The 121,896-nt window shown below is 44.6% G+C and overlaps 1 protein-coding gene across 8 annotated transcripts; it reads left to right on the top strand.

Moving 5' to 3' along the window:
• The first annotated feature begins 13,063 nt into the window (after window positions 1-13,063).
• CYRIB (CYFIP related Rac1 interactor B) lies at window positions 13,064-96,583 on the top strand. 8 transcript variants are annotated; one of them, XM_054985776.1, is made up of 14 exons: window positions 43,139-43,370; window positions 60,628-60,770; window positions 70,922-70,992; window positions 75,957-75,990; window positions 86,273-86,355; window positions 86,863-86,984; window positions 88,222-88,327; window positions 89,002-89,138; window positions 90,360-90,437; window positions 90,553-90,669; window positions 91,644-91,723; window positions 93,536-93,662; window positions 94,237-94,307; window positions 95,732-96,583. In XM_054985776.1, exons 5-14 carry the CDS (start codon window positions 86,283-86,285, stop codon window positions 95,793-95,795), a joined length of 975 nt encoding a protein of 324 aa, XP_054841751.1. In that variant the 5' UTR covers window positions 43,139-43,370; window positions 60,628-60,770; window positions 70,922-70,992; window positions 75,957-75,990; window positions 86,273-86,282; the 3' UTR covers window positions 95,796-96,583. The 8 variants fall into 8 exon arrangements, with proteins under 8 accessions (XP_054841757.1, XP_054841752.1, XP_054841748.1 ...); XM_054985777.1 differs by lacking the exons at window positions 43,139-43,370; window positions 60,628-60,770 and adding an exon at window positions 13,065-13,126; XM_054985778.1 differs by lacking the exon at window positions 60,628-60,770 and having other exon boundaries at window positions 75,957-75,986.
• The last annotated feature ends 25,313 nt before the right edge of the window (window positions 96,584-121,896 follow it).

The raw sequence follows: 121,896 nt of genomic DNA, 5'->3' as shown, positions 1-121,896 counted from the left end.
GTGGTGAAGTCTATGGTCTTTAAGTCATTAGCGAAGCAGCTGAGAGCCCCTCCCTACAATACAAAAGCCTTTTTGAATAATTCGGTTTTGCATCGATTGCAGAAAGCTAGGAGAGCGGGGGCTCTGCTGACCTCAGACGAGGATCTGGGAGAACGAGGTTCAAATCCCTCCTCTGCCATGGAAGCTTGCTGGGTGACCTTGGGCCAGTCATACACTCTCAGCCTAACCTACTACACAGGGTTGTTGTGAGGATAAAATGGAGGAGAGGAGAATTATATAAGCCACCTTGGGTCCCCGTTGGGGAGAAATGTGGGGTACTAACGAAGTCAATAAATAAACGTCGTCCAGCAGCTTCTTAGTTTCTAAAGATGCAGAAAACAAAGTTCCTTCCCACCTGTCTAGCAGAGCCCCTTTAAGTCCATGGCCTGTATTGGTTCAGGCTTCTAAGTTTCCACAGGCCCAGTTCTAGCTTAACATCCTGGGAGCAGAATGTCCGGCTCAGCTAATTAACTGCACCTACAAGCTGTTGCCGAGAGAAACAAGGGAGTCTCATGTCTGCACATACTCCTCTCAGTTCCCGCCTAGCAACGCGGATTGCACGGCACCTCTGATTGGCTATCAATCAAAAAAGAAGATGGCTCCTCTCAGCCCTCAGTAACTAGCTCAAACTAGCTCAAAGAACTTCCAACAAGGCTCCAAGAAGGAGGGAAGGATTGCTCCAGGCTACTTTTCCATCAGCATGAGGGAGATTTTTGCTCTATGCCAGGCCTGACGACCAGCCCTGCCTGGTATAGTTTAAGGAATATGTTTGTGAGTATGAGCCTCAAGTTTCCCTCAGAGAAATGCTAAGTTAGCCAGCTTTATGTTTTAGTTAGTCAGCTATAGTTACAATAGACAAGCTTTTATTGTTTTAAATGCCCTTTGCTTGTGCCTTAGTAGAGTGGTTCCTGCTACTTGCATACATTCTTTTGAAGTAATAAACACCTTTTATGTAAGCCTTGTGTCTGTGAGTGTCTGACCAAGTGTGTGCAGAGTCCCCCAGGTTGGAAAAGAACCCAGAGACCGGTGAGTCTCAACAGGAGGGGTAAGGGCTATCCTTCCAGGAGGCCTGCTAGGGGGTTGAGTGGCTGTAAGCAGCACTTGAAACGGCAGGCGGGAGGTAGCCGCTTTGACCCATATCCTGAATACCAGCGACAGCAGAAATTAAACAAGGTTCAATCCCATCTGCAACAGAAGATGTTGTGTTGCACAGAAATCCTGTTTTATTGCACCACTGATCTAAAGGCTGTACCACACCTTTAACAGCCTTTAGCTGTTAGGCACATTCTCATAATGATGGCTTTTCTACCCAGCCAGTAATGAATCACCAGGGAAAGAAGCCTCCTCACTTCCTTTATTCATGGTCAGGACACACATCTGAAGATGCAAGTCCTGCAAAATGTGATCCACGCTGAGCCCGCTGGCAGGCAGAGCGGAATACAAGTGCAATAATCAAATAATTAACATTTAGGAGTTGGCTACAAGAGGGACACGCAATCCCCCTCTCCTTAAAATCTCTGGGCAAGTTGCGCCACTCTGCCTATTAAGATGAGAATATTCTCCATCAACTTAAACCTCAAAAATGAAACTGCACATACACACACCCTGTTTGTGCACCACATACGTTGGGCTGAGAGCTGCTCATGGGGAAGGAAGGACATCTGTACATGCTCAGATGCTCATGTTGTGAACTGAGGCCTGCGCCCCCGCTTTGAGCACCAGGGAGCTTAGTGGGCTTGGGCTGTTATATCCAACCCCAGGACTCTGGCAAAATTACCAGCTTGGGATGTTTTTGCTCTCCCATACATTTCATGTTGCATCGAGGGAGCAGCCTCATCATCTTCCGTTCCATTCCAAGGAATCTTTGGGGCTCACACTGCACCCGTCACACTGCTTTACATTCCCCACCAAGCTGACTGCTTATACCATATGCCTAGCTCATCAGGAAACGCTACCTTGTCTCTTGGCTGTTCTCTTGGCAACTGCATCTTCACAGTGACTCTCAGCACGTTCTTGATAAAATCCCAGGGCCCTGGCCCATTAACAATGCAATCCTAAAAACAGTTACTTCAGTCTAAGCCCTTTGAAATCAATGGGCTTAGACTGGAGTAACTCTCCTTAGGATTGCACTGTAAGAATGGAGCAGGGTTTTATACTGGATTGCCGGAGTGAGCTGTCAATCAGGATTTTACGCTTCTGCTCAATTTTCATCTTGCCCAGGTGCTTCGGAATGAGCCTTTGCCGATCTACAAAAGGGGAAGGGGGGAGAAGACAAGGGAAACGGATATTTTATTTTATGTTGTTTGTAATCTGCCTTTGGCGCTGAGGCTCAAGATGGATTACTCAGTATGAGTTAGAACAGTCAATTTCAAAGACATTTCAATATACAATGAAATTGGGTCTATAAATGCCAATTTGCAACGATTTAAAACAAGCAGAAATCCAATACAGAGTTGGAGAAATGCTGAAACAGTGTGTGTTATGTGCTGTCAAGTCGCCTACAACCTATGGCGACCCTAGGAATGAAAGACGTCCAAAACGTTCTATCTCTAACAGACCTACTCAGATCCTGCAAACTGGAGGGTGTGGCTTCTTTTATCGAATCAAGCCATCTCGTTTTAGGTCTTCCTCTTTTCCTGCTGCCTTCCACTTTTCCTAGCATTATTGACTTTTCCAGAGAATCTTGTCTTCTCATGATGCAACCAAACTATGATAGCCTCGGTTTTCGGTTTCGTTTTCTCAGCCATGCCGGACGCTCCTCTCGGCTGGTCCGGGAGGAAACGACCGGGCACCCTGACCGGGCGGCTGATCCGCAAGGATTAGCCCCCAGGACTCCCAGGGAGGGAGCCAGGGTCCGGGACGCGGCGGGAAGAACTCCCCGAAATCAATGCGGGGGGGAATTGCCCGTTTGTCCCTATGGAGGCCGGCAGATGTGCGCGGCGCCTCGAGTGCCGCCGGGCAACGAGAAACGGCAAGTAAAAGAAACAGGCGGAAGCCTGTAAACAAGCGAATCCCTTCTGTTCTACAAGCGTTTGTGAAGGAGAGGTTGATCTGAAGAAGACTCGCTCTTCCCCTTCGTTGAGTTCCAGAATTTTGTTGGCGCCCCCCCCCCCCCAAAATGGCAGCAAAGAAGCAAAGTCCCGCTCTCGGTAAGTCAATCTCGGCTACCTTGAAGGGGGAGTCGCTCGAAGAGTTGGTGCGCAGGGCGGTGGTGGAAGCCATAAAACCCTTTGTTGACAAGCTGAACGAAACTGATCAAAGGGTGGGCTTAATTGAAAGCGAGGTGAAAACCATTAAGGCAGCAGCGGGGGGGGGGCAGAAAAGTCTGCTCTGGAAAGTGCGTCACTTGTGAAGGCTACAAAAAAGGAGCTGAAGTTGGTGGAGAACCAGCTGATCGGGCTACAGGTGGAACGAACGCAGACAATTTTGCGTCTCCAAAACGTGAAAGAGGAGGAAAATGAGGATCTGTGGGATTTGGTCTCGGAACTACTGGCGACACCCGCGAGGACGACTAAAGAAGAGGTTAAAAGCGCCATTTTGGAGGTCCGTCGGGCTTCTTCAAAATATGCAACAAAGCGACAGTTGCCTCGTGAGATTATTATTGACTTTTCATCTAAAAAGATTCGGGACACCATCCTATATAACTCATACAATGCGGATTTGGACTTTATGGGTTTGAAAGTCAAGATTTTGAAGGACGTTCCATTTCTAGTCCGGAAACGGCGTTTTAAATATAAAAAGTTTGCAGCTCTTCTGAGGGACCATGGAATAAAGTACAAATGGTTATTCCCGGAAGGAATATGGTTCAGATATAAAGATCAGGCCTATAAGATATTATCAGAAGATCAACTAAAGGATTTTGAGAATAAAAACCCAGAACTCTGCTGCACCAAGAAAGAAGAAAAGGAGGAGCCGGAGGGGGGGGAGGAGGAGGAGAGCATCGCAACAGCAGTTGCACAGAGAGAATTGCGTCCGGGACCTAGAAGGGGGAGGAAAGTTTAATCAGATTTTGAAATGTTTATTCTCTGTATGATTAACCACTCCATCATTATTCTATGGAGCTATTTTTGTATTATGACAGTATGAAGGGAAACATTGAAGTGTAGTGTTTAGTGTTTGTAGTTCATTCCCCCCCCCCTTTTCTTTTTCCACCCCCCTTTGTCCCTTCCCTCTCCCCTTTCCTTGTGATAGTCTGTAGTGTTTTGTAGTTATGAAAAATAAAAAAATTTATTAAAAAAAAAAAAAAACTATGATAGCCTCAGTTTTGTCATTTTAGCTTCTAGGGAGGATTCAGGCTTGATTTGATCTAGTACCCACTTATTTGTCTTTTTGGCTGTCCATGGTATCCGCAAAACTCTCCTCCAGCACCACATTTCAAATGAATCCATTTTCTTCCTGTCAGCTTTCTTCACTGTCCAACTTTCACATCCATATATCGTAATGGGGAATACCATAGTTTGGATTATCTTGATCTTGGTCCCCAGAGAGACATCTTTATCTTTAAAGATCTTATCGGATGGCTGAAACAGCACAAGCAATTCTAAGCCTGACATATTAAACAACATAGAAACTAACCAATAGGATCCAGCTTACAGCAACAGACAGTACATAGTAGTAAATATCAAGCGGCGATCAACAGGGCAACTCATTGAGCTAACCAGCTGAGTAGGGCAGGCTAATATGACCTCAATAACTGTCCATAAGGAAGATTCAACAGGGCCGTGTTCGTGGTTGTTTGTGAGTCCCTGTTCGTGGATGGCAACAAACAATGAACACCATGTTCTGGGTTTTTTTTCTGTTCGTGCCCATCTCTACTTTTTTACTGTCGTTTAAAATGTTGGTTGGTGAGAGCTCATATAGGAGATTATCATTATGCAGGCTGATGATAAGATTTTCTAATTAAATCTTCTTCTGAATCAAGTGGGAAGTTGTCTTTGGTCAGCAAGATTCAAGTCCAGTATCATCCTAAAGACCTAGGAGGAAAGGTTGACAGAGCTGGGTATGTTTAGCCTGGGCCGTTTCCACACGACTTACTGGCCTCTGAAGCATTGCACAAAACATGTGGAAGATAGCGTCTTCTTATGTGAAATCGCACCAGGGAGACGCTATCTTCCGCGTGTTTTGTGCAACACTCCGGAGGCCGGTAAGTCATGTGGAAATGGCCCTGGAGAGGAGGTGACTGAGTGGTGATATGATAGCCCTCTTCAAGTATTTGAAGGGCTGTCGTATAGAGGATGGCGCAGAGTTGTTTTATGTTGCTCCAGGTGGTTGGACCAGAAATAACAGGTTAAAATTAAAGCAAAAAAGTTTTTGGTTAAACATTAGGAAGAACTTCCTGACAGAGTGGTTCCTCAGTGGAACAGGCTTCCTTGGAAGAAGGCGGGCTGTGCTTCCTTGGAGGTATTTAAGAAGAGGCTACATGGTCATCTCTGACAGCTATGATGATTCTCTGACTTAGTATGAATGTACACAGATCAAGTGAGGGAGTGCATGAAGAGATGAGCCAGTGCTTGGCTCTTATGGCCCCTTCTTATATGCCCTAGTAAGGCCGATCACCACTTTGGGGTCAGGAGGGAATTTTCCTCCAGGCCAGATTAGCCAGAGATCCTGGAGGTTTTCTGCCGCCTTCTGGGCACAGAACAAGGGTCACTGAGAGAGGTGGAGGGGGAGGGCTGTGAATTTCCTGTGTTGTGCAGGAGGTTGGACTAGATGACCCTTGGTGTACCTTCCAGATCTACGTTTCTGTTTTTTATTTATCCTACAAGATTTTCAGGGTAAAAACATTTGAGAATCAAAGTTCCCTTCACTGGAGCTTTGACTCTAAAAAACACATACCCTGATTCTTATTCTTTAAGGTGCTACTGGACTCTTGCTATACAGAAGGAAGACTTCCTCCTGGTGGTGTTTCTTTATCCTAGCATACTGGCTGGCGTCCTACCTTGGTCTGGTGGAAGTTCCTCCATGTGCTTCATCCTTTTGGAGGAAGTCTCCTTGTGTGTAAAGTGCCATCAAGTCACAGAGGACTTAACGGCAACCCCGTAGAGTTTTCAAAGCAAGGAACGAACAGAGGTGGTTTGCCATTGCTTGCTTCTGCGCAGACCCTGGACTTCCGTGGTGTTCTTCCATCCCAGTACTAACCAAGGTTAACTCTGCTTAGCTTCCAAGATCTGATGACATCAAACAAGCCTGTGCCATGCCAGGAGGATGGCATCAAATTTTGCTTAGCGGACTGGTAAGATCCAGGCCATCCCCTTGGAGGCACCTGCCCAATCCCCCCTCCCAGAAATTCTGCCCCCTGTTGCCATCTTCGGTTGGGTTATGTCTCATCTCCACCACCTCTGGACAGCAGAGGGGGTGTTTGGCTTGCAAAGCTGCTACAGAATGAACAAGCTGCCTGATCTACAGATAGAGGGGAAGGGAGGTCAGTTCTAGAGCCACTCCGATCAGCCACCAATCCCAAACATATTATAAGCCAGAGGCTCTTTGCAACCACAAACACCTTCATTTCTATTTGGCTGCCGAGTTAAAACACGGCGTTTTATCATAGGGCTTTCAGTCAGCAAAAAGGATTTAAGTAAAGAACTGGCCTTCCATATCCTGTGCTACCAGCACGAAGCCGAATGTATCTCGCCAGCTGCATCTTTGTGACCTGCCAGGAATTGTTTTCACTGCCAGGCTCCGGTACTTTCATTCCCCCTCTCCGGGGCTGGCTAAGATTGAGAGATCGATCGGCCAAGCGAGTGATCCAGAAAATAACACTGGGAGAAAAAGCTCAGATACACATTCCCTGTGGCTGCTTTGAAGCTGGAACAAAAAACAGCAGCAATCTCTGCTGTGAAATGCAATTTCGCTCTCCGTTCTGGTTCTGATCAGCTTGGGGGCTCCCTGGGTCACACAGATGAAAGAGTTCTGATGAACTCCAAAGCTTGCCTGTTCGGTTATTCTCATTGATCTTAATAAAAGGCTTTGGGGTTGTTGTTTTTTAAAATTTTGCTACGAACTAACCTAACTACCAATTTTTTGGTCTAAATTGCACCAAGTGATCCAAAGCTTGTATAGCTACACAATGCACACACTAGTTTTTTTCAGCCTATGCCTTAATTTAAACTTTATTATTCATTTAATAGCTTAATTTTAACTAAAGGATTGGGGGAGGCCAGAAACACCCTGAAAAGCTCATCGTCCTATTATGCTGGACTGAGCAAGATATGTTCACCATCTGCACCTCACCTTATCCTATATTCATTTAATTTTAAAAGACAGAGCCGGAGGCAGGGCAAAGGCTTTGCTGAGAAATGCCAGAAGGAAAACTTCAGCCTGTTATAACCTCTCCAGGTCCAAGCCTGGCTCTGGGAGACAGCTTCAGCCCATTTCCATTCCTCTCTGCTCTCTGGTTGCAATCCCACCCAGTTTTAGACTGGAGAGGTGAAACTGACAGAGCCTTTGGGGAGGCAAAGATGAAATTAACAAACCCTCTGAGGAGCGATCTCTGCCGGCTCTGTCTTTTAAAACTACATTTCCCAGCGAACATTGCATTTCCCTACACATGACGAACATGTGCCGGGGCATCTTGTTTAGAGAGGCTCTCAGAAAGTAAGTCACTTGAGTGTCCCCATGTAAGATGTCTTGCATGGAGAGACACTCTGTCTTGGCCAATTTCATCATGCGCTGGATGCTTACATTTTTGTTTTCAAGTCTTGCTTTTCTATTACCATTTCACATACTGTCAACAATGTTTTGCAATGGGGTATCAATCTTTACCAAAAAAAAACAGTAGGATCACTGTTCCTCAACTTGCTACATGGTGGGTGGAAATTCAACTGGCAATGCTTTGGTTAGCAAAGGAACAGAGCGACGAGAAAAGGTTCACTTGCCCATTTGCTATCTTGAGGCAGCTGTGCAAGGCAGAGGTGTCACACCAGAAAGAGACAATTAGTTCAGTTGTCAGCTATCCTGCCTGAGGTTTAAGCGAATTCAGTTTATCTGGACTTATTCTTCTGCATACATAAAAAAGATACCTCATTTAATTTTGAGCAATGTAGTTCCACATAACACTGTCAGGGCAAAGTAACCCCATATATATATAGAGAGAGAAGCTTCTACTAGAAAATAAAAACCCTGCTAGCTTTTATCTAATCTAGCATCATGTTCATCCAGTATAGGGAGATGCAATGTTACCTGGGAAGCATAGTTTAAAAAGACAGAGCTGGTAGAGATCACTCCTCAGAGGGTTTGTTAATTTCATCTTTGCCTCCCTGAAGGCTCTGTCAGTTTCACCTCTCCAGTCTAAAACTTTGTGGGATCGCAACCAGAGGGCAGTGAGGAATGGAAATGGGCTGGAGCTGCCTTCCAGAGCAGGGCTTGGAGATGGACTGGAGAGATTATAATGGGCTGAGGTTTCCCTTCTGGCATTTCACAGCCCCTTCAAGGAGCTCCAGTGTATAGCAAAGCCTTTGCCCTGCCCTGTCTCTTTAAACTACTCTTCCAGGCTAACATCTGACACGTGTTCTTCACGTGTCAGATGTCTCATGTAGAAAGACCCTGGCTTATCTGTTGTCCCGAAGGGCTGACAAACGAGGCACAGCAGCCAAGGCCTTCCCCTGAACTTGCCTTCTAACACCGGTAGTCAGAGGTCTGCTGCCTTTAGACACATGGGTTCCTTTTAGCCACTGTGGCTAGTAGCCTCCCTGAATCCGTCTAATCTCCTTTTAAAGCCGTCTGCGCTGATGGCTATCGCTATGTCCACTGACAGTGAATTCCACAATTTAATTTCTGGTTCAGTGACAAATGACTTCCTTTTGTCTGTTCGGAATGTATTACCCATTAATGTCACCAGGTGTCCTTGAGTTCTAATATTTATCCCGGCATTCAAAGTGTCACCTTAGCCAGCTCAACAACAGCCATTCATGAGGCATGTCTAGACAGAGAGAATGGGTGGAAGCTGTCCTTGTTCGAATTTCCAACTTTCTTTTTTATTGGCCGGTGCATTAAAAGCAGATCAGCTGAGACATTTAGCAAGGCTAAGAAACAGCCAAACTCCTCAAACCTGCATGGCAGGCTATTGTGAGCGACCCAGGAGTGGAGCCAGTAGAATGTAGCATCTTGCAAACACATACTTCAATAGGATCCCTAAAAAGAGTGACTTGAAAATCCTGCCCTGGAGACATTATTCTCTCTGTTTCTGAATGACCATTTCTTGCACTGATCATTGGTTAAGAATCTGTTCCTTTAACAGTTTCATAATAGGCAAAGATCCAGAGGAGTTAGCAGAGTTAGTCTGTAGTAGCAAAATCAAAAAGAGTCCAGTAGCACCTTTAAGACTAACCAATTTTATTGCAGCATAAGCTTTCGAGAATCAAGTGCTACTGGACTCTTTTTGATAATAGGCAAACATTGCCGGTCCCTAGCTGGGGAAAGCATCACCTGTTGTAATCCTGCCTGACAAGCAATAACAATAAGGACTACCAGTCTGAATAGTTTACGTTTATGTTTTATTCGATTTACATCCCACCTTCCCAGCAGACGTGCTCAGGGCGGGTTACATCAAGCATAAAATACAGTTTAAAATCAACATTAAAAGCACACAACCATAAAATTACAGATCCAGAGGAGTTAGCCATGTTAGTCTGCAGTAGCAAAATAGTAAAAAGTCCAGTAGCACCTTTAAGACTAACCAACTTTATTGAGGCATAAGCTTTAGAGAAGCACAGCTCTCTTCGTCAGATGCATCTGATGAAGAGATCTGTGGTTCTCGAAAACGTATGCCTCAATAAAGTTGGATAGTTTTAAAGGTGCTACTGGACTTTTTACCATTATAAAATTACAGCGCACAGTCCCAAGGTGGCGGTCTTCACCAACAGCAACCCCCTGCCTTTAATACAGGGGAGGAGGGGAAAGGAGGGAATCAGGGTGGAGAGGTCAGGCTCAAGTTTGTTCATACAGAGGCCAAGATGACCTTATGGCCCCCTCTTGAAAGGAGACTGGAAGGGAGGCTCAACCAGGTAACACAGGAGTGGCCTCAACCATGTGCCTGGTGGAACATCTCCATCTTGCAGGCCTGCTGAAAAGACAGAAGGTCTTGGCAGGCCCGTATATCAACAGAGAGTTCCACCAGGTGGGAGTCAGGACTGAAAAGGTCCTGGCTCTGGTTGAGGCCAATCGAGCCTCCCTGGGGGAGGGGGAACCACTAGTAAGTGTTCATCTGCAGATCTAAGTGCTCTCTGGGTCATACACAATGAGAGGTTGCCTGTAGTTATGCTTGTCCCTGTCCAATCAGGGCTTTGTAGGCTGAGGCCAAGCCTAGCCTAAGTTTGTCATGGCTTGGAAATTAAGCATGGTCATCCATTGTTAGTATTTGGATGAGAGACCACTAAGAAAAATCAGGCTTGCTGGCGGAAGAGGGCAACGGCAACCCATCTTTGCTCATCTCTTGCTTTGAAGACTCTTTGTGGGCTTGTCGTAAGTCCAACAGTACTCCGTTAATTAAGCAAGTGTTAAAGATGTACTGTGTCATTTGGAGAACAACCATAGCCAGCTGTTACTTTCTAATATTCATTCTAAGTGCTTCTGGCCAGACTGAAATGTATTTTAAGACACACCGTTCAGAGACCTGTTTCCAGCGAGCCTCCTTAATTCTTGCTGCCTCTCAGTTTACCAGCTGTAAAATGGGATTAATAATAATAAGAGCTAACGATAGAGACATTCCACCTATTTGTATTATTAATATGTTCCTCTGTGTTATGCCATCAAGTCACAATTGACTTACGGCGACCCCAGTGAGGGGCTTCCAAGGCAAATGAGAAGCAGAGGTGGTTGACCATTGCCTTCCTCTGCAGAGTCTTCCTTGGAAGTCCCCCCATCCAAGTACTGACCCTGCTTAGCTTCCGAGAGCTGATGAGATCCAGCTGTACCATGCTGCCTTCCGTCCCATTATTAATATACATACTTTAAAATCCTACCCTTCCTCTAAGGAGCTGGAGGTATCCTGCAACTCCAAACGATTCCCCACCCATTTATCTTCACAGTGACCCTGTGAGATTGGGCAGGCCAAGAGAAAGCGAGGACTGAAGATCTGAATTCCCACCTCCTCTGTGCAAGTACAAAGCGCGATCTGCTATCCCATACCCACTGCCGCCTTGGGAAATGAGGACGGGCAGAAGGCTGTCTCAGATTTGCCACTGATATTTTCTTTTCCCCTCCTGGAAATTTTTAATACCTCTTGGCATTTTTTTAGTCCACATGTGCCATAATAAACGTAGAAAAGAGCAAGAGTCCAGGAGCACCTATATGGGTATAGGTGCTACTGGACCTATGAGCTTTCGTGAGTCACAGCTCACTTCTTCAGATACCGAAGCGAGCTGTGACTCATGAAAGCTCATACCCATCCGTTAATTTTGTTAGTCTTATAGGTGCTACTTGCTCTTTTCTACTGGACTCTTGCTCTTTTCTACTGCCACAGACAGGCAAACAGGGCTACCCATCTCAATCTCTCTCCGTGATAAATGTGTTAGTCTTTAAGGTTCCACAAGGTTCCTTTTGGTGTGCCACCCCATCTCCATTATATATCTCCATTATATAATGGAGATATATATATCTCCATTATATATCTGCAAAGTTTTAGGTGGGTCACCTTGTTGGTCTGCAATAGAACAGCAGGATTTGAGTCCGGTGGCCAGGGGTGGGTCTAATATGAAACAAATGAAGCATAAGATCCAGGGACCCTAATCCTGGAGCAACTTTTTTCTAGTGAATTTTTCATCAAAAAATGAGGGTTTTTTAAAAAGAGTTTGTTATTAAAATAAGGCTATTTCAGTGACAGAATCATACGCCAATGGGTTGAAGCACTTAATATTGACCTTAGAATATGCTCCAATACTCGTTTCATATGGCCTCAAAATGTCCTTGTAATTTGTCAAATTTCAAAATTTTCTCAGGGGGCTTGCAGCACTCGAACCCCCAGCTGTATGTTGGATGTTGCCCTATTGTTTCTGGTTGAGAAGGGGCCCCCATAACAGTTCAAGCTTCAGGGTCCCCAAAATGTAGATCCCTCACTGCCAGTGGTACCTTGGAAACCCGCAAGGTTTGCAGGGTGTAAGCTTCGGAGAGTCAAGCTCCCTTCTTCAGAGCGGAATAATCTAGATTCCGGTCTGAAGAAGATCCAGAGGAGTTAGCCGTGTTAGTCTGTAGTAGCAAAATCGAAAAGAGTCCAGTAGCACCTTTAAGACTAACCAACTTTACTGTAGCATAAGCTTTCGAGAATCACAGTTCTCGTCGTCAGATGCATGGAGGGTAAGAATGAACCGGTCAGATATATATAGGTGGAGAGGGGAGGGGGGAGGAGATGCAATCAGTAGCTTCTGATAATGGGATCTGCTACTTCTGATAATGACATAACCATTCATAGTCCCTATTCAATCCAAGCCTGACTGAGTCAAATTTACACATGAATTCCAGTTCAGCAGCTTCCCCTTGGATTCTGTTTTTGAAAGGTCATACATCCAGAGGAGTTAGCCGTGTTAGTCTGTAGTAGCAAAATCGAAAAGAGTCCAGTAGCACCTTTAAGACTAACCAACTTTACTGTAGCATAAGCTTTCGAGAATCACAGTTCTCTTCGTCAGATGCGTGGAGGGAGTGAATTGTTGAACTGTTATGGGGGCTCCTTCTCAACCCTCCACGCATCTGACGAAGAGAACTGTGATTCTCGAAAGCTTATGCTACGGTAAAGTTGGTTAGTCTTAAAGGTGCTACTGGACTCTTTTCGATTTTGAAAGGTTTCTGTTGAACTACAGTGCCCTTTAAGTCCTTGATGGGAGCTCCCCAGAAGGGAGCTGTGACTGTCGAAAGCTTGCTCCCTACAAACCTTGCCGGTCTCCACGGTGCCGCGGGACTCAGAGCCCGCCTGACACACCTGCGAGTGTTCCCACCGCCCCCCTGCAAACCTGTGGCAATGACGTTGAAACTGACCAACCCGGAAGCTCGAGCTGCCTCTCGCTGGCGGCTGCTGCCGGCATCTGGTCCCCTTCCGCGCCGTTCGGTCGCCGCTTTCCCAAGCCGGGCTGGGCGCCGCTTCATCAGCACGAGGCATCTGGTGAGCGACCTGATTATTGCTGCTATTATTATTATTGTTATTAATCACGACGATCCGATCGTTGCATTTCGAGGCGGGTTTGCTTTTTGGGCTGAGCGAGGCAAACCGGTTGCAGCGAGAGGAAGCGCGGCTGCCAGAAGCATCCTGTCTGCCGGGGGAGGCGGCGGCAGGCGAGGCGAACTGCGAGGCTCGGCTGGGCTGGGCTGGGCTGGTTCGTTCGAAGCCACGCTCCTCCCCCCCCCTCCTCCGGTAGGGATCCGGGCGGGATGCATGCGCCTCAATACCTGGACCCCACATCCCCCCTGCATGTTTACTCAGAAGTAAGGAGCACTGTGGTCCAAGGGGAGGCGGACTCCCAGGTAAGACCCTTTGCACGGCCTTGTTTATTTCTCAGGGTGCAAAAAGAGGAGGTCTGGTTGCAAACGGGTCTTTGAGCACCTGCTGGCGTGCGATTGGAGGACACGGGGGGGATTTGGTTGTTTGTGTGCGATGGTGAAGGAAGGGAGCAGGGAGTTGATCCTGCCCCGAGGCCCAGCGGTTGTGCTCTGGCTTCGCAAAGGCCAGGTCTACTCATACAGGGAGTCAAAGAGCAAGATCCAGGTCCAATCGCACCTCGGTGTTTTAGCCTGCATGTGCCCATTTCTGCGGAGCATGGATGTATCTGTGGTTATGCCAGCTTTTCAGAAACCAAAGTATCCCAGAAATAAGAGTCCAGTAGCACCTTTAAGACTAACCAACGTTATTGTAGCATAAGCTTTCGAGAACCACAGCTCTCTTCCTCAGATACAAAGTAACCCCAGGCGTTCAATCGTGCCTGTATATATGTACTGCGAATCAAGCCTCACGGAGTTCCATGGGTTGATTCTCAAGCTGGCCTCCCTACGAGGCTCTCTAAGATGTCTTACAAGTGGCTTTGCTTTCTGTGTGATCTTATATTCAAGCTTGCTTTAGCAGTGCATGTGTATCCACAATGGGAGATCATGTGTAAGATCTTTCACTTCAGCGACCCATGATGTCTTGTGTAGAGAGAGACTCCAACCCTGGGGAAGTCAGTGGCGGAGATCCTCAGTCCTGCAAGCGCCATGCGTTCCCCCCCCCCTTGTTCCTCTAGCAGCCTTTGAGCTCTTACTCCCCCCTGTCCATTTGAAGGGATAGCCCCCATTTCATCACCCCCTTCCCCAAATCAATCGGGGCCAGGAGGAGGGAAATGAGGCCTTTCCCTTCAAGTGCCCTAATTCGAAGTTGGAGCTGTGATGGTCTACACACACCACCCCAGGAGGGGGAGATTATTTCCACTTCCCTGCAGTGCTTGTTTCAAGCGCTGGACTTCTTCCTCTTATCTCCCCCACGGATCACTCGGTGCGGCAGAGTCTCTAATGTGCGTGATCTACCTATAAAAGAAAAGATTACAGGGACATTTTTTAAAAGGGCTTCTGGATAATGGCTGTAGGAGAGATGCTGGTAATTATCTCCTGCTTCAAGGCCGGATTTCATAATCAGCAATCAGGGGGGAGGCATTCTCTGTAGATCAGTTGCATTTTGGCAAGAAGCAGGACTGGAGTCCAGTGGCACCTTAGAGCTCAACAAGATTTTCAGGGTATGAGCTTTTTGAGAGTTAAGAGCTCCCTTCTTGGTCTCTAAGTATCTGATGAAGGGAGCCTTGGCTCTCAAAAGCTCATACCCCGAAAACCTTGTTGGGCTCCGAGGTGCCACTGGACTCCAGTCCTGCTGTACTAGAGCTTTAGGATATAAATTCCCTTTGTATCTGAAGAAGGGAGCTTTGACTCTCAACAGCTTCACCTCTGAAAATCTTGCAGGCCTTTATGGTACCACTGGACTCAAATCCGGCTGTTCTATTGCAGACCAACACAGCGACCCACCTGAAGCTATTTTGGCGAGGCTTTCCCACCTCCCTTCCCATTCCTATAATAGGAATGGGTGGTGATGGTGGCGGTTCCATAGCTGCCCTTCTGATTTACAAATCTTGGCTGTGAAGGTTTGGGGGACGGAGAAGGGCGCATTTCTAGGGGGCTGAGGATTGCAGATGAAAGAACGTGGGGGAGTCATGGCCAACTGGCTTCAGTAAGTCATCAAAGGGAGAGATAGGAAGGATGGGGGGGAGTTATGTATTGGCAGTCTTGATAGGATGCGTGGCCTCCAAATGGCATAGGGTGGGTTGGGAGAACGAGGAGCACTGAAACCTGGCATAGGAGAGAAAGAGAGAACGCATTGTGTGTAAACTAGGCATATGCTTGCCTCTTTGGGTTAGGCTGATGTGGCCAGATTTTGCCTAAGGAGGCACATCAAGGAAGAAGGGTCCTCCGTCAGTCAGTTGCAAAGTAGTTGTGAATTTCCTGCATTGTACAGGGGGTTGGTGACGTCGGAGGTGCCTTCCAGTTCTATGATTCTATCTCCAGTGGGATATCCGAGGATGAGGTTTAGAATCTCTTCCTGGAAGGGAGATGCATGAAACTACAGAGGTATTATTTCTACCTACCTACCCACCCTGCCTTTCTCCCCAACAGGAACCCAAAGCGGCTTACGCTATTCTCCTCACCTCCATTTTATCTTCACAACAACCCTGTGAGGGAGGTTAGGATGAGACTGCGAAACTTGGCCCACGGTCCCTTCCCTCCCCCAAGGTTGTACAGCCATATTAGTCCATGCAGAATCCCCCAAACAAGAACAAAATTCGTGTAATATTTTTTATTGGACCAACTAAATTAGCACAAAACACTGCCAGCTTTCAGGACCCTTCATCAAGCTTAATGTTACAAGATTTTAAAAAGACGGAAGGGCGGAAAACAGATCTCTTAGGCCACAGTGTAAAGCTTTGATCTTGCCATCTTATTTATTTATTGATTTCAAATTTCTATTCTGCCCTCCCTGCAGGCGGGCTCAGGGCAGATAACTACATATTAAAATACAATAAAAAATTCATCTACATTAAAACATTAAAACAACAGTGTATTAATACACATTTAAAACAGGATGGTGGACAGCCTTCACAGGGAGGGTTAAGATTTTATACACCCCTTTTTTTCCAGGCCCGCAGAGGCCCAGCCTCAGTCATATGCCTGGCGGAACAACTTTGTCTTGCAGGCCCGGCGGAAGGATAGTAGATCCTGCTGGGCCCTGATTTCAGCAGGCAGAGTGTTCCACCAGGTGGGAGCCAGTAAGATGCCACTGGGTTTGCTTCCATTCTGTTAAAAATGTTCTCTTTCTTGGCTGAAATCAAGCACTGGTGGAGTGCTATTCGAAGGAACATGTGGTGGAGCTGCCTGTGTGAATCAGTTTTTAGAAAGTCTCTTTATCTTTTCCGTAACTAAAATACCATATAGTTGAGACAGTGCAATGTTTTTCTTATTCTGAAACATTTCCTGGACATTGCATTGGGCCTCCTTGCAAGAACCCTGTAAGGCAGGCCAGCATTCTTATCCTGCATTAAAGACTGGCAGCCACCCCTTTACTGGCACAGCTCTTGTGCCTTTAACAACTCCCATGTTTGCATCTCTATATCTCCATGTTTGGGGCGGGGGGGGGGGGAGCTGCACCTGCTGAATCTTTGCCTGTCACCAAGGGTTGCTTTCCCAGAAAAATAAAGGTGGCAACTTTTGCCGATCCTTAGAAAAATGCCTTGGCCAAGGCCATCCAGATGGTTCGTGGAATTCTGGCTAATTGTTTCCAAGGCAGCAAGTCTTGCCCTAGTGAGCAGTGGTTAATTGTTTTTCTTAGCCAGTGTCAGAACTCAGGGGTGATGTGGAAGCAAGGTAGAGCTATTGGGAAGTGAACTCTGGGTATGTTCAAGGGCACTCTCTTTATCATGGCATTTTCTAGGTCAAAATTCTAGCATTGAAAAAAATAGTTCTAAGCATGTTTAATGGGGTGCTTTGGAGGAATTCAAAGCTTTTCACATGCACTAACTTGGTAATGTTTATCTGTCCTGTAAGGTAGACCAGCACTCTTTTCATTGTCCTCGTATTACACGAGGCAGGAGGCTCAGTGGCTTCCTGAAGACATTGCTATGAATTTGCGGCTGTCTTCTAGGAGTGCACCTAAGCATGTCTACTCAGATATAAATCCAGTTTTGTGCAACTGAACTTACTCCCAGGAACATGTCCTTAAACTGCAGTCTGTGCCTCTTAGCTGCTTCAATGCATTAAGTATGAAGGGTGCATTTTTTCGAAGGATTTGCTGTTCTCTTGCAATCATCGTTGGGAATAGGGGAGTGAGAATTTCTTCCTGTCATTGAACTTCACAAAGGTGCTTTCTCTCTTCTTGTTGCAAGTGTAGTGGTTATGAGCGCGGGACTCTAATCTGGAGAGCCGGGTTTGATTCCCTACTCCTCCACTTGAAGCCAGCTGGGTGACCTTGGGCTAGTCACAGCTCTCTCAGAGCTCTCTCAGCCCCACCCACCTCGCAGGGTGTTTGTTGTGGGGATAATGATAGCATACTTTGTAAACTGCTTTGAGTGGGCATTAAGTTGTCCTGAAGGGCAGTATATAAATCGAATGTTGTTGTTGTTATTATTATTATTAAATAGCTCAGCTTAATTTCTTGTCTTCTGGAGATATTTTGCTCTGCAGACATAGCTCTGTGTGTGTGTGTGTCCATCCCTGCTATTGGCTGATGATGAAAATAGTCTTTGGGGCTGGGAATGCATAGTCCACTCTATCTTGAGTGGAATGGAGGGATCGCCTTGATCCCTTTTTAGTGTTCGTGTTCTGAACACCTGAGCTTAACCGGCTGATCAGAAGTTTGGGGATGTTACACAGAACCGGCAAAAGAATATTGCCATTGCAATTTCCATTGTACCAATCGAAGAATTCTGTGCCATTTAGAAATGTGTCTCATCCTCAGAGGTAGTCCATGTGTTGGCCAGAAGAAACACTGGTCTTGGCTGCTGGCCAGGAATCTCTATTTGAAATAAGAAAAGATGACACAGAAAGTGTTCTTTTATGGCCCAATTTTCCATATCACTAATTCCTCCAAGAGCATTACACATATCTGACGAAGGGATCTTTGACTCTCGAATGCTCGTGTCCTGGAAATCCAGTTGGTCTTTAAGGTACTACTGAACCCAAATCTTGCTCTTCTACTGCAGACCAACACGGCTATCCACCTGAAACTAACTCCTCCAAGTTTTTCTGTTGACCAGTACACAACTAGCATAAGTTATCTGGACTGTATACTCTGAATATAAAGTGAATGCAGTTGCATTATGGACACTGCATTTGGCTAAACATTAGGAAGAACTTCCTAACAGTTAAATCAGTCCCTCCGTGGAATAGACTTCCTTGGGAGGTAGTGGGCTCTCCTTCTTTGGAGGTTTTCAAGCAGAGGCTAGATGGCCATCTGACAGCAATGGTGATTCTGTGAACCTGGGCAGATCATGAAGGGGAGGGCAGAATGGGTTACATCAGTGCTTCGTTCTCATGGCCCCTTCTTACATGCCCAGGGTAATGCCACTTACCACCTTGGGGTCAGGAAGCAATTTTCCCCAGGCCAGTTTGGCCAGGGATCCTGATGGTGTTTTGCCATCTTCTGGGCATGGAGCAGGGGTCACTGGGGGTGTGTGGGGGAAGGGGAGGTACTTGTGAATTTCCTGCATTGTGCAGGGGTTGGACTAGATGATCCTGGACCCCTTACAACCCTGTGAGTCTGTGATTCTATGTCACATGGAAGCAGCAATTCAAATTCTGGATCAGCCTCCAATTTTATCCTTACTATGGCACATCAAAATTCAGGCCCAGTAGCACCATTTTCCAAGATGAAGCTTTCGTGAGTCAAAGCTCACTTCCTCAGATACCATGAGATGATGGTTAAAGCATACAGTAACTCTGTCATAGTTTGAAAGAGACATATTTACATGAAGCACCTATGCATTCACCCTTTACCATACATCATCCCAACATAATATAAAAACAAGTTAATGATGTCCCTGATGTTAGCGAATAGGATCCCATCCTAGCCTGCTTTCTTCCACTTCCACACAAGCCCTACTGAAAACTTATCTTATTGGCTACCTCACCAGCATTTTGGGGAAGGAAACCACAACTTTGGATAGCAGCCATTAGTGCGATAAAACCACTTCCCTACACTTTCAAAAACATCACATCTGTCTTTCCCTCAAATCCCTTGTTTCTTTTATGTGGAATAGAGCTATAGCTGCCTGGCACCTCTGCCAGAAAATTAGATGGACAGAATTAAAAATGGCCAAAGCTTTGGCATACCATAGAATTGACTTTTTCAGAACTTTCCCCAAAATAGACTGTTAGGCCATAACTGACGAGACCAAAGTGAATTCATCAATGGACATATCATTAAAGCTTAGCCCTCTTGAACAGAACTTTCTTTCTCAGTTGAAAGAAATAATATTCTTCAGAAATGTCAATGGTAGCATGTCTTTTAAAAGCAGACTCAGATACCTATGGACACACTTAGCTAAAGCCTGACTGCTTTGCTGGTGTCGGCTACGGGATTCATTTGTCGGGGCTAAGCAAAACATGGGTGTCAACCAGGGCTCATTTTGAGGGGGAACACGCAGGAACGCAGTTCCAGTAGTTCTCCAAAGAGGTCACATGCCCCCGCCCACCTGATTTTTGGACATTTTGGGCCCGTTTTGGCCTGGATTGGGCCTAAAACGGCCAGGATTGGTGCAAAAACAGCCAGGATCAGGCCTCTGACGGGTGGTGGTGGATCATTCTCCCACTCAGCAGCAGCCCAATCTTAACCATTTTCAGCCCCTTTTTGCCATTTTGGGCCCAATTTTGGCCCTGAATGGCCAGGATTGGGTCCAAAACAGCCAGAATAGGTGATGCCAGGGGGTGTGGCACATGCAAATCAGTTGTGCTAATGACACACTTCCGGTGATGTCAAGGGGTGTGGAATATACTAATGAGTTGTGCTAATGAGTTATGCTAATGAGTTCCTGCAGCTCTTTTTCTACAAAATGACCCCTGGTGTCAACCAAACATTTCATGCTACAAAGATCTGTCCTGCTTTCTTCGGGCTTGCGGTTTGTTTCCCTTCTTTTTTGCTATGTATGGAATAGTTTGTAGGACTTTAGGTGATGATTAAGGTTGCCTTGAATCTTAGGGTGGGGAAGGCGAGTGTGTAAAAAATGCTTTGATCGCCTCTCTCCGTATGAAGCTCATTATGCTCTGTGCAGCTGTTTCTATGGGTTGTACCTTCTTGGCAGGGTGGCATGTATTTCCCGCCCTTTTTGTGCTTTTCTTGTCACAGGGCCTGTTCTGTGGGATCGTTCTCTGAAAGCAGTTGTGTCTGTAAGTATGACCACGAGGCTTTTTTCTTGAAGGTTTTATAGGCATCCCGCTATGAATTGTGTGCGGTGAGTTCTTTTTGGTTGGGGGTGGCGGGAGGGGGAGATAGTCAGAAATGTTCTGCTTAGTTTTTTGATCTGTTGTTTTTGAAGACTCTTTTTTTTGGGGGGGGGTGTTTTTAATTTGGTGACTGGCAGCTGTCTAGCGTTGATGCAGAAGGATGTAGGGTTGCCAGCCTCCAGGTAGTGGCTGGAGATCTCCCAGAATTACAACTGGTCTCCAGGCCACAGAGATCAGTTCACCCAGAGAAAATGGCTACTTTGGGGGGTGGACTGTATGGAATTATGCCACGCCAAGGTCCTTTCCCTTCTCAACCCCCATTTTCTCCAGGTTTCACCCCCCACCCCCAGATCTCCAGAAAATTCCCACCTTGGAGCTGGCAACCCTAGAAGGATGGAATAAAAATCTTTTAATCGTAACAAAAACAAAGCACAGGGAAGTTTTGATTTCACTTGGAAAATGTTGATGTATCCATTGCAATGGATAGGTCCCCTGAAAGCTTAATTTTCACTCATATCTATGCATACAGATCAGGCTGCAAACCTATTCCAAGAGGAGATTTTATACCAGGGTTCATCTATGTTTTCTTTAATGAGAGCTACTTCTGAAAGATATTCTAAATAAAAGATATTCTGAATTACTCCTTCCTCCATATGGCCAGGTTTTGTTCCATCCTAGACGAGAACATGAAGCTCTCAGATAAGCACCCCCCCCAAAATCATTTTATTAGAAAAAGAAAGCTTTGAGTGTATCTTTTCCTAGTGATCTACAAACTACTCTGCAGCAGCCAGCAAGCTACCATTAGTTTGCTAGCTACCGATTAGAGATCTCTGCTTTATGCTTTTCCCCAGATGCAAACAATGGTATCTAATAGTATTATATATATATATATATATATATATATATATATATATATATATATATATAAGAAGAAAAGGACAATAAACAATACATAAAGAAATAAAAACACAATGTATAACAGCATTTTAAGCTACAAAATATTACTCCATTCCATCTCTTTACTTACTTATACTCAAGATTTTAGACACAACATTTTATATTCAATAACATACTGAACATTTTATATTCAACATTTTAAAATACTGATTTTCTGATTGGCTTGCTCCGATTATACCTATTCTTAGTTTTTCTTAATTTCCAGCTACATAATAATAATAACATACTTGTAAACTGCGCTGAGTGGGTGTTAAGTTGACATGAAGGGCGGAATATAAATCGAACGTTGTTGTTATTATAGTCAAAAAAGTCTTTCCATTTCCCCTGAAATTCTAAGATTAGTCTATTATGCATATAGGAAGTTAATTTAGCCATAGATGCATATTCATACGGTTTGTTCATCCATTCAGTCACATCTGGACAAGATTCTGCCTTTCAAGGCCAGATGCAAAAATGGCATTGTAGGGCAGATGAACCAGCAGAATGATTACCAAATGGCAGGCACCACCCCGGAGTCTTAAATTCCATAAAGCTGATGATGTAGTTCATGTTTCCTAACCTTGTAACAGATGCCACAAATGCTCTGCAACATAAAACTTGAAGTGTTGCCGACTTACCGTGGAAAAGGAGGAGATGGGAAATTGAGGGGCTGGATACCCACCTAAATCATGCCATCTCTACTTGTATTTTGAATTTATTTTGTTACATTCAAGGAAATGCTTTTAAGATTTCTTGGAAGCTGGTTGTAATTAACAGTGTGAGCATCCGTTGCGAGCTGGGCTGCTTAATGCAGGCTGAGCCGGTTAGATTTCATTTGAATAAAAACAGATCATCCCCCTTATGTCACAGCAGATGCTGGCCCCGAGAATTTCCAGCCGTGTCTTGTTGATGCAAACTGTGTGCCTGTTACAGATGGCCTCAACTATCAGCTGAACCTGGATCAAACTGGTCTGTGTGCAAAGAAATTTAGGGCCTTTGAAAGCAGGTCTGTAGTCTAGCTGTTGCGTCAGCATGCATTCTTTAGTGGTGGAGAGTGCCCTCAATTAAAAAAAAATTAAACCCTGCCCTCAAGACATAGTTGACTTATGACGACTCCTGGCACGGTTTTCATGCCAAGAGACTAACAGAGGTGGTTTGCCATTGCCTGCCTCTGCAACCCTGGTCTTCCTTGGAGGTCTCCCATCCAATTACTAACCAAGACCAACACTGCTTAGCTTCTGAGATCTGATGAGCTCAGCCTCACCTAGGCTATCCAAGTCAGAGCACATTCTTTGAAGCATCTGAAAATATTAGAATACTGTACAAAAATTTCTTGAATGCATAATGTGTAATGTTCCAAAATTGCAAATTTAAATTCAATCTGCATCTTGGATTTTGTCCCCTTTAGATATATTGTCATCTCATCTTCAATATCAACCAAATCCATCAAGAGCTCTCATAGATGGCAGGATGCGAAATGCGGTTGGATGCCAGCCATCAGATATATGGTGGCATTTGGTATTTCACCGTATCGAATATTCAGATCAAATCTCCTAGGATGGCAAATCCAGATCGCGAATATACGAATATTCAGCGAATATTTGGAAACTGACATCCACAGAGTTTGCAGAGATGAATTACTTGCAGCTCCGATGCCAAATCTCGTCAGATCTCAAGCTAAGCAGGGTCAGCCTTGGTTAGTAATTGAATGGGAGAAATCCAAGGAAGACCAAGGTTGCAGGGGCAGGCAGTGGCAAGCCACCTCTGTTAGTCTCTTGCCATGAAAACCCCACCAGAAGTGGCTATAAATCAACTATGTCTTGAGGGCAGGGTTTAATTTTTTCTTTTGAGAACATGAGGAAATCCATGTGTTCTCTGGGATTCTCATAGCTTTCCCCAATACATCTAATAATGCCCCTCCCCCGCAATGGTGGAGGGGGGAGGGAGAAGCCCATTCTCCATAGCCACCGTTGTCTTGATCCTAAGTGGGTACCGACAGGCAGGAACGGTTGAGAACTCACCACTTGTGTGTCATTGTGTTACTTCTGACACAGGGTAGAGACCCCGGACTCAGTCTATGTGTGCCATAATGTGGCACACATTTTTGAGTTTCTTGCTTTTGAGTTGCTTTTGAGTTTCTCTTATTTAAATTTCCTCAGCTACAATCCTATACCCAGTTTACTTCCAATTAACTGGGCATAGGGTTGTGCTTCTAGCGTTTTACATTGATAGGGGTATCCTTGTAAAACGTTATCATCATTACTTTTTTTTAAAAGGAGATGAGAAATTGACCTCTGTGGCCTACATTACCTTCTTTTCTAGTCAGTTTCAACCCCTTCCCCTTTCTGGGAAACTCTTCGATTTTCTCTTTGGCTTTTACACAATCGTGCTGGATAAGCTCATATTGCATCAATGAATAAATGATGTGGTGTTGGGTAAACTTGCAAAGGCCCTGCCTTGAACCTTGCTTCCACAGCAGACTTAGACAGATGTAGCTTCTTCTCCACTTTTTCAAAGTGGGGCCTGATCCTGGCTTACCTTATGGAACTATTGAAATGTTTGCTGAGATAAGGCATGCCCTATGGTTTGAACATATACATTCAAAGTATTATTAATTCCAAAAGCTGGGGAAGTATCATGCAATATGGTTTCATTTAATTACTTATAGTCCACCTTTCTCACTGAGACTCAAGGCAGATTACACAGTGCAAGATTAGTACAGTCAATATCAAAGACATTTCCATAAACAATGGCATAGGGTAAATAAATACAAGTTCACGAAGCAGGAATCCAGTACAGTGTTGGAGAAATGCTGAAACACAGCATAAGCAATTCTAGGACTGACATTAGACAACATATAACTATCCAGTAGGATCATACTTGAAGCACAGGTAGCACATAGAAGCACATACTTAAAGCAACAGATAGGATGTAAGGCAACATAGTGGTGAAGTCTATGGTCACTAACTCATTAGCGAAGCATCTGAAATCCCCTCCCTACAATACAGCCCTCCTTTCTAAGTAAAAAGCCTTTTTAAAAAGAAATAACTAGTCAAGCTAATTGGGCTTAACCAGGGTAGACTGGAGGGAGAGAAACAGGCTGGTTGCTTTACTATCAGATAATAGCGTCTAAAAGAGGTTTATTGTAAAGCCCATTATAAAGCTTATGGCATGTAAATATAAAATGGCCAGAATTGCTAATGAAAGTTATCACAGGGCAAATGCTTGTGAGAAGGTGTCCATTCAAGGTTGCTTTCCAATCTGTACCCCTCTCTCTCCAAGATCTCATAACATGTTGCAAACAGAATAGATGCCTTCCAGGTGAATATCACAACCCCCGGTTTAGCAATCCCAGGCAAATTGTAAAAATTAAGGATGTTCGAACGCTCACTGGTTTGGCTTGCAGCTCATCTGTTGGCCACAGACAGAGTTGTTTTTTGTTTGCAAACAGTTCAAGCTAGGTTACATTCCATGCATGCTACAATTAAGTTGGTTAGTCTTAAAGGTGCAACTGGACTCTTTAGTATTTTGCAACTATAGACTAACGTTGCTAAATCCTCTGGATCTATTTCCAAGCATTCAAACTGTCCCACGCAATTGCCAGTGTATTATGTATGTACATTCTCCCAATGCCTCATAGGATTCTCCTTTTCACCTTCCCCCCCAGGGCATGTTATCCCTACACACTCCTTGGTAGCCGATTGCATTAACAGTGAACACATCAGTGGGTTAGCCAGTGATTATAAACAAACACCATTTTTTAAAAAAGTCTTACTGTTTGGGTTAATTTAAATTGTGTTGTCGTCAACAGTTTATGTTTGTGCATTTTCACACAGTGAAAATATTTTGATGACCTGATTATCCATGATGTTAGGTACAATCATTTCACCTACTGTACAGATGTGCGCACACACCCCTCACATACACAACACACGGAAAGGAAACACCACCACAACAGCTATTGCATAGCTGCAAAGCCATTAAGGCAGCTATCAAATTAAAAACATACACAATAAAATCACATCTTAAAAATCCATCAGAACCAATAAAAACAATTACGATATTGACTCAGTGAAAAGCACAGGAAAAAAACCTCTCCATGTTTCCTGGGTCAGTTGGCAACCACTGGAAGGCAACCTGCAATTCAAGTTCAAGCACAACGGGTATAAATTGGTTTAGAGTGCCATCCAAAACAGAATTACTGCCTTCTGAGTCCACTGAAGAGCAATGGGCTTAGACATGTGTAGCTCTGAAGAAGGGAGCTTTGACTCTGTCTCAAATGCTTATGTCCTGGGAATCTAGTTGTCCTTTAAGGTGCTATTGGACCCAAATTCTGCTCTTCCACTACAGATCAACACGGTTACGCACCTGAAACAATCCACTTAAAAGGGCTTTGCAAGACACCCTTCCTGCTCTCTTCTCCCAATCCCCCAGATAACTCAGCAAGGCTTTTCAAACTAGTAGTGGAACTACTTTATAAAAAAATATTTCATATGAGGAAGTATACTATTATATCAGAATCCAGAGAAATATAATCGGAGGTTTCTCATTTGTTGGTTTGTGATGCTAGTTTCCCAGCCGGTCTTTTTTCAGCTGTATGCAACTTCACTGCTAGGAACGAGAGTAATGACTTCCAGTTTTTTATGCAAATATGTTATTCTCTTTCCACACTCGTTGTCAGCCAAAAAAAAAAATTCTTTGGTTTGCTGTGGGCGGATTTACCACACGTTTTAAACACAGAGTTTCTTAAACACCAAGAAAACAGCTAGATCTTTTAGGGCATCTACTGAAAGAATTGAAAATTTAATAATGTGAACTTGTGAAATTCACACTTCTACACTATTGTCAATATCTATCTATCTGATAGCTTATTTTTACCCGCCCCTCCCCCAGTGAGATATGTCGGCTGACAGTTGGGCTTTAAGTTTAATAACTACAAAATATTCTCTGTATGTCTTGCTGAGCTCTCTATGATTCCCTAAGGAGCAGGGGTCATTTCGTAGAAAAAGAGCTGGAGGAACTCATTAGCATAACTCATTAGCATATGCCATGCCCCTTGCCATCACTGGAAGTGTGTCATTAGCATAACTGATTTGCATATGCCACACCCCCTGCCATCACCTATCCTGGCTGTTTTGGACCCAATCCTGGCCATTCAGGGCTGAAATTGGGCCCAAAATGGCAAAAGGGGGCTGAAAATGGCAGAAAAGGGGTCCAAAATGGTCAAGATCGGGCTGCTGCTGAACTGGAGAGTGATCCACCACCCATCAGAGGCCCGATCCGGGACATTTTGGCCCCAATCCAGGCCAAAACAGATCCAAAATGGCTGAGTCAGATGGGCGGGGCCACCTGTCATGTAACCTCTTTGGGGAACTGCCGGAACTGCGTTCCTGCACATTCCCCCTCGAAATGAGCCCTGCTAAGGGGCCACCTACATTATAGACATAAAGCGGTTTTATACTCATTTCCCAAATTGTAGCTTTGTGAAGGGGCACGAGGGATCTTGGACAATATGGGCAAAATAATAACCCCTTAATTTCAAGTAGGTAGTTTTGACTCTCGAAAGCTTATACCCTTAAAAAATCTTGTTGGTTACAGGTGAATCTCCCCCTTTGCATAGAGAAAGAAAGAGATTACTGCTTCTTCATTTTAATTTTTTAAAAAATATTTCAATTTTTTCTTGAGTTTCCTGTGGTTGCCTGCATTACTTATCCTTGCAGACCAGATGAAATGTGGTTTCCAGTGGCTATTGCAGACATGGACATTTTATGACTTAGGCGTGATATGATCTCCTGAAAAAAAGATCTCTTCTTGTAATTTTATCACATATATCAAGCTGTACCCAAACAGTTGAGACTTCTGTGACTTTTGCCACATGAAGGCAAGGCAAAGGGATTACGTGGGCCGTTCTAATACTATTGCTATATGTTCCTTTTTTGGTGTTGCAGCAGCATAGCAATGATCAAGCCTCTTCTCTCTCCCCTCAAAGAACTAGAGGAAATAGTTGCCGATGTGTCAAGAAACCAGAAGGGGAAGATGTGTCAATTTCAGCATCCACCGAGAAGCACTTGCTTCCTGTTAGGTCTGTGACCCAATTTGAAGAATGGTTTTCATTGATATGGGCCAGGTTATCTTGTGGAACTCATTGCCTCAAGATCAAGGCAGGGCTCTTCTGGCCTTTTTCTGAAGGTTTTTTTTTTTGTCTTTCAGAATTTGTAATGTGTCTTTCAGAGATTTTTGAAGCCATGCTGAAAAAGTGTATTCTGTACATGGGAAAAAAATATTGGGGAGAAACTGAAATATATGAAATATTTACTTGTCAACTCTAAACCTCTTTGACTGCTTTAGCAACATAAAACATCATTTATACCTTAATTAACACACATAATTATACTATTTAGCATATTTATGGCAACTGAAAGTCTATATGCCTTCATTTTTTACAAGCAGTTTTGGAGAGGGAGCTGCAAACTGTTGTACCTTTTCTTAGAGTATGTTTATCAGGTTTTGCCATGTGAGGAAGGAGCTGAAAATAGCAAACAAATTTTGAGTGAAGAAAAAAGGGTATTACTTGAACAGAAACAATCTCATGCAATCACAATAGGATTAAAACAGATTAAGTTAAACTTCACAACATTGAAATTTCTGAGCACTATCATGTATAGTGTGTGTGTACATGCGCATGCATGCATGCACTGTCAAGTTGCAATCGACTTACAGCAACACCAGCAAGGGGCTTTTAAGGCAAGTAAGAAGCAGAAGTGGTTTGCCATTGCCTTCCTCTGCAGAGACTTCCTTTACGGTCTCTTCTATAAGTACCGATTCTACTTAGCTTTGAAGATCTGATGAGATCAGGCTATACTATGCTGCCTTCCCTAACATAGTATAATCGAACACATTATAGAATATTAACTGTTGCGAATATTATTTATTTACTATGGTAAAGTGACATCACTTCCTCCCCACAGTTTTCCCTTCTCGGGCAATGCCCCGCCCCCAAATCTCATGAACGTAAAATGATTTCCTTCCAACAAACATCTGAAGAAGTGAGCTCTGGTTTACAAAAGCTCATGGAGGAATAAATGTTGCTGGCCTTTAAGGCGCTGCTGGAATTCTGTTTTATTTTGCAGGTCTGATGCCACCTTAATGTCTGCTGAGGATTTTTTGCCGATCTTGCTGAAATATTATTAGCTGTTTTATTGGCTCGGTGTTTGGTTTTTATTGCTGTCTGACGCGCTTTCATATGTATTTTGGCTGCGATTGTACTGTTATTATTTTACATGGCTGTTTTAAAAATAGATGTTTGTCATTTTCAGAATTTTTTTTTTTTAGTGTGAGGATATGAGCCACTTTGGGTGGCAGTTAGAATAGGAAGGTAGAATGTAAATTCTCTAATTTGTTTTTTTTTTGGCATGGGGAGGGCATTTTCACTGCTAGTGAATGTCAGTTTGTGCCCCTTATGAAATAAATGCTTGCTAGAAGAATTTTTATGGTTCAGAAGAAAGGAGAGACTATTAGGATTGTTACGGTAAAAACCATAGAATCTGGGGAATCATAGAGTGTCCCATGACACAATTCCATTTATGCAGCTAGAAGCGACATGGTGTTGCCACCGGACACCCTTCCAGCCCCTCCATTTCCCCCTCACCACTCAATAGAGCGAAGGCAGGCAGTGGAGTGTAGGTGTGGAAGCACCGACAAGAACTTGGCAACCCTACAAAATGGAGTTCTACAACTTGGCAGGTCCAGTTAGTTTCCATGAGTTTGTACGTAATGTACACTCGAGATGAAAAAATACAGGAGAGGTGCTCGAAGTCCAAGGTTCAATCCCTGACAGTTCTGGGGTTGTTAGATGCGGTACTAATAGCAGACCCCGGGAGAGGTGGAGGGGACATGCATTTTTATTTTTCCAATGCATGCATGCACACCATGCACGCCCACGCCCCGGGAGGCATGATGATGTCACTGCAGGAAGTGACATCATCATGCCCACCCCTCCACTTCTTGGTGCCACTCCTGGGTGATACCGCAGAGCTGCGGGAGACCACCCAGGCTCTTGGGTTGGCTGGTCACTTCTTCAGGCCGGTGGTGGCACCATGCAGCCAGAGGAAAGGGAAGAGGGAGGAGGCCAGGTGGCTGGTTTTTGGGGAACATTTTCCCTGGATAGTCCTCCAAAATTCTGGAATATCTGGGTGAAAACTGGACACCTGGCAACTCCAGATATTTCCAGTTAAGGTGTGGCAGGTGGGAATGACAGAAAAGACTCTTCCCAAGACTTTGGAGAGGGGCTGCAACTGGACCAGGACGTAGGGTTGCCAGGCCTCCCCATATGGCAAACTTCCCACAGGCATCCCTTGTTGCCCACTGTCAATCTGAGCAGCCATGGGAGAATTTTTGTTTTGAATGCTGGCATTGCGCATGGCATGATGTTACTCCCAGGGAAAACCACATCACATCGCTCTAGGAATTGCTAGAAACGTTATGGTTTTGCCGTAGATTTTCTAGAGTGACATGATGCCGTGTCCTGTTTTCCTGGAAGTGACATCATGGTGCATGTGACACCAGCACCCCCCATATCCCCATCCCCAAGATCTTCCTGGCCTGGCCTGGCAATCTTACTAGGACTCCCTAACCTTTTTGGACCTGTGGGCCCTTTAGAAATTTTGAAAGAAATGTAATGGGTGCAGCTGCAAAACTCGCTTCTTCGTAAGGCCATCCTGTACACAGAAAATGCTATACTAAAATTGACCTTGAAGGACAAACTCTTTGCTTACTGTAGCATAACCTGACTCCAAACATGAGAGTACAGAGAAAACGCAGTCTGCCACATACGATAACAGCTCAGCCTACCTAGGCTTAAAAGCCCCCCGAGCAAACAGCTCTATGAATCAGTTACTTTGTACGTTCCTCTCTTTCTTTCTCCTTGCTGGGTTGAGCTTTTGAAGATCAGAGGAAGGTCTGGCCCTCACCTTTTCACTAGTTCCTGTACTTTTACTGAAATACAGAATCGAAGCAGATGATGCCTCTCTGAGCTTCTTCCGCAGCAATAAAAAAATCACATTAGCCAGGCGACAAAAGTTTGTATCTTTCTGTCTGTCTACCTGTCTGTCTCTTTGTCAGTATGTTTTTATCCAGCCCTTCCTTCAAACGAACTGAGGCCATCATACATCAGTTACTTTTCCTCCATTTTATCTTCACAATAACCTAGTGAGGGTAAGTTAGGCAGAGAAAGCGCAGCTAACCCAAAGAGTTTTGTGGCAGAATGATGTTTGATCCTAGTTCTGACACTCAGGGCCAAGCTACCAGTGATGAATGACACAGGTTGGACACTTGTCAGCTTTCCTCAAGTTTTGATGGGAAATGTAGGCATCCTGGTCTTGCAGCTTGGCTCTCCGACTGCTGTCCAATGGACTTTTCAACTGTCACTTGTCCAACATTCTGCCTACATTTCCCATCAAAACTTGAGGGAAGCTGACAAGTGTCCAACCTGTGTCAGGCGTCACTTGTAGTTTGGCCCGTACTGTGCTGCTTTTGTATGCTAGGAGTATGTTACAGGCATAGGGGCACAGCCAGCTGAAGACGGGCAACCCGAAGAAGTTGGGTGAATTCATCCTATGAAGAGCAAGCAGCGAAAGGGTTAGAAAGCACAAGGGAGGTTTCTTGGTGGGTTACAAACGGTGCCAGGCCTGATTTTAGGTGGATTGCTAAATCTTTTAGGGAACTGCTCCTCCAGACATCTCTATGGTGCCTTGAGCTATTCAGAGTCCCTCAGAATCAATGATTATCTCCTCAGACGGCGGCAAGATCCAAAACTCATTTAGCTTTCTGTGGCAGGGCAGCAGGTAAGTGTATTGTTCTCAAGCCAGATGCGGCTAATAGAGTGTTCTTCAGGCAGAGATTAAAGTGCTAAGCCTCCAAATGGCAGCGACAGACCCTCATCAGGTGCCTACACAAAAAGTCAATTATTGGCAGGTAATGGTTAACTCTGTATTACTGTGGAAAATGCTGATGCTGATCTTTGCGTTCTACACGGGGCTGCACCCAAAAACAATTTCTAACGGATTTAAGACAGAGCATGCAAAACCTGGCTTGTTAAAATCTGCTTTTAGAATTCCAGTTTGTGTGCACAGTAGAAAAGAGGAAAACAAACTTAAGTTAACCCATGGACATGCTTATAATAATAACCGTGCTTACAAATCACTCTTCTAGGCTGAGCAGTGCCCTCTCAGAGCGGTGAACAAAGTCAGTGATATTATTATCCCCACAGTACAGCAGGGAGCTGGGATTGACAGCAGTGGCTTCCCCAAGGCCACCTGCCGAGCTCATGGCATTAGTGGGAGTCGAACCAGCAGAGTGCTGATTTGCAACCCAACCACTTAACATTTTCAACAGGGATTCTCTGTATGAGAAGGATGGGAGAAGATGAATGGGATGCACGGTGTTCAAGCACATGCCAGTTAAAAGTGAGGCATGAATGAAGCTAAGATAAATAGAGGTTATCATTGGACCACCTGGGGGAAGTCTGCTCTGCTGGCTTCTTAAATGTTTGCTAAAGTGCTGCTATGTAAGCGGGAGGGCTGATTTTGGAACTTCCCCTGGGCTTGCTGCTGAAGCTGTTAGTTCTACTTTACCCCTCTTGGCCCTTCTACAGCATTTGTGTTTATTTCTTGATTACCTGCATTTCTAGATGGTTTGTTGGAAGGTTAAAACAGATCTGTAAAATGCTACCTTGCTTGTGTGCATCACTTTGGCAGACGTGTGTGTGTGTGTGAAATCTCTTAAATGATTAACTTCCTCCCCCTTACTTCACAGAGAAGCTTTGTCCATTACATTCTGAGTCTCTCTACACGAGACATCTGACACATGAAGAACACGTGTCAGGAGATGCAATGGTAGCTGGGAAGGGGAGTTTAAAAAAACAGAGCCGGTGGCAGGCCAAAGGCTTTGCTATACACTGGAGCTGTGAAATGCCAGAAGGGAAACTTCAGCTCATTATAACCTTTCCAGGCCCAAGCCCGGTGCTGGACAGCAGCTCCAGCCCAATTCCATTCCTCACTGCCCTCTGGTTGCGATTCCACACAGTTTTATACTGGGGAGATGAAACTGACAGAGCCTTTGGGGAAGTGAAGGTGAAATTAACAAACCCTCTGAGGAGAGATCTCTGCTGGCACTATCTTTTAAAATTACCCTTCCCAGCTAACATTGCATCTCCCTACACTTAACGAACATGCCTCCAGGCGTCTCCTGTAGAGAGACTCTCTCTTCTCAAGAACTTAAAACTTTCAATGGATGGTTGGGTGCGCATGATCTCTAATAAGCTGAGCATGCATTGTAAATTTAGATGTATGAACAATTCAAAGTGCTGGTTCTTATCTTTAAAACCCTAAATGGCTTGGGGCTAGAGTACTTGAAGGACTGCCTCCTCCCATATTGCCCAGACTCCCAATTAAGATCTGCCTCACAAGCTCTGCCTCCTCACCTTCAGAGGTAAGGTGGGTGCTTCCTATAAGAGACAGGACTTTTTCAGTAGTGGCTTCTTGCTTGTGGAATGACCTTCCACTAGAGGCTTGCCTCTATTGCCTCTATTGTTGTCTCTTAGGTGCCAGGATAAAACATTTCTGATCACCCACGTTTTTATTTAAGAGGGTAGTCTTTTTAATGCTATTTTGGTCTGGAAACTGGCAGCATAAATAAATAAGGCACCATGTGGAACATGGTATGCCCTTTTGATTGTCAGTGAGAGCTAATTTTGGACTAGGTTTGCCAGGTCCCCTTACTCTCCTGGTAGGAGGAGGGGGGACCCGACAGTCACCTCCGTGCCGCCCTGGGAGTCCTCCTTCCGGTTAGTGATGTCATCGTGCAGGGGCACATGGGCACTTTGCAGTGGTCCGATTTGGGCTGAAATTGGTCCAATAAGGCCCATTTGGAGACCAAATTGACCCGCTGGAAAGCGTGGGAGCGCTGGGGTGGCACAGTGACATCTCTCCCAGGAAGTGACATCATCATCATCACACCACCCTAGGATCACACTCGAGAGGTCTGTTCCTGTACCTCTCTCCCGTCCCACTGGCCATGTTAATGGTGGTGGAGGGTGCCCGCTGAAGGTCCTGGGATCCCTATTTTGGACTGTTTGGACTCTCCAAACTGCCTCTGAATGTGGAAGCTCCCTTTAATAATCATGACTAGTTGCTACTGATGGACTTTCTCCTCCATAAATCTGCCTAATCTCCTTTTTAAACCACCCACCTTCCCAGCCATCACCACAACCACTGACAGCGAATTCAACAGTTTCATTTCAGCACACACAGAAAGGACGCTTAAGTCTTTGCTGCCCCATTTTCCTTAATTGAAGCAGTCCTGGGAGTTATTTGCCCAATCTGGTGAAATGTAATTGTAGCCTAGCCTGACCTGGATAGCCCAGGTGAGCCTGATCTCATCCGATCTCTGAAGCTAAGCAGGGGTCAGCCTTGGTTAACAATTGGATGGGAGACTACCAGTGAAGACCAGGGTTATGGAGGCAGCCAATGGCAAACCACCTCCCTTAGTCTCTTGCCTTGAAAACCACACCGGGGGCAGGGCACTGCCAGCCATAAGTCAGCTATGATGTGAAGGCAGGATTTCATTTAGCCTTGACCTGGATGGCCCAGGTGAGCCTGATTTCATCAAATCTTGGAAGCTAAGCAGGGTAGGCCATAGTTAGTAACTGGGTGGAAGACCTCCAACAAAGACCAGGGTTGCAGAGGCAGGCAATGGCAAACCACCTCCCTTAGTTTCTTGCCTTGAAAACCCCACCAGGGTTTGCCACAAGTCAGCTATGACTTGAGGGCACTCTCTACCACCAACTATAGCCTATGGGTATATGTAAGTATCCCATGTAAGCATGCAGCTTTATCTCTGTAGTCTGCAGTATATTCACACTTTTGCTTGGAGTAAATTTACAGTGCCATCTTAAGCCCACGGGCTTCTCAGGATGGCACTATAACTCATTTATACTCTTAAATTTCATAAATATGTCTAAGCGGAACAATTGTATTTATTAGGCTATAAAACCTACATTTTCAGTGCAATCCTAAACAGAGTTACTCCAATTTAAGCCCACTGAAACCAATGGGCTTTTACTGGAATAATTCTGCTTAGTATTACGCTGTTTATGTTGTTAAAGGAGTGAAATAATTTTTAGTTTGATAAACTAGTTTGACACTGTGACACTGAGAGATCTCTGTCTTTTGGTGCTACACCTCTGAAGATGCTAGCCACAGCTGCTGGCGAAACGTCAGGAACTATAATGCCAAGACCATGGCAATACAGCCCGGAAAACCCACAACAACCATCGTTCTCCGGCCGTGAAAGCCTTCGACAATACAAATTACTGGATATTTCTGCCTTTCCCAATATTTTCATCCCCCCCCCCAAAAAAACCCAGGCCTTTCCCATGGTTTCAAAATTTCTGGAAATATTATAGCTCCAGGTGGAGGATTTTTAACAACAACAGCAATAGTAGTAATAGCCAGTTTCATGTAGTGGTTAAGAGCGCGGGACTCTAATCTGGAGAGCTGGGTATTGTGTGGGGGCTTTTAAGGTGAAAATAATGAACACATGAACTGCCTTACACCCCTCTAAGTATTGTCTTTTCTCAGACCCAAGCTACAAGAGACCAATTACATGAGGGGGAGCACGTGAAGGCAGTCACAATGTTAGCTGGGAAGCTGAGTTTTAAAAGAGATCGGAAGGCTCTGTCAATTTCCCCTCTCCACAGAGTCAGCAAAGATCCCTCCTTAGAGGGTTTGTTAATTTCCTCTTGGCCTCCCAAAGGCTTTGTCAGTTTCACCTCCCCTTCTAGGAGGCAAAGAGGAAATAAACAAACCTTCTGAGCAGGGATCTCCCAGGCTCTGTAGAGAGGGGAAATTGAGAGTCTTCCGATCTCTTTTAAAACTCAGCTTCCCAGCTTACATTGCGACTCCCTTCGCATGAGCGTCCGCGTGTAATTTGTCTCTTGTAGTTTAGCTCTCAGTGGCGTATGTCTCCATGGTTTTTTGTCTTTTCTAAAACCTGCTACTTTAACTCTTTGGGGACATGACCAGGACTGAACTCACGATCTTCTGCAGGTGCTCTTCCCTAACAGTGGCAGGTAGCTTCTGGAATGATGCACTTGGTGGTGATTTGAATTTATATTTATTTTTAACAAAGTTTATGTCCAGTCTTTCCGCCCATCAGGGCTGACAAAGATAGAGCGTTCAGACATATTATAAAAGGGAAAGTTAAAAAAAAGTCAAATGAAAGCACAAATCCAACAATGAAAACATGGATGGATCAGAAAGGGGAGCTCATTGAGGGAATTAGGGTTGCCAACTCTAGATTGGGAAATGCCTGGAGATATGAGACTGGAGCCCAGGGAGGGTAGAGTTTGGGGATGCAAGGGACCTCAGTAGGGCGTAATGCCATAGAGTCCACTCTCCAAAGCAGCCAGTTTGGTGTGGTGGTTAAGAATGGCAGGACTCTAATCTCGAGAACTGGGTTTGATTCCCCCCTCCTCTGCTTGAAGCCAGCTGGGTGACCTTGAGTCAATCACAGCTTCTTGGAGCTCTCTCAGGGTGATTGTCGTGAGGATAATAATAACTCACTTTGGAAACTGCTCTGAGTGGGTGTTTAGTTGTCCTGAAGGGCAGTATATAAATAAAATGTTATAAGTATTATTATTATTTTCTCTAAGGGTACTGAGCTCTGTAGTCTGGAGATCAGATGCAGTTTTGGGAGATTGCCAACTGCACCGGGAGGTTGGCAGCTCTAAAGATGCAATGACAGAGTCTTCACCTGCTGGTGGAAGACAGTGACAGAAGGGGACAAACAAATATCCCTGGGGACAGTGTTCCACAGTTTTGGTGCCACAACCGAGAAGGCCCTATTTCAGATTGCCATTTGTCTAACTTAAAAAAGAAGGGGCGCCAGAAGCAAGGCCCCAGAAGATACGAAGGGAATGTGAGCTCACTCATCAAACTTGCTGAACTTCCCATCCTCCAAGGACACGTGGAGATTAGCACCTTGAAGTTGACCTACACCACTGGTTGCAAATTATCTCATTTCTTGGCACCTTTTGGAGACATGAGCCACAAGGTTCTCAGCAATGCAGAGAGAGAAGAGCAAAGGTTATCGGGGAACTATCCTGGGGCTCTACAAGGCGAGGCCCCTCAACACATTGGATCCTATTGCCTATGCTTAGAAGACAAAATGGCAGTGGTCTGATCTTTCACCTTTGACCTTGAAGGCAGTGACTTATGAAGTCCAATAGGAGGCCTATCTAGTGTGACTCTGCATGCATGGCTATTAATCAATCAGTTGTCATTCAAGATGGCATACTAAGCTATATAATTTATTAATTATGTTGGCATTCTGTACACTGCAATATGCAATGTTATGTATTGATAGCATTTGGGAACAGGTGCAGAGGAAGGCTCTGAGAGCCTATCTATACAAGCCCTCTTATATGAGGGTGCTCAAGTGAAGGGAGATGCAATGTTAGCCAGGAAGCCGAGTTTTAAAAGACAGATCGGAAGGCTCTGTCCGTTTCCCCTCTCTGGAGCAGGCAAATATGCTGTCAATTTCAGTTCCCCTTCTGGAGGTGAAGATGAAATAAACAAACCCTCTGAGGAATGATCTTTGCTGGCTCTAGAGAGGTGAAACGGACAGAGCCTTCCGATCTGTCTTTTAAAACTTGGCTTCCTGGCTAATACTGTATCTCCTTTCACTTGAATGTCCTCGTGTAATTCGTCTCATGTAGAGAGACTCTGAGACTCTACAAAAGCCCCCAAACCCTCTCTGCAGCCCTTGCGTCCTGCACCACCCAAAGTCTCCCCCAACTGTGTTCAACACCACTATTGTCATGGTTGAAGCGGGGTGGGGTGGGGGGGCTGCCAGAGAGGCCTCCTCATGAGTCGATTTGAGATCGGAACCAGGCCAGCTCATGGCTCTCGCATCATTTCTGCAATGCCGACTCTCATTAAGCTGAGAAAAAACTCCGAGAGGCTGTGCACTCCCAACGGAGACTTCTTTCCTAATGCTGCTTATGTCAGGGATGAGATTGGATATATAGGGATCAAAGAGAAAGAACTAATCAAGCCATGGAATTGGCAGGAGAAAACGCTGGGAGCCAAATCTGCAGAGCGCCGTTCTCTTTCTGAGTGCCGTTGTGTCCTGCGCTTTTACAATCTTGTCTTGCAAAACCAGGCCTCTCTTCCTTCTATAACAGCTAACAAGCCAACCAGCCAGTTAATTTGGGTCAAAAGTTTCTCTGGCTCATTTTCAGATCTGTAACTGGCGAATACCACGGTTGTCAAGAGAGGAGGTGCTGAATTGTAATAGCTGAATCGCAGAGGGATGATCCCCCTTCCTCCATCGGGTCCCTTCGCAATTCTGTTTTTATTATTCCTATTATTCCTTTGGCTGCCGTTACAAAGAAAAATTTAGTGAGATGTGTCCTATGTATGTTAAGTGTCCGGACTTCTCCACAGAGATGAACCTTCCTCCAAATTGTAAGAGTCAAAGTATTACTGGGTAAAGCCATTAAACCACAAATGTGGTTTTAATTTTTTTTTTAAAAAAAATAAGCAAAAACTGTATGTAGTACATCATTGGTTAAATAATCTGGAGTGATTCCTTTGGGAGTAGAACTGTAAGAATATAAGAGAGTTGTACTAGGTCATTGAGAACCAGGGCTCATTTTGAGGGGGAACGTGCAGGAACATGTCAGGTGGCCCCACCCACCTGACCCTCAGCCATTTTGGGCCCGTTTCAGCCCGGATTGGGGCCGAAATGGCCCAGATCGGGCCTCTGACAGGTGGTGGATCACTCTCCCGCTCAGCAGTGGCCCAATCCTGACCATTTTGGGCCCCTTTTTGGCCATTTTCAGCCCCCTTTTGCCATTTTTGGCCCAGTTTCGGCCCTGAATGGCCAGGATTGGGTCCAAAACAGCCAGGATAGGTGATGTCAGGGGGTGTGGCATATGCAAATACTAATGACACACTTCTGGTGATGGCAAGAGGTGTGGCATATGCTAATGAATTATGCTAATGAGTCCCTCCAGCCCTTTTTCTATGAAATGACCCCTGGTGAGAACCATATTAAATTGGCAGCTTTAATTTGGGAATTTCCCACTTGTTACTGCGATAACTACTTCAGAGGCTAATAGATGACTGGCCCGTTTCTGTTCCCTGCTTGTTCTCCTGTGACATATGCACTGCCTTCATAGGCTGAAAGTCAACTTGGGAAGGCACTTCCATGATTTGTATTTTTCTGATTGTATTTTATTTTATACCACGCTTTTCTTTACAATGGAAACTCAAAGTAATTTATAACCTTGTTTCCCCCTTTTTCCCTTTTATTGTCACAACAATAACCTGATAACCATTAGGCTGAGCGTGGCTGCTTCCACACACGTTGGATAATCCACTTTCAATACTCTTTAGTGAACATTTGGAACTGCTTTTCCATGTATGGAACAAAAAATCCACTTCCAAAGGATTGCAAAAGTGCATTGAAAGTGCATTATTCAATGTGTGTGGAAATGGCCCAAGAATCTTTGGCCCAAGATCTGTCAGCAATTTACTATGGCAGAGTGCAGATTCGAACCAGTGTCCCCCAGATCCTCGTCCAACCCTCTAACCACTACTGCACACTTACTGCATTTCCAGCTTAGGGGAAAGGTACACCTGTTGATGATTCAGCCGATTCCTGCAATTGTTAAAGGAACAAGATAAAAATGCCCGCCATAAATCCGCCAGCGCAATCCGGATGCATGTAAATGAGCCGTTCAGATGTATCCATAGATAACACAGCCTACAGGCCCAAGGATATATTACTATTTTTAGACTGCCGTCCGTGCATGTGGCATTTTACAGAATAAAGCATGCAAAAATATTCCGAGGACCTTGAAATCTAAATTTAGATAGTGTGTATCTATGGTGGAAGGTGATAGCCAGGATGAATTAGACCAATTTACACTTGCTTATTTCCAAGATTGGCAAAGGGTGAGGCTACAGTCAAAGGCTTTGTGGAGCACGTGGATAGCTGTCTGGCACATCCAAATACAATTAGCTGAGCCGAGATGCTTTTTTAAAAAATGAAAAGCCATTTTGGAGAGGGGACGGTGCATGTTATCCTTTCCCAGACACTAGGTTTTATTGTCTGTGTAGGCAAACAAACTTTTGTAACTCTTTCAGAGTGGGTCAAGAGCTATTTTATTTGGGGAGAGGGGCACTTGGCCACCAAACGTTACATGCAAAGGAATTCAGTAGAAATTCTAGGCTGGGAAACCAGAGAATTTTTTGGTGTGTCTGTTTCCCGTCCCTGCTAGAGCACTGAACTGAAGTTCTGTTCCTCTTTCTCTCTTGTGGGCCAAAGTTCTTAAGGCGTTGGCACGAAAAACATTGTGTTTTTAAAAGAAAAATCTGCCCTTGCCGCTCAGGCAAAATTCCCACGGAGGTGGTAAAATCCTGATGCGCTCTGTATCTCCTCTGCATTTGGCGTCCTATTTGACTGAATATTCTTTTATACGTACCCCCTGCACACTGAAAATTAGCATGGCATGAAGGAATATTCTACCCAAGCTGCCTCCTTGACTTGCCAGTTTTCCATGCGTGGAGATTGTGTTTCTGTATGGAAGAGCATCAGTTCCTAAGGAGGGTCTACCTGGACAACTGTCACAGCCCTTTTTCAGGTTTATCACTTTGGGGGAGCTTGTGTTTCCACCTGAAATTAAGCTCATTCAATGGCTTCCTAATAATTAATTTCTCTGAGACCAGACCCTTTTTCCTACCTTCAAATCAGGGAGGGCTAGAAAGTGCAGGAGGAAGCAAAAAACTGCAGAATGCTGTGCAGATATCCCAAGACAGAGGCAATAGTAAAGATTTTCTGAAATCCCTGTTTGCCTTCTCCTCCTCTCCCCAAGCTAAATGTGGGAAAGGGGAGCCCAGTTTATTAATACTGATCAGATTCCAGCTGTTTTTGTCGCCAATTAAGCAATGCCGTTTACGAAATGAGATGCAGCCAGCTGCCAACAGGCACGGCTTCTTGGATTGAGATCTCTGCAGCATGTAGAAGACAGCGCTTGTTAAGAAGAGTTACAGTGAGTGAGAGATCCTGGAAAATAGTGTTTCTGTGTGCTCCTTAAACTCGACATTTTACAATCTAATTTAGAATATCTTTTAATGAGGTGAATCTAGGGTTGCCAACCTCTAGGTGGTGGCTGGAGAGCTCCTGGAATCACAGCTAGGGCTACCAATAGGGTTGCTCAATACCGGACGTGGAGGAGATGGGGCCCCGGCACTCACCAAGGGAAGATCTTCATATGCGCTCCTGGCGCGATGACATCACTTCTGGAAGTGACTTCATCTGCCAGGCTCTGCAGGCCCCAGCCCCTGAGTCTCCCGGTGGTGGGTGGGGCCACATAACAGGGGGCCAACCCAGGCCTCCCGAGGGTGCGTCCCTCAACAGCGAGTGGATAGGCAGGGGCATGGGGGCCTGGCCTGAGTGGCACCACCTGCCCGTAGGTCAAGTCCCACCTGTTCTGCGGTGGTGAGTGGGCTGGCTTTCTGTGCCTGCACGCAACTCCCTCCCCTTCCTGGCCAGCCCAGCCCTTCCAGGGGCGCCCCTAGACAGGGAATGGAGAGGCAGGAGCTCTGTGGGCCTGGCCTGCAAGTGGCACCAGCCCCTAGGCCAAGTCTCACCAGCACCACAGCACTGAGTGGTAGAGTTCCCAATTGCCCAATGGTGGGCAATCTCCTGGGGGTTTGCCCCATTGCCTGCTGATTGCTGGTGATCAGCAGGAGGTGGCAAGCCCCCCCCCCCCGCCCCAGAGATTGCCCACTACTGGCAGGCAACCCAGGAAAGCACTCACTGGACGTGCTCCCATGGTGTGTGACAGCACCGGCTGTGGGTGCACTCCTGTGCTTCGCTGGGCCAGAATTAGCCCTGCATGAAGCGTGAGAGCACACCTGTGGCCAGCATGATGACATCACTTCCTGGAAGGAGAGCATGCAGAAGTCACGAGGTAAGTAACAGGTCCCCCCCCCTCCTGCCGGGAGGATATAGGGACCTGGCAATCTTACCAAGTGGGCCAGCTTCCTTCATGCTGTGCCGCTTGCTCCCCTTCCTCTCCTTTTCCTTCCTCTTCTTATTCCTCCAGGTGTCTAGTATTTTTAGACCTTTTCCCATCAAAATACTGGACTGTCTGGGTGAAAAAATCAGACACTTGGGTACCCTAGCTGCCAACCTCCAGGTGGTAGCTGGAGGTCTCCTGGAATGATAACTCATCTCCAGCCCATAGAGATCAGTTCCCCTGGAGAAGGTAGCTTCTTGCCCATACTGCATTGGAATTGGATGGTCTAGCTGTTTGGCTTCTACAGACTAACAGGGCAAACTCCTTTGAAGCCAACTGATACACACACTAAAAGGAGATGTTTACATATACTAGCAAAGGAATGTTTTGATTGCACCCTCCCCCTTCCTCCCCAAAATTGCCTTTTCTCTCTCCTGCTCTTCTGTATTTGACCAGTCTCTGTATCAGGCATCTGACAAAGAGAACTTGATTCTCGAAAGCTTATGCTACAATAAAATTGGTTAGTCTTAAAGGTGCTACTGGACTCTTTTTGATTTTGCTACCACAGACTAACACGGCTAACTCCTCTGCATCTTCGGAGGGTGGACTCCATGGCGTTATATCCCGCTTGAGGCCCTTCCCCAGACCTTGTCTTCTCCTGGTTCCACCCCCACCCCCAAAATTCCCAACCTGAAGCTGGCAACCCTAGATAAATCTATCAGTCACTGCACTGCTCAAGACTTTCGGTCAAAGAGTTTTAATCAGACTAAAGGAATCTATTGGTCTGTGAGCCAATGAGGTGCAGTGGATTGCCAGCTCCAGGTTGGCAAAATAGTAAAGAGGCCAGTAGCACCTTTAAGACTAACCAACTTTATAGTAGCATAAGCTTTTGAGAGACACAGCTCTCTTCATCAGATGCATCTGATGAAGACAGCTGTGGCTCTCAAAAGCTTATGCTACAGATAAGTTGGTTAGTCTTAAAGGTGCTACTGGACGCTTTACTATTTTGCTACTACAGATTAACATGGCTAACTCCTCTAGCTCCTGGTTGGAAAATTCCTGGAGATTTTGGTGGGTGGGCAGGGTTCGGGTAGGGAAGGGATCTCTGTGGGTTCAATGCCATAGAATCCACCCTCCAAAGCAGTCATTTTTCTAGGGGAGCAGATCTCTGTAGCCTGGAGATCAGTTGTAATGCTGGAGATTTCCAGCTAACACCTGGAGGCTGGCAACCCTAACTGGATAGAGGGTCAGCCTAATCTGACAGATCCAGGTTCCAATCTCCACTCTGCTATAGAAATTTGCTGAGTGACCTTGGGCCAGTCACACACGTTCAGCCTAGCCTACCTCACAGGGTTATTGTGAGGGGGGGAAATGGAGGAAAAGAAAATGACGTAAGCTGCTTTTTGAGGAGGGGGAGGTAGGTATAAATGTAAATAAACTAAATAAATGAAGTAAATAAAACCGTTGAATTCAATGGGGGGTTATTTCCGGGTAGGCGTGTTTAGGATTGCCACCTCTTTGGGCTCATTTCCTTCCTCAAGACAATCGCCCGCCCGCTTTTCTTTCAGCTCCACCTACGGCTCGAGAAACGGAAGATTTTTTTCGGGTCGGTGCCAAGGGAGCATGCGCACTGCTTGGCAGGCCTCCACCGCCACCCCAGCAACCGCCCTGCCGCGCTCCAACTGGCAAGGGCTGCGCTTACCCGGTACATCCGGGTCACTGGCACGCACGCGCCTTACGCACGCCCGGCGGCCGTCGTCGTCGTCTCCCTGGCGGTGGCGGCGGCTCTTTAACGGCTGCCTGGTCCCCGCGGGCGGCTCCGGCGTCGCTGCCCTGGTCGGTCCCTCCCCTCAGCTTCAGGGGAGGGGGCAGCGCGGTGAGTACCACAGGCGAAAAAAGGGGAGGGGGGAGGGTGTACAAAACACGGCCCGTTTTTTCCTCCTCAAGATATCTGACCCCCCCCCTCCATTCGCGGTGTATGGAAGAGGCTGGTTGAGGCGCTGTGTAGGACCCCCCCCCCCTCGTGGCACATGGACTCGCCCTTCCTCCTCGCTCTCCTTCCTCCACGCGCACCTTTCCCGTCTCCATGGAAACCGCCCTCTGCTCCCTCTCCTGCCCCGCTCGCGTTGCATCGCCCCCCAGCCTTCCACGTGGGTCAGCGGCAGGCTTTCCTCTCCAGGCGTTTCTTTCGCTTTCTTTCTCCGAATAGCCTTTTTTAGTAACACCACCATCATTATAATAAAACAGCAAGAGTCCAGTAGCACCTATAAGGCTAACAGAATTTGTGGTAGTGTATGAGCTTCGGTGAGTCACAGCTCACTTCTTCAAGTACAATTAGAAATGGAAGTTTGTGGGTATCTGATTAGGGGAGCTTCGACTCTTGAAAGCTCTTACTCTGGAAATCTAGTTGGTCTTTAAGGTACCCAAATATTGCTCATCTACTGCAGACCTGCTAACCTGCAACTCTCTTCTTTGTGGGCAAGATTTGAGTCCAGTAGGGCCTTAAAGACCAGCTAGGTTTCCAGAGTGTGAGCTTTTGAGAGTCAAAGCGCCCTTCTTCAGATACAATTAGAAGTGGAAGTTTGTGCGTATCTTTCAAGCTCATACCCTGGAAATCTAGTTGGTTTTTAAGATGCTGCTGGACCGGAATCTCACTCTTCTACTGCAGACCAAGAGGGCTGTTCACCTGTCACTCTTCTTTTTGGATTCTGGTCTCCACTCTTGAAGTCAGGTATTTCCCACTTGGTCCCCTTTGACCCTTCCCTACACAAATTCCCACCCTCTTCTTTTTGGACCCTGACTGATTTTCCTCTTTTTGATCACTACCTGTCTCCCTGCTCCTTGACCCTCTGCCCTCATGAATTCTTAGCCTATCCTATGGTTGTTCCCTTCACTGTTTGTTTCACAACTTCCCAATAAACCTTCTCTGCTTCCCCTCCCCCCCATTGTTAAAACCCAGTGCTTTGATAGCTACATGTGAACTCTGTCTCATTAAACTACATGTGCATCTTTTCAAGACCCTCCTTTCTTGACTCTTCTCTGTCCATTTCCGTATAACTGCTCCCCATCTCAGTCCCTGCCTCAGGACGGATTTTTTTTTAATGTGCGCTTCTCGCTCCTCCCTTTGCAGCGCTGTGCGTAGACCTGAGATCCTTTCCTAACAGAAATGCCCTTCTTCCTCCCAATCCTGCCTCCCTTGACTCCAGCAGTCTCTGTGTCAGCTCTGTGTGAAATAATTTTCCTGCTACCACACTTCATAATACTTTCTCTTCCACGTTTTTTCTCTTGCCCAACCATGTTTTGCTGTTGCCTCCTGGGATATGCAACCCTCTGTCTCCTTAATTCCATTGAAAAAAGGGCAAATGTGTACAAAATGGGTCTGCACATCCAGTGATCAGCCGCAGGTAGACCTGACTCAGCTCTATTCCTCCGCGGTTATTCTCTTCCTCTTTCCCTATGTTACTTCCTGTTTTCTGATCTGAAGCAATCCCTCCATCACTTCCTCTGCCCCACATGTGCCCTCAGATTTTGTTTGCAGGAGTCAGTTTCTGAGCCTGTTCTGGCAAAGTGCTGCCTCTTCCCCACTTCCATCATTTACATATTTCCCCACCTTGTGCGCACCCGATCCATTTCGATTGCTTCCTTCCCATCCTCCATTAATTTCAGATGGTATTTGTCTATCATCCTCTTTCTCCTTGGCACCTTTGTCCTAAGACAAAGAACGATCAAGCCCGTGATACATTGGAATGTGTTGTGAAAACAAATAGACTTTTCTTTCACTCCAGGTTCTTAACTATTATTTCCATTTTCTTGAGTGTCAGCAGTAGGACAAGGGCTGTTCAGACTGTGGAGAGCTATTTAGAAAATAGAACTCACAGGTGGTCTCTGGTCAGATCCTGGCCTTGCACCTTCTCCATTTATGCTGTGTAATGCGATGATGACTGCTAGTTGAGAAGGGTTTTGAAAGAGTGGGGATAACATAGGTCTAGCAGTGGTCGTTGGTTACTCAGAGAAAATATACTTCATTTTGTTCGATGCTGGGGGCCAAATATTTATAGAATGTCTTGGAAAGGGACTTCTGCCTGGCCGGTGTTGGAGACAAAGATGGATATGATCAGATCCACCAAGACAGTTCGTATAAATTCACTTTTTGACTTATGCACCTTTTGGAGTATACATTACTTTTCACCTTTCTTCTGTAGACTAGATTATGTATTCACTGTGGCAGGGACTTCCCTTTCATCTCTGTGTTCAATTTTATTGAAATATTTATGCCCTGCCCACCCTAGTTTTCTAACTAAGCACTGAACAACCCAGTGAAAAACTTAAGTCAAACACCAATCATCTTCCCCAAGTCCTCTTTCCTGCTGTCCACTACAGCAGAGCTTCAACTTGGGACATAAGCTCTTTTGAAAAGAATGGCTTTAAGTGACCCCCCCCTTCCCCAACCCAGTTAAATGCTGCTCTGTGTTGCTTTATCAGGTGTCATATCTATTGCTGAATATCCACTATATGAATAAAGAAATGCATCAGTTACTCTTACAAACAGGTCTCAGAAAACCCAGGTACCTCAATCTTACACATGTAAGTCTGAAAATGTGGTGCTGATGATTTTAAAATAGGGTTTTTTTCCCAATTTCATGCAGTGCGTGCATTTAGAAGTGGTTTTTAATTATTTATATTATGCTTTTCTTTATTCAGTATGGGGTTTTTTTCCTGCTGGCTCATTGTAATTTCTCAATTTCCGCCCATTAGCTTTGCTTGGCTTTTCTGAAGTACTTTCTAGAAAACTCCTCACTTCTTTTCCAGTTGCATCATTCCATCCTCACCTGTTTGCCCATTGATCCTCGAGTTGACACCCTACCATTGGCTTCCAAATCCACACTGACTCCCCACAAACAAAGCTGAATAGGCTCATTGCTTTCTTCCCATTTGAACTTGGGCTCTTGCTTGATCCCTTTGCTGAAACAATTAACTTCCTTGGGAACCTCTCAGTCACTTTTATCTTAGTTCCTCTTGCTGGCTTGTCTCTTGCAATGTATAATCAGCCCCCACCCCTTTCTTTAGGCTCTCTTTCTCTTCCTTCGACTGTGAACAGCCCAGCCTTTAATCTGCTGCTACCGCAACCTGCTTCATATCTCCCTGTGCAGGCTCACCTTGCAGGATGAGGTTGCGTTAAAAGGAGCAACCGCAGGCAGCTGCTGCGTCCCAACCCCTCTCTAAATATAAAGGGATATTTTTGACTCTTCGGTCAAACTGCTAAAGACTCTCTTGCATTGGTAGGATCAAATATCTTAACATCGGCTGCTGTTCTCAAGAGATCTTGCAGCAAACCTGTGAATTGCTGCTTCAAATATTATTTTTCCCTTTTCTGTAAAGTACAATTGAAAGACAATATTTCCTCTAGTGTGACTGATAACACTCAGCAGTTGCATTGTGCTGATTTCAGCCTTTAGTTTTGGCCCATGAAGTGTTCTTTATCTCCTTGCTCATTTTATTATCTGAAGCTATGGCAGGAGTAGAAAAATCCAAGGCTCCAGGCAACTAAAAGCCCTGTTAATTGCCTCTTTAACTTAATTTATAACCTATTCTTCTTCCCAGGGGACTATGTGAGTTTCCCAGGTGGCCTCCCCTGTAGGTATTCATCCACCCCAGACCTGGGATCATTTTCTGACGAGTGACTTTGGTTCATACTGTTGCAGTATACGGTATGCTTTTCATGCTGTTCAGTCTCTGCCATCTCCAGTTAAAAAGAACTTCAAGTAACAGGGTTGTGAAGGACTTTTGCCTGCGACCGTGGAAAATCACTGCTAGAATAGACCATAGGAAGCTGGATGGACCATTTGTTTGACTTAGTATAGCATGTGTTCAGATCTGATGTTTGCGCTCTGGAATTTGCACTGGGTTCCTTCACAGCTTGATGTTGGCTTACGTTAACATTCAGTGCTATCTCTTGGGAAGACCATGTATATTTTTCCCGGCTCTGCATGCTGCTGTTTATCCACTGTGGAGACAGTGCGTCTTTTGAAGAAACAATATATGGGGTCTGTTGCTTTGCTGGTTTCCTTTGCAGGTGGCACATTGTTTTTCCTAGTTACCTGAAGTATTTTCAGAAGAGGAACGCTTATGTTGGCTTATGTAGAGTATGTCATTCATTATAGATTTCTGCTGGGTTTTATGGGTAGTGTGAATAATGCCGTTGTAAAAGAAATATTATACACAGAGAGGAATAAATATCTGGCAACTGTGAATCATCACAAAGCTGTAATTTTCACATGTGATTCAGGTGAGTCAATAACCTTAGAGAGATGCTGCATAATTCAGCATTTCCCTGTTTCACCAACTACGTGGAGCTGATGACAAAGGTCCGAAGTGCAGATTATTAATCCATTGTTTCTGAAAGGAAGCTAATATAGTATGTGGAATTATGGGACAGGAAGGCACTCAAACACCATCAAGCTCTGTCCCCTGCTTTGGAAAGGATATTCCACACATCTGCCAAGGGGCTAATCTTGGACATCCAGATTGTAATTTTAAAGCTAACAGGAGATGGGGGTGGGGGTGCATCAAACCAGAGGCACCTGATGCTGCCAGCAAGGAGCAGCTTGGTAAAACCATTCATACATCCGACTCAAGAAAATGATCAAAGCAGCCTCGCAAGTAAGCCTGCAGAAGTATGTTGCCCACAAAGTACGTAAGAGTACAAGTAAGGCCTGCTGGACCAGACCAACAGTCCATCAAGTTTTCAGTTGGCATTATACACTTCATCTGACACACTGGCTTGATGAATAGCTTTAGGCACATTGGTGAAGCCGTAGCATTCCGGAAAGAACGCAAGTGTGACCTTTTGGAGACTGCTGGGAGCCCCAGAATGAGTTTTCCAAGAGGGAGTTGGGTTAAAAGTATGAAAATAAACATCTTGAAGGAGGATGAGAACCAAACTTGTTTTCAGTGTACAAAAGTAGGGCTTTGTCGACCCAGGCAAACAGGAAGACAGCTATTTTAAAGGCTGGCTCAGCATTGCTCTCCTGTGTGATTTCGGGCACATTCCTTCCTAGCATCACATGAGGGAACACAATCACTAAACATGAGAATGAAATCTTGTTACAAACCTTTCTGGGCAAAATTCACCTGGCTTCTCTAGCAGAACATGTTTGCCCCTGACAGCATCCTGTCGTGACACTGCCTGATGCTTTGGGGAAAGGCAGCAAGAGCTGAGCGCTGCTATTACTGTTGTGTCTTTGATGGCAACAGAAGTAGCTTTGTGTTCTAATTTGGTTCCTGTCCAGAGACCAGGAGATGATAGGGAACAACAACAAACAAAATCCTAGAGGGAGTGTGTGTGTGTATGGGCTAGTGAATTAATAGTAAAGGCTTTGCAGAAGAACATTATGAAGCTGGACAAATGAAAGATGGTGGAAGCATAATGGCAAGTGTGGGACAGGGTGCAAATGTATTCATTTAAAACATTTTTAAGCTGCCTATCCACTGTATTTTGGGTCCCAAAGGTAGTGAACAATAAACACATTAAAACAAGATTAAAAACTTGCATAAATATTTAAAAGCAATTAAAACATATGAGCGGAAGGAAGGGTCAAAAAAGTATCAGTGAGGGACTGACAGAGAAAACAGAAAAATCTTCACTTACTGACAATTCTAGGAGGAGTGAGTGGTGAATGTGAGAAAAGGGGATAAGGGAAATTGGCAGAGCTGAAGGACTAAGAGTTCAAAGATGTCAAGGAAAAGTATGGGGAACCACCACGCATGCTTTAAATGACGAACTCTCTACTTGGGACACCAGCTTAAAACAAGCCCATTTGTGGTTATTTTTTCTGAGAGGAAAGTTTAGCCTGACATACCTGTGGATCATTCTCTCTTAGCTTTCCTTATTAAATGCAGAGTGACAATTTACAAGCCTGTTTTATAGGCTGCCTTGAAAAGTTCAACAACCATCAGTTTGGTTGTAGTAAGGAGCTGGAGCTCCTGAAGTCTACTTGAGTATCTTAAGCCAGAATCTAAACTTCAGACTTCCTCATCTTTTGTGCAGTTCTTCCTCGCCACGGGCAGCTCTCCTCTTTGCCCATTCTCCTCCCCATAATTGTTCCGGACCAGTCCCCATCTCATTTCACGTTTCCTAGACCTCCCCGCTGCATTTTGCTTGACCCGTGTTTTTTTTTTCCCTAGGTCCCTCCCTGGCTACTCCTTTCCTCAGCCTCTGACTTGGCCCATTTCTCTGCCTAGGTTTGTCAGCCTGTATCAGTTATTTATCATTGGGATTTGACTCTTGGATCAGCCTCCTTGCTGAGTGGTGAATGTTGGGCAGATTGGGCAATTAACTGTGCCCTCCCCTTATTTCTCTTCACGGCTGAAACAAGATTATGATGAGGGAGGAGCAAAGACTTGTGAAGAACTTTGTACACTGAAATGCAAGGCAATTATAAGAAGCAAAGTCTGAGCATACTATTCATTTATATTGCAATGCCATATATTTACGTGACTCAGAGCCGAGAAGCCACAGTCATACCTTGGGTGGGTGCTGTATTCTTTTTTAAGATCAGTTTTGGTTCTAGGAGCTTTGCTGCTACACTCCTCTGTCTTTAAGCTGATCTCTGCTTATAAATTGCACCAAGGTTTTGGATGACTTGTTCTAGAAGACTCATGGATTTTCTCAGCAACTTAACTGAGCTGCCAAACAAGGCAGTACATAATTGCATTTTCTATTAAAGATGGAAAGGAATCTGACTCCACTGTCTCTCGGGATCTCTCCTCTTTAGCATGAAATGCAAGTTAGCAGGTTGTGCTTCAGAATTAAGTGGTTTGTGCTGCAAGTTGCTTATGTTTTGGCATCGTGGCCTCCTGTTTAGCTTTTGAGTATCGCTGTGCTACTTCGTTTTGTTCCCACAGGGAAGGAACAGAGCTGACCTTACCTGCTGGTATACCGTTTTACTGGGCTTGTGAATAGCTGATCATCTGGTTGCAAGGCCACATCCTTTTGGGGTGACCCCAGATAAGGCAGTTCTTATCCATTCTTATTCCTCCTCCTCTAGGTGACCAGAGAGCTGCAAATACCTAACATATTTATAGGCAGGTGGGCCATTATTGTGCCTGAATTTCTTCTCAGGAACACTACATCATGCAGATACTTTGGCCCTGCTGACATTTACAGTTAACTCCCCAGGGGGTAATCTCACCGTAGTGAAAAAAGAATAATTTGCCAGTGAGTGAATACTGTGGTTCTTTAGCGAGACTTCTGGAGAGTAAGTATCTTATGCCTCCTTCCCCCAAGTCTTCTGCTTGAATTCAGAAGTTCTGAATCTCAGATGCCTAATAGGACGAGCCCTTCTCTGAGCCCTTCCTGAAACAGGCCCATGAAATATCTTGGTGTCAGGGGATTTGTCTGGTGGCCACTGTGTGATACCGGCACGGGTGTTTAGAGTCTTGGTTCCCAGTCTCAGTTGGCTGTTGAAAGTATTTGGGCACCTAACAGCCACACCCAGAGTGATACCTGTGCGCAGTGCAGTATACCTTAATTTGGACTCTGATAAAGCTGAAGACAGCGATTCTGCTGAATAAGAGATGATTGATTCAGAAGTTACCTGTATGGCATTGTGGTTCAATTTAAGATAGTGCTCTTGAAAGCAAGTTCTGCTGAAATTAGTGGAACACTCCCAAATATGTATGTTTAGGGTGAAAATTAGTCCATTTGTTAACGGTGCCAATTTAAGCTATTGTTGAATTGGTCTTTAGGGTCATGTTTGCTGAAACAGTTCCCTTTCATTAAAACCCTTTCAGTCCTGAGGCAGGTTAATGGGAACCTGAAACAGATTTAGGGGGAAACCTTTTTGATAATGGAGCATTTTGCATTCATCTGTTGTTCCTCTTGGGAATAAATCAATCCTGAATAATTAGCTCATTTAGTGGAAACAAAGCACATAATACTGGTGGTGTTAGGTTATTATGATTTGAGAGATTGTATAGGAAGGGACTTCAGTTTCACTTTGATTTCCTTCTGTTGTGTGTATGAGTACCATGCTGCTTTGAAGTGCAGCATTGACCAACAGACAGCTTTGCCATCATCATCTTGGGACACACAGCTGCCTTCCTTATTTGATCTCTGTACTTTGACACATTTTTAGATGTTGCACAAATGTCAAGATGAGGAAGGCTATACACTAGGCTGTTTTTACTGGCCTGCAACTACACACTTCAAGCAAAACACATCATGAAGCTTGGAACTTTCTTACTGTTGACATTTTCTCTGTTCATTTTTCTGCTGATGTGATGTACTTCAGTATCTTGATTTTTCTTTTTCACCTGATAACTATCTCCATTGCTTCTTTTTGCATTTTCAGCCTTCATTTCTTCCTCAGTTCTATATACATCACAATATGTCCCAGAAGAAGCTCTAAATTTGTCTAGGATTTTATTTTCCCTTGTATAATGCCTAAAAATCCAAGAAATGTGGTTGACATACCCATTACAGTTTTGATTCCCAAAGGCAGGAAGAAATCTTACATTGTCAGAGCACATGTCTTCTTCAGGTAGGCTGTTCCATGAGGTGGGGGTCATCACAGAGAATGTGTATGTACAGGTAGCTGTTGATTTTGCCTATTTTCAGGGTGCACCTGCAGAAGTTCTGTTCAGATGAGTGAAGCTGCAGTGGTGGAATATAGGGATAGAGCTGGTCTTGTAGATATGAGGGACCAAAGTCATGACGGGCTTTGTAGTGGATAGCCAAAACCTTGAATTGATCTTGATGGCCAATGGAGTAGCCAGTGGAGTGACTGCAGAATGGGAGTAATATGCATGCTCTCTCTAGCTCCTGATGGTTAAACTCAGAGATTTCAGTTCATGCAGAAGGCTACAGCTTGATTGAGCTCTGGCCTTCTGCACCAACTGGAGTCTCCAAGTTGACTTTGAGAGGAGACCTATGAAGAGTATGTGTGTCTCATGAATGATTGCTGGGTTCATCTTAGTTTTGCCATTCCTGCTTTGGACGACTTCTAGTATTTTCCTTCATTATTTTAACAGCAGTGAGTAGATTTGCAATAAAATTCCTGTTTTCCCCATCAATAAAGTCCTGATAGCGCAGCAGAATGACTTGAGGTTCTAACTGCAGTCTGCCATTTTATAGCCTTCAAGCTCTTTCAAGGGTTTTGCAACCTAAAGGCTTTCCCACCATAAAAGTGTAAAACCAGCCCCATGGGACCCACATTTTCAGCAATTATAAACATTGGTTCTGTACATGTTATTCCTCTAAAGTACCCCGGGATGTTCTCTTGTAAGCGAGCTCTATTTAAATCTTCGGTGGCCCTGGCCTGCACTCTGAATGCAGTCCAGCTTCCCTCTTGGTTTCCTTATGTGCATATACAGCAGCGGCCGCTGCCAGTCTGATTAGTGTCAGTGTGAGAGTTGCAATTTCTTGAGTGCCAGCCGTCTGGCACAGCTTACCTGCCTGCCTATGCCTCATCAGCACTGTTGCATTTGAAGTCTCATCTGAATTTATGCAGAATGGCCTCCATTTCAACCTCTACCAAGCCAAGTACCTTGCAGTATTCTCAGACCTGGATTCTGGTGACCTTGTGACACGGATGTAAATGTTTAATTTGATTCTTCACATGCTTTTTAAAATGATGATGGCTTTTTTTTTTGTAAACGTCTGTTGACAAAGCAGCATTGTGTAGAAGAGACTTGAGCTGTGAACCAAGGAAGTCTGTGGTTCAAATCTAGATTCTGCCATAAGCTTACTAGGAAGCCTTAGGCCTTGCTAAGTCTGGACCTCAGCTCCACCCCTCGGAAAGGATGGTTGTAAAGTTTAGTATGCAATATTTGTGAAGTGTTTTAAACAGTATAAAGTGCAATGGGCTGTATACGACGGCCATTTTTAATCACTGGAAAGACATTTTTGTCAGCAGAAGGAGGGACTTTTGCCACACATACCCCCAAGACTTTCCAAGAGCTCAGAACTCTTCCATGGGGTCCCCTGAACTCCAGGGGCAGTGTGCTGTGTGGCACAGTGGGCTGTAGCAGTTGGAGGAAGAGAAGGTTGCATAGATGAATTGGTTGGATACAACCCTGTATAAACGATATATGTTAGTATTAGGTGCTACTTGGTACTGTTAAGTTAGGCTAAAAATAAATCTCAGACTAGTCACTTATGAATGTGTTTTTGGTGCCTAAGAATTAGGAATGTTGCTTCTTCAGCTCTGTATCTAATGCATTTTGCAGGCTTTGGTATGGAACGTCCGTGCTGAGCTAGTTAGAGCAACAGAATTTTCTTGTAGGCTAGAAACCATCCAGTGGTCTGTGTAGGAGTATAGCTGAATCGAGAAAGGTTGATTAATAAGGGAGCAGTTGTGGTTTAAGAGAAATTGTGTGTTGGGCTATATTTGAGAAGCGCAGTTTCCTTGATGCAAACTAGTGTGGAGAATTTAAGGGAAGTCCGTATCTGAGCCACATATATGTACTCTCAACTTAGAGATACTCACACCTTTCTTTCTTTAAACAAATTAAATGTAGATTATAATTTTAATGAACAGGCTGGCCGCCAGGGTGCTGTTGTAACACAGCTCTGGTCTCACTCTTGCCTCCCTGGAGTGATCTAGAGCTTTGGTATAACTAATCTGAAATGCTTCAAACTGCAAAATGAACTCAGAAATCATGAGATCTGGAATGCATACAGGGTAGTTGTTCACTTGTCTTTTGGGCAGACCGTTGCCTTTTTAGGATTTTTTTTTGTCTTTGACGCCAGCCTTTTATTTTTATGGCAAAAGTAAAGCTACTTTTCATTGGTTTTACTTTAATCCATCTCAGATGCGTTCCATAATCAGTATTTGGGCTTGGGAAGCAGAAGGATTGATTCAGCCATCAACTTTGAGGACCTGTGCTGTGTCTTGAAGATCAGAAGCCAAGTCTAGAGATTCACTGATCCTTTGATGTATGCACAGAGCTCCTAGTAAACAAGGACTGAAGAACATAAAAACTTCCTTGCTGGCTCAGACTAGGGGTTCACCCGGTGGCTATCCAGATGTATCTCAGCTTTCCCAGTTGGGGCTTTCTCTTGTTGTCTGTCCCCATCACCTGATATTCAGAGATATATTTTGCCCATGTACTTGGAGGTTCCATTTAGCTGCCATAGCTAATTGCTATGGATAGATCTGCCTTACTGAATTTTCTTAACCTTGTTTTAAAGCCACCCGTGGGCCATCAATCTAGGCTTCTCTTGTGTATTTCATTGTTTGGTGTAGGAAACAGAAAGACCACTGCCTGTGTGAGAACTTCCTGTTCACAAGGACTCAGTAGGTCAGAGTGAAAACGCTTGTGTTAGTTGGAGATCCTGGCAGTAAATAATTGGAGACCTATTTCTTTAAGGCACCTATTTCTCCCCCTCTTTCCATATCATTGCTTAAATTCTACAGCAAATTCTGGCAACACCCCCCACACAGTGCAAACTTCCCACCCACTGCTTTTGCCAGCAGACTTTATAGCTTTGGCCCTGGCCATGTCATTTTAGAAGGAATAGTGAAGGAACGGCCGGCAGGGACTTCGTTCTGTGAAAAATTTGCCCACCCTGCTGTGGGTGTAGGCAGTTGGTAGTTGGAAACCGGAGTTAAAGGCTATATATATCCAATAGGAATTGAGCTATGGCGTTACCTTTATGATGCGATTGGCAGTGCAAGCTTCCTAAATATTCTGGTATTGTCATTGAACAGGAATGGAATCTATGAAGGTTTCGTTTGACACCCTGGGTTCCAGGGAAGCACAGTGAATCCTGACGTCTTCCTGTTTCTGAAACATTCTGTTCTGATTTGACAGTTGTCACCGTGTTCGTCTTCATAGCCGCCGCGTTCATTGCACAGTGCAACTTTACGAGGCCCAACTAACATTTAAATTACAGTACCAAGCTTTCAGTGGCAGGAGTTGTTGGTCTGTTTTCCTAGTTGCGGCAGCTCTGTTTTTGAGGCAGTGAAGTAGGAAGGATGTAATACAGACGTTCTGCTAATTTTCGGAATGATTCGAGTTACCGATTCTGGTACTAGGGATCTGGCAATACATTTTCCATTTATGCTCTCTTTTGGATTATAACAATCAAGAATAAGGCTTAGCACATCCAATAAAATGCATATTTTACACACTTTTAGAAGGCACACAAATAAGCCAAATTAGGTTCTTTGTAATAATGAAGTTTGATGCTAGATAACTATCCCCAGAGTACTCTCTAATGGCACACGATAGTCATCTAATGCTAACTGGAGCTGCCTTGGGTCCGTTATAAGAGACGTAGGATATAAACGCTGTAAATGAATACATGTAAGCAGGTCAGACCCCACAAACTTCCTGAATGGAGACCACCTAGGGATCCTTTAAGCCTCATTGAGCTCTTCAGGGGAAGGTGGGCTAACAATGCAACAGACGGGAGTAAATATTTCAGGTCACATTTGATGGTATCAATCTGGGACTTACAGAAACATAATCTTTCAAAATTGTGGTTTTTCGATGACCTAGGACTAATCTAAGGAACTGATGAGAGCAATACCATGTACAGTGTAGTGGCTAAGGTGTCCTGTGTTCTAGAGGTCACTGGTTCAGTTCTCAACTAGATGGTAGTGGGGGAAAATATCCTCAACCTCAGTTCCCCATATGGGAACGATAACAGGGTTGTTACGAGGATTCCTGTGGTAATGTACATCAAGCCCTTTGAAAAGTGCTCAAGAAATGCTGAGGACAATAATAAGACTTGTTGAGTCAGGCCAACAATCTCCTGTGCTCAGCTGCATACACAGTTGAGCTCCTCTGAACAGACTTCCATTTATTTAGCTGTCACGGCTTACTGGATTTTTTTTTTGGAGACACGCCCTTCATGGAAATGCCTAATCACTGCTACAAACATCCGAGCCAGTGCCCAGCACGGCACCTTGTGGTTGTGAATTCCAGAATGTTTTGTGTGAAGAAGGTTCTCCTTTTATGCTGGCAGACTTCCTATTTAGTTGCTTATTCATTTTACATTATTAATAGTCCGCTTTGCTCAATGAGACTCAAGGCGGATTATGGAGTTTGAGTTAATGCCATCAGCCACTGGGGAATTCAGTAAATGACGCGGATACAAATGTGCAGAGATTTGAAAACAATCTGAGACAGAGCTGAAACGATGCTGAAACTGCACAAGCAGTTCAACCATTTAGATTATCTAAATATTATTTAGATATTATTATCTCGCTTTTCTCCCTAATGTGGACCCAACGTGGCTTACACCAGTCTCCACCATTTTATCCTTACAACAACGTTATGAGCTGAGAATGAGTGACTGGCTCAGCATCACCTAGTGAGTTTCCCTGGCAGGGCGGGAATACAGATCCTAGTCCAGCTGTCTAACCACTACACCACTAAAGCAAGACTGCATAGGTGAGTGCCATTCTGTGGATTACCTGACGCCACTTTCCTAAGCAGATAACATTGCAGCTACGAAGGCATCTTTTATCTGTCTGTCTGTCTGTCTACCTACCTACCTACTGTTTATTTGTTTAACAAAAACAATATCTCGCCTTTCTGTCCTCATGAGGGCCATCAGGGCAGCACAAGTTAAAATGTGTATATTAAATTTACATTTTAAAACGGTGAAAACCAACCAAAACAAAAATAATGCATCATAAAACAGTTAAATCAGAGCCAAAAACAAACAAAGACATAAAAACAACAAAACCAAAACATTGGGTACAAAAGAGGGATCGCGGAGGGAACGCCAAACAAAACACAAAAGTGGGCCATTGTGTGAGAATGCTGGATATAAACACAGTGAGGCTGTTGGTGGGCTGGGAATCTGCAAACCGGGTAGCTGTTTGGGTGCTGTGTTCTAAAGGTTGCACTTGCATAGTTTGCAAGGAGAATTTGCTCTCGCTTCTTCAAAATGTTATCTGAGTGGTTGGGTTTTTAAACACTGCAGTAGAAGTAAAGTAATATAACTTGTTTTGGGTGGGTGGTGGGGGATTAAAATCAACATGTTACAGCATTGCATTGAACATGAGATGAGAGCAGTTGACACTGGGAGTATGAAGAGAAGCTGTCATGCTTAAACAAACTTTGTTTCCATTTGAACTTTGGAGAACCGAGGAGCCTTCTGAAATGGGCCTGGGGGCATATTCTCTTGCAGCTCAATCTCATATTCATTCTCAGGCTAAATTCTAAGCAGGAAATACAATGAACTGTGCGCTAGTTCAGAGCAGAAGGCATTGCACACCAAAAGAGTATTTCCATCGTTGTGTGCAAGAATATTACTTCCAAGATGCTTAACTCTGTGCTGTACATACAGCACAGAGTTAAGCATCTTGGAAGTAATATTGCATACTTGCAGTCTAAGACATGCAAAGGAAAAGTGGAAGCAGAAGATTGAATGAAGCGGCCCAATTCAAGTGAGTGATTTATAAACAAAAGCATTTAAACATACCAATGGAAGAAGCTGTATGGACTCCAGGATGTTAAGGTTTACACTGTGCTATGGCTTACCTCTGACTTTTAGAATAATATGCAGGGCTTTCCCCCTGGCGGTATGCAGAACCGGCACCTTTTTCTGCCTTATCAGCCCCTCTCTCAGCCTGTGAGTTTGTGCCCTCAAGGTGGTGAACATCACCAGTACTGACACTTCTAAACTCCCCTCTGTCTCGAGATCAGGGGGCGGGGCCACCAGCCATGTGACCATTTTCTCCGAGGGCAACCCACTGAGTCCCACCACCTCTTTTCTCAGAAAAAAACCCTGGTTACATGTATACACATCATGAAGGGTGCTGCAGATTCATTCATTGCCTCATAATTCTAACCTTTGAACTTTCATTAAATTCACAGTTTGACTTCTTACAGCTTGATGGTGCATTGAATTTAGTGCCAAACAGTGACTGTACTGTTTTGTTTTGGTCTTGCATCTTAATTCTGCAGTTCCCACCTAAAAGGAACCCTTATTAAAATTTGAAGAAGCCCAAATGATGATATATTGCAGAGTTGGATGGCTTCTGAAGAATTGGAGGTGGGCAATTCCCCCAAAACCATATTCAGGATTTCTTCATTGCCACTGCCAATAATCATAGCCTCTATCACTCATCTGGGGTTAGATTATGGGAAGGGTTTTGCAAGCGATGCAGATTCATGAGAGTACAGAATGTCATATTGCTGGATTTAGCCTCAGAGAATATCAGCTTTCACTTAAAAAAACAAAACAAAACAGGCACCTATTTTTATTGCTGCAGTGATAGGATTCAAGCCACTAAAAGAAGACAAGGAGATGGCTAGAATAGATTTCTATTGGTTGGGAATATGGCTTTAGTGCCATTCATTACTCTTTGCCCCTCTCCATGACTAACAAAACCAGAACAATTTATGCAGATTTTTTAAAAAAATGGTGCCTGTTTGCTCATGTACATAGAGCATAGACTATAATTCACTTTCCATTGGAACAATTTTTCCATTTTATTTCTTAAAACACAACCTATCCAGAACTCTGGCAATAATGTACAGATGCAGCTCCTGCAAATTTTGCTCCTCCTGCACTTATTTCTGAAAGTCAAGGGAGGTTTTTTTTTGCTGTTAAGAGGTAGAACAACAGACTTCCCTAGTATCGGAGGTGAGTGAACTTCAAGCTGTGTTTCAGGAACCAGCAAGGGGAATGGAACAAGAGAAAGGGTAACCGGGCAATGTACAGGAAGGGCTGCTAGCTCTGTGGTGGGTGCGTGGGTGGGGAGGCTTCACTGTGGTGCCGGATAGTACGGAAGAGGATAGTGCTTTGCTCTCCTTCCAGTCTGGTGCCTCTTGTGCCTGCATTCTCTTCAAAGCTGGGCGGAGATGTTCTCCATCCTGCCCTGCAGTTGGCCAGTTGAAATCTCAGCATAGTGCCAAATCAGCAAGATTTCCTCACATCAGTCAGCCGCAATATGTCAGTAGGGGAAATCCCATTATATCCCTGATCTCTTCCCACCAGTGTCATCATGCTAATTTCTAGTCCGATCCTCTACCATGGATTAAGACAGAACAGAAATATTTCTAGCAGATAGCCATATTGGTTTGAGTTTGTTCATCTCTAAACGACCTAGAAAATGGCTAACTGTTAACATTCTTGCAGGACCCAAATTCCCCATATTTAAAGAAAGAGGAAATACTAAAATTAATATGAACAGAATGTCATTTTCTCCCCAAGTTCTTCTAAAAATAAAACCTTTAGCACAGTGGTGCGAGAATAGTTTCTGAATATAGTCCTTTTCATTTTTCTTAAGACAAAAAAAATCATACAAGACTCACTTCCCTTTTTGAAGACTGCTAGTAAGAAACTAACACAGCTTCGGTACTGCTATCATTGCAAACATTTTGAATGGACTTTTTCTTTGACGGTGTGTTCTCGGGCAATGTGAGGGTCTCGTGGTAAACTAGATGCAGCAGATCTCTTTGGCTAATGGGAAGCATTTCCCTCCTGTTCTGTTGTTGGTGGAAACAATTTGTGGGATCCAGTGTAACATATCCTTGTTGAATTTGCACTGTTAACAAAGATGTGTGGTAATAAAGCTGTGTTAGAATATTTTTATAGGTCGGCAGCTTATAGTAAAACTTCTGTTTGAACTGTAATATTATCTATGAAGTTGTGTGTAGAATTCATTAGGCTATGCTTTATTGAAAGGCATGGCCAGGCTTCTAGTCCTCAAGTTTGTGCAGAAATATTTGTACATGTGCATATAGAAACTGGAAAAGGATCTAGAGTTAAGTCCTTTGAGATATGACTTGAATTATTACCCTCCTCTTGAAAGCTTCCAGTAATGTTCCCCTATTCAGTTGTGTTTACTGGGTGAGGGATAGTTTGCTTCCCAACTTTGTTTCTTTAGGGTACCTGTGACTACATCAACCAAAGATAGGATGAAAACTGTTGTAGACAGCAGGAAAGAGCATAGGACTGCACTGTATGTCCGCAGTCCAAATCTCCATTGTTAACTCAAGTAGCTCTCGGTCCCTATCTGTAATTGAGGGTAGTAATGCAGCAATACCTTCCACATTTTTCTAAGTGTTGTTGAGGTAATGTGTGTGAAGCATGTTTCTCCCATGAAAATGTGCAGCAGGTTGCAGCCCCTGGCATCTTAATGTATTTTGTTTCCCTTTTTTAAAAGAAACTAAACTTGAGGATGTGACTCAACTCGGTAGAAGGAAGGAAGCCCTAAATGAATGCCGTTGGAGCTTGTGACAAACCGACTTGTTAACAAACACACTTTGTTGCTCGCAGTGGTACATAAGATGACTGCTTAGGGCAGCGGTAGGTAGCCTTTTTCCTTGTGGAGAGCCATGTCGGAAATGCCTTATGAGCTGCTCTTTATTTCACTTGCATGTAATTAACCTAATTTGTCGCTTTCATGAATATAATTGGTAGACATGTTGCACTTCTAGGGTATTTTTCCGAAATTGGGTGCCTCATTGTGAAACATGAGGCAGTGCTGGACGACTGTGAAATGCAGATTTGTAAATCATTATGACTTTGAGTTTGAGAAGCATTTCCTTTCATTTTGAATTGTTTTGTATTTATAGCCTTTTATTTTCAAGTTTCTCTCTGCAACTCTGAGGATATCACAGCCTTCGTATATAACAAGTATGATGCTTGGTCATATTTTAACTTCTCATTGGTCACTTCCCACCAGTCTTTGACTTTTATGATATTTGAAGTAACCACTGGTTAACTTGGTTGGTTCTCAAACAAGTGAATTTGTCTCCAAAGAATCTAGGATAGTGTTCATATAATGTCCAAATGTGCACAGCTCCAGTTACTGTAGTTTAATGAAGCTTGAGTACACGAGGCATCCTGCATTCTGATTGCTTCTTTTTCTTTTTTTCAAGCAGGCTGATTCTGCCCTAGGTAGAGACATGGGTTTGTTACTCTTAGATGTTCACAATTGAATGGAAAGAGTGGGCATGAGAGTGAGAGAATTTGAGAGAGTCTTATCATCTTAAATCCTATCTGAGCTTTTCATTCATAGTGATATTTCATGTGTACAATAACTTTTTATTAGAAAGAATATGACTATATACAAATTATATACATACACAAAGCCATGATACTATACTTTCAAAGAAAAATTCATAAAGGAAAAGGAAAGTGGTTACAGATTTGTTCCTTACATCTTAAATATAGTTAAACGTATCAAACAGCATTTAAATTCCCAGTTACAACAGCTCATAAAAAGCAAAGGGAAGGGTTCCATCATGAATTTTATCATTCCAAAATTTAAATAATGACTAGCATTCAACAGATGTAGCTGATATATGCCAACTAAATCATCCTAATCTCTGTTAATATGTTAATTTTGTTATTAAGGCAATAAATCAAACATGATTAAACATTCATTCTTAGATGGATTTTTTCTTCCATTTAGTGGCAGTTGCCATTTTTCTGCAGTTAGCAGACTCAAAATCAATTCCAGATGAGAAGAGGATACATATCTTTTAAGTAAACCCAGTAATATAACGTTAGTATTTAGAAGGATTTTACTAGATAACATTTGATATTTCAAAAAAGATTTAATTTTAAAACGACCAGAAGATAGATAAATTATCTGCATTCAATTAGTTACAATTCAGTCAACAATATGAAGCATTACTTTATGTATCTTTGCTGATCTATGAGGAGTTATATACCATTGAAATACCTTCAAGACATTTTACTCGTTAACAGAAATAAATTTTGGAAGAACATCATTCTTTAGTATTTCATTACAGATTTCCATCCCACTGCACCTCTCTGTTTTAGTAAAAGTCTCTTTTGGCTACAAATGGGAACTAAAACTTCTGAGATCCTATTGTGGCCCTTTGAGCTAACTAAAAAATCACTTACTGAAAGTTGAGGACCCTGTGGAAGGGCATCCGGCAGAGCAAATAATTTAATCAGAAGAAGAAACAGCGGAAGCACTTTGATGCAGTCATAAAGATGTTGAATATATATACGTTGCACTGTGTGTGAATTTTACTAAAGCAAAAATCTTATCTACATGTTGTTAAATATCTGTATGTGAAGGACTGTGTGTCATTTTACTATATTTATTAAAAAGGAAAACAACCCTGAATGTAAGATGTTTAAAATATTACATATACAAAGTATTATTGGACGTAACCGATTAAGGGACTTTTGACACTCAAAAGTTTATACTTTGAAAATCCTTAGGTGTTCAAGGTGCTAATGGACAAAGCTTTCCGAAGCTTTTGGAATGCTTCGGAAAGCTTTGGGGCTGAGTTTAAAGGGCCCCGCTGCTACTTGCAAGCAGTGGCGGGGCCCTTTAAACATCATCCCACCCCCACCCCCACCTACCTTGTCAGCAGCAGCAGTGGCTCCGGCTCCTCTGTCGCTGCACCACCACCTGAGCCTGTGGGGCAGTGGGGAAAGCTGGAGCTGCCATCTCCAGTCCTTCCTGCCCCTCAATTGGCTACGGTGCGCTGGCGCCGATTTGAGGGGCAGGAAGGGCTGGAGGAGGCATAGAAACCCCTTCCTGCCCCTCAAATGGCTGCGGCGCACCGGCAGCCAATTGAGGGGCAGAAAGGGCTGGAGGAGGTGGCGACAGCGGCGGCTCCGGCCTTCCCCACCGCCCCGCAGACTCAGATGGTGGTGCGGCAGCGCGGCAGCAGAGGAGCCGAACCGGGTGGCTCCAGGCTGTAGCAGCCTTGTGCTGCCGCCCCTGCCGCTGCCACAGTGGCGGCACCACACAGCTGTCAAAGACCCTCCCACCAGGTAAGTGGGTGGGGGGTGGAGGGGTTTCCCTGGGGGGTGGGGGGTGGGGGGGAGTTTCCCCCCCTCACTTCAGTATGCTCTGAATATTTACAGAGCATACCGAAGTGAGTAAAATACCTTAATTCCGAAGCAGCTTGCCGCTTTGGAATTAAGGTGTTTCCGGATTTTTTTCCTGCTTCGGGTAAACCTGAAGCAGGATACCCAAATCTCCTCCCCGTGCACACCCCTCCTGCAGACCAACACGAAACAGTTGAACTTAACTGTAACTTGTATGTGAATATAAGACAACCCCCTCTTTTTTTTTTTGTAGCGTACTTGTGAAAAAAACTTGTTTTGAATTTGAGTAAATAACAGTGAACCTTCCATGTCTTTATTTTATGTTTGAAAGTTTATCCAAGCCTGGCATGTATTTGAAGCCCTGCATGGAGTATCTTGGCTGTTGAAGCCTATTGAAACAAGCTGCACACTTAAGCCATCCTTTGATTGGGGAAATATTTGCAGTGACTTTTGAGAATGTATTGATGTGTGTAGTATATAAAACTGTATTTTTAAACTTCTTGAGTAAACAGATTATGTTGGGGTTGTGTGAGGCAAGTTTCATATTTCTCTCTGCTGTGAAAGTACAAAATTGGTTACCTCTGTGAATTAGCCCGTCAGTGACAAGATAACCTCTGTGTGCATTGGTTTACATAGTGTAACATCTGTAATTGGAAGATGACAAATGAAGAAGTAGGAAATGAGAAAGTGTGTGCAAAAGGGGGGGGGAAACCCTGGAAGTTCCCAGATTGCAGTGTGGGTCATACCACCTCCTTGTGTATCTCCCCCCAACCCTCATATCAGATCATATAGAAAGCTGTTGGTCTTGACTTGCCCCTAATTAGCTTGCCTAGGACAGTTTCTGCAGTTTCCAAATGTGACTGGGTTTTCTTTTGCAAGTGGCCTCTGACTTTACCACTTTCAGATTTGAACAAGATGCAGAGTGCCTTCCGAAGTGGAGTTAAATCAGTGGGTTTGGAAGAAGGTAACTTTGCTTAGCACTGGCACCGTGAAGTCTTACGTAGAGCTACTTCACTCTAAGCCCATAGCTCTCCAGTCTAAGCCAGCTGATTTCAATTGGTTTAGACTGGAGTAACTGCATAGGGTTGCAGTGTCATTTCTACGTGGAAAGCATTGCGTGTGTCCACAAAGTTTTGATGCTGACTCAGTATGCAAGGTATAGGAAAGAAGCTCACGTGCCATCTGTGTGCCAAGAAGTGATTGAACTGGTTTTTAGCTTGGAAGCACAGCGAGTCCTGCACTTAATGTAACTTTCCTCAGATATTGCTGATACTTTATCAGAGAACTCAAAATAGACTCTAGAAGAGTGCTTGCTTTAAAGGAGCTTGTCTTTCCATTCTTCGAAACTGATTTCCTTGATTCTATTGTGCTTATTCAGGGTTCCACTAATGCAGTCACTATTGGAGATTATGCATCTCTTCCTGACAATGGCCTGCCCCGTCTTGGCATACTAGGAGGCATCCCTTTCCTTTGCCCTTCTCCCACCGTGTGTTGCAGAAAACTCTGGGAGGAGTCTCGTTTTTCTGCAAGGCAGAAGGGTTCAGCCCCTCTCTTGAAATCATGCTTAGTTTTAAATACTCTAAAGCCACCAGAATCTCTTGGATTGCTTTGGAGTGCCATCAAAGCATGACATGGAGTGACTTAGTGTCTTCTTTAGCCTCCAGCTTGGAGGTGACTGCTCTGTTGGAGTGCCTGCAAAGGCCATTGAAAATGGCTGAACCCCCCCCCCCCTTTTGTATACGTTGGAGGGTTTGGGGGCAGAGAGGTGGGTTGCCAGACCAGCCGGAATGTGTGGGTTTCTGAAGCTCAGAGTAGTCTACTCCAGTCAGCCTCTGATCCAGGCAGTTTACGGATGTGAAATGTTCACTGTGGATTTTGACTCCTTCCACTTCTGGCCTCAGGTTAATTTCAGCAATAAACCTGCATCATGTGTCTTCCGACCATTCCTGTCTTTGCAGAGGGCTCATGTCAACTTGCTGTTTGGGGAAGTTCCCTTCTGCCTTGATTTTGAATTCATTCAGTGTGCCATCCAGAGGGGTAACCATTACTTCTAGAGTAGGGCTGCCAGTGACAAAAGAAACCAGGAAAATACTGGGTATGAACCAAGCAGTCGTTTGAAAAAACAATTTCCTTCAAGTTTTATGAACAAATTGGTAATTGAACCAGACATTCTCTCTCTTTCTCTCTCTCTCTCTCTCTCTCTCTCTCTCTCTTTTTTACTCAATTACTTCTGGTTTCTCCCACATGCTGCCATGTGCTGATGTTAGACTGCAGTGTGGGAGGGTTTTGTTATGACAAGATTACAGTAGCCCAGCCAACACTGTACCGTTTTCACTCTACGCAGGGGCCATATTTGGGCAGATCCTTTCTCTGCATTGGGACTGAGGCTTGTTCTCTGGTACTGTCCTGCCCTGTGAAAAGTTGCCCAGCTGGTTCTAGAGAAAGCCATATTTAACAGCAAAGGGTGATTTCCTCTATGGAATCAGTTTGTTGGCAGAAGACTACAGAAGCTGTCAGCTTATACAGAGCTCTTCATGATGCAGAACAGAAAGTCAACAAGCATCAGATCTGAAACTGTTCAGCGTTTCTAGCTGGAGCCACTAAACGGCTGTTCTGTGGTTTGCTGGGATGGTGGGTAATGGAAGGAAATAGTTGTTCAGTTCTTGCTCACTTTTCAACTCCAGACATCTAAACTAATTCCAGTCTTCATATTTGTATGAAAAATCGGAGTTGGGTATCCACCCCCTCGGTTGCATAATACATTTGTAGAAAGGAACAGAGGGGGATTCTTTTCCCCAGTTGTGGCTGTGGAATAACCACAAGTAGTGCAGTTGTGTCTTAGTCCTGGCCTTTGGACAGGAGACCAATTTACTCTGAAGGGCCTTGAGCTCAAATAATGAAGGCCTTTTTTGAACAGCTTATGATTGGGAAAGCTTTTGCGGCTGTTTGAATGTATTTGGATCTTACATTAAGATAACTGGCTTTATTGTTCAGAAGCCACTCTGAACTCACAGGCAAGGAATAAATATTCTAAATAAATTTGGCTGATCCTAGTTGTTATCGACTGTGAGTGTTCCTGAGCAAAGGCAAGTTGAATTCAGTACTTTGGAACAGATTTCAGCATTCTGACTGTGAGGTGGTATATGATATGAATGATTTACATAGATAACAGTAAAGATCCATCACCTTTTCCTTAAATTTGGTTTCCAAGCTTAAGATACAGGTAAAGGACAAATTTATTTATTGATTTGAAATGTTTATATCCCACTCCCCTGAGAAGTATATACCATGAGAACCATCCAGACCAAGAACAATCCTACTATGTAAAAGGCAAGCCGTATTGGTGACGACTCACTTTTTATCCCCATGCAAGTGCACTCTGGCCTGAGCGAGGATAGTCGTTGCCAATATGGCTTGCTTAGGAGGGGGTGGGGAGGGCCAGCACACCCCTCTCAAGGGTCTGCAGCGGCTGCAGGAAGACCTGGTGCAGCCCAGCGTTATCGTCCAGCTCACTGGCAGGGAGAGCCACGCTCCTGCACTGGCATTCTCCATTGCTGCAGCAGCCTCCTTGGGGTCTCTGGAGGGTTGTGCTGCTGCAGCCACCAAGGCACCAGGGAAGCCCGCCACACCAGCTCAGCCCTCAGCACACCTCGAGCAAGCCAGGGTGAGTCCAGAGTGCAGAAATGCTGCCCGGGTGGTGCAGCTTGCCCGGGAGTGCTCCTGTGCTCCGCAGTGGCCCCATTTTGGCTAGTTTGAGGCTGAAATCAGCCCACTGTGGAGCTCAGGAATGCTGATGGGGCAGCGCATGACCCTCACAAGGCCCCGCTAGAGCCTGTTGTATTGTTAAACGCAATGGACTTTACAGCTAGTTGACAATAACCTCCCTTATAAGCCAGGGAAAGGGAAGCGCTCAATCACTCACTGGGACAAAGGGAAATGTGGTCCAGCCTGGCCAAAAAGTGAATTATCAATACATGTAATGAATAAAGCTCATTAACTTTTTGTAAGATCCCAAGGTACGGAGGTCACGCACCAGGGTCGACTTCTGGGTGAAGTGCCTTCTCTTGGCCTCAGACAGAGAGAGGAAGAGGTGAAGCACCGCCCTCTTCCATCTTCTCCTCATTCTGTTCCCTTCTGAGCTGGGAGCCAGAACTGATCTGTCCCCACTGGCCTCCTCCCTCAAGCCTTTTAGAGGCCCTAGCCAGCCTGGGGCATACTCAGTGGCCTACTCAGAAGCCCTGTGGAGGGCAGGCATGGTCAGAGCTGTGCAGGGACCAGTGGTGCCTTCTGAGCCATCTCTTCGCTGCCCTGAGGGTGGAGATTCTCAATAACTGATTGTCAGGACGCTGGCTGTCAAAGGGCCAGCTATCAGTGACTGCCTGACTTTTCAGGGGTCAGCCACCATCGATCAGCTGGCTCATGTGCAGACCTTTTCATGACCCATCTGTGGTCCCAAGAAGGAGGTAGGTCTGGTGTTCTCCCTGCCACCCCCTCATAGTTTCTGAGTCCTCCACTGATACAGGTAGGGTGTTTCAAACATCTCATGGCCTAGCCTTTATGAAACTGACAAAGCTATGTCTGGGCTGCCTTGGTTCTGGGTGCAAGTAAGGTTTTTCGTGATTGAATGGCCCTCCATTTAAAAATCCCTGCATGCAGAAAACTAGCACAATGAGGAACAGAATAGGCTAGAATTCTTCTTGCAGTCTTGAATAGTAGAGTCCACTCCAACCATAGATTTGTCATTGAGAATTAGGTCTTAAAAATTGAAACTAGGACTCAGTATATATGTCACTAATGCTACATGACAGCTGTGGCTTCCTTATGAGTAGCATTCCTCTCTAGTAGCAGTTGAATTATACAGTTGCAAAGGTATTACCCATATCTGTTCACCTTTAAACTCTGCTGATGCTGGCTTGGGTAGTATCCATTTGAAGCAGCCTGGTTTACCTCCAGCTGCACTCCTGCTAATGAGTCTGTCTACATGAGAGAGATCTCTCCTGAGAGGGTTTGTTAATTTCATCATTGCCTCCAGGAAGGCTCTGTCAATTTCACTCCTCCAGTCTAAAACTTTGGGATTGCAACCAGAGAGCAGTGGGGAATGGAAAGGGGCTGGAGCTGCCTTCCGGAGCCTGGCTTGGACTTGGAGAGGTTATAATGGACTGAAGTTTCCCTTCTGGTATTTCACAGCCCCTTCCCACAGCTCCAGTGTGTAGCAAAGCTTTTGCCCTGCCACTGGCTCTGTCTTTTTAAACTACCCTGCTAGGCTACCATTACATCCCCTGACACGTGTTCTTCACACGTCAGATGTCTGGTGTAGAGAGACTCGATGTACGAATCAGGTTTAAGATAGTAGGGCTGCTGGTTTCTGTTGTCGATTCTCTACAATCCTGGTGACTGCACTTTTTCATCTGAGTCCTAGAGAAAAGACTGTACTTCTGCTCTGTACATATATTCATCAGTTGTTAGGTCTTAAATCTGTGCTTGTTTGTGTGAATGTGATTATATAATTCTGAGATTCTCTTGAAAAGTTGTCTCCTGTTGCTATCACGGCGTTACAAGTTGCACTTTGTCCCATCTGCTTTGCTTTTGGAATTAGAAAGTTCAAAGTAAGTGCGGAATAGTTTTGTTTCTGTCACTAAGTCCCTAATTCTCATTGGATTATTAGCACAGTATGAATAGTTCTCAAATCCTTTTTTTTTAAAACAGGAAGACAAATGGAGAAATTGAGATACCACATTGCATGCAAGGGCAGTGTAACATAACCAGCTGTGTGCTTATAAAGGAAACAATTGTTAAACACATCTGTAGGGGTTACTTAAGAAGGTGTGTTCATTTGGCATTTAAGGAGGATCTTTTTCAGTGAAGTCATATGATGCTATCCCAGTTCCTCTCTGTGTGTCTTTGAAGAGGGAAGTGTCTGTTCTGTGGTGGGAAGGGCTGGGTCACACCCTGTTCTACCAACGTTCATGTGAGTTCAGGAGCAGGGTACGTGTGGTTTGAGAAGAGGTGCCTTCCTGTCCCCATTTTAACACAGCAAGAGAAAGAAGTTAAAGCATCGTTAGGAAGTCATCAACTGAAATAACGGTTCATGGTGAACGTGGCTTCATTGCTTGTTGTGGGGCTGGCTGCTGTTAGTGGCACTTAAGCACAAACATACTTCTTAAAAAGAGCTTTTAAATACCCTCCCCTCCCCAATCATCCTACATTGGAGGGTCCCATGGAAGCAGTGCTGCATGAATGTACGGAACTGCGTGTCTTTTGGGGATGCAGCTGTTGGTTCTTGTTGCTCATAGACTATTTATTCCTGGTAATCTCCGTATTCTGCTGCTCTTGTATTAGATATGCCTGTGCCATTGTTGGAGACCACTTTTGTTTCCAGATTGGGGGAAAGAGGTGAATATGGGCACACAAAATGACCTCTTTTGGGGGGCCATATTTGGTAGCAAGCTCTCTTAATAAGAGAGACAAGATTATTGTGCATGTGTCCTTAGGCCTGGCCAAAGCATGGTATACAAAATCTAGGAAGAATATTGAAGTGGTAGAGACTCTGTGTCTCTCTCTTATTTACAACTGAACCTGTGTGGAACCTTTCCGTGCAATTTATGGTTTGATAAAGCCTCCAGAACCCACATAAAGGTGCATCAAAGGCCAGGTTAGCTCACTGAGTGTGCCATTTGGCCATCTCAGTGCATACTGGGTAGTGGGAGTGGGTGGTGGGTGGGAGAACAGCTCAGCTCTCTGCAGAAATCAAATGGTGAGTTAGTTCTCCTTTCATCCTTCTCAATCTTAAGCTTTCTTCTCCACACACACACCTTGTTACACTGTCTTAGAACGATCCAGCCTTCATTAACCCTCGCTGTCTGAAACTGGAGAGAAGCATAACATATGATCTAATGTCTGCCATATTTTTATCCTGCCCTTACTCCGAGGGGCATGTAGTTAAAAATCTGGGATTTTTTTAGATGGGCTTATTTGAGCTTGCACCTTGTGCAGAACAATGTATTTCGGGTCCATCAAATGCAAGACTCATTCCCACACCCATCCCGGGCATGCACTGTGCTTAGCCACAGATTCCTGTTACCTGTGCGATGAAAATATTACCTTTATATGCTCAGATTAATTGTTTGAACCTCTTCCATTGATCACGGGTAACTACTGTAAGAAATATCCTACTATAAAACTACAGCATGAGGGGAGATGGCTGGATGCATAAATGTGGGAATATTACCCCATCTGGTAAAATACATTAACGTAGCAGAAATTGATAGTGCTGGCGCAAGCACTTCTCTGTCTTATTCAGACCTTTAGTAATCTTAATTTTATTTGAAATAGAATTGGTTCGATGCCAACTCTTTAATTTTGGAAGAGCTGAAGGCAGCATGCAAGTGATGAGCTTTTCTCCAATGCCACAGGGAAATTATACCCAGATTTGTTTTTATCTGATCATTCTAGCTTTTGGGATATCTTCAGTGTTTGATTAGGTAAGAAGCAGCAGCGTGTGCATTCGAGTTGCAATTGCTTTGAGTAGGTAAAGCTTCTCGGAATTGGTTGAACTTGTTTTTGATGTGTGACACCTAACAACATGCCTTAGGCAATATAATCTCATTTTCACCATGTTTTGTTTTTCATCTCTTCAGGTGTCACAGAAAAGCTGTTGCATTGTGAGGCATCAGCGTCTACAAAGGCTTCAAGAAGATATTGTCACTTGGTAAGTATCTGTGAAGCCTATAAATATCTTCACTTCCCCCTCCTGGTAACAGTGATTTCTCTTTTAGTTGATCAAACCCACAGGTTAAACATACTACATTAACTGTATACGTTCAGTGTAACACTGCACCTTATGGGTAAGGCCAGGATCCTTTTCTCCAACTCTCCCTGCCCCCCTTTGACAGAATGCAATAATTGGGGCTTTGATTTGAAGGGGAAAACAAGTGACACTATTAATCCTTTTTCCTTCCCTCGTTTTCCATTGAAAACTGCGATCCTCCTGCTGCTTTTGGCATTGCTATGAAAGCTTTGAGGGTCCCTTGTCGGGGTTAAACTAGATTGTGACAGGAAGAGGAAAGTGGGGTGAAGTGAAAACTCCTCTTCCGCTGTGTCAGTCTCCCTCATTAAACTGCAATTTCTGCACCTGCATTTTGTTAAAAACAATATCAGTAAAGTAAGTGCATACAACATATAGTTCTACTATCAAACTATCAGAGGGCAGGATAATGTAGCATAGTGGTTAAGTGGTTGGGTTCTGAATCAGCACTCTGCTGGTTTGAATCCATGACCTCAGCCTTGGGTCAGCCACTCCTCTCAGCCCCAGCTCCGCAGCTGTTTTATGGGGATAATAATAAAACTGACTTTGTATTGTCGATGTATTGTCGAAGGCTTTCACGGCCGGAGAACAATGGTTGTTGGGGGTTTTCCGGGCTGTATTGCCGTGGTCTTGGCATTGTAGTTCCTGACGTTTCGCCAGCAGCTGTGGCTGGCATCTTCAGAGGTGTAGCACCAAAAGAACTGACTTTATTTACCGCTCTGAGTGAGGCACTAATCTGTCTAGAAGAGCAGTATGTAGGTGCAGTTGCTGTTGTTGTTATTTTTATGCTTCTTTCCTTCTTCTACCCCTACCAGTAGGAATAAAGGGGTGGATCCTATCCGTGTCCTAGCACTGCCGAGCAGAGTTTGATGCTCTCCTTCTGTTTCAGAGGCTCTTCCATTGGAGGATGGTTGGCTGCACGCCAGTAATTCTTAAGGATATATCTACTCTACAGCCATCTGTTTAACTGATTTAAACCAGTAATTACTTTCCTTAAAAATTCTGAGAATTTTAGTTAGTTGACGAACCTTCTATTTGTTTTTAGGAGTTCCTCAAAGAGAGAGAGTGACTACTAAATCAGTTTAAGTCTAAAACAGATACACCCTCTATTTAGCTCACATTCTAGTTATCAGATGAATTGTCACATTCTTTTTTACCTGTGGAGAAATTGGGTGGAGTGAACAGGCTGTACAGACAGGAATTGGGCCTGTAATCTAATACGGTCATCCTATGCAGGGATGGAAGGTGCTCAGGAACAGATTAGCTCCTGTGTCTTTTCATATTAGGGGGTCAGGAGTGGCTTCTGCCTCCAATGGTGGCACTGTTTAGCCAGAAAATAAGGCTTTTGCAGCTTTTTAGTTAAAGGTTTTTTTTTTCTTTTAATTTTCTTCAAACATGATTTTAATTTTAAAAAAAACTGGTGTCATTGTGCAAACAAGAATTAAAAGTAATTTTCTACCTTTAAAACAATCACCATCCTCAGAAGTAAATAAGAAAATAATCTTAAAACCATCTTCCTTCGCTTTTTAATGGGGCAGAGCTCATTCTAAAAATTTCCAAATGTCACAAAACTCATGAGTGGAAGAACCCTCAATCCTCCCCACTTGCTTGAGAGGTCAAGAGCACCTTATTTTCTTGCATATAAAAATTATATCCCACTGTTCTTCAGTACAAAACAGCTCTGCAAGGGGACTAACTAATAATTGAAGTGCAGTTCAGATGAAAAAAAATACTTAAAACACATCCAAGTAATAGGATTCAAATAAACATCAACAACAGTTAATAACTTGCAGCAGAAAGACTCTCTATCTGCCTAAATAGCCACTTTCATTGTAAGGGCTGTGAAACATCCTAGGAGGGCATTCATCTGTAATAACTGCTGTGACAATCAGGCTGTCTGACCTCCTACACAGAACAGTTTCCAGTAGGTAAAGGATCACTGACATGGCCATTCCAGCATAGGTGCAGAGCCTATATCCTGCCTTACAGCTGGAGGAAGAGGTCTGATATCTGGAAGGGGGGGGGGGATTATGGCTCAGTGCTGAAGTCGTTGCTTTGCTTGCAGAAGGTACCGTGTTAAGTCCCAGAGATTTTCAGTTAAAGGATTTGGGGTAGTAGGAGTAGTGGGAGGGGGGCTTTCTGTCTTGAGACCCTGGAGAGCCACTGCCAGCTAGCATAGACAGTACTGAGCTAGATGGGCCAATGGTGTAACTTCATATAAGGCAACTTTATATATTCAGGAGCCAAGGGTGACTGGAAGGTGTCTCCTATCAGGGCAGAGGTACTTTCTCAAAAACTGATTCTCAAGCCAGCAAGCATATTCCCTTCCAAGGAAATGGGTGCTCTGAGGAACCCAGACCAAAACTAGATAAATGCTGCCAGGGAAAGGAAAGTGCTTATGAAGGCAAGGAAACAAATACGTGTCTGGTCTGAGTCCTCTCCCATATGAGGAAAGAGGAGGACGCATCAGCTGAAGAAATTTAACGTGTCAACCCGCAAGTACGTTTTTTCCTTCCTGTTAGGACACCCTCTCCTCCTAATGGTGAAGGCAATATGTAGATTAAAGCCAGAGCAGTCAGGAACATTCCCCAACGAAACCATAGTTGAGGAACTGGGAAGTTTATTCCTGTATGCCCAGCCCTTCAGTTAGTGGCCTTCCTTCCCCAGACTATAGTTCCCACAAACAACTAGCAAAAGAATCCCATTTCAGTTCAGAGTCTTCAGACCCACTGAGTAAAGTCATGTGTAGCAGTAAAGACGATTGCATTCAGTTTGTTAGAGAGAGGTCAAGTAGGTAAAAAGGATGTTGGGTGTAATGCCAGACGCTTGCTGGTGGTGGGGATGGGGCCAGATGGGCTGTAACTCTTTCTGTGGGACTTTGGGGAGCAGCTGTTAGTGCTGGTAAGAATTCCCAAGTTAAGTGCCTGATGTGTCCTTTTCCTAACCCCATATAACTTTCCAAGGACTCAGGTGGTCAATGCAGCGTGAGCCAAAAATACAGACCAGACAGGAAGCTGCAGGGTCTGAAATGGTCTTCAGAGGCTCCTCCGTTTCTCCACCATACAATTAGAAAACAGACGAGAGAGCTACTCTGTCTTCCTTGCCTGAGTATTTGCAAGGAGGTTCTTATGTGTCATCGGCAACTAGGCAAGAGCTGCTGTACTGGATCAGCCAAAAGGTCCATCATCCTGTTTAATCTTGTGGCCAATCTTGGGAAGGCATACTGGTAGAGGATGGGGTCAAAAGCCTCCTGCAGTGGTTCTCTTTCAGGACTGGTGTTTGGAGGGATGCTGCTTCTGAACATGAAGGCTCGATTTAATCAACACAGCCATTGATGGTCCTGTCCACCATGAATTTGCCTTCCTCTTGTGTGTCTGGTGCCCTCAAGTCATAGCTGACTTATGGCGACCCCTGGTGGGGTTTTCATGGCAAGAGACTAACAGAGGTGGTTCGCCATTCCCTGCCTCTGCAACCCTGGTCTTCGTTGGAGGTCTCCCATCCAATTACTAACCAAGATTGACACTGCTTAGCTTCTGAGATCTAATGAGATCAGGCTCTTCTGGGCTATCCAGGTCGGGGTGCCCTCCTCTTAAAGTCACCTAAAAGAGTGGCTATTCCTGCATCCCATAACAGTGAATTCTGCAAGTTAATTCCACCCTGACCTGGATAGCCCAGGTGAGCCTGATCTCATCAGATCTCAGAAGCTAAGTAGGGTCGACTTTGGTTAGTAATTGGATGGGAGACCTCCAGTGAAGACGGGGTTTGCAGAGGCAGGCAATGGCAAACCACTTCTGATAGTTTCTCGCCATGAAAACCCCACCAGGGTTGCCGTAAGTCAGCTATGACTAGAGCCCCCCCCCCCCCCCCACAATTCCACATAGTAAAGAAATGCTGTCCTGTTCAGGCCCTACCATTTTGGTCAGTCTCAACCTCAAGTGGATGGTGATGCTGTTAGTGCTGGAAGAAATGTATCATTGCCCTGACTTGCTGAACAACAGGGACAAAGCACAGGCTGAACTCTGTCTACTCAGCACCTGTCTCTCCGTGCATAAACTCTTTCTCTAATACTCTAGGCAAATATGTGGTCACCTTTGACCTCGTGATTATCCCACTGGGTATCTTCTGTTGTTTCTAGAAGGACGGAGTGGCACAGCCTTAAGCTGCCTTGTGTACTAGATAACTGTGTTTACTGCCTGATATGAACTGAAAGAATGCAGAATGCACTTCGGGTTTACTTTGCTAGACACGGAATGCTTTGGACTCCTGCTGGCAAAATTCATTTCCGCTATAGAATTTGGAGGAGGGGGTGTGTGAATAGGATTGGATAGACGATACTGTGTCTCCCCTTCATTATGACAAATAGCCAGGGAAGGTGTGGTTTCTGTTGGGCAAGGGTGTGGAGGAGTAAGGGGTTAAACCCTCCTCCCCCGTGCCGAGCAACATCTAATATTCTATCCCGAACTGCTTTTCAGAGTTAGAGAAAATACTGGGAGCTCTGATGTGGATCCTACACCTGAAATCTACATGGGCACATCCTTTGTCCATGTGGAATACTGGAAAAACTACCATATAGAAATCTGTGATTGGTAGTGCATTGAAACGGGCCAAGGAAAACAGATGCAATACAAGGAGCAGCGAATTCATATTTTCAGTATTTCTTATAATCACCAAGACTCAAAGATTTCTCTAGAGGCAAGAGGCTGGCAGAGATTCTTGTTGTCCATGTGGAATTTATTATTTCAGCGAGACCTTAAAAGTGATAGCCGGCATCTCTATATATTTTTTCATTGTGGGGAGGAAACATGAACCGTTTTGTTAAAATCTGGTTGCAGATGGTTTCATTTCTTTTATTTACTCTCTTTTTTTAGATTGGGAACAGAAACAGAGCAGCACTGGCTGTAGGTGAGAATCTGGTTTTGTTTTATGTAGAAATGTGCCTCGTACCCATAATTTGCATTTGTCTTTCTCAAGTCGTTTCTGGACACCATCGACATTTATTTCAGGAGAGGCTATCAAGGGGAATAGGACACATGCCCTAACGAAATGAATGGAGGTAGTAACACTTCAGAACTTAACGGTCACAAACTGGAATCTGTTTGCACATTCAGTATTCCACTGTCGAAGGGTCATTTGACCATGATGGTAGACAGAAATTTGCCACTGAGTCATGTCTGTTTGTATGTGACAGGGAGCACAGCCAGTCCTAGGTCCCTGGCTTGCTTACTTGTGTGGTGTGCATGGCTAAGTACATGTTTATGATGTGCAAACATTATTGTTCAAGATGTTTGTAATGATTTTAAGTAAATGCTTGTATGTGTCTTTAAATGCTTGGTGCGGTATAGATGAAGAGTGGGGGTGAAAGAGAGGGATGAGGGAGTGATATGATTGGCTGATGACAGGGTGTGGGCGGAGTGAATGCAGTTTTAGACTGAGAGTCAAGCTACAAGTGACGCCTGACACAGGTTGGACACTTGTCAGCTTCCCTCAAGTTTTGATGGGAAATGTAGGCGTCCTGGTTTTACAGCTTGGCTCTCCATTACAGCTGCAAGACCAGGATGCCTACATTTCCCATGAAAACTTGAGGGAAGCTGACAAGTGTCCAACCTGTGTCAGGCGTCACTTGTAGCTTGGCTCTGAGGGTGGAGAGAAAATATTTAGTTAGGGCAAGAGAGGCAAGCTGTGTGCAGCCTTAGCATGGTTTAAGTATTTCTGAGAAAAAATATTGATTCTGGTTTTAGCAGGCAAGCTGTGTGCAGCCTGAGCTTGTTTAGGTAGTCTGAGAGAAATATAACCTGTGTGGTAGCCTGAACTGTGTGTTTATGAAAGAACATTCAGTCAGGAGAAAGCAGGCAAACTTTGTGCGCGCCTGAGAAAAGGTCTTGTAATTGAGAGAGAAATTAATATCAAAAGCAGGCAATCTGTGTGTGAAGCCTGAGAGAAGATCTGTATGACTAGGTTTAAGTAAAGTAACTTTAAGAATTAAGAACTACTCTTTGGAAACCATCAAATTGTAGAAATAATATGAAACCTATATGCTTCTTATAAAATCAAAACTTTTTTTTTTTTAAATCCCAGAGTCATTCCTTTATCCCATTCCTATCCTCAGGGCCACATAGTACCATGAAAAGCCTGACCCTTGGGCACGTTACTAAAAGGAGAAATTTAAGTTATTCTGGAATTTAATTCCTGGTGGCAGCAATCTACCAAGAGGGGCAAGAATAAAAGGCTTAAAGACCAAACCTACCCAAGAGAAAGAAAAGGGTCGTAACAGTGTTTGTGTTGGAACGTATTACAGGTGATTTTTGAAAAAAACATAATATATGTAAGGTTGTGTTCCTCCGAAGTAATGCTCTTGCGTTCACCAAAATGTCCCTCCTCCCCCTTCCTGATGTCACTCATGGGGCTCCCAGGGGATAGGGTGCCTTTGAGAGTAGTGTGGTGGGCCATGAGGGGACCTGTGGGGGGGGGGGTAGAAGTTCCTCTTCCGCTTATAAAAAATGATCTTTGGAATCGGTTCCAGCTCTTAGAATCAGTTCAAGATGGGATGCTGAGAAACTGAACGTAACCTTTAGGGTTCAGCATGTGCTGAAGTATTCGTGTGATTGCTGTGCCACAAGACCAGCTTGCAGCTCAGTTCCCGGTTGCCACATCAGCCCCAAAGGTGGGTTTAACAGTGTCAAGGCAAACATGGAGGAGGTGTGCGCATTGTAGTCATGCTTTCCTCTTCAGCATATGTAGCTCTACAGAAGGCACATTTTTAACATGCCAATTCGATTGTTAGCTTTGACCCTTAACTGACCCTGCTCCAGTGACAGTTATTCAGAATTGGTCCCTAAGCAGCATGATATAGTATTCCTAAGCCACCCGTTCAGACGTTATCAGAGCGCTCAGAGAACTGCTTCCATCTAACCTTTGGAGGAAGCCTGGGGAGGGCTAATTGTGCCAATCCTTCCCACCTGATTGGTGCCCTCTCCCCTGGCCAGGCAGTGATTGGATGGGGGGGACGGGACCTTTGCAACTGGCGCTACTGTGCGGTCCCAGTTTCTAATCATTGCCGTGGCAACATGAGAAGAGGCTAAAGGAAAGCAGCCTCGGGCTCCTAGGTTTTTTAGCATGTGTCAAAACAGCAGCCAGTTGAATAAAGAGAGATTGCTTGTTTCTAGCATGGGAGCCTGTTTTTTAGCAATGATTCTTTTATCAAGCTTACTGTAAATAGGTCCTGCTTTTCTTAAGGCTTGCTTATGAAACCTGTATTTTTGGCAGGGGGGACGGTCTTTATTTAGGTAGCAGGCGTGGGACTCCCTCCCTTATGCTTGTTGTTGTAGTGTTTCTGCGGACTACTTGTAATGCTGACGTTCTTTTTCTCCCTCCTTTTAAAGGCATAGTCAGCAGGTGGGTTCAGTTGTTGATGAATTCGAGAGTGTTTGCTTGTGTGTTCTGATCAGGTTTTCTTTTCCACCTCTTGGCTCAGCTAAGTGTGAAGCCTGGCTCTGGTGAAAGGCGACACTCTCAATTGAGCAGAATGGATGTGGCTAGATGTGCCGGAGTGTCTCCTCTGTTGTATTAGTTTCTAGACAAATCTATGCCCTGCTTACATTTTTAACAAATAAAATAGTTTCTTCTAGATGGTACCCAGAAACTAGCCTGAGAGAGCTTTGCGACACATTTCCCTGTTGAATCATGGCTTCAGTAGTACTAGAGATACATATTACATAAGAAAGTGTTACTTGTTCCTTTTCTTTTAAAAAAAGAGATGGCCATTCCACACAATAGTGGTCTAGCTTTAATTGGTACAGTATTTAAACTTGCTGTTTTAATATATGACAGTGGCTGCAACAAACTAATTTTTTTTTGCTCTGAGCAATTGATGTTCAACTGAGTATGTGATGAAACTTAAGTACGACTGATCCTGCAAACCCTCATTTACACCTCAGTGAGCCCCCCCCCCCACACACTTGCAATCTCATTCCTCCCTTCTGAGTTATTTTTCATGTTGTGAATACTGCAGAGCAAAACAAGATGAACTTCTGACGGAACAGTCACCGCCAACATGTTGTTGCTTCTGACAACTTTTCAGAGAGGACACGCTAACAGAATTTGGCTTCACCTGCATCTGTGTTCTTTCCACCGATATAAGGTGGCATGTTAAAAATCCACCACTAGATGTCAGCAGTAGAAAAGAGACTGTGAGGTGAGGAGGGATTGTTAAATCTACTCCAAAAGAATATTTTCAGTGCCCGTGATACTCCTTTAACTATCCAAAAACAAAAGCGGTGTCCTTCTTTTCATCAAGACCAAACAAAGCGACACAGAACAATTTGCAAGATTTTGATTTTACCAACATTCTTTATTGGGCTGGATGTTAAAACAAAGGAGGGGGGTGTCAAAAAACAGACGCCCGAGGCCATGATCTTGTATATTTATGGCAGTTTGGTTCCTTCCAGTCTTAGTCATATGTATACATTAATCTCCTAAAACCTGTTTCCTCGATCTGTTGTCTCCAACTACACTGAATTCAGGAAAGGGAAATCGGTGACTATTACTCAGCCTCCAAACCAAGTTGTCTCTGCATGCGCTACTTAGGCGTGTTTCCCCCGTTTCTTATTGTTTGCAATGCGCAATATTTACAAGCATACCTACCAGTTAGCAGAGTATGTGAGCTGAGATATCCCTGGTTCAAATCTTACCTTGGCCAGGAACCCACTGGGTGGCCATAAAGGAGTCAATATTATTTATTTATTTGATTTATACCCTGCCCTCCCCACAAATGGGCTCCGAGCAGCTAACAACCTTCATAAAAAACAGTGAATCAATCAAAACCACAACATCAGTAATAATCTTTAAAAGTCATTAAAATAGTCCAGATGCAGGCTATTTAAATAAATATTTGGGAGTCTGTATATGGGCATAGCAGATGGCCGAGGGCAGCCCCAGAAAAAGTGGTGGTCTTTGATGGAAGAAGGGGGTCACATGCTGACAGTCAGCCGAAGGCCTGGCGGAACATCTCCGTTTTACAGGCTCTGCGGAATATTCTCTTTGAGGGCTGTTTGAAAGGATTATTGACTGTATAATCCTTCACAGAGTCACTCCTATCTAATCCTTTTGATTTCAGGGACCTTAGATTGGTGTAACTCTGCCTAGGATTGCACTGTAAATGTGCATGAAGCACTTCAGATATTGGGATTACACTGTATAAATCATAGCTGGCAGCCCACAGCTTGGATAGCACAAGCAACAGGAGTTTGTGACGTGAAGTGGACACGAATTACGAGTTGGATCCCACAGGTCTATTCTGCTGGCTGTGGCACTTTCTGCCGGTATGAGGAGCCTCTTGTAATGGGACAATTCCTTGGACAAGTAGAAAGTGCCACTGCTAGAAGAACAGATCCATAGGCTCCGGCAGGGGAGAGCCAGAGGACCTAGTTATGAGATAGTCAGGACCTGCGTTCTGCTGTCCCTCTCCAAGGCTGAATAAACTTGAGCCAAAGCGAGAAGCCAGTTTATTCATCACGATTATTGTGGTGAAAAGTGCTGTCAAGTTGCAGCCAGCTTATGGTGTCCCAGTTGGGTTTTCAAGGCAAAAGACGTTCAGAGGTGGTTTGCCATTGCCTGCTTTTGCGTAGCAACCATGGACATCCAAGTACTAATCAGGGCAAACCCTGATTAGCTTCTGAGATCTAATGAGATCAGGGTAGCCTGGGCCATTCAGCCCAGAGCACCAAAATTATTAGACTTTCTTTAATCACCATATGCTCATCCCAATTGGAAGTCCAAAATCACAGTTAAAAACCTCAGTCGATAAGTGTAGCGATGGTTGTTGTGGGTTTTCCGGGCTGTATTGCCGTGGTCTTGGCATTGTAGTTCCTGACGTTTCGCCAGCAGCTGTGGCTGGCATCTTCAGAGGTGTAGCACCAAAAGACAGAGATCTCTCAGTGTCACAGTGTGGAATCATCTCAACAACATCCACCGGAACATACAATTCACAAATCTGGGCCAGTGACACTGAGAGATCTCTGTCTTTTGGTGCTACACCTCTGAAGATGCCAGCCACAATGCCAAGACCACGGCAATACAGCCCGGAAAACCCACAACAACCATCGTTCTCCGGCTGTGAAAGCCTTCGACAATACAATAAGTGTAGCGTTTACCAAAAAGTCGCATTCAAACTGTTAACAAACTTTGATGTTGTATTTTCTCTTATTTCAACTTTGACAGGGCATACTTGTCCCAATAGTTGACCCCTCCTAATCATACCTGCTGCCATTTAACTATTTTGCAGGCATTAGCTCAACAGTAGAGTTCACCACCAGTGAACCAGTCAGCACCTTCCAACAATGTGAGCATAGAGCGGTTGTTCCAACACGTGCTGGAAGATGTTTCCATTCTGTTTGTTTTTCTCTTTATGGAATGAGATGCAGCGAAGAATTCAGCCTCCTGCTTTTCAAATTATTTATTTCCCCTAACATGTAAATCATCCTGACCTGCGTGGCTCAGGCTAGCCTGATCGCATCAGATCTCGGAATCTAAGCAGGGTTGGCCCTGGGATGGGAGATCACCAAAGAAGTCCAGGGTTGCTTCGCCGAGGCAAGCAAGGGCAAACCACCAACTCTGTTTGTGTTGTGCCTGGAAGACCCTGTGGGTTGCCGTAAGTCAGCTGTGACTTAACACCACATCACACACACACAAGTTGCTAAGATAGGAGGAGCATCAGTTGCTAAGCCTTGCAAATCTGCTTTGCTGGCATTGCTTTCAGAAAGCCATACGTTTTGGTATCTAAAGAAAGCGTATCATGATCCAATTGGCTGCTGAGTTTGCGTTGTCATCTGTTACCAAGGGTCTCATCTCCTGACTAATCTTATCAATGTTAAGAATCTCTTTGCCCGCAGTTCCCAGTTGTACTCCGGGAAGATAAAAATATTCAGCCTGCTAAAGAGAGAGTATCGCCAAGTCCTTTTGTTAATTCCTCTTCCTCATCCCTGCTTGATAGTTAGTCCCCGTCATTTCTACATTCAGATTGTGTTGTCTGTCGAATATTTGTGGACTGTGCTTTTCCCTTGTTGTGCAGCCTGCAGGATTGGAGTTTTGTGCTAAAAACGTTCTCGTTCCACCAGTTACACAATCAAGCAGACTTGCACACATGAACTTTGCATGCTTTAGTTAGGGAACAGTGGTAGTTCCCATGTTTTGTTTGTTTTTAAACAATACAAAACAAAAGCAAATTTAATTTTTTTTCCCTGTCGGAAAAACAGTTGTTTGCTTCATAATTATTCTGGCTGGCAATAAGGTCTGTGTACCTTGCATTTGGGCTCCACTTGAACTAGCTAGATGCATTTTTGTATATATCTGGGGGAACCACCTGCAGACACGCTGCTTTCCCCATGTTTAGGGCTCCTTTGGAACTTTGGGGGCGTTTCCTACTTTAAAAGTATTAGCTGTCCCTCCAGCTCCATAAGTCTTTGGCTGTAGTGGCCTTTTGCTGAATATTTTGCTTATTAGGAGAATAAGAGAAGATGGAGAAAGAATACGTTATTATGCCTTTTTGAAGTTCAGTTCCTTCAGTTAAGAAGGAGTAAGAAATATTTTAGAAGCATTACCTTTAGGGTTATTGTTAAAATTAACATTCTGCCTGCATGTGTCTCCTTGTTCCTCTTTGTAGTTTCCCCAAATGAAAAAGCACAATCATTTTCCACTTCACCCATTTCAGGCTGTGAGGAATTCTTTATCTGCTCTTCTTCTATAAATATTGAAATGGGGGAGGGGGGGTCGTGGCTTACTGGATCAAGTCTCTTGTTTGCTAGTTGGGAACAAAATAGCTATTAATGTACTCTTCCCCCCTCGGGAAACTATTTCTTGTAGTTGGTTTTACATTGTGTATCTCTGTTGCATTTTCTCTGGATTGAGCCCACCCCGCCCCCCAAATGTGTCAGGGCTGTTTCCAGCATGAAGGGCATGCGTGCAAATCTTGTTTTGAAAATATGTCTCGGCTTTCCGCCTGTCTGGTTTTGACATGGCTTCAGCATCAGAAGACCCCACGAGGCTATAACGGGCCAGGTCATTGTAATGAAATGTGGCGTTCCGTATGTCTTACTCTCTGAAAGTAGGTCAAGTTTGAAACCGTGTTTCTCAGCTAGCTGTTCTGTTTTCCCACAACCTGTTCCACTCAGCCCAAGAGCCCTGTTCGCTGATACTTTAGAAAATGCTGGGAGGGAATTCTGAGATGCTAAGCAAGGACAGTCTGGAATCCTTAGAACACAGAAATTCAAAACTGAAGTTGGCAAAAGGCATTTAAATTTTTTTCAGGTGCCAGAAGGGATCCCTAGTAGAGTAAGTGGGTAGGACTAGCAGTGTATCCGCACATGATTGTAGCCATTCAGCCTTCAGTTCCTGTATCAAAGAACATCTGCATGAAAGGAAGCACATAGAAATAGGCACAGGTAAATTATTAAAGTAGGTGTTTATTTTCCGCATACAGAGGGGAAAAAGCCACCCTTCTTTTTATATTACGAAAAAAAAACCTGTTCTTCAAAAATGTTTCTTAACACCTGTCTAGGGAAATGTTTTTAGTTGGTGTATGTGACATCAAAATATCTTTTACCCCTTATAGGTGAATAATTATAAAGAGAGCTATTCCATCCAATTAGAAACAGACATGCATGTTTTTATCTGTTCAGTCTCCGACTTCCCTCTGGTGCCATCAGTTTGTTTTGGTTAATTGTATAGTGGGGTTTCAGTATGTTCTCTTTATGCATTTGGCATGCTCTTTACAATTTTGTTGTCGAGTACAAAGTGCAATGTATTTATGACTTCTTTAAAAAAGCAAGCAGCAAAGACCCTCAAATGTGTAAAAAACCCAAATCCCAAATTCACATTTTAAAAAATATAACACAGTTGCTGTAGCTTTGTGAGCAGCCATCTCAACACTTTAAAATGATTCATTTATAATACAATATGCCAAGAGGTTTATTGTTAGTTGTAAGCCACTTTCCCTCTTTTATGACATCTGTACATTTAAATTCTATGAATTACAAGTTAGAATTTGTCCTTTTATTTGTAACATTAAGTGTGGATTTTCATATTTGCGTATTTTTGTTATGCTTTGCCTTAGCAATCACGTTGGTCTTCAGGACAGTTTACAGCAAGTAAATTATACGACAAAATCTGGATTTACTAAAATCCAGTCAATAAAATGCCAAGATCCATAATTCCATTCAGAATCAAATGCCGTATCAAATCACAAGGATGTTAAGTCGCTACTAAAGTCTTCCAGCAGTGTGAAAAGAAACGGGTGGAATAAAAGATGGCGGTGGGGCTCATCTTCCCCCGCTATTAAATCTACATAGATTGATTGCATTATATTTACCAAAAATCCATTAAGCTTTTAATTTTACCTCTAAAAATAGCTATCGGGCAGGAAACTGACCTAGAAAGCAAATTCCTAAATTCGCCCATTTAATCAGTTTAATTTAATGCTGTGGCCAGAATGCTGACTGGACTGGGTTGTAAGGACCATATCACGCCAATCTTGTTCCATCTACAGTGGCTCCCGATGTGCTTCTGGACCTAATTCAGGGTGCTGTTATTGACCTTTAAAGCTATATATGGGTTGGGGCAGCCTACCTGAAGGACCACCTGCTCACATATGAACCTTCCTAACCAGTCATCTTCAAAGGCCCTGCTTTGCCACCTATGGCTAGATGGGTGGCAACGCAGAAAGCCTTCTTGGTCATGGGTCCGAGCTCCTTTCAGACTTTCATGTGACGAAGGCGGGCTCTTGTTTTTCAAGGTTGTTCCCCCGCATCCCCCTTCTGTGAGGGTCTGTATCACGGAGATCTTAAAGTCTTTGGGTTTGCATGCTTCTGAGTCTTCAGTGAAGAGTGAGAAGGAAAAGCTCAACATCTGTCAGTCGTGTAGTGAGGAAGTTGTAGGGAGGACCAAAAGTATTTTTGTTCCCTTTAGGGAAGTTCACTTAGACATTGTTGGAGAATCCCTCTGGGTGAGGTAGGCCTGGTCCTCACTGAAGTAGCAAAGCTGTGTCTGAGTTTTGTCACTTCGCATGGAGATGGGGCTTCCAAGGCCAAATACAAAAGGTTTGATACACATAAGATGCCAGCGTATCAGAGAGAAGGCCGGGATGGAAAACTTTCTCCTAATTTTTAATTTTCTATGTGGAGGGGGTTTTTGCTTTGTATGATGGAGCGTTCAATCACGGGGGCCCCATCAACAGTATGCCGTGGTGTAGGCCCAGACAGAGGATTGCCACCTCAGTGAGAATTAGGCCCTTGTGGTGGAAGCTGCCGCCATATTGTATGAACAAAGAAGATACAATTTATGATTAATGGACATTCACAGACTTATCTGTTAACATCGTCTTTACACCCGTTGGGGTCTCTGGTATGGGACTCACATGTTAAGTGTATGTACATGAATGAACGACGATGGTCACTTGAATGTTAGGAGTTTCTATTTTTGTAATTAACAGATTGTAGCTTATGCTATGTTAACAATTATTTATAATATTACATATGATATATACAGGTTAGTTTTTTGACTATCAGCATTTATTGTTGTCTCCCGGGCGGGATTCCGCTCTATAGCTGCTAGTTATTTCCAGGGGAAGCCTTTTTTGTTATATTGTATGAATGAGCAGAAGTTTTTCATGTCACTCGTGTTTATCATGTGCCACAGAATCCAGCTGTTGGTGCAGAAGCTACTTCAGGGATGTGTGTCTGTGTCATTTTCTAAGTATGGTGGATACATGACGATGTTTTTACAGACCTGTGAGTTTTGGATCCATTAAAGTGGAGTAGGGAAAGACTAACTAACTTGGTTCCCAACAATAAATCTTCTGAAGTTAAATCAAGAAGGGTTCAAGAATAAACCTCTCTGCCTCAGAACAAAAATTTTGAAATACTACTTTGGTGAGCAGTGAGCACTACGGGAAACTGTTGGAGAAATGAATGCCTTATGAGCATGGTTGGAGAAGTTTACAGTGCATAGCTTTCTTGGCCGCTTTGTGAAGCAAGTTCTGTTCTATGGGAGAACCATTTTTCACTTGGGAGAGGCTGGAAATAGTACTTCAATTCCAAGGCACTTAGCACTCGTACCTGAAACTGTCCAGAGAGCTCTTGCTGTACTTTCTCCTACTTGTGACCCCTTAAACAGTCTTCTCTCCTTTTTTCCACAGGTGTCTTAACATGGGAAACCTTCTTAAAGTTTTGACATGCACAGACCTTGAGCAGGGACCAAACTTTTTCCTTGATTTTGAAAGTGAGAGCTTTATATATATCTAAAACTATATATATGTATATTGCACAAGGTTTTTTTGTGTGTGTTTTCTCTCAGTAAGCCATAGGATTACTGTTTCCATTATATGCTATCGGCACATTGCTATCCCTCTGGAGTGTGCCTCTTTCTGTGGCAAATCTGCTTTTTTGGCTCCAGTGAACAGTGCTCACCAGTGACACTTCTTTGAGAGTGCTGTTAACAGATTGGAAGCCAGTGCCATCTTAAAATAGAATTATTGGTGAAAGAAAATGAATAGGTAGAGGTAAATTGAGTGCATGTATTCCAGTTGTCATATGGCAATTGCGAGAGTGCTGTTTTTGAAAAATCTTAGCCTTGAATAACTCTCCAGAGCTGTTACTGTAATACTTGAAAGCACACACATATATATATACATACACAAACACCACAATAAGAAGCATGTACAGTGGTGTGTGTACTTGAAATGGAAGTAACTGCCAGAATGACGTAATTTGCTCTTTTGTTGTTTAGATGCTCAGCCTACAGAGTCAGAAAAAGAAATTTATAATCAGGTAAACGTAGTGTTAAAGGATGCAGAAGGAATCCTGGAAGACTTGCAGTCCTACAGAGGAGCTGGTCACGAAATACGAGAGGTAAAGCATAGACACTATAACTTTTTAAGAATGAATTACTTCTGATCATATAGTATATTTAGCGTGCAAAGTGTGAGATTCCGTATCTAGCTTGCCCTCTCAGCAGCCCCGTAAAGAAGGCCACTGTGGCTTTCTGCATATATGTAGGAGCTCTATTTCTTGTTCGTTGCGTGCCACCTGCCCTTAGAGTTGCACTTCTCCATCAAGGCACTGTGCTTCCTTGGCATTTAGATATTGATGTAGGGCCTCAAGTTCCGCTGCTTTGAGGAATATTCAAATAATTTGGGGGAGGGTGGCAAGAGCAGTTCGTCAGTGGTCGAGCATGTGCCTTTATTTATTTATTTACTTATTTACTTTGTTTATACCCAAAGTGGATCGCAACATTCTCCCCTTCTCCATTTTATCCTCACAACAACCCTGTGAGGCAGGTTAGGCTGTAAGAGTGATACATGGGCCCAAGGTCACCCTGCAGCTTCCATGGCTGAGTGGAGATTGGATCCCAGGTGTCCCAGATCCTGGTCAGATACACTCCAACCCCAGCCTTGGCCTGTTTTCTTTGGCTGTAGGAGCCAGTACCAAAATGTGCATGGCAGACTCATGACCATGTTTTCTAATAAATGCTGGCTACTAGTCACTTCATAGTTTCTCATAATTTTATTCAAGCTATAATATGACAAAATAAATATGGGGCTAACCCTGGCTGTCATCATAATAAAAACCTCATAATAAAATCACTGCCTAAAATACAACACGGCACCATGACATTTTTAGGCGCCGTGGCAACCTGGTCCCTGGGATTTGTTGAGACCTGAGCTAACCACTGCACAACTCTGGCTATTATACACAAGTTCCAGGTTCAACCCCCTGCTACATTGAGCCAGGTGGACCAGTGGTCTGAATCCATATAAAGCATCTTTGCAAGTCTCTTCAGCACTTTGGTTAACAACTCTACTCCCCTTCCTCCAACCACCCTTTTTGCTGCAGTTCTATGATCTTCATTTTCTCCACGGGAATTACTAAAGAGTGTGAAAGAGAGTTTGTTTAGTGAAGACCTCCTCTGGGTACTCCTCCCTCTTCCTTACCTCCTCCAGGTCCACCACCCTAGCCATCAGGGACATACAAATAGTGGCTGTATTTTGTGTTCTTATGGTGTGGTCTTCCCATGTTAGGTGGGTCTCAAACAAAGGTGATATCACATATGTTGAAGCAACATCCTTGCATGTGTTCCATTTTGCAGGCAATACAGCATCCCAGCGATGAGAGGCTCCAAGAGAAAGCATGGGGTGCAGTTGTTCCTCTTGTGGGCAAACTAAAGAAATTCTATGAATTTTCTCAAAGGTTAGGTATGTATCAGTAACAAGCAGTGAGTTGACCTTTTCCATATCTCTGGAGATGTATTTTAGATTAGCCGGGCATTCCAAGGTGTTAAATAACTTTTAGCATGGTTCAGCTGAATGAAATTACTGCATGGGACTCCCAAGGCTATATCCCCAAGCAGAAGTGTTGCTTTTTGCTGTTCTGTTACTTAATTTCCTATCCTAGCATTATCTAGTTACCGCTATTAGCTGCATTGTAAGAAGACTGATCAAGATGGGTAGCCGTGTTAGTCTGCCTGTAGCAGTAGAAAGAGCAAGAGTCACAAAAACTCAGACCCTACCACAAATTTAGTTAGTCTTATAGGTGCCACTGGACTCTTGGGATCTGAAGAAGTGAGCTGTGACTCATGACCCTACCACAAATTTAGTTAGTCTTATAGGTGCCACTGGACTCTTGGGATCTGAAGAAGTGAGCTGTGACTCATGAAAGCTCAGACCCTACCACAAATTTTGTTAGTCTTATAGGTGCTACTGGACTCTTGCTCTTTTCTACTGTGAGCAAGATTATTTTCTTTGGCCTCTGAACTTACGATACCCAGTATATACTTGTGTCCCACTTTTTGTAGCCGTTTAATGCTCCAGGATGTTTGATATATTGATGCTGTTCTATAGGCGCCCTTGCTTCCCCTGTTTCCATGTAGAAGCTGCATTACGAGGTCTTCTTGGGGCCCTGACGAGCACCCCGTATTCTCCCACGCAGCACCTGGAGCGAGAGCAGGCTCTTGCCAAGCAGTTTGCAGAAATCCTTCACTTCACACTCCGGTTTGACGAGCTGAAGGTAAGTGCAGAATATTTTCCTTGCTTATTTACTTGACATTCTGACTCACTGAGACTCGAGGCAAATCACAGACTATGAACAGTGCAATCAGACAGCATAAGATATCAAATAAACAGTGCAATAGGACTGGGATTACAAAGTGAGAAAAATGATGCAAAAGAAAAAGGTATCAGCTGTGATAACATCATAAACAATGCAGAAATTAAAAGCTGAAGACAGCGAGGTAAGAGCAAGGCACGCTATACAATTCCATTATATTACAGCCCTTTTAGCTTTACAAAAATGCCCTCCTGAATAAATAATTTATTAATGGTGCTTGCCCATTTGGATGGGCACGAAGCATCTCTGACTCACTGAGATACTTGTTCACTCATCAGACCTTGGTCAGGCTGGCGGGGAATTCCTAGGGGACATGTTAGCCTCCGTTGTTGAGCAACACCTAGTGGAGGAAGGTACTAAATCCAGTCTACTGACTTGTGCAGGTCTGTTAACTGGCAAAAGCTGCTAAAGGTCTTTGCACTGGGTAGTGCAGCTACACCATCATCATGCCCCTGAGCTTCCTGCCCCATTGGCGGTAGTTACTGGTATGTAGCCAAGACTGGCTGCTCCTACCAAGTACTATTTGGTACATCACTCGCTGTCTTGGTGTTTGAATTTTTGGAGTCTGTTTCACGAAGCAGCTGGGATCATGACTCTCCATGTTCCCTCCTGGTTTTGCTAATCAGAGCAGCCCCCTGCAACATTGTGTTATACTTCTAAATGAAAAAAAAAATGAACAGCCAAACCAGGCAGGGATGCAAGCGTTTGACCCGTGCCTCCCCTCTGGCCCCAGTGTGAATTGGAGCCCCATTCAATTTCATTGGGTTTTTTTTAGAAATAAACAGAGATCCGTGATCTTCCATTGTTGCCTGATTTGATCCAGTGTCCCAACTATTGAAAATCTGGCCCCAGCATAATACTATATAAGGCCAGATCCTAGACTCCTAATCCAGTGCAATGTTTTGACAAGTGTTCTTTGCCGGTCACTCTTGATTTCAAGTTCACTAGTGCTCTCAAAGTAGGATTTGTATGTATGAAATTCTTTGGAAAGGCTCAAACAACGCTTAACTTTTGCACCATTTCAGACTTGTGGAGTCTTAAGACACCCCCCGCCCCGGATGAGACAGGATATCTAAATTGAAATGTTGATTAGATAAAATATACTTATTTTCTTACTTCCAGATGACAAATCCCGCTATACAGAATGATTTCAGCTATTACAGAAGAACCTTGAGTCGTATGAGAATCAATAATGTTCCAGTAGGTAACCTCCTAGTTCAAGTGAATAAAGTGCTTCTTTATCATCCTTTCCCCACTCATCCATTTATTCAAAACCAGTGAAGACTGGGGTCTTTTGTCTTCTCTGTTTTGGTAGGCAGAAGGGGAAAACGAAGTAAACAACGAGTTGGCCAACAGAATGTCTTTATTTTACGCTGAAGCAACGCCGATGCTGAAAACCTTAAGCGATGCCACAACAAAATTTGTTTCAGAGGTAAATGCACAAACAGTCTCTCCTAGGGATGGTAACTTTCCTGAAATGGCAAGTTTGCTTTGCAGAGGTAATGCATGTACTGCCACGGAGTCTCTGCCTTAGAGAATTTTATGTGAATCTCGTTATTCACTTTCTGTGAAGTATACCAGTCAAAAATTTGGAACGTTGTAGAATTTGGAGCTCCCAGGCTTAGTGGGATAGGATCTGGGATAGGATGGGTAATCTTGTCAAGCCTTCACAAAAATTGGGGGGCCCTGTGGCGGAAATGGTTGGAGTCGGGCAGGTCCCCGGTGTGGTGTGATTCTTGTCTAGGCGGTTTCTCTTTCCCCCCCTTGCCCCTCCTCCCCTCCCCGCCTGGCTTCCGTACCCCTCCTCATCTCGTCCCACCCGCAGCCATCGGCATGATCCTGCTGGAGGTCAACAACCGCATAATTGAGGATACGCTTGCACTCAAGTTCAAGGGCAAAGCCTCCAGAAACTCAAAAATTCAGAATCACTCCAGTTTATGGAAGGGCTGCAGTTCATTGGCAAAACCTCTGTTTTCCATGAAGAAGTTTCCTGGTTCAGTCTCCTCTTAAAAGATAGTAGCAGCAATTGAGAAAAAGCCGCTGACCTTCCTAGTAGACAGTACCGAACTAAACAAGCCAGTGGTCTGACAGTATAAAGTACATTCAAATATGTGTGTCCCAAATTCCTGCTGTGCCCTCTCCAGTAATTGACGCTCATGGAGAGGGGAATATATCATTTAATAGCCAGCTTGCCAACGAGGGCATCAACGTTGCATGACTAGGCTATAAAAACCTGCTCAGTTGACTGTTTAAAGGTGAATGTGTGTTGTATAATTCCCTTGACCTATTTCTCAGCCGCCTCATCAACACAGTGAAGGTAATAATAATCTGTCTTGCTCTTAGAACAAGCCAGTAAACTCTAGAATCCTCTGCACTTCAGTAACTCCTTTCCCCCTGTGTTTACAGAATAAAAATTTACCCATCGAAAATACCACAGACTGCTTAAGCACCATGGCCAGTGTTTGCCGAGTCATGCTGGAAACCCCGTAAGTAGAAATGCTGCTTCAGACATACCTTCGTTCTTTTTGCATGGGTCTGAAGCCGAGTGGCTTTTATATAAGGCTTGAAGCCTATTAAAATGTTTCAAGCCTTATATAAAATGACCATGCTTTCCAAATGAGCGTTGTGCAATCCATGGATAGAACTTTGATTAAGCTTGTAAACCTATTTGTGGAATACCAAAACCTCAAAGATGGTGATATGTGCCCCAAAGAAGACTGCAGTTGGGTTTAGGTGGAACTCATCAAGCCTGACAGGCAGAGGAGAAGAAGGGACAGGAAGTCTCTGTCATCCCCTCTAATTCAAATGTGGCCCAATGATGGAGGCAGTGATAAGGAACGCTTCCCCTGCATCCCATCCCATAAGCAGGGTGTGGCTAAGGAAGGAGATGATGCCACAAAGGGGCAATGAGGGCTCTTTTTGACCCTTCCACAGTGTTGCTGGTGGGAGGGGGGGTAATGGGCCAGCACTAGCTTCTGTCCTGCTTGTAGGGCTGCTAAGGGGCACCTGGTCAGCCACTGTGTGAAACCAGGTGCAAAGCTAAATGAATCCTTGGTCTGATCCCGGACAGCTGTTCTTGCGTGTCCAGCCCTTAACAGGGCACTCCAGCTTCTCCTTGGGGACAAACACCAACATTAATCTCTCCAACCGGCCCCCTGAAAGCTGAAAAGAAGCCACAGACATAGGAAACCCTTGGAACGAGGAGCTTGCACGCATCTGGATGTTTTGTCGTCGGTTAATTATGCCAGGGCTAGATAATCTCTAGCATCTTGTTTGCTTTTGGTCTGGCCCCAGATCAAGAAGGGGTGTGTGGAAAAGGGGTGGATTTCTAGGGAGCTTTGTCTGAAGATGTCCGGAGGCTGGATGGGGGGCAGAGGGAAGTGCTCCTTTAGGAGCCACTTCTGTTGTACCTGATGAAGAGGGGGCCCAGCACAGTCGCAGAGCAGCTCTGCCGGAAACACTCTGCTGATCTTGGAGGTGGCGAGGTGAGCAGTGGTGTGTGGCGCTGTGAAGGCCGCCTTGCCTCTGCTGCCTCCAGCCAGGTTATTGCCATAAGGAATCTTGAGCTCCTTCGCTTGGTAGCCTATAACTACTTAGATGTCACAGATGGAGAACCACTTCCTTCTTCTGCAGATCTCTGTTCAAAATTCTTCATTTGCAACTGCCCCATTTACTAGTTTGGAGGTGTTCTGAATATATCTAATTAAGCTGGGTACGCATCGCTTTGCAGGCTCTCTTGGGAATATTGTTTAATATTTTAAAAGTGGGGCTTATTGGAAGGCCTCTCCATCGTTTTTGCAAATGATTTTATCTCATACATAATTCAGAAAAATGGCTGAACTGTGCGTACTCGGCTGAAGCACAAGCTGTACATTGCTAGAGCGCATCTTACACTGGCAGCTCTCTCTTTCATTACACAGCTGAATCAGAAACTGTGATCTATGGGTGGGTCAGGGCTGCAGCAGCCTTGGTTGTAATCTCTGATCACAGTTGAATTTGTGGCTCGAAATACCTCCAACTGTGAACCTGCTTCAACCCATTAACATGCGATTAATCATCACAATGGTTTTAGCAAGTTGTGTCCTGCAGTGCGGCACTGTCAGGAGAAATGGCCAGGCACCAGCCCTTGTGGCTCAAGGCTGTGTCCTTTTTGTGAGTATTTGTGTCTCTTACAGGGTCATTATCTTTTGGAAGGGTGCTCCACTGGAGCCGTGTATGTATTGCAACTCAAATTGCTTGTGTGAGAGTTCTGCTTTCTGTAACTACGTTTTTGTTTGTGTGTTCACGAAAACTTGTAGGGAATACAGAAGCCGGTTCACAAATGAGGAAACGGTATCGTTCTGCTTGAGGGTAATGGTTGGTGTGATCATTCTGTACGACCACGTGCATCCAGTAGGCGCTTTTGCTAAAACTTCCAAAATTGATGTAAGTGATTATACAAATACCCCGTCCCCTTGCCCACATCCATGCGTTCTCCCCAGGAACAAAGATCTTAATACATTGGGAGTGCTTCTTAGAGTTAATGCATGCGCGGCTGAGGACTGGAGTGCTTGCTTTGTGTGCAGAAGATCTTAGATTCAACCCTGGCATCTCTGTTATAAAGGCAGCAAAGACCTCTGAGCCCATGGACAGCTGCTGCTGCTCAGTGTAGACCATGCAGTATCAGATGGACTGGCAATAAAAGGGAAACCTTGCATGTTCATACTTGGGGCCAGTTCACACATTACATGGCTCTTGCATACAAGCGATGGTGCTGTTTCCAGGCTCAGGACTTGTTGGAGCTGTTGTTCATGTGAACCAGTATGTCTCTGTTGAGTGGTTCTCTGTGTGGGTTCTCTTGCTTTATTGTGAGGGCTGGTGGCATTTTGTGAAGATGTGAGAATTGTGGAAGTCCATGCAGATCAGAACTTTTGTTTAAAATAAGTGTTTGCAGGCTGTGGAATGGTTTCGCCCACCCAGACCCACTTCTGACTTTTTCTTTCTTTCTCCTCATTTCCAGATGAAAGGTTGCATCAAGGTTCTCAAAGACCAGCCTCCCAACAGTGTAGAAGGCCTTCTAAATGCTCTCAGGTACTTAACTCTTTAATGTGGAATTGTTCCAAGTTCTGTCTTACGGCAAATTGACAGTGAGCCCAGTGATTGGCACCTGTTGGCACAGCGACCATCCAAGCACAACACTTGGTGGGACTTCTCGGCTCTGCCCTGACCGGGTAGAAGTGCCGTTATGGGTGACTCGGAGGTTTTCCTTTGCTTCTGGCTTGTTGGACAAGGCTGCCAATGAGGAGCCGTTTGTTACTGTTGCTGCTTCTTATTGCATAGAAATAGATATTGAGAAAATTGCCCTTGACGAGCCCGACAGCTTGGGTTGCTATCCTGAGCAGAGTTAACTTGAATAGACTTAGAAAGGTGCAACTCTCCTTCATATTGAACATCAGTTGAATAGCTTGGAATGAGGTCTAAACCTGTCTCTTTATTTTTTGCTTGGGAGCAGGGTCATGTGTTCTCCATTTTTAATAATAATTTTAAAAAATTAAAATTCAGCACCCAGAAAAAAACTAAATTCAGTGACATTTATAATATTTTATGTCATATAAATAATACAGCACAAGGTTTATTCTGCAGTTTCTTGCTATTTTAAATATTTCCAGTTGTACCAGTTACAGGGAGAGGCAAGGACACTGGAAATGTCATTCAGTTTTCTCTTTCTGAGTGCTGAGATTCCTTGGACATTGTCCCGACGTACTCAAAGGATACCTTCCTAACCCCAAGGGACTAGGAACTTGTTTTTTCTTGCCATTCATTTAAAATGAATGCCGAACTCTGCACCCCTTATTTCATTCTCTGTGCTTCCTGCAAATGATATCATCTAAATTGCTGTGCTTAAGATAGCAGAGGTTTAATAACTGCCTGGCTCTGTAGAACTGCAGTGTCAAGAACTAGTACAGAACTGCAGTTATGGGGGCACTGGAAGTTTTCCACAGTATTTGCAGAAATGCCTAATGTCTAGCACTGTTTAAAGTCATTTGTATGTCATTTATACAAGGGATCTTCTGAGCAAGTTAAAACTAGTTAAAGCACACCAGTAATAAAATTTAAAAAAAGAAATGGAGCCATCAGCCAAAAAGTAACCTCAAGTTATACTTCAACAATATCTTAAACCTCAGTTAAGATACAAAAACTTTGCAGCTGATTTAACTGGCATTGGAATTAGCAAAGAATTTAGTAAGATGTATGTAGCGTTGTGCTAGAAAGAAGGAGAGGGGTCAAGTTTTCCTTGAGAAGAAGGAGCAAAGCCTCTTTCTCAGATCCTTTGGGTGCCCCCAATTCAGAGGACCAGGTAGGGACAAATCAGCTTTCCAGATGACCAGAGTTGCCCCCCCCCACTGGAACATATATTTATGTCCTCCCCCCCTTGACTTTTAAAGGATCGGGCTGCTCGTTAAGAAAAATTCAGTTTATGCATTGGTAACTTCTTTTCTACCCTCCCTTTATAGGTACACAACAAAACATTTGAATGATGAGACTACCTCCAAGCAAATTAAATCAATGTTGCAATAACGGTTACCTGGAAATTATGCCCTGCTGTATAAAGAAGACAGTATTCTGCAATGACTGAGATGCACAGATCTTTTTTTAAAAAATTTTAAGTGATTGCAACTACTATCTTGTTCGGTCTGGCTTTTGATTGTTTTCCTTCTCATCCTCTCTTCCCCGCCCCCCCTTTTTTAAAAATCACGTTCTCATTCTCGAGTCTGTTGATAACTTCTTTTTCTGTGCCAAACTCAATTAAAAGTATGAACTCTGGAAGGTATTTTTTACCTTTCAGAACGGCCATTTTGCGTGGCAGCTAATTCTGCATTGCATATTGGATTTCTCTGTACTGGGGAGAATTCTGTGACTTGAACTAAATATTTTTAAACGTGTTTTTTTTCCCTTTTGTTTTTTGAAAAACTAATATTTAATATTGCTTCTCGTGCATGGCGACACTGCCTATTTCTGCTATTTAAAAAGAAAAGAAACCTTCAGTGACTTCATTTTCTATTGCAGCTTTTTCATGTGCAACCGGAAGAAAACTTAAGAACAGGTTTGTTTAAATTAACTGTGTTTGTACAAATGGTACCCAACACAAACTTTTTTTTAAGAAAAAAAAAAGAATCGAGTAAAAACTGTTTGTTTTTAAAAAAATTAAGTTTGCATTTTGACTCGTTTTTGTAAGGATGTATGTCGTACTTTAATAACTAAGGTTTAAAAAAAAGTGGTGTGTGCGTAGCCAAATTACGTATGCATGTTCATGTCAAATGACTGGCTGTGGAGACAATAATAAAAAACGGCTTTCATTTTTCTAAGTGTGGTTTGTTTCTCCAGTATTTGTTGGGGGAGGACCCTGATATAAGCAGGGTTTTTTTTCCAGATTCTTTAAAAGTTTTTAAAATAAAAGAACCAGTAAGATGCACAGTGCAGTCCTATACTATACTCTAGTCTAAGACTGTTAATCTCACTGGGTTTAGACTGGAGTAATTCTACATAGGATTGCAAGTAATCACCCTGGCTGTTAACTCCTGTACTGTACAGTACTGTGCATATTTTCTTGGAAGCAAGCCCCGGTATGTTGAGTGAAATTTACACCCAGGTAAGTGTGCAGAAGATTGCAGTCTTTGAAGGCCTTGGCCATGATTCAGCTAAATTAAGTGATGACTTAAGTCTTGCTGAAACTAAAGGAGCAGCATAGTCATACCCACGTTTTTTTTTCTGGGAAAAGAGGTGGTGGAACTCAGTGGGTTGCTCTGGGAGAAAATGGTCACATGGCTGGTGGCCCCGCCCCCTAATCTCCAGACTAATCTAAACCCCCCTCTGTCTGGAGATCAGGGGGCGGGGCCACCAGCCATGTGACCATTTTCAAGAGGTTTCGGAACTCCATTCCACTGCGTTCCAGCTGAAAAAAAGCCCTGGTCATACCTAACTTGGGACCAAGATTGATAAACCTTGAGGAATCCAGGATTAAGACCTACTTAAAAATAATAATAATAAGCAGCACCATGTGGCTCTCTTGGAAACTGGGAAAAGGTGTGTTCAACCCTTTCTTCCCAGGCCCCTCCTGCTGTGTAAATCACCCCTTCAAAGCTGATGTTTCCTTCCCAGGAGGGGGAGGAGGCAGACAAGTAGGTCTCCTCCCTCCCCTTGCAGAATTGATTGTAACTTGGGAAAGGTGTCTGAGCTATTAAGAGGGCTGGAGGGGAAGAGTTAAACGCTCCTTTCCCCAGTCTCCAAAACAGCCATATGGTATTGCCTATTTGATTCTTACGTTCTGTTGCATTTTAATAGAGCTCAGCCACGGTTGCCTTCACCTGGACTGGTGCTTTACTGTCCCAGCTCATTTCAGAAATTGGCTGCATCGAAACATTGTGATGAGCCAAGATTAAATTACAAGGCCGGACACGAACATAGCGTCTTGCTGTGCTTGCGCAATTCCTCCCACCTCTCTGCTCCTTGCAGTCAAGGACCACATCTTCCTGGTTTGATCAGTTTCCTGTTCATCAGGACATCTGGAGGCGACTGCATCAGAAAGTGCTGAAACAAGGAAGTTTTGAATCCAGATCCATTTGCAAAAGGAGAATGAAGGGGGTAGGTGTGAGCCACTAGCCTGGCAACAGACTGTGTTCATGCCCAATCTGCTAAACTTTGGCTTGTTTTGGACATCTGGACGCTTGTTTTGGACATCTGGTTCGTTATCCACTCATCTACTGCCTCAAAGTTTCAATCATGCTTGTTACTGAAAGTAGTTTTTTAACTCACTTTTCTAGTATATCAAAGCTGATAGAAAACATGTTTACAATAGGCAGATTCCCAAAAACTGCACCTGACAAGATGCATGCTGCAAAGGAGATTTTGGTCTTGTGTTTTCCCAAAAGGCATCATCTTGTATGACTTGGGATTGCAGAGCCTTTTTGAAGCATTGAGGAGGTTGGGATAGCCATTGATTGCTATTCACATTTTAAAAAAACCTCCTGAACATGCCTGGTGGTGGAAAGTGCCCTCAAGTCATAGATGACTTACGGCGACCCCTGGCAGGGTTTTCATGGCAAGAGAGTCTAACAGAGGTGGTTTGCCATTGCCTGCCTCTGCAAACCTGATCTTTGTTGGAGATTTCCCTTCCAGTTACTTACCAAGGCTAACCCTACTTAGCTTCTGAGATCTGACGAGATCAGGCTCAACTGGGCTATCCCATGTCAGGGCTGGAACACAGCTACTGAAACTTTAAAATACAATCAATAAAACCAACATTAAAATCTAAGGCAAAAGCTGTAAGAGGAATTCACACATCTTCACAACAGCCTCTTCTAAGCATGCCTGCAGGAGACATCAGTAGGAAGGAGAAATGTTTGTCCTTCACTAATTTACTGCCACTTCAGCAATGGTAATATTTCTCTGGTGAGTATTTTTTACAGGTAATGTAACCACAAGGTGACATTTCCCTGTCATTGTTCTATGGTCATTTTTACACATGCCCCCATATGGTGAAATGGAGACAAATCATGTGAAATTTACCTCAAACCTGTTTCCAGTGCTCAGCAATAGTGTGAGTTTGCTCACCATATGATATGAATTTATCTTTGGATATTAGCTAGGTATGTATTGCTTTGTTTACAGGACTGTCCAGTTTGCTGGTGAAAAAAGGCAAAATGCTGCAGCTCGACTATTAGCAGGAGCGAGCAGGAGCATGAAAATCACTCCCATCCTACAGTCACTCCATTGGCTACCTATCAGTTACCGTGCTCAATTCAAGGTATTGGTTATTACATACAAAGCTCTTCATGGCCTTGGCCCAGCATACCTAAGGGACTGCCTCCCTCCCTATGTCCCTCCACGGCAGCTTCGCTGATCAGAACAGGTTCTCTTGCAGGTGCCAGTCTGCACGCGGGCGAAATCAACAGCAGCCTGTACATGGGCTTTCTCTATGTTGCCTTGCATATTATCTGTTGCTTTGAATATGTACTCCTATAAACTACCTGTGCTTCATGTTATCTAATGTCAGTCCTAGAATTAATTGTGTTCTGTTTCAGCAATTCTTCAGCTCTGTATTGGATCCTTGCTAAGGCTGTCTTTTAAAAACCCTATGACATTTTGTTTATGGAAATGCCCTTGATACTGTATGGAAATGTCCTTGATATTGATTGTACTAATCTCACACTATGTAATCCGCCTTGAGTCTCAGTGAGAAAGGCGGACTATAAATGACGTACACAAATAAATGAATAAATGAATAAACCTCCCACATTTGGTGATAGGGTATGAATGAAACCAAAATCAATCCTAATCTTCTTTTAGGGGGTGAGCCTGATCTCGAGATGTTTTCCATCCTTACAACTTTATGAAGTGTGTTTTGACCAATGAGAGAAGCAGAAGAAACAAACAAGGCTGTACTTGCGCTACAATTCTGTACATTTGCAGAAAAAATACATCGTTTTTGGCACAGGATTCAGCCCAAATTTGAGTGAAGAGCTGGAGAGTTCCTGGAATTACAACTGATTTCCAGACAACAGAGATCAGTTCTGGAGAAAACGGCAGCTTTGGAGGACAGACTCTCTGGCATTATACCCTACTGACTGCTTTCCCCTCTGCAAACCCCGTCCTTTCCTAGGCTTCACCGCAGAATGTTCAGGAATTTCTCAACCCAGAGTTGGCAGGCAGTTTGCTGGAGCACGTGGCTTTGGTGCTAAGCCCTTCCATATGCCCAAGGCCCATGGATTTTAACGAGCCAAAACAGCTTACTGGTGCAGCATGTGGCATGGTACAGAACCATTGGCTCATTTATACACCAAAACAATGAAACATTTGTACAATCCAGGAAGGGGGATGAATAGGAAAAATGGGGTGGGTGGGAAACCAAATTTGATTTGCATAAGGGGCAGCCCAGGTGATCCTGGTCTCATTACATCTCAGAAGCTAAGCAGGGTCGGCCTTGGTTAGTAATTGGGTGGGAGACCTACAACGAAGACCAAGGTTGCAGAGGCAGGCAATGGCAAACCACCTCTAGTCTCTTGCCATGAAAACCCCACCAGGGGTTGCCAAATGTCAGCTATGACTTGAGGGCACTCCCCACCACCAAGGGAGAAGTAAAAGCAAAATGGAGTTTTTGAATGGAACGTTCGAACCACTGTACTGCAGGGCCTCCTGCCAAGCGGCACCTTTTGCTGCAATAGTCTGGCTGCCACTTTATTGTTTGTGTCATTTATAGTCCACCTTTCTCAAGGTGGATTACATAGTGTGAGATTAGCACAGTCGGTATCAAGGACATTTCAATAAACGAGGCAATAGGGAGTATATGAATGCAAATGTGCAAAGACATAACATCAGCAAAAATTCCATACAGAGTTGAAGAAATGTTGAAACAGCACAAGAAATTCTAAGACTGGCATTAAACGATAAAAAACTACACAGTGGGATCTTAAAGTAACCGATAGGACATAAGGAAACTGGATAGTAAGTTGCACATAGTAGAGAAGTCTATGGTCTTTTTAGGGAAGCGTCTCTTTGCAGTTCAGCCCTCCTATCTGAGTAAAAAATCCCTCTTCAATAACTCAGTTTTGTGAAAAGCCGGGAGAATGGGAGTTTTCCGGCCTGGCTTTAAACATGTTCTGGGCAGACCCTGGTTGAAATAATCGGGAGGCCTACAGCCATGACCTGGATTCTGAATTTTTTTTTTTATTTTTATTGTGGAAAAGTTAAAAGATAGAACAAGTGAAAGTGAAACATAACAAAAAGACAACTACAAAGGGCCAAGAATGTCCTACAAATCAATCAACAAAATAAAAAACAGTAAGAAACATAATAGGCATATTATTAATCCATGACACTTTTTCACCTACAACACTTCCCTCTTTATTATCAATCAGCTTGTGGTCACATTAGTATCTTTTTTCTGTATCTCATCATCTTGATATCTCAGAACCTTATTCTTAAAAATCAAAGCCACAAATCATTAACATGTTTTTCTTTGTCTCTCACAGATAGTCCATAAAGAGTTTCCAACTTGCCATGAATATAGAGAGTGTTTTATCTCTAATTAACGCTGTAAGTTTGGCCATCTCGGCTAAGTCCATCATCTTTCCAGTCCAATCTTCCAAAGCTGGTAGCTCCTTGCACTTCCATTTTTGAGCATATAAGAACTGTGCCATGCTCTTTTTCCGATTTATTGTCCATCATTCCCAACAAGTAGAACTCTGGTTTAAACTGTAAACTAACCTTTGAGATTCTCTGTATTAACATATGTACTTGTAACCAAAAGCCATGACTTGGATTTTGAATTTGAGATGCCATTTCCCCTTTTTTTGGAATGACCTCCCAACACTTCCTTGATGCTGTCCCCTGGACTGCTGGGGCTATCACCCAGCCCAGGAGCTGCCTGCATGCACCCTCCTCGTAAATTGCACCCAAGGCATTTGCCTTTAAGAATTTGGGCACCTCCAGCATTTACCTGGTTGGCCCTTTTTGTCAGAGAACAGATGGAGGCTGTTAAAAGGAGGGTGTGCCACTTCCAGGAGGGAGCGTGAGGCCAGCTTCCTGTAACTCTTATCCCACCCAGCCTGCCCTCGGTTTGAACTCTACTTAACTGTCCAGTGCTAAGAATTGTCTTTCCACACCTCCATTGTGTTGGTGAAAGATACTCCCCTGATAGTGACATGGCTGCTCTGAACCGCACTAATCTTTCTAAGACAGAAAGGCTGTCCACCTTGTGTTAGATCAAGATGAGTAGCCGTGTTTGTCTGTAGCAGTAGAAAAGAGCAAGAGTCCAGTAGCACCTATAAGACTTAACAAAATTAGTGGTAGGGAATGAGCGTTCATGAGTCACAGCTTACTTCTTCGGATATCAGCTCACAGATCACTTCTGGTATCTGAAGAAGTGAGCTGTGACTCACAAAAGCTCATTCCCTGCCACTAATTTGGTTAGTTTTATGGGTACTACTGGACTCCTGCTTTTTTCTACCATCTTGCGTTAGCAATGGTTGTTACCCATTGAGGTTGCTGCCTAGAGTTGCCAGCTTTGGGTTGGAAAATTCCTGGAGATTTGGAGGGGGGGGGAGCCTGGAGAAGGTGGGGTTTGAAGAGGGAAGGGGGCTCAGCAGGACATATTGCCATAGAATTTACCTTCCAAAGCAGCCATTTTCTGTAGGGGAACTGATGTCTGACCTGGAGATCAGTTTTAATTCTGGGATATCTCCAGCCACCACCTGGAGGCTGGCAACCTTATATGCTGTCTCTGGTTCAATTTTTTAATGGAGGTTGCTTTGCCTTGAGCAAGGAATCCAACACTTCCCCCTTCCCCATGCTAGGCAGTCCCCTGCCTCTTGCTTTTCTCTGTCATGGTGACCTTTTTATTTGTTCTATCCGTTTTTGTCACTGATGATCTTGATTGGTTCAAACAGGATTCAACTCAAATTTTGCATCAACTGCAGAGAAGATTAGCATATCAAGCACCAATCCATATGCAAAAGAACATCCTCAGGATACAGCGAAGCCTCCTTCCATTAGCATTCCACACCCTGGGAAACTCTTACAGGATGACTCAGCCCAAACCCACTTTCCTGAGTAGATATAAATTACCTGCCAACACCTTCTCCACACTGTGACACTGAGAGATCTCTGTCTTTTGGTGCTACACCTCTGAAGATGCCAGTCACAGCTGCTGGCGAAATGTCAGGAACTACAATGCCAAGACCACAGCTATACAGCCCGGAAAATCCACAACAACCACCTTTGCATCAACTGTTGGTGCAAAAGTAACTTTAAAAGAAATGGGGACATTTAATAGGGAAATTTGGCATCAGTTGCTGTCAGTCAGTGCAGAGGATGCTGAACCATTGGGCTAGCAGCCTGACTCTGTATAAAGAACTCTGTATCCAGGAAGAATGGAACGGCACCTGTAGAATTTCTTTCTGTTGGGAAGGAGCTGAGGCTCCGTGGAAGAGCATCTGCTTTGCATGTAGAAGTTTCCCTCGCATCTCTAGTAAAAGGAACCGGGGACAAGGTGATTTCAATTATCTCTATCTGAGACCCTGGGGAGCCACTACCAGTCCAAGTTGACAGTACTGACCTTGATATACCAACGGTCTGGTTCAGTATAAGTATGGTTGCCAACCTCCAGGTGGGGGCTGGAGATCTCCTAGAATTACAACTGATCTCCAGGCCACAGAGATCAGTTCCTCTGAAGAAGATGGCTGCTTTGGAGAGCGGACTTGGTTGCATTTTAGCCATCTCTCCCTTCCCAAACCCCACCATCCCCAGGCGCCACCCTCCAAATCTCCAGGAATTTCTCAGCCTGGAGCTGGCAGCCCTAAGTATAAGGCAGCTTCACATATGTTCATGTGGGTGCAGCAGTTGAGCATGTGTGCACATGCACGCACACTCATGAGAAAAGGCACAACTGTGCATGTGAGAATTCACCCACTATGCACCGGTTTTGGCAAAGAGGAAAGGGGAGCTGTCCCAAGCTAGGAAAGGAAGTACTTCTTTGCACACTGTAAAATTAAATTGTAGAACTCACTATCCCTAGACACGGTGAGTGCAGTACTCAAGTGTATGTTCTGAAAACGGAAAGGCTCTTCAGTTTTCTTAAAAGGGTGCTGTTGATTCTTGTAACTTACTGCATGCGCGCACGCGCGCGCACACACACACACACACACACAACATTCTCCCATTCTGATCCTGAAGGTTTGTTGAGCAAAACTGTATATGTTTGTGTATGTATGTATTCAGAGGAGTTAGCCGTGTTAGTCTGTAGTTGCAAAATAGTACAGAGTCCAGTAGCACTTTTTAAGACTAACCAACTTATTTGTAGCATAAGCTTTCGAGAACCACAGCTCTTTTCGTCAGATGCATCTGACAAAGAGAGCTGTGGTTCTCAAAAGCTTATACTACAAATAAGTTGGTTAGTCTTAAAGGTGCTACTGGACTCTTTACTATTGTGTATGTATAGGGGGGATATTAATAGGCAGCATCAGGAGGAAGGAATTTGCAGAAATCTTTGCCCCCTCTCTCATTTAAAAAAAATTTTTTTTTTTTTTGTTCCCTTAGGTTTTCAGAACATAGGCTTAGGCACAGGCCAATTTTATTTATTTAATTTTATTTACATTAGTTATAGTCCGCCTTTCAGGAGCCTCAAGGCGAATTACACAGTGTAAATCAATATGATCCACAACTCGGGCATTTAATAAACAATGCAACAGGGTATGCAAACGCAAAATCTGCAGACGTTTGAAAACCGACGTGGAGCTGAAACAATGTTGAAACAAAGCGGAAGTAATTAAACACGACATATTAAACAGGGCAAATCCACCCAACAAGAGTTACAGCGACAGCCAGCATACAGAACTATAATCTGTAGTCTCTATTTCTCTTTGAGCCATTACCTTACAGTACAGCCTTCCTACTCATGTAAACATGAGGACTCACCTGGCTATACAGAGGAAATAGACCAATTTATGGCAGATTGGTCTATCAACAGCTACTGGCCGATGTGAAACCAGGGCTTTTTTTCTGGGAAAAGAGATGATGGAACTCAGTGGGTTGCCCTCAGAGAAAATGGTCACATGGCTGGTGGCCCCGCCCCCTGATCTCCAGACAGAGGGGAGTTCAGATTGAGCAGCGCGGAGGGTGATCTGAATTCCCCTCTGTCTGGAGATCAGGGGGCGGGGCCACCAGCCATGTGACCATTTTCAAGAGGTTCCGGAACGCCATTCCCCTGCGTTCCCCCTGAAAAAATCCCCTGCGTGAAACTATCTTATAGTGAATCAGGTCCTTGGTCCATCAAGGTCAGTTTTGTCTGCTCCAACTGGCAGATGCTCTCCAGGGTCTCGGGCAGAGGTCTCTCACATCACGTACAAAGTGATTCTTTTAACGGGAGATCTCCCCGGATTGAACTTGGGACCTTCTACATGCCAGTCAGACAGTCTACCACTGAGCCATGGCCCTGATCCTCCATGTACAGAAGCAATATACCTCTGAAACACATCACCAGTTGGGGACAGAGGCGGGAGGCAATTGCCTTCACTCTGTTCTTTGTGGGCTTCTTGAAGACATCTGGTTGGCCACTATGAGAAAAAGGATGCTAGACTAGATAGACCATTGCTTTGATCCAGAAGGGGTCAGTGTCTTATGTTTGCGTTTTGTTGCCTGGATCATTTTGAATTTTTGCCCCCCCTCCCCAGACCTGTACATAATGGGAGGAGGGGTAGAACTCAGTTTCCTGGTCAAGAGTGTTTCTATTTGCAGCCTGTTACGATTCCTTTCTTTCTCTCGGGTAGATTTTGCCTTTAATCTTTCTCTTACACCCTCTGGGTACCACCAGGAATATTATATTCCAAGATATTTTATTTAAATTTCCCCTTTGGTAACATGCCCAAGCATCAGGCTCCTTCATGGTACTATGTGGCCCTGAGGAACGGAATGGGATATAGGAATGACAGGTACTCTGGGATATAAAAAAACAAAGTAGACTTTTATTTTTATAAGAAGCATATCGGTTTCATATTATTTCTAAAACTTGATGGTTTCAAAAGAGTAGTTCTTAATTCTTAAGATTAGTTTACTTAAACTCAGTCACACAGATCTTCTCTCAGGCTTCACACACAGGTTGCCTGCTTTTGATATTAATTTATCTCTCAGTTACAAGTAAGACCTTTTCTCAGGCGCACACACAGTTTGCCTGCTTTTCCCTGACTGAATGTTCTTTCACAAACACACAGTTCAGGTTTTCACATAGGTCATATTTCTCTCAGACAACCTAAATAAGCTCAGGCTGCACACAGCTTGCCTGCTTTCTCCTGACTCAATATTTCTCTCAGAACTGCTTAAAAATACTCAGGCTGCACACAGCTTGCCTCTCTTGCCCTGAATAAATATTTTCTTTCTACATTCGGTCTAAACTTGCATTCACTCTGCCCACACTGTCATCAATCATATCACTCATCCCTCTCTTTCATTCCCACTCTTCATCTATACCATACCAAGCATTTAAAGACACATGCATGCATTTACTTAAAATCATTACACAGCCATTGAATAATCTTCACAATTTTCTTAAGGTCCTGCTTGAGCATCACCACTGGATATACTTCTTCATTCACAGAGTGAATAATTTGCGGAACTCCCTGCCTCAGGATGTGGTGATGATCACACATTTTGTTGGCTTTAAAAGGGATTTGAGAAACTGAGGAAGGAGATGTCCATCAATGGCTGTTAGACACGAGGATTCAGCAGAACCTCCATGTTTAGAGGCAATAGCCCTCTAAATACGAGTGCTGGGTCAGCAACAGAGGGAAGGGTCAGACCTTTGCAGGCCTTCTAAGGATAGCTGGCTGGTTGCCATGTGAATCAGGGTCTTGGACTAGATGTTCTCTTGGTCAGATCAATCCCACCTTCTCTTTCCTTGTGAGATGATGTGTGTGTGAGTCAAGTCACAGCTGACATGGTGACCCCATAGGGTTTTCAAGACAAGAGATAAACAAAGGGGGTTTGCCATTGCCTTGGACATCCTTGGTGATTTCCCATCCAATTATTAACCAGGGCTGACCAGCTAGAATTACCGGGTCCAGGTCGGGAAATTCCTGGAGATTTTGGAAGTGAAGCCTGGAAAGGTCAAGTTTTGGGGACAGGACGGGACTCAGAATGGTATAATACCATAACGTTCATCCTCAAAAGCAGCCATTTTTTCCAGGGGCACTTATCTCTGTCACCCAGAGATCAGCTGTAATTCCGGGAGATCTCCAGCCACCACCTGGAGGCTGGCAACCCTAGCTGACCCCTCTTAGCTTCTGAAATGTGATGAGGCCAGGCTAGCCTGGGTCATCCAGGTTAGGGCATGTGAGACAGACTAGATGGGAAATGGAATAGGGGAACCTTGAGTATGACCTTGAGCTCCTCGGAAGACGCATAGGATTAAAATGTAGCAGACAGAACTCAGCGGCCCTTTGGACTGATCCACTGTCAGTCTCAGCCAGGGAGCCTCTGAGCTAAAGGAGATGACTGAGTGAAGTGGTTAATTCACAGAACTTGAGATAAAAGGTCCTTTGCTCACTCTCAGGATCTCTGGAAGCCAGAAAGCCTGTTTCCTGTTAAGCCAAGAGGGCCCTTCGGCTCCTGCGAAAGACCTTTCTCGCACTTGTGACCTGGGAATGTTTTTATATGCAAAATTAAAAACAGAACTCTGGTGTATTGTCGAAGGCTTTCACGGCCAGAGAACGATGGTTGTTGTGGGTTTTCCGGGCTGTATTGCCGTGGTCTTGGCATTGTAGTTCCTGACGTTTCGCCAGCAGCTGTGGCTGGCATCTTCAGAGGTGTAGCACCAAAAGACAGAGATCTCTCAGTGTCTTTTGGTGCTACACCTCTGAAGATGCCAGCCACAGCTGCTGGCGAAACGTCAGGAACTACAATGCCAAGACCACGGCAATACAGCCCGGAAAACCCACAACAACCATAGAACTCTGGTGGATCATGCAGATTACATTTGAATGAATCCCAAAGAATATCAAAGCTGTGCAGGATCAGCCCAAGCTATTTTACTATCAATATCTACTGGAAACAGGACGATGGTGTAGATCAATATTCTCTGATCTTTTTTCCGTGGAGGAACCCCTACGTTAATTTTTGAAATCCCAAGGAACCCCCTACCTATAAACATTTTTACAGTCCAGAAACACGTATGGCCTTTTGTTGGTTGTTCGACACATTCATCAGCTGTGTTTGAGGCATATCACAGCTTATGTAAAGCTTGCTCTGACTTCTAATGCAGTCTGAAATTCCAGCCCTTTGGTGTTAATTTTATTATTGTGTACACGGTGTGTGTGTGCGCATGCATGTGTGGTGCCCTCAAGTCATAGCTGACTTATGGTGACCCCTGGTAGGGTTTTCTTGACAAGGGACTATCAGAGGTGGTTTGCCATTGCCTACCTCTGCAAACCTGGTCATTCATGGTGGTCTATCCAATTGCTAACCAAGGCTGATCCTGCTTAGCTTCTGAGATCTGACGAGATCAGGCTCACCTGGGCTATCCAGATCAGGGCATACACGGCATAATAAATGATTGTTTTGATTATATTTTATTTGATACAGATTGTAGAATCTTTAGAAAAAAATTGATTGCAGAGAGCCAATTACAGCTGAATTATCGTCAAGAAATTTTATTTGTAAAACTGAATTTTTATTTGCAAAACCGAATTATTCAAAAAGTCTTTTTTACTCAGGAGGATTGTATTGTAGGGAGGGGATCTCAGATGATCCACTAATGAGTTAGGAACCATAGACTTTACTACTATGTTGTATTGGATTCCTGCTAATGTTATGCCTTTGTGAACTTGTATCTATTTACCCTATGGCATTGTTTATGGAAATGTCCTTGATATTGACTGTACTAATCTCACACTGTGTAATTAATCTTGTGTAGACATGGGCAGGCATCGAAATATGAATCAAATTTTGTGATGAATCGGGCCGATTTGCAAAAAGGCATTTTGTGGAACTGCGTTTTTCATAAAATCCACGAATTTTGGGGCCGATTCATTCAATTCGAGAATGCTTCGTGAAGCCAGACAGGCTGGCACCGATCCATTGATTCCCTAGGCGACATAAGCCTAAAATGTCTGCAGACCTTTCGTTGCCATGGAAACCCCAATCTTAGCCAATATAACCTTGATAGGCAGCTCTCTCTGCCAACCTGAGAGCTCCCATTCTGTTCTATGAAAGCAGTGAGGAGGGGGGAGATGGGCCTTCTGTAGCCATGGGAACACCAGTCTCATCCCTCCATACCCTTTTAGGCAAGTCTGTCTGCCAGTCAGAGAGCTCCTGTTCTGCTGTCCGGCGACGCCGGCCTTTTGTCCACCCTCACCACCAGCCCTGCAGCAGCAGGCACCCCCTTTAGGCCCTGCAGCACAGCCTCTGGCAGTACCTCAGTCTCAGGAGCCCCTACAGGCCTCCAGGCCTCTCCCACCCTTAGGCCAGTTGCAGCCGACGCCCAGGCACAACTCTGGGGAACAGCCTGCAGCCACTCAGCAGACTCACCTGTCTCCTGCAGTTGCCCAGATGGCTCCACTTCATCCAGGTTCACAGGAGGTTACCATCAGCACAAGTCAGGCAGGCACAGGCCCCAAGATGCCAAGGGAGCCACTTGGGGAAGGTTCAGAAGCAGGAGGGGTGAGCCAGGCAGAGAGCAGACCAAATGCCCCACCCCAGGTGGGGATGGAGTGGGTGGGGCCAGGAGACTACAGAGTCTACCCAGCTCTCCTATCAGATAGGCTGGGAGCAGGGCCAGTCAGGGAGACGGGGTGACGATTGGGGCCAGAGCCAGGGAGGTGGGGCCAGGGGAGGCCTTTAAATTCTGGTTCCTGTGAAGGCCGAGGAGGATTTTGCAGGGAGAGACAGCTGGAGCGCGCTGCTACTCCCAGGGCAGGAGAAGGAACAAGGTGGTGCAACCCCCTTCCCTGCCCATCTGAGGCCGGAGGACACCTGCCTGGAGAGCTGGTAGGATGGCAGGCCATCAGGAGAGGGCGCCAGTGAGGGAGGATCCTCACATCTGCTCCATGCGAGCGTTTCTTATGTAAGGCACAGCTCTGTGCCTGCTGCTTTCAGTTCCAGTAGACAGAGGGAGAGGGAGGAGCTGTTGCTGGGATTTGGAGTGAGAGAGAGGGGATTTGGGAGCTTGTGGCTGGATTTGCTGCTGCTTCAAAAGAGTCTGGAAAGCCTCTTTCTTATTTTCTGCTCTTGTCCTTGCTGGGAAGATTGTTGGGTGAGGGTGCCTTTGAAGTCTCCTTGTGAGTTTGGCATCTCTAGGTATGAATGGGGCCGTTGTAGGGCCCCAAGATCTGACAAATCACGAACCTAACAAATCGTTTCATCAAACGGGACAGTTTCGTGGAAGTTCATGGTCTGTGATTCGTGGAACGTGACGAACCACGAAACTCAGGGTTCATTTTTTTCCCATTTCGTGCCCATCTCTAGTCTTGAGTCTCTGTGAGAAAGGCAGACTATACATGGCATAAATGAATTAAATAAATAAATTAAAAAGCTGGAGTGTGTGTATCTCAGCTTACATCACAAGAAAAAATATGAAGCTTAATAACCATATTTTGGAATTTTTTGTGGTATTTCAAGATTTTTTTTAATTTATTCCACAATTTCTTGCAGACCCCCCCTGATAATGTTCTGTGGAAGCCCAGAACCCTAGTTGGGAAACACTACTCTAGACTGTCCTCTGGTCTGATTGAGTATAAATTCTCTCATGTTCTTACCACCTCCTCCAAGGGGGCCCATCCTTATCTCTGAGACACACTAGGGTCATCCTCTGAATTACACCTTGGGTTCACAGATACAAAGAATAGAGTAAGATGATGGCGATAATGACAACTGTGTTTATACTCCGCTCTTCTAGACACATTAGTATTGCACTCAGAGTGGTGAACAAAGTCAGTGTTGTTATTACCCCCATAATACAGCTGAGGAGCTGGGGCTGAGAGGAGTGGCTTACCCAAGGCCACCTGCTGAGCTCATGGCAGTAGTGGGATTCGAACCAGCAGAATGCTGATTCGCAATCCAATCACTTAATGGCGGCCCCCCTCTTAGGACATTCCTTTCCGCAATAGACTCACCCAAGTCCAGACCTGAGTGTCCTTTGAAAGTATGACAAAACCTGTAAGTCTGGGCTGGAAGCTTTGGGTTACGGATGGGCAAAATGGATTGAAATGTTAATCTGAAGATATTTTATTTGGTTTTGGTGGGGTGCTTTGTGAGGTGCCTTGAACTTTAGGGTTGTGGCCGAGGATATAAATATAAAATACCGATTGTGGCTAATTAAGAGGCTAATTAATTAGTGGAGAATCTGGTCACCCTCATTTCTGGCAACTGTGGACGTAAGTGCCTCAATTTCTCCCAAGCTTTTGCACCGCAGTTTTCGTGCAAGCCACTTTAGAAGGCATGTGCATTCCGAAATGCTCACAGTGCATATCACCAGCTTTCACCCGCACAGAAAAATGTCATTTTTATTCTTCCTGAGATGTGTTGCTTCATTTCTGATTATCCACAGAGATTCTCGCTTGCAAAGTCATCCGAGAGGCGCTTGTGAGAGGCCGGAATCTGAAGTCTGCTGGGAGACGGCGGCGGCTTCTATGACGGATGCTGAGACAGGACTGCAACTCTGTGACTAATTCTGCATTCCCACAGTGGGCTCGGCTACTCCAGAGAGTGTCAGGTTCTCGAATTCTATGCCATGTAGGGCTAGTTCTCATGACCCTAGAAAATGGATGGAACATGGGTAGCTTTTGTGAGCTGAGGTTCATGTATCTAGCAGAACGAGATGGAAATGATGCAGTCGAGTATTGAATCGTCTGTGTCTTCAGAGTGAGAGCCAGTGGCCAGTGTTGGATAGGGACAGGAAAGACTCAAGAGTGTGACTATAAGTGACTTCCTTCATGTGGAGAACACTAGATTTTTCTTGCAAGGTTACTTGGGAAGTGATGTCTGAGTGGTGCTTCCCCTCTTTGTTAGAATCGCTGCATGAAGAGCCACAAGAGGGCTTCGTTTGGGGGCGGGCAGCTGCTACTTTCTCCCAGGGCGTCCTACGGGCTGCCTGCTCCCGGGGAGCTGCTTTGGAGAAAGCTGCCGCGTCGGTGAAGCTTCAGCCTCAGTGACAGTGGAAGGATTTGCTGCAGATTCTTCTGCTGTCGCTGCGGCTGAAGCTTCACCAGTGCAGCCACTTCCAGAGCAGCTCCCCGGGAGCAGGCAGCCTGCAGGATGCCCTGGGAGAAAGTAGCAGCTGCCCGCCCCCAAACGAAGCCCTCTTGTGGCTCTTCAGGCAATGATTCTAACAGAGAGGGGAAGGACCACTTGGACTTCACTTCCCAGGTAACCTTGCGAGAAAAATCTAGTGTTCTCCACGTGAAGAAAGTCACTTGTAGCTTTGCTCTCAGTTTCAAATCTCCCTTTGCCAAAAAAAAAACCTCGCTGGACTAGTGCCCAACCTGCTTCACAGAGTTGTTGTGAGGATCAAATGGAGGAGAGGAGTACCATAAACAAAGAAGAACGTAGGTCGGATCACATTTTTGATTACTCAACTACATTTTCTTTAAAAAAAAAAATCACCCTGGAAGTAGAAAACTAGCACTTCTAGCCTGGGCAACATTTATCCTTGGTATTTTGTTTTTAACTTTCACAGGGAGAATTGGAAATACGGTCTCCTATCTACCACTCAAATTGGTTCAGAAACAAGAACAAAAGTCACCTGAATCCTTTTATTAGGACCAATAAAAAAATGGCACACCTTGTGCAAACTTTCAAGTTCTCCAGAACGCTTCATCGGGCTGAATGCTCGTCAGAGGGGTGTTGTAAGACCTGGTGTTGTCAGCATTCTGTCCAAAATGCTGAGCAGGCACGTTTACAGTGGTGCTCATGTCAAGTTGGAGCCTTGGCCTTCTGGGAGGAAAAAGTACAAAATGGAATCCAAAAATAAATAAACTGGAATACAAAAACAAATACAAATATATAGAAAGTCAGCAGCTGCTCTTCAGGATTCTCTCACAACATGTTTTTATTTACTTCATCTCTACTCCACCGTTCTCCTCAATGAGGAGCCAAAGCAGCTTACAACATTCTCCCCTTCAGAATCACCCTGTGAGGTAGATTAGACTGAGAATGTGTGACTGGCCCAAGGTCAGCCAGTGAGCTTCGATGGCAGAGCAGGGATTCGAACCTGGGTCCCTCAGATCCTAATCTGACTTTCTAACTACTACAAGGACAGTTTTATGTGAGTAGCCATGCTGGTTTACAGTAGAAGAGCAGGATTTGAGTCCTGTGGCACCTTAGAGACCAACAAAACTTTGAGAGAGTAAGCTTTCGAGAGTCAGAGCTCCCTTCTGTCTGACAAAAGGAGCCATGACTCTCGAAAGCTTACACCCTGAAAATGTGCCTGAAGAAGGGAGCTCTGACCCTCGAAAGCTTACACCCTGAAAATGTGCCTGAAGAAGGGAGCTCTGACTCTTGAAAGCTTACACCCTGAAAATGTGCCTGAAGAAGGGAGCTCTGACTCTCGAAAGCTTACACCCTGAATAACTTGTTGGTCTCAAAGGAGCCACTGGACCCAAATCCGGCTGTTCTAACCATTACACCTTTAACCATTACACCACACTAAAATACATTTGCTTGGCATAGACCAAACTGGAGTCCTTTGGCAAGGGAATCTGACAGAGGATACAGCTAATGAGAGGGAAGATCCTGAAGTGGCAGAATGGAGTTTCCTCCTTCACAGTATTTATTTATTTATTTATTTATTTATTTATTTATTTATTTATTTATATTCTGCCTTTCTCACTGATACTCAAGGTGGATTACATAGTGTGAGGTTAGTATGATTAGTGGCAAGGACAAGGGCAGGCATTTCCATACAGTGTCAAGAACATTTCCATAAACAATGTCATAGGGATGTAGAGGATGCTAAGTTTAAATGTCCTTTGGGAGTGACATTTTGGGGAACATTTGGGGCTGAAGAAGAAGGGGAAAGTGAGAAAGCAGCACTCCATGAGTGAAAATCTTTCTGTCGGCAACAATGCTTTGGTGGCCGTTAGACCGAATCTTGCAGTTACTTCCGAAGTGAAGAAATACTTGTTCTGAGGAATGTTGCTTCCCACCCCGTCACAGGTATGCTGGTTCATGACACTAGATGGCACCGCTTGTCAGTTTTGCTCAGCAAAATGCATCAGAAAGCAAAAGGACAGACAATTTAAATACCAGGATCCTGTGGGTGAATTCTACCACCCCCAGGCCCTGGTGAAATCACTTTTCCATTTGTTCTCTCCTCCCCACCCCCACTGCTAAAGACATTTTCAGCACATCAACAGCAAAGAACCACAGGGCACCTCCAAGGCCACAAGATATTGTTCTGCCAATGACTGCACAACAGGCCCCTACCCGGTGGAACGGCCCACCTGAGAAGGTCAGGAGAGCCCCCCCTCACCTGGCTTTCTGCAAACGATGCAAATCCGAATTATTCAAAAAAAGGTTTTATTCAGATAGGAGGGCTGTATTGTAGGGAGGGGGTCTCAGATGCTTTGCTAAGGAGTTAGGGACCATAGACTTCACCACTATGTGCCTTACATATTATCTGCTGCTTTAAATATGTACTCATGCACTATCGTGCTTCATATTGTCTAATGTCAGTCCTAGAATTGATTATGTTCTATTTCAGCATTTCTTCTACTCTGTATTGGATTTTTGCTAATGCTGTGTCTTTGTAAACTTATATCTATTTATCCTATGGCATTGTTTATGCAAATGTCCTTGATGCAGATTGTACTAATCTCATACTATGTAGTCCATCTTGAGTCTCAGTGGGAAAGGTGGACTGTAAATGACATAAATAAAAATAAAATAAATTAAAAAAATAAACTACTTTCCCAGGAGTTGGCCCTGCATGTTGAAAGTTATCAAGTATTCTCCTGGATCTTCTCATTTTCTACATGCACGGAGTTCCTGTATAGCGGCAGGATGATACATATACAAAAAATGTGACCTGTCTCAGCTGGGACCGGCTGTAGCACTAATGGTGTCCAAGGCAGGGAGCCATTTAACCAACGTCTGGATTTCGGTTTTGGATATTCTTTTATTTTTTTACAGCATTTGTAACCCATTATGTGACTTGGAGGTGCTGATGAATGAACACTTTCTTTGCGTGAGTTTGGTACTTGCTAACTTTATGACAGCCTGCAAGTCGTGTAGAGATTAGAATCTCAAACTAGGACCTGGGAAACTGGCTTCAACTCCCCACCCAACCATATAATTCACCAGGTGAACTTGGGCCAGCCAGTTTCACTCAGTCTAACCGCCTGCTCAGGGCGGTTGTGTGATGAGAGAGTAGGAGAAGCATGAAGGCAGTTCTGAGCTCCTTGAAGGAGGATAAGATAAAAATGGGATGGACGGATGGATGGATGGACAGACGGGTTGGGAGGGAGGGTGGGTAGATGAATGGATGTACAGATGGGTGGATGAGTGGGTGGGTGGGAGGGAGGGTGGATGGGTGGATGGATGGACAGATGGATGGATGGATGGACGGACGGATGGATGGACGGATGGACGGATGTACAGATGGGTGGATGAGTTAGGGTGGGTGGGTGGATGGACGGATGGACGGATGGGTGTGTGGGTGGGTGGGTGGGAGGGTGGAAAGGTGGATGGACGGACAGATGGAAGGATGGATGTACAGATGGGTGGCTGAGTAGGTGGGTGGGAGGGTGGATGGATGGATGGGAATGCAGTGTTAGTAGTCACAAGATAGGAATCTAGAGATGCTTGATATGGGGAGAGGTTGTGGCTCAGTGGTAGAGCCTCTGCTTTGCCTGCAGAAGGTCCCATGTTCAATCCCCGGCATCTCCAGCTAAAAAGGACCCAGTAATAGGTGATAGGACAGACCTCTGCCTGAGGCCCTGGGAAGCCACTGCCAGTATGAGTAGACCATATTGTCCCTGATGGATCAGCGGTTTGATTCAGTATAAGGCAGCTTCATGTCTGCAATGTGCAATTGGAGAATTGTTTAATCCTATGGATTCTCGTATGCACATTTTCTTGGCATGACTTCAGCGGAGCCCAGAGATCAATATAAAAATAGGCCAGGAGCTATTCTTGTTCCATGCGACGCCTCCAATGCACAAGCTGCTTCTCGCTGACATTTTTGCATGAATATGGAACTTCTATCGGATCCTTCTCCACTTTTCAGGCTTTGGCAAATACCTGCCTTGGTTCTGCTTCCCCGATGTAGAACTCTTCTTTTTAGTTCAGGATCAGAGGGGAAAGAGAGGATTATTTTTTTGTGCTTCCCTGTTTGCAAAGACTGAAAGCGCAATTCTGAGTGCAATTCGGAGCAAAGCTACACCTTTCTCAGCCTACAGACTTCAATGGGCAAAAGTCGTCCTAGGGTTGCCCTGGATGAGCTGGAGATGCTGTCTGCTCAGAAGCAGCCAATATCCCGGCACTTCCAGTGGGCATCTGGTTGGTCACTCTAAAACAGGATGAGCTGGAGATGCTGTCTGCTCAGAAGCAGCCAATATCCCGGCACTTCCAGTGGGCATCTGGTTGGTCACTCTAAAACAGGATGAGCTGGAGATGCTGTCTGCTCAGAAGCAGCCAATATCCCGGCACTTCCAGTGGGCATCTGGTTGGTCACTCTAAAACAGGATGAGCTGGAGATGCTGTCTGCTCAGAAGCAGCCAATATCCCGGCACTTCCAGTGGGCATCTGGTTGGTCACTCTAAAACAGGATGCTGAGTTGGATGACCACCCCTTTTGAACCCACCCAGACGCTCCCAAGTCCTTACGTGGCTTCTGTTCCAAATGGATCACAGGTCAAGTCAGTAAAGAACTGAGTTTTTGGTGGCCAAAGGAATAAAATCTCTTCTTTTACCTACTTAATGGCACATATACACACATGACCTTGTGAAGCAGCTTTCGTACGGTATACCACCGATCCGTATTTATCCAGGTCAATCTTGTCCACGCTGACTGGCTCACTGGCAGAGCATCCACATGGCATGTGGAAGATGCCAGGTTCAATCTGTGGTGTCTCCAGTTAAAAGGACAAGGCCATAGGGGATCCGAAAGTCCTCTTCCTGAGATCCTGAACAGCCACGGCCAGTCTGAGTCGACAACACAAACCTTGATGGACCAAGAGCATGAGTCATTATAAAGGAGGTTCACATGTGGCAGCTGCTCTCCCAGATCTCAGGCAGAGATCTTTCACGTCTCCTGTTACCTAAATCTTGGTGGAAAGTGCCGTCAAGTCATAGCTGATATACGGCAACCTGTTGTGGAGTTTTCATGGCAAGAGACGGACAGAGGTGGCTTGCCAGTGCCTGCTTCTGCAACTCTGGTCTTTGTTGGAGGTCTCCCATCCAATTCCTAACAAAGGCCGACCTTGCTTATCTTCTGAGAGCCAAGCTACAAGTGACGCCTGACCCAGGTTGGACCCTTGTCAGCTTCCCTCAAGTTTTGATGGGAAATGTAGGCATCCTGGTCTTGCAGCTGTAATGGAGAGCCAAGCTGCACGACCAGGACGCCTACATTTCCCATCAAAACTTGAGGGAAGCTGACAAGGGTCCAACCTGTGTCAGACGTCACTTGTAGCTTGGCTCTGAGATCTGACGAGATCAGGCTCAGAGACATGTACTACGCTAAAAATGTCTCTGAGCCTCCTACTTTGCCTGCTTCCAAAAGGCAGTAGATGGCAGCAGAGACTAGAGAATTCGTAAAATCAAAAAGAGTCCAGTAGCACCTTTAAGACTAACCAATTTTATTGTAGCATAAGCTTTCGAGAATCAAGTTCTCTTCATCAGATGCATGAGGCAGCCTGATGGAGCCTTGAGCATATCCTGAGCATATCCTTTTCTCGGTCTTACGAGAAACAGTGTGCTGGGAGCTGATCCAGTCTCTATAGCAGCTGCTGCTCTCTGATGGGGCTTAGGGGGGAGCCTGGGGCATAGCGGGTGGCAGTGACTCTCTACTGAGATCATGAAGGGGAACCTTAACATAAAGGACTGGAACTTCTGTAGTCTTCAGAGACAAAGTGGTGTAGTGGTTAATGTCAGAAGATAGTAGTGTTATCCCCATAGTACAGCTGGGGAGCTGGGCTCGCCCCAGGCCACCTGCTGAGCTCAGGGCAATAGTGGGAGTCAAACTAGTAGAGTGTTAATTCATAACCCAACCACTAAACCTTTATGCTACAGCATGTAGAGACGGATCCAAATCCCTACTCAGAGTCTCTCTTAACGAGACATCTTACACGGGATGCTCGAGTGTAGGGAGGCACAATGGTAGTTGGGAAGCATAGTTTAACAAGACAGAGCTGGCGGAGATCGCTCCTCAGAGGGTTTATTAATTTCATTTTTGCCTTCCTGAAGGGGAGGTGAAATTAACAACGCCTTTGGGAGGCTAAGATGAAATTAACAAACCCTCTGAGGAACGATCTCTGCCGGCTCTGTCTTTTTAACCTACACTTCCCAGCTAACATTGCGTCTCCCTACACTTGAGTGTCTCTGTGTAAGATTTCTTGTGTAGTGAGACTCTCAGACATAAAGCATTGAGACTCATTGTCTCCCCCCCCCCCCTGCATCTAATTCATCTCACAGGATTGTTGTGAAGATAATATGAAGAGTTCATCTGAGAAAGGGCATAAAAATCTGTGCAAAAATCAAATCCACAAAGAAGTAGCCAATACACTGTGCTGCCATTCTGCTGAATTCTGCATGTAACGCCAAATTTTCCATACTTGTTAAAATGCAGAATTTATACTGCGCACGCGCAGGCCAGCCGCCGGATTTTTTATCGCTTTCCCAGCTCCGAAGGGGCCGTTTGCCGCGCGCCTCAGCAACCGTTTCCCGCCCAAACGGTCACATGCTCCTCCAGCGGCCAACGGCCCCTTCCCTCAGTTCTCCCTTGCCGCCGCTCATCCAATACACAGAGCCATAACCCCGATAAAGACTAGAGCCATAGCCCAGCCATAGTACAGCAATCTGCGTTGGAGTTCACAGCGGGGTAGGAGGGAGGATTGTGTGTCGGCACAGAAGAACTCGATGAACATAAGTTACAGGTATGTTAACCCTGTCTTCATCTTCGTTCTTCTGTGCCTCCACACATGGGAGAGTACCAAGCTTCACACAATAAGGAAGGTGGGGTGAAATCCAACTCAATTTTATTATACAACAGGAAAGAAACAAGACAACATATATACACATATACATATGTGGCAAAAGAAAACATACCAACCCCACAACATCCAGCAAGTATAAATATATATATACATAATATACACCATATACAGCGCCTCCACCTCCCCATTGGAGCATATTAACCAGCATACTCCTAGGGAAACAAGGAATGGAGGACGGCCCTAGCAACAGCTACATCTTCATTGGCATTTACATCCACAGCGTAATGCCATACAAATGTATCGGCGGACGACCAAGTTGCAGCCCTGCAAATATTAGCTAAAGGTATACCCTTGAGCAGTGCCGAAGATGCCGCCTGGGACCGTGTGGAGTGAGCCCTGACACCCAAAGGACAGTCCACCTTAGCCGTGGCGTAGGCCTTCACAATGGCTGTCACAATCCAACGGGACACCGTCTGTGCAGACGCCCTGCGGCCCTTGTCCTTCGCCCCGAAACACACAAAAAGGTAGGGACTGCTCCTGAACACCCTTGTCCTTTCCAAATAAAAAGCCAAAGCCCTCCGCAGATCCAAACTGTGGAGGGCCTTTTCCCCTTTAGTAGAAGCTTCAGGGAAAAATACAGGCAGAGAAATCTCTTGTGAAAGGTGGAAGGTTGACACCACCTTGGGCAGGAACGAAAGACACGGTCGCAAGACCACCTTATTCGCATGAAAGCGAAGGAACGGGGGATCTGCCCTAAGAGCAGCCAGTTCGCTGACCCATCTGGCAGAAGTGATCGCCACGAGGAATGCCACCTTGTAGGAGAGCAAGTCCAGAGGGCACGTAGCCAAAGGCTCAAAAGGGGGCAACATCAACCTAGCCAGGACCAGGGAGAGAGACCACTGGGGCACAGGGGGTGACACAGGCGGGTAAAGATTAAGCATCCCCTTCAAAAACTGGCGGGACTTCTGGTGAGAGAAAACCGTGCAGCCATCCACCCGATCATGGAACGCAGAGATGGCCGCAAGGTGCACCTTCAGAGATGCTACACTAAGGCCCTGGTCCTTCAGCTCGCAAAGATAATCCAAGACCATCCCCAAGGGGCTATCCAGGGGCGCCACCTTCCTAGAGGCGGCCCAAGCTTCAAACCTACTCCACTTCGCCTTGTAGGCACGCCGTGTGGAGGGCTTCCTAGCGTTCAGTAGGACCTTCTCGACTGGCTCAGAGAAGCCTAGGGACGGGGCCGAATCCGCCAAGCGGTCAGGTGTAGTTTCCTGGGCTCGTGGTGGAAGAGCTTCCCGTGTAGGAGGAGATCCCTCCGGGGTGGAAGGGCCACGTAAGCTCGGCCGGACATCTCCAGCAGCTTCGGGAACCAGAGCTGCCATGGCCAGAACGGAGCCACTAAGATGCAGCCCGTGTTGTCCCTCTCCACCTTGCACAGCACTCTGGGTATGAGAGGGAAGGGCGGAAACATGTAATGTAGTCCCCGGGCCCAAGTAAATTGGAAGGCATCCCCAATAGAAAGGGGGTCGCTTCCTGCCCGAGAACAAAAGATCTCGGCCTTGGTGTTCGCCGATGTCGCAAACACGTCTATGCTCGGGCGACCCCATTTCCGAAAGATCGGCCCAACGTACTTTGCGTTGAGCCCCCACTCGTGATTCAGCATGTGCACCCTGCTGAGAGTGTCCGCCTGCACATTGTCCGACCCAGCTACATGAATGGCGCGAAGCGTCACCCCATTCCTGATTGCCCATTCCCAAATGAGCGTGGCCTCCCTGCAGAGGATCATGGACACCGTGCCGCCCTGTTGGTTCAGGTAATACATAGCGGTAGTGTTGTCCGTCTGCACCAGCACCTGATGGTTCTGCAAGATTGCTGTGAACGACATAAGTGCAAAACGAACAGCCCTCAGTTCAAGCACATTAATATGGAGATCCTTTTCTCTCTCAGACCACACATCCTGAACACATAGCTCCCCACAGAAAGCCCCCCACCCTTGCAGAGAGGCGTCCGTGGTTATGGAGAAGTCGGGATGATGGAAACCAAATGGGGTCCCTTTAAACAAATTAATATCCGACAACCACCAGTCAAGAGAGGATATAACGGCTCTGGGAACAGAGAATTTAGCAGTCGGAGGATGCTGTAAAGCATTGTATCTCCTCACAAACCAATTCTGGAGCGGGCGCATCCGCAGCCTCGCAAAAGGGACCACCGGGGTGGCAGCAGCCATATGCCCTAGCAAGCATTGAATCGTGCGCACTGGCTGAAAACGATTCCGTTTAAACAAGGTTACCAGTCTCTTCAAGGAACGTGCCCGCTCCGGAGGCAATAAAGCCTTGGCCTCCAATGAGTCGAACACTGCCCCAATATAAGGCACAACACGACTAGGTGTCAGCTTAGATTTTTCAAAGTTAACCAGGAGGCCCAAGCGTTCGCAAGTGTCTAGCACCAATGCCACATCTTGCAGCAGCTTAACCTCCGAGCCCGCTGTTATAAGCCAATCATCGAGATAGGGGTAGATGGTACAGCCCCGCTCTCGAAGAAAGGAAACCACAGGAGCCACGCACTTAGTAAACACACGTGGGGCTGTGGAAAGGCCGAAGGGGAGAACCTTGTAACGGAATACCCGCTGCTTGTAAACGAAGCACAGAAATCTCCTGTGCTCCTCCAAGATTCCCACGTGGAAATACGCGTCCTTTAAATGCCAATGAAGATGTAGCTGTTGCTAGGGCTGTCCTCCATTCCTTGTTTCCCTAGGAGTATGCTGGTTAATATGCTCCAATGGGGAGGTGGAGGCGATGTATATGGTGTATATTATGTATATATATATTTATACTTGCTGGATGTTTGGATTACAAATGGTTGCAATGTGTACAGCCCAGCTAAACCGGAATTTCAATTCTCTCCATTAAATAGAAGACAGGGTTAACATACCTGTAACTTATGTTCATCGAGTTCTTCTGTGCCGACACACAACCCTCCCTCCTACCC

Source organism: Eublepharis macularius, chromosome 7 (genome assembly GCF_028583425.1).
Source record: "Eublepharis macularius isolate TG4126 chromosome 7, MPM_Emac_v1.0, whole genome shotgun sequence".
NCBI lineage: Eukaryota > Metazoa > Chordata > Lepidosauria > Squamata > Eublepharidae > Eublepharis > Eublepharis macularius.
This window is presented reverse-complemented; position numbering and strand designations above follow the sequence as displayed.

Bases quoted from the DNA above. Each gene is read 5' to 3' on its own strand.
- CYRIB (XM_054985782.1), top strand. From the start codon at position 86,283: ATGGGAAACCTTCTTAAAGTTTTGACATGCACAGACCTTGAGCAGGGA. The intron at 86,356-86,862 runs GTGAGAGCTTTA...TTTGTTGTTTAG, and splicing joins CTTTTTCCTTGATTTTGAAA to ATGCTCAGCCTACAGAGTCA. The intron at 93,663-94,236 runs GTAAGTGATTAT...CCTCATTTCCAG, and splicing joins CTAAAACTTCCAAAATTGAT to ATGAAAGGTTGCATCAAGGT.